General features: G+C 51.5%; 9 protein-coding genes and 3 non-coding genes across 23 annotated transcripts; 7 read left to right on the top strand and 5 right to left on the bottom strand.

The window, feature by feature from the left end:
* The first annotated feature begins 24,886 nt into the window (after positions 1 to 24,886).
* Positions 24,887 to 24,994, top strand: LOC120859399. The gene has a single exon (XR_005720073.1). It is a non-coding gene; the product is annotated as a U6 spliceosomal RNA (small nuclear RNA).
* A 5,691-nt stretch (positions 24,995 to 30,685) lies between these two features.
* TRNAE-UUC lies at positions 30,686 to 30,758 on the bottom strand. The gene has a single exon. It is a non-coding gene; the product is annotated as a tRNA-Glu (tRNA).
* A 7,922-nt stretch (positions 30,759 to 38,680) lies between these two features.
* Positions 38,681 to 59,561, top strand: AGFG2 (ArfGAP with FG repeats 2). Of its 2 annotated transcripts, XM_040262397.1 has the most exons (13): positions 38,681 to 39,232; positions 47,412 to 47,505; positions 48,324 to 48,439; positions 49,537 to 49,690; positions 50,251 to 50,410; positions 51,057 to 51,182; positions 51,844 to 51,876; positions 56,059 to 56,179; positions 56,368 to 56,450; positions 56,637 to 56,717; positions 57,519 to 57,647; positions 57,975 to 58,060; positions 58,391 to 59,561. In XM_040262397.1, exons 1-13 carry the CDS (start codon positions 39,021 to 39,023, stop codon positions 58,448 to 58,450), a joined length of 1,455 nt encoding a protein of 484 aa, XP_040118331.1. In that variant the 5' UTR covers positions 38,681 to 39,020; the 3' UTR covers positions 58,451 to 59,561. The 2 variants fall into 2 exon arrangements, with proteins under 2 accessions (XP_040118331.1, XP_040118335.1); XM_040262401.1 differs by lacking the exon at positions 51,844 to 51,876 and having other exon boundaries at positions 58,391 to 59,543.
* A 4,060-nt stretch (positions 59,562 to 63,621) lies between these two features.
* Positions 63,622 to 66,435, top strand: LOC120879389 (insulin receptor substrate 1-like). The gene is made up of 3 exons (XM_040262391.1): positions 63,622 to 64,273; positions 64,476 to 65,607; positions 66,026 to 66,435. The coding sequence occupies exons 1-3, from the start codon at positions 63,870 to 63,872 to the stop codon at positions 66,083 to 66,085; spliced, it is 1,596 nt and encodes a 531-aa protein (XP_040118325.1). The 5' UTR covers positions 63,622 to 63,869; the 3' UTR covers positions 66,086 to 66,435.
* A 143-nt stretch (positions 66,436 to 66,578) lies between these two features.
* On the bottom strand, positions 66,579 to 68,947 carry SAP25 (Sin3A associated protein 25). Its single transcript, XM_040262358.1, has 6 exons — positions 67,989 to 68,947; positions 67,670 to 67,770; positions 67,447 to 67,553; positions 67,201 to 67,348; positions 67,027 to 67,124; positions 66,579 to 66,946 (listed from the first exon to the last, which is right to left on the bottom strand). The coding sequence occupies exons 1-6, from the start codon at positions 68,132 to 68,134 to the stop codon at positions 66,653 to 66,655; spliced, it is 894 nt and encodes a 297-aa protein (XP_040118292.1). The 5' UTR covers positions 68,135 to 68,947; the 3' UTR covers positions 66,579 to 66,652.
* On the bottom strand, positions 66,579 to 79,435 carry LRCH4 (leucine rich repeats and calponin homology domain containing 4). Of its 2 annotated transcripts, XR_005724764.1 has the most exons (23): positions 79,020 to 79,434; positions 75,463 to 75,607; positions 75,176 to 75,302; positions 74,871 to 74,976; positions 72,879 to 73,015; positions 72,628 to 72,743; positions 72,388 to 72,487; positions 72,079 to 72,169; positions 71,911 to 71,987; positions 71,738 to 71,805; positions 71,537 to 71,650; positions 71,369 to 71,437; positions 71,167 to 71,276; positions 70,944 to 71,027; positions 70,637 to 70,722; positions 70,368 to 70,505; positions 70,197 to 70,274; positions 67,989 to 68,945; positions 67,670 to 67,770; positions 67,447 to 67,553; positions 67,201 to 67,348; positions 67,027 to 67,124; positions 66,579 to 66,946 (listed from the first exon to the last, which is right to left on the bottom strand). XR_005724764.1 is itself a non-coding variant. In XM_040262311.1 (18 exons), exons 1-18 carry the CDS (start codon positions 79,237 to 79,239, stop codon positions 69,712 to 69,714), a joined length of 2,064 nt encoding a protein of 687 aa, XP_040118245.1. In that variant the 5' UTR covers positions 79,240 to 79,435; the 3' UTR covers positions 69,297 to 69,711. The 2 variants fall into 2 exon arrangements, 1 of the variants encoding a protein (XP_040118245.1); XM_040262311.1 differs by lacking the exons at positions 66,579 to 66,946; positions 67,027 to 67,124; positions 67,201 to 67,348; ... (1 more) ...; positions 67,670 to 67,770; positions 67,989 to 68,945 and adding an exon at positions 69,297 to 69,909 and having other exon boundaries at positions 79,020 to 79,435.
* A 2,172-nt stretch (positions 79,436 to 81,607) lies between these two features.
* On the top strand, positions 81,608 to 90,815 carry FBXO24 (F-box protein 24). The gene is made up of 10 exons (XM_040262326.1): positions 81,608 to 81,694; positions 81,940 to 82,041; positions 82,158 to 82,341; positions 83,283 to 83,521; positions 83,771 to 84,005; positions 85,471 to 85,629; positions 85,898 to 86,019; positions 86,281 to 86,412; positions 89,705 to 89,875; positions 90,188 to 90,815. Exons 1-10 carry the CDS (start codon positions 81,623 to 81,625, stop codon positions 90,548 to 90,550), a joined length of 1,779 nt encoding a protein of 592 aa, XP_040118260.1. The 5' UTR covers positions 81,608 to 81,622; the 3' UTR covers positions 90,551 to 90,815.
* Positions 90,816 to 91,271: 456 nt separating this feature from the next.
* PCOLCE (procollagen C-endopeptidase enhancer) lies at positions 91,272 to 96,661 on the top strand. Of its 2 annotated transcripts, XM_040262337.1 has the most exons (10): positions 91,678 to 91,870; positions 92,697 to 92,805; positions 93,206 to 93,464; positions 93,661 to 93,735; positions 94,323 to 94,447; positions 94,970 to 95,106; positions 95,446 to 95,681; positions 95,912 to 95,989; positions 96,112 to 96,282; positions 96,426 to 96,660. In XM_040262337.1, exons 1-10 carry the CDS (start codon positions 91,773 to 91,775, stop codon positions 96,566 to 96,568), a joined length of 1,431 nt encoding a protein of 476 aa, XP_040118271.1. In that variant the 5' UTR covers positions 91,678 to 91,772; the 3' UTR covers positions 96,569 to 96,660. The 2 variants fall into 2 exon arrangements, with proteins under 2 accessions (XP_040118281.1, XP_040118271.1); XM_040262347.1 differs by lacking the exon at positions 93,661 to 93,735 and having other exon boundaries at positions 91,272 to 91,870; positions 96,426 to 96,661.
* A 301-nt stretch (positions 96,662 to 96,962) lies between these two features.
* On the top strand, positions 96,963 to 100,976 carry MOSPD3 (motile sperm domain containing 3). Of its 4 annotated transcripts, none has more exons than XM_040262387.1 (6): positions 96,963 to 98,288; positions 98,751 to 99,018; positions 99,248 to 99,323; positions 99,542 to 99,771; positions 100,480 to 100,644; positions 100,751 to 100,976. In XM_040262387.1, the coding sequence occupies exons 2-6, from the start codon at positions 98,814 to 98,816 to the stop codon at positions 100,780 to 100,782; spliced, it is 708 nt and encodes a 235-aa protein (XP_040118321.1). In that variant the 5' UTR covers positions 96,963 to 98,288; positions 98,751 to 98,813; the 3' UTR covers positions 100,783 to 100,976. The 4 variants fall into 4 exon arrangements, with proteins under 4 accessions (XP_040118321.1, XP_040118308.1, XP_040118314.1 ...); XM_040262374.1 differs by having other exon boundaries at positions 100,441 to 100,644; XM_040262380.1 differs by having other exon boundaries at positions 98,232 to 98,563.
* Positions 100,977 to 105,077: 4,101 nt separating this feature from the next.
* On the bottom strand, positions 105,078 to 117,795 carry TFR2 (transferrin receptor 2). Of its 5 annotated transcripts, XM_040262259.1 has the most exons (20): positions 117,738 to 117,795; positions 117,518 to 117,629; positions 116,582 to 116,642; positions 116,117 to 116,369; positions 115,830 to 116,016; positions 113,153 to 113,293; positions 112,967 to 113,078; positions 112,761 to 112,883; positions 112,258 to 112,374; positions 111,989 to 112,128; positions 111,464 to 111,627; positions 110,397 to 110,516; positions 109,866 to 109,948; positions 109,709 to 109,772; positions 109,547 to 109,614; positions 109,386 to 109,462; positions 109,204 to 109,288; positions 108,884 to 109,111; positions 108,375 to 108,515; positions 105,078 to 105,817 (listed from the first exon to the last, which is right to left on the bottom strand). In XM_040262259.1, the coding sequence occupies exons 3-20, from the start codon at positions 116,612 to 116,614 to the stop codon at positions 105,542 to 105,544; spliced, it is 2,412 nt and encodes an 803-aa protein (XP_040118193.1). In that variant the 5' UTR covers positions 116,615 to 116,642; positions 117,518 to 117,629; positions 117,738 to 117,795; the 3' UTR covers positions 105,078 to 105,541. The 5 variants fall into 5 exon arrangements, with proteins under 5 accessions (XP_040118193.1, XP_040118186.1, XP_040118205.1 ...); XM_040262252.1 differs by lacking the exon at positions 117,738 to 117,795 and having other exon boundaries at positions 117,514 to 117,730; XM_040262280.1 differs by lacking the exons at positions 105,078 to 105,817; positions 117,738 to 117,795 and adding an exon at positions 107,840 to 108,179 and having other exon boundaries at positions 117,518 to 117,730.
* A 323-nt stretch (positions 117,796 to 118,118) lies between these two features.
* ACTL6B (actin like 6B) lies at positions 118,119 to 128,090 on the bottom strand. Of its 2 annotated transcripts, XM_040262298.1 has the most exons (14): positions 127,931 to 128,090; positions 127,410 to 127,486; positions 127,067 to 127,232; positions 126,667 to 126,767; positions 123,799 to 123,896; positions 123,069 to 123,163; positions 122,896 to 123,002; positions 122,112 to 122,201; positions 121,886 to 121,947; positions 121,657 to 121,771; positions 121,467 to 121,547; positions 121,266 to 121,361; positions 120,986 to 121,072; positions 118,119 to 118,414 (listed from the first exon to the last, which is right to left on the bottom strand). In XM_040262298.1, exons 1-14 carry the CDS (start codon positions 127,953 to 127,955, stop codon positions 118,334 to 118,336), a joined length of 1,281 nt encoding a protein of 426 aa, XP_040118232.1. In that variant the 5' UTR covers positions 127,956 to 128,090; the 3' UTR covers positions 118,119 to 118,333. The 2 variants fall into 2 exon arrangements, with proteins under 2 accessions (XP_040118232.1, XP_040118224.1); XM_040262290.1 differs by having other exon boundaries at positions 127,067 to 127,486; positions 127,931 to 128,011.
* TRNAG-CCC lies at positions 124,700 to 124,772 on the top strand. Its single transcript has one exon. It is a non-coding gene; the product is annotated as a tRNA-Gly (tRNA).
* Positions 128,091 to 134,889: the final 6,799 nt, after the last annotated feature.

The following is a 134,889-nucleotide window of genomic DNA, read 5'->3' as shown; positions in this document are numbered from 1 at the left end:
AATGGATCCTTGAATTTACTTATTTTGTGTGTGTGTCTTTGTTATTCATAGGGCTTCCCTTGTGGGTCAGCTGGTAAAGAATCCACCTGCAATGTGGGAGACTTGGGTTCGATCCCTGGGTTGGAAAGATCCCCTGGAGAAGGGAAAGGCTACCCACTCCAGTTTTCTGGCCTGGAGAATTCCATGGACTGTATAGTCCATGGGATTGCAGAGGGTCAGACACGACTGAGCAACTTTCACTTCGCTTGTCATTTGTTCTACAGATTTTTTTCCACCTACTTTCCAACATTTCTGCTGAATTTTTCATTTTCAATACCATAGTTTTAATTTTTAAGAGCCCCCCAAAAGGGGTTCTCTGAATGTTCTTTTTACATGGTCTTTTGTATTTATTTCAAGGATGAGATATCAATCTTATTTATCCAACAACTAACAATATTAATTTTTTTCTCTAAGATTTTCTTCTGCTTCTACCTCTCCCAAAGTCTTTTTTTTTTTTCTCTCTTTGTTGCTTTGGATCCTGTCTTTTATGGTCAAAGGTTGGTATGACCTTTTAGGTCTCCATTTATATGTCAGTATCCAAAGATCTTTCTCTTAAGCCAGTCAGTTAATCCAGAAAAAAAAGAAAGTGAAAGTGTTAGTCACTCAGTCCTGTCGGAGGCTCCTCTGTCCATGGAATTCTCCAACTAAGAATATTAGATTGGGTAGCCATTCCCTTCCCCAGGAGATCTTCCTGACCCAGGAAGCGAACTCAGGTCTCCTGCATTGCAGGCAAATTTTTGTTTAACCATCTGAGACACCAGGGAAGCCCTGGAATCCAGAGAGGACTCCACCAGTCATCAGTGAGGGTGGGGGTGTCATAGTCTTAGCTTCCAACACTGAAAAAGGCAAATGAAGGGAGAGGGCCACCTGGAGGCCCTACCCTACCCTCAGCTGTGTTACACCCCCTGGCTCAGACTTCCTCTTGCTATACCTCTCCAGATAGCCAGCATCACATCTTCAGCCTGGATTGGTGGAGGGACAGTCATCTTGCTCAGGATGAGGAAGGGGAACTAAGAGTCTGTTTCTTTACCAACTTTATTTTAACTGTGGTAAAATACCCTTAACATAAAATGCATCATCTCAACCAGCTTACAGTCCACTAGTGTCAGATCCATCCACACTGTTGTGCAGCCCATCTCCAGAACCCTGCATCTTGCAAAACTCACATTCTGCCCCTGTTAAACTCCCAATTCCTCCTCCCCCCAGCCCCTGCCAACCACCATCCTGCTTCCCATCTCCATTTGAGACTTTGAAGTACCTCAGCGAAGTGGAATCACACAGTATCTGCCCTTTTGTGGCTGGTATATTTCCCTTAACATAGTGCCCTCAAGATATGTCCATGTTGTAGCAGGCATCATAATTTCCTTCCTTTTTAAGGCTGAAAATATTCCATGGCATATATGTACCACTTTTTGTTTATGCATTATCTGCCAATGGATATTTGGGTTGCTTCCACCTTTTGGTGGAATAATACTGCTCATACTTGTGAATAACACTGCTATGAACATGGGTGTACAAAATTTTTCATAAACTGTTGCCTGATCTCTTTGTTCAACCCCATTTCACTGCCTACCATTTTCAGGGATACCTGGTCTCTCTAACATCTGAGCCTTTCTGGGATCTGTGGCACCAGCCAGCTTTCTACTGAGATCCCTCACTGCTAGCTTAGGTCTTACCTGTCTTTGGTCTGCTATGAGGCACTTGCCATGGTCCATCAGCTTTTCAACTTCAAAACATTTTGTTATCGTTTTTCTCCTTTTCCTCCTCTTTATCCACGAGGGTTTATATCTTAAAAGAAAAACTTAAACTATCATTTCAGTGGTGTTTCAGGAAGGAAAAGAGGTAAATGTCAATGTACCTTCATACTTAGTCTCTAAATTATGGTCCTTCTGACTGATATTATTTCTGATTATTTTCCCCCTTGTGGGCAAGTGACTTTCAATTTTTTAAAAAAGAAGTGTTATTTCCTCAGTGTAAAAATATACATGATTATGAAAAACAGTAACAGTTCCTCAAAAAGTTCGACTAAGTTACCAAATGACCTAGCAATTCCATTCCCAGGCATATGCTGAAGAGAATTATAGACGTATGTCCAGGGAATCCCCTGGTGGTTCAGTGGTTAAGACTCTGTGCTTTCACTGCGGAGGGCCAGGGTTCAATCCCTGGTTGGGGAACAAGGTTCCCACAATCCAATAAAAAATAAAAATAAATAAACATATGTCCACACCAAAACGAATATAATATGAATGTTCATCGCAGCATTATTCATAACAGCTAAAAAGTATCAACAATTCACATGTTCATTAGCAGACGAGTGGATACACAAAATGTGATTTAGTGAAATGGTATTCAGCCATAAAAATGACCTACTGACACTTACAACAAGGATGAACCTTGAAACCATCGTGCCAAGTGTAAGAAACCAGACACCGAAAGGTTACATATTGTACGAATCCATTTATGTGATTATGTTAGAAACCACCGAACTGTACACTTCAAGATGGTGAATTTTGTGGTATAGGAATTACACCTCCATTTCTTTTTTGGCCATGATGCAAGGCTGGTGGGATCTTAGTGCCCAGATCAGGGATTGAACCTGGGTCCACCACAGTGAGAGCTCAGAGTCTTAACCACTGGACCACCAGGAAACACCCTCATTTTTTAAAATGTATGTGGGTGAGAGGAAGAGCAAAAACTAGGGCAAAAAAAAATCTTTTTTTGCCTGTGCCACACAGCATGTGGGATCTTAGTCCCCCAGCCAGTGCTCAAACCCATGGGGTGGAAGCACAGAGTCCTAACCGCTTACCAGGGAAAAAACAGTTTTAAAGTAAGAGACATAAAAATGTGATAGTATATTAATTTCTTTTTTTTGTCATGGACCATGGAGAGGTGGAATGTGAAGATCAAGATCTACCTCGTGGGCTAAACCTCTGACGCTCACATAATATTTAACCATCAGACAGCTGGGATTGGCCATGATACTGAGAAAGAAAAAAACTCTGGTGGCAGCAGAGGACCATAGCAGCAAGGTCACCACCAGGCTTCTCCGCTGGCTCAGCGGTAAAGGAGCTGCCGGCCAACGCGGGAGATACAGGTTCGATCCCTGGGTCAGGAATATCCCCTGGAGGAGGAAATGGAAACCTGCTCCAGTGATCTTGCCTGAAAAAAGTCCCTGGGAAGATCCCACATGCTGTGGAGCAAGTGAGCCTGTGGCTCGACAACTACTGAGCCAGTGCTCCAGAGCCTGGGAGCCAAAACTGCTGAGCCCATGTTCCCCAACTATTGCAGACCACACGCCCTAGGGCCTGTGCTCGGCAACAAGCGGAGCCACTGCAATGAGAAGCCAGCACCGCAACAAGAAGAGCAGCCCCCACTCGCCACAACTAGAGAAAAGAGCCCACACGGCAACGAAGACCCAATATGGTCATAAATAAATAAATATATATTTTAAAATCACAACCAAATGAGAAAGCTAGCATTTGAGTCTCAACTCTGTCCCTTGTGTCTTTTGTTCTTATCTGTAAAGTGAGAAGTTTGGATTAAATCCTGAACCCTTCTCAGATAAGATTTAGCAGTTCTGGGTTGAGGCCCAGAAATCTGATTTTTTTTTTAAGTTCCCACATGTTTCTGATGCCTATCTATGTTCAGAAACCACTTTTGAGAAAAAGGAGTATTCCAATGGTTAAAAAAAAAAAATATGTCAGAACTTCCCTGGCAGTTCAATGGTTAAGACTACAAGTTTCCAATGCAGGGGCACAGTTTCGACCCCTAGTCAGGGAACTAACATCCCATATTCCCTGTGGTGCAACCAAAAAGTAAAATAAATTTTAAAAAAAGAAGATAAAAAAATCATATCAAACTGTGTGTATTCTGAGACTCTTGAACTTCAGAAATTCTTTTTATGAAGGTCAATGGATTAAAAAGTCAGACTCCCCCACTGAATGTTAAGTATATTTGCCAATAAGAAACGTGTAACAAATATAGTTATTCTAGAGCAGAGCTGGTATCAAGTCCATCTGTCTGGGACCCTATTTGAAAGGGTAAGTTATATATGCAGCTCATTCCCACACTCCATGCTCTTTAAAGCCTCAGTGGCCTTTACCTGTCCTGTCCCCCATGCCTGGAATACTCTTCCAATCATCTTAGACAATTCTTATGCACCCTCCAAGACCCAGTAAATTTCCTTTCCTTCAGAAAGCCTCTTTGACCTCTCTCGCTGAGCTAATGCCCCATTCTCTGTGTTCTCTTAATGCTCTATGTTCATCGGCCATCACGGCACGAGCTCTAACAAATTACCTCAAAACATAGTGGCTTGAAACAATAATGATAACTTATTGTCTCCCAGGTCTACAGGTCAGGAACTGAAGACATGGATTGTCTCTGCTCCACGATGTTTGGGGCCTCAGCTGGAAGACTGGAAGCTGGAGGGCTGAAGCCACTTGCTGGCTGGACTGAGGCTGGAGGATTCCTTTTCCAGGTGGATCATGCCCATGGCCAGAGAAAGCAATGGCACCCCACTCTAGTGCTCTTGCCTGGAAAATCCCATGGACGGAGGAGCCTGGTAGGCTGCAGTCCATGGGGTCGCAAAGAGTCGGACACGACTAAGTGACTTCACTTTCACTTTTCACTTTCATGCATTGAAGGAAATGGCAACCCACTCCAGTGTTCTTGCCTGGAGAATCCCAGGGACGGGGGAGCCTGGTGGGCTGCTGTCTATGGGGTCGCACAGAGTCGGACACAACTGAAGCAACTTAGCAGCAGCAGCATGCCCATGGCAGGTGAGTTGGTGCTGGCTCTTGGCAGAGGTCTCATATCCTCCCCGTGTGGGCCTCTTGGCAGGCTGTTTGGGTGGCCCCAGGATAGGGCAGCTGGCATCCCCCAGCAAGGGTGATCCAGAAGACAGCAAGGTGGAAACGCAGAGTCCTTTATGACCCAGCCTCAGAGGTCACACACTAGCGCTCCATCACATTCTATGTGTCAGAAGTAAGTCCCTAAGCCTAGCAAACATTAAAGGCGAGGGGAATTAGATTTTGTTTTTTGGAGGAAGGAGAATCATAGAATATGTGGACATATTTTAGGACCACCACAACCACTGTGCATTACGTAACAATTACATGTTTTGCTGTGGACACCCCCGTAACAGGCTCTGACACAGGGCCTGGCACTAACGGAGCACTCAAAAGATATTTAGCAATTGTTTGGATATCAGAGAATTTAATCCCCCGGACGACGGAGCAGTTGGACCTTCTCTGACTTCTGAGAATGGGCTCAACAAACTTGGATGCAATGGCCCAGGCTGTCTGATCTCCTGCAAAGGCCCTCAACACTCTCCTAGCAAATCCCTCAGGCTTAGTTAGGACATTTCAAGGTTTAGGGTGGGACAGTATTACAATAGGGCTTCCCAGCTGGCGCAGTGGTAAAGAATCCACTTACCAATGCGGGAGACACAGGAGACGCAGGTCCAGTCTCTTGGTCGGGAAGATCTTCTGGAGGAGGGAATAGCTATCCATTCCAGTATTCCTGCCTGGAGAATTCCATGGACAGAGAAGCCTGGCGGCCTACAGTCCGTGGGGTCACAAAGAGTTGAACACAACTGAGCAGCTGAGCGCGTGTGTGCGCACACACACACACAGCTGCTGCTGCTGCTGCTAAGTTGCTTCAGTCGTGTCCGACTCTGTGCGACCCCATACATGGCAGCCCACCAGGCTCCCCCGTCCCTGGGATTCTCCAGGCAAGAACACTGGAGTGGGTTGCCATTTCCTTCAACACATGAAAGTGAAAAGTGAAAGTGAAGTTGCTCAGTCGTATCCGACTGTTCACGACCCATGGACTGCAGCCTACCAGGCCCCTCCATCCATGGGATTTTCCAGGCAAGAGTGCTGGAGTGGGGTGTCATTGGCTTCTCCACACACACAGCAGTACAATGCTATAGAGCTTAAAATACAGCACACATGTTCCAGAGACACAGTAAACTCAACAGGCCCAAACCATATGCCTGTCTCTTTCCTAAACCTGCTGCTCCCCTGGTATCATCATTCCAGTGAAGGACATCAGAAACCCAGGCACCATCCAGCATTCCCACCTCTGCTTCCCGCCCTCCTCAGACCACTCAGATACTAAGTCTTATAATGAGGGGCAGGGACGCAGGGGGAAACACCCAATTAGTAGAGGGTGGGTATTTGGATCCATATGAACACTGAGTACTGTCTATGGACTAGATAAATGATATGTCTCATTTATACAGTTTCAATAACATGTTAATAACATGCTAAAGTACAAATTCACCTTAAAGTATTCCTGAATTCAGGACATTTTTGGTAATATCAACAGTCTTCTTCATGGGGACCTGTGAAAACTTTTGGTGTTAAGGAGAGATCCCTAAAATCAGCTCCTCCAATACATTTGCACCTGTGAAAAATGTAAACAAATTATGAAATAGCCATACAATGGAATACTAGATAGCCATGAAGAGCAATTAAGAGATACCTTAAGAACTGATATGGAATGATTTCCAAGATATACTGTTAACTGCAAAAGGCAAGTTGCGAAAGCAGTGGGCCACAAGTCAGACCTAGGCCTGCAATGGCCCTGGGAACACTGGAGCACTTGGTTCCCCCAGAGAAGAAAGCTGGAGACCAGAGTCTGAAAATGAGGGTTGGGAAGAGATGCTTTTTGCAATATAGCCTCAGCACCTTTTGTATTTTAAATGGTGTGATTGCACTGCCTATTTTTCGAAACCAAATTGAATTGAAATTTTAAGAAGGGAGAGTCATCCAAATAGTTGGCATCGATGATTTTAGATTCTATCTCCTTAACATCACAGGCATCCAAACTTCTCTCATAAAACTCTTGAGCGGCTCCTCACTGTTTTTTGCATCAAATTCATCAACAAGACAGGGCATTCACAGCCCTTGTGATCTGGCCCTTTACAGCTCTCAGTGCTCTCTCTCTGACTTCTCTCCCAAAATCTCCGGTCTAGAACTGTGAGAAATAAATGTCTGTTGTTCATAAGCCTCCCGAGTCCCAGATATTCTGTTATATTAATAACAGCATGAACAGACCAGGCCACCTCCCATTCAATCCATCTTCTAAACAGCCACCATAGTTTCCGTCTCAAAACTCAGATCTAAATGTGTCATTTTCTTTCTCAAAATCTTGCAGAAAATCTGAAGCCAGTTTACCTCTGGTTCAAGGCTGCTGGCCTCCTTCCAACTCCCCGACGGGATGGGTTTCTCATACCTCCAGCCGTTGTCACGCTTCTGAGGAGCCCCCTTCCTCCCCTAACCTCTGTGGCTCATCTCCACCCACATTCCAGGGTCCAACTCATGTGTTACCTCTCCTAGGAAGTACTTTCTGCCGACTCTCTGAGGTGAGTTAGACAACTCTTCTCCTTCTTTCAGCCTTCTGTAAAGACTTACTGTCACCAGTAGACTAGGACCCCTACCAGATGCTGTCGGTACAGAAGTTAAAAACACAGCCCTTACAGAGATTATCCTACTAAGTGAAGTAAGTCAGAAAGAGAAAGACCAATATCATATGATATCACTTACATGTGGAATCTAAAATGTGGTACCAATGAACCTATCTATAAAACAGAAACAGGCTCACACAGAGATCAGACTTGTGGCTGTCAAGAGGGAGGGAGAGGGATGGTCGGGGTAGATACAAACAACTACGTTTAGAATGGATAAACAACAAGATCCTACTGTATAGCACAGGGAACTATACCCAATCTCTTGGGATAAACCATCATGGAAAAAAAAGAATATATAAAAGAAGAATGCATATAGGTGTATAACTGAGTCACTTTGCTGCACAGCACTGTAAATCAACTGTTCTTCAATAGAACAAAACATAGCCCTTACTCTTAAGAAAACAGCAAGTCAGTGACAAAGTATCCATTAGCATTACATCAGTGCCTCCTCACCGAGTTCTGTCCTTAGACTGGGAAGTCAGCTCGAGGGTGGAATTTTCAATCTTTCAACCAACTGAACAGTTTCTGCCCTCCTTGCCTGTCCTCCCAGGACACGGTGTACACAGCCAGAGTCTTATCGCCTGGTAATAGAGAGCTCAATTGTCTCATTTATCTCCTCTACCAGATGGTGTGCTCCAAGAGTGGGAAGTAAAATGAAAAAAAATTTTAAAAGAAAGGTGACAAGAAGGTGGTGGAATTACAATCAGGCCTTGAGGAATGGAAAAAAATTCAACCCTTGTTGTAGATGTGGAGGCAGAAGAACATTCCTACTTGAAGGAACAGGGTGAGCAAAGGAGGGAAGTGGAGCAACATCAGAGAAGTCACGTGGTTCCCTGTGGTTCTAATGAAAGACGTGTGTGTGTGTGTGTGTGTGTGTGTGTGCGTGCGCACTTGTGCACAGTGGGGGAGGGGAGGTTGTGGGAGAGCTGTGTGAGATCAACTGGGTACAGATTACTTGAAAGATTTTGAGAAAGTGATACAATTAGAGCTGAGTTTTAGGAAAGAAACTGGTTTAGAAGATGTCCTGGGGGGGTTGTCTTAGTCTGTCTCTTTTAACAGAATCCCATAGATGAGGGGAGCTTACAGACTACAGACGTTTATCCGCCACACTTCAGGAGACTGGGAACCCAAGGTCAAGGGCTGGCAGATTCAGCATCAGGTCAGGGTCTGCTTCCCGACTCGCAGACTGCTGTCTTCTCACCGCGTCCTCACCTAAGGGGCAGGGAGCTCTCCGGGGTCGCGTGCGCGCTCTCTCTTTTCTTAAAAGATTTATTTATTTATCTCATTTTTTGGCTGTGGCGGGGTCTTCGTTGCTGCACTCAGGCTTTCTCTAGTTGTAAGCGGGAGCTACTCCTTGTGGTGTGCAGGCTTCTCGTTGTGGTGGCTTCACTGGTTGCGGAGCACAGCCTCTAGGCACATGGGCTTGGTAGTTACGGTGCATGGACTTGGTTGCACCAAGGCATGTGGGATCTTCCTAGGCCAGGGATCGAACCAGTGTCTATTACATTGCAAGGTGGATTCTTCACCCCTGAACCACTAGGGAAGGCTTCTCCTTAAACACACACACACACACACACACACATATATATATATATATATACACATATATATATATATAATTCTCAACTTTTAGGTTGTGCCTTTTAAAAATTTATTTATTTATTTGGCCGTGCTGGGTCTTAACTGCAGCATGCAAACTCTTAGTTGTGGCATGTGGGATCTAGTTCCCTGACCAGGGATCAAACTTGGGCCCTCTGCATTGGGAGTGCAGTCTTAGCCACTGGACCCCGGGGAAGTCCCTGGGGTCTCTCTTATAAGGAAACTATCACATTTGTGAGGGCTCTGCCAGAAGGGCCCACTTCCCAAAGGCCCCATCTCCAAGTCCCATCACACGGGGGTTTAGGATTTCAATGTATGAACATCGTGGGGACACAACATTCAGTCTGTTGCAGGGGAGAGAGAGGCAACAGGGAGATAGCTCTGTTAGGAGCCAACAGGATATGGTAACTAGTCGAATGTGGAAGGTGAGGAGATTCATATTGGACCTTTCCTTTTTCTTAGTCTCCAAATTCATCAAATCACCACGTGACTGTAGCATGTCCCTTGCCACTGCCTCAACTGTATAGTAAAAGCTATCGTTTTTTTCAGTAGCCATGAACATGTGTGAGAGCTGGATCAGAAAGAAGGCTGAGTGCCAAAGAACTGATGCTTTCAAATTCTGGTGTTGGAGAAGATTCTTGAGAGTCCCTTGGACTGCAAGAAGATCAAACCAGTCAACCCTAAAGGAAATCAACCCTGACTATTCACTGGCAGGACTGATGCTGAAGCTGAAGCTCCAGTACTTTGGCCACCTGATGTGAAGACCCAACTCACTGGAAAAGACTGATGCTGGGAAAGATTGAAAGCCAAAGGAGAAGGCAGCGGCAGAGGATGAGATGGTTAGATAGCATCACTGACTCAATGGACATGAATTTGAGCAAACTCTGAGATAGTGAATGAGCCCGGCATGCTGTAGTCCATGGGGTCACAAAGAGTCTTACACAACTTAGCAACTGAACAACAAAGAGCTCAGCCTTCCCCATCTCAGCCTCTTGTCTAGGGCAGGCTGTAAATCTTCATGATGCCTTCCAGTTACATTGTTACCAACTGCTAAAGGAAAGCAGCCTTGCTCTATTTATTTTTGTAGGTATACATTTCAGTGGTTTTTAGTGTATTCAGGAACCATCACCACAGTCTGTTTTATAACATTTTTATAATCCCCCAAAGAGACCCCATACCCTTTATCTGTCATTCCTCAATACCCTCATCCCCTCCCAGTCCTGCACAGCCACTAATTTACTTTCTCTCTCTGTTGACTTGTCTATTCTGATATATCGTATAAATGAGATCAGTCTTTTTTGTGTCTGGATTTTTTCACTTAGAATAATCTTTTCAAGGGTTTCCATATATCAGTACTTCATTCCTTTTTACTGTCAAATAATATTTCATTGTATGGCTGTCCCACATTTTGTTATCCATTCATCAGTTAACGGACATCTGGATTGTTTCCACGTTTTGATTAATGCATAAATCTGCTGCAAACATTCACGTACAAGTTTTTGTGTGAACATATGTTTTCAGTTCTCACTCGTATACACCTAAAAGTGGAATTGCTGAGTCCTAACTCTTTGACTAACCTCCAGACTCTTTCACAAAGCATTTTACATTACCATTAGCAGTGCACGAGAGTTCCAGTTTCTCTACATCCTCACCAATGCTGCTGCTGCTGCTTTTTTTTTTTTTAACTGTAGCCATCCCATTGGGTATAAAATGGTATCTCATTGATTTGCAGTTTTAAATCGCATTTCCCTAATGACTAATGATGTTGAGCATCTTTTCATGTGCTTATTGGCCATTTTTATATCTTCTCTGGAGAACTATCTTCAGATCCTTTCCCCATTTAAAAAATATTTACTTATTTGACTGTGGCACATGGGATCTTCGATCTTTGTTTTGGCATGTAAGATCATTGGTTTCGAAATGCAGACTCTCAGCTGTGGGATATGGGATCTAGCTCCCTGACCAGGGGTTTAACCTCTGCATTGGGACTGCAGAGTCTTAGCCACCGGACCACCAGGGAAGTTCCCCTTCGCCCATTTTTAATTAGGTTATTTGTCTTATTAACATTGCATTGTAATAGTTCTTTATATGATCTAGATACAACTCTTTTATCCTTTGTAAAATATATGATTTGTAAAAATGTCCCCTCCTTCTAATCTGTGTGTTGTCTTTTTGCTTGTTGATGATGTCCTTTGAAACACAGACGTTTTTAATTTTGATGAAGTCTAATTCGTTTATTTTTTCTTTGGTTATTTATGCTTGTGGTGTCATATCTAAGAACCCTTTGCCAAATATAAGGTCACAAAGATTTATGCCTATATTTTCTTCTAAGAGTTTTATAGCTTTAGCTTTCACATTTTGGTCTTTGGATCATTTCAAATTAATTTTTCTGTTCGGTATGAATTAGGAGTCCAACTTCATTCTTTTGCATGTAGTTATTTAGTTGTCCCATTAGTGTTTGTTGAAAAGGCTATTCTTTCCCTATATAGTTTTCTTGGCCCCATATGATTTTCTTGTCAAAATCAACTTACCATAAATATAGCATTTTTCTCTGGACTTTTGATTCTATTTCATTGAACTATATGTCTAATTCTTATGTTAGTACTATATTGCATTGTTTGGGTTCTCTGAGTTCCTTGAATTTCCATACGAATTTTATTTTATTTTACTTATTTATTTATTTATGCCCGTGTCACATGGCACTCAAGATCTTAGTTTCCCGACCAGGGATAGAACTTGAAACCCCTGCACTGGAAGCTTGGAATCTTAATCACTGGACCACCAGGAAACTCCCTCCATATGAAATTTTAGAATCAGGTTGTCAAATTCTGCAAAGAAGTCACCTGGAATTTTGATAAGGGTTGCATTGAATCTGAAGATCAATTTGGGTAGTATTGCCATCCTAATATTAAGTCTTCCATGCCTTTCTACTTATTTCATTCTTTTTAAAAATTTCTTTCAGCAATGTTTTGTGAGTTTCAGAGTATATGTTTTACATTTCTTTTTAAAAAATTGATCCTGAAGGATTTTGTTATTTTTGATGCTGTCACAAATTGAGTTATTTTCTTAATTTCACTTTCAAATTGTTCATTGCTAATGTATAGAAATACAATTGATTTCTGTTTATTGGTCTTGTGTCTTGCAACCTTGTCAAACTCATTTATTAGTTCTAATAGGTTTTTAGTGGATTCTTAAGGACTGTTGATATGCAAGATCATGCCATCTGTGAATAGAGATAGTTTTACTTCTTCCTTTCTAATCTAGATGACTTTTATTTCACTTTCTTGCCTGATAGCTCTGGATAGACCTCCAGTATAATGTTTAACAAAAGGGGGTAAGACAGGCCATCTTTGTCTTGTTCCCAACATTAACGGGAAAGCATTCAGTCTGTCACTATTAGGCATGATCCTAGCTGTAAGGTTTTTGCAGATTTCCTTTGTCAGATTGGAGAAGGTCCCTTCATTCCTAGTTTGTTTAGAGTTTTTATCATGAAAGAGTGTTGGATTTTATCAAATGCTTTCTCTTAATCTATTGAGATGATCATATGGTTTGGGGGTTTTATCCTACTGATACAGTGTATTATACTAATTGGTTTTTGGATGTTAAACTGATCCAGCATTCCACAGATAAATCCCACTTTGCCATGCTGTATAATCCTTTTTATATGTTTCTGGATTCAGTTTGCTCCTATTTTGTTGACGATTTTTGTGTCCATGTTCACATTGGTCTATAGTTTTCTTTGATGTCTTCGCCTGGTTTTATTTATTTTAAATATCTATGTATGGATGACTGCACCAGGTCTCAAGTGCGGCATATAGGCTCATTGTGGCACATAGGCTGCTCTCTAGTTGTGGCGTTCGAGCTCAGTAGTTGTTGCACGCAGGCTTAGTTGCCTCCTGGCATTTGGGATCTTAGTTCCCCAGCCAGGGATTGAACCCAAGTCCCCTGCATTGAAAGATGGATTCTTAACCATTGGATTACCAGGGAAGTCCCTTTCCTGGCTTTAGTATCAGGGTAATACCAGTCTCATGGAATGAAAGTATCCCTCCTATTCTATTTTTTTGAAGAGCTTGTGAATAACTGGTATTGATCTTCTTTTTTGTATTGGTAGAATTCACCAGTGAGGACATACTGACCTGGGTTTCCTCTGTGTGTAGTTTGCTTTGTCTACTGAATGACAGAAAAGACAGTAACCTGTCCCCAGTGCAACCTCAGATTCTGAGTAGACTTCCAGTTCAAGACCATCGATATCCCGAGAGTATACCCACACACTCTTTTTTCCCTAAAAATCTCAAAGTTAGCCCTATTTCTTGCAAACAAAATACCAAACTACCCTAACAAACACAGAAGTTTATTTCTAGGAGTAGAGTTGCAAGCAACATCTCAGAAGAGGTTTGGGCTCTTCTATAGCAATACAGTGGAGGGAGAGACAGAGATGATTTCTACATCCTTATTTGGGAAGTTCGAAGTCCATGGATTGATAAAACAGTTCATGAAGTCTTGGTGTTCGAATATTCTATCCATTAAAAGTAAAGCGTTGATGACTTCTCTTGTGGTCCAATAGTGAAGACTCTGAGCTCCTAATGCAGGGGTCCCAGGTTCCATCTCTGGTCAGGGAACTAGATCTCACATGCCACAACCAAAAGGTTCTGCGTGCCACAACAAAGATTGAAGATCCTGAGTGCTGCGAAGACTCAGTGCAAATAAATTTTTTTTAAAAGATAGTAAAGCTTTGGTGGATTTTATTGCCATACCTTTAGAGCACTTTAAATCACCTAAAGTATTTTAAAAATTGTGGGTGGGACATCCCTGGTGGTACAATGGATAAGAATCTGCCTGCCAGTGCTGGGGACATGCATTTGATCCCTGGTCTTGGGAGATTTCAAATGCCACGGAGCAACTGAGCCCATGCACCACAACTACTAAGCCTGCATTCTAGGGCCCGTGAGCCACAGCTGCTGAAGCTGGTGTGCCTAGAACCTGTGCTCCAAAATAAGAGAGGCCACAGCAATGAGAAGCCCCCGCACTGCAAGAAGAGTAACCCCCACTCCACACAACTAGAGAAAGATCCAGTGCGACCAAAAACTAAGAAAGAAAAAGCATGGATACCTGGGTTGCATCTATAGATTTTCTGATTTCATTGTTCTGGGGGCAGGACCAGGGCATCAGGTTTTTTCAAATCTCCCCAGCTGATCCTAAAGTACACTGAAGTTTGAGAACCACTGCTTGAGAGACATTCTCAGGGAATAAGGAGTACAAAGACTGTGGGGACATTTTTCATAGCATTAGGTGATTTGAATCAGGAAGGAACAGATTTTAGTCCCAGGGTACCTGGATAGAATCTGTAACAATACTCAAGGCTACTCAGTGGCCCTGTTAACAAGAAACCATTTTACTACTAGCCAGTGATTGGAAACCACTGAAAAGTAAATTTTGGTAAATTTTTTATCATATTCTCCCTAAAGCAAATATTAGTCATATTTTATTTTTCCACTTGAGTAGCAGGCTTACCAGTGCTCATTTATTTTTATTCATCATGCATATGTGTAATATGTATTCTTTGTATATTTTCAAATATGTTATCAACAAAATTTTCCTGTGAAATATTTTACATTAAAAAAAGACACTGTAAATTGCCAAATTACAGTGTTTGCTAAGTTCACAACTGTGCTGGGTTTCTATGGTTAAAATTGAGGTCTTGATCATCAAAGGCTGAAATCCTGGCGGTTGGAATAGCCATATCTTGAGGGGATGGAACTCCCTAGTCTCCTGGGCCCCTCCAAATAATTTCTGCTGCATTCACCATGATTGCCAAGCAAGTGTGATGAGTCACCTCATAACGAGGAACATCTGGTCACAGGAGTTTGGAAATACTGTGAAACCAAGGATGGTGTGCAAAATCCAAGCGGAGAAAAAGAGGAATCATAGGCAAAATGGATTGCAGATATTTTCTAGGGAGTTGTTGTAGGAGTGTCTATGTGGACTTGGATTCCATGGGTTCACAATCAAGGAAGATGGAACAAATAAAGAAGGCTAGACTATGACTTCACTCCCTTCCTCCCTCCTGCCTCCCTTTTTTCCTCTCTGTCTCTTCTCTGTTCCTTCCTCCCCACCCCTACCCCCGTTTTCTTTCTCTTCCTGCTCACAGATTGGCTGATTACACTTTGTTGAGCTAACACTGAAGAGCCTGAGGACTCTTGGCACATCATCCGAGGTGAAAAAATACCAAGACCGAAGGAGAAGGAATGCCAGTATGTCACCAACGACCTGCTGACGGCTACATCCACCGCCCCCGCACCCCCACCAACACAAACACTTCATCAGAAGACGTCTTCATCATCAGAAAAATTCACCACTGATGAGACACTACTTAGTACAGCCTCGGTGCTGGGGGATGGGCAGGGCGGGGCACCAGAAGAGCTGTCCCAGCCAGGAACATGGAAGGGGGGTGGTTAACCAAAATGAAATCACTAATAACATTGGGAAAGGTGGAACCTAGATGGTCAGACTCAAAGAGAGGCAGGTATTAAAAGCAAAGTGAATGGACTGTCCAGTCTATTTTTTGCTGAGGCCAGACTAACCTTCTGCTTGTGGCCACACTGGTTGTTGAAGGACTGAAATGCTTTCCATCAGTTTGTAAATTGCTGCCTCGAGCCCCCTAGTGCCCTGCCCCCATTTACCTGTCTCCAGGCCCTGGACCTCCTTCTGATCCCGCAACTAAATGGTTAACTCCTAGCACAGCTGTTGGCCTCCTGGAATCTGTCTCCTTGCTACAGTCAGTGTCTATTCTAATTGGCTGGTGGCCATGTGGTAACCAGCTGCTAAATATTTTGAATATCCCCCCTAGCTGTGGTCACAAAAAAGCAAAAGCCAAGTAGGTGTGGTCCTTTTGGTGCAAGAAATGGCCTAAGATACTGAGCTGAGGTTTTGGCTTCTGTGTGAGGCGTTGGCAGGAACAGGACAGATGGGCAGGTCCCGGTTCTGCTTGATTTGTACAGCAAAATAAATCCTTAGTTTAATGAACAAAGACGTAAGTCAAGCCAGCACAGTACACAGTCACATGCCCTCTGGCAATAACCAGCCCTGAGTCAGTTATTGACCTAAAGCTTGGGAACTTTGGAGGAAGGCTGCTTCCTTGGAAACCTTGGAGGAAGGCATCATTCCATTCTCCAGGCTGGCTGGTACCAAGGTTGACAGGGCTTGAAAAATAATGGAGGGTTACCTCAAGCTTAATTATGTAGGTAGTTGGTATATGATTTTAAAAATATTTTATCTCTTTATTCATACCAGCAGAAGGTATTTATCTTCTGGTGGCAGGTATAACAGGGTATCTTCACAGACACCTCATCCACTTTACCAAAATATGTCCAGGATTGTCTGAAAGTTCTGCATCCCAGGAAACCCCTGGGTCCCTGGCCAACAGGGATGCTTGGTTACTCTAATGTATTCCTTCATGAATGTCACCTTAATTTGCTGCATTGATGATACAGTATCATCCTGCTTTGCACTGGACATTAGGAAGTAGCAAGTATCCTCTTTTTTTTAGTGGGGCTGCGGTTCACAGCTTGTAGGGATCTTAGTTCCTCCACCAGGGATTGAACCTGCATCCTCATGCAGTGAGAGTGCAGAGTCCTAACCACTGGACCACCAAGGAATTCCCAAATAGGAAGTATCTTCGTCCTCTTGCCGAGACATGACTGTAATGGGGTGTGAGGGGAATTTTGCAGAAATAAAAGGACCTGCCACATCAGTGAAGTTCTTAGGTCATAAAGTATAATGGAATCTCTCCTTCAAAATGAAGTGGAAGGAGAGGGCAGGAGTTTTGGAAGCAACACGTATCTCTATTTTTTTTTTTAATGTTTCCACGTGCCTCACAGCATGTGGGATCATAGTTTCTCCAACAGGGATCAAACCCATGCGGCCCACACTGGAAGCACTGAGTCTTAACCACTGGACTGCCAGGGAAGCCCCTCATAGCTTTATTTTAGCAGGACTTTTCCACTGCAAGAAACAGAAGTTCACTCAACAAAGCTCAAATAAGGGAAACAGATTGATGAGAGAGACGAACTCTCCTGGATCTGAGGCTCTAACGGGATCAGGCTTCATGTAAATGGGAGCCTAAGGAAGTCGGGATTCCAGGAGCACTCTGGGAATAGGGATCTGTGGATTTTCTACCCCAGGTTCTTAGTGTGGCTCAGCCACTGTCTACCATTCCTGTCAGTGTTTGTCTCCTACTGTCTGATGCCACATTTCTCACCTGAAGAGCCCAGGAAAGAGAATCTCATTACCTATTCTTTAAAAAATTTACTTTTTAATGTTTAATGAAGTTTGGCATGTACATAGTTAGATACTTCCAAAGGCTTGTTAGTAAAAAATGGAAGATGTGTTTCAACCCTTCTTCATCTCCAGCTCTTTCAGTAGTAAGCACCCTTTTCGGTTCTTATAGCTGATTATTTTGGCATTTGATGTTTATCTCCATATTTTCAAATAAGATGGATACATCTTAAATTCTTGATTTGTCTAGTTTTATCCATTATCTGTCGACTTACCACTGTTGGACAATGAGATCTAGCTCTCTTCCATTATCCAGGCTCTCTCTCTCTCATACACACACTCATACACACACACTATGTCACCACCCTCCAAATATACATTTGTGATTTTAGTCAGAAAGATATTTGAGAGTATAATTTTATTTATTTTTAATTTTACTATCTCTGGCTGTGTTGGACCTTCATCGCTTCGAGGGCTTTCTTCAGCTGTGGCAAGTGGGGGCTCCTCTTGAGCTGAGGCTTCTCACTGCGGGGGCTTCTCCTTTTCCTCTTATTGTGGAGCGCAAGCTCTAGGGCAAGCAGGCTTCAGTAGCTGCAGCATGTGGCTCAGCAGTTGCAGCTCCCGGGCTCTGGAGCACTGGCTCAGTACTTGTGGCACACAGGCTTAGTTGCTCTGAAGCATGTGGGACCTTCCCAGACTAGGGATCAAACCTGTGTCTCCTGCATCGACAGGCAGCTTCATTACCACTGAGCCACCAGGGAAGCCTAGGATTATAATTTTATAACTATGTAAATGCTATTCACGATTGAACCCTATGTTATGACATTATTACTTTTCCACATGTTTTCCTTGGAGTTAATAATTGCCTTTGAGTTAATAATTCCTTTGTCTTTTCATTTGCCTAATTTTCTAGGTATTTATTCCTAACTGAACCTCTGATATATAAATGGCTTCCCTGGTAGCTCAGAGGTTAAAGCGTCTGCCTGCAATGCGGGAGACCCGGGTTCGATCCCTGGGTTGGGAAGATTCCCCTGGAGAAGGAAATGGCAACCCACTCCAGTATTCTTGCCTGGAGAATCCCATGGACAGAGGAGCCGGGTGGGCTACAGTCCATGGGGTCACAAAGAGTCGGACACGACTGAGCGACTTCACTTCACTTCATTATATTCAAACATATGGAGTAGACTGTCAGGTGAAAGTAAATTATGAAGGCTTCTGCAGTGTCATCTTCTTAAAGAAATCCCTCCTGGAACCTTCTGACCTTCTCTACTCTGGGCTGGCTACCATCTAGGCCTGTAACTCAGCTGTGATCCTTTAGGCAACACCAGGGAGTCCCTGGTGTTAGATATCCTTGTTCATGGATCTCAAGTCTTCCTCTTTCTTGCCTTATCCCTTCGCTTTAGGTAGTACAGACCTGCAACAGGACACATGGATACATATGGCCAACTATATTGTGCCATTTTATATAAGGAACTTGAGCATCATTGATTTTTAGCAGGAAGAGTTCTGGAATGAATCCCCTGCAGACACTGAGGGACAGCTGTACCCTCTGCCAGGAGCTTCCGGCAAAGAATGCTTAAAAAATGTTCAAGACTGTGTAACAGGGACTGCTACTTATTCCACACACCTGTCTTCTGTTTTTCCATAGTAAGAAAGTGTTTAGCTGGGCACAAGATCATCCAAAATCAAGTCTTTATTTCTACATTTTCCAGGTGAACAAATTCTGATGATGCGATGTAAGCAAAAGTGTTACTTGGCAGCTTCTGAGAAATTCCTAAAGATGAGGCTGCCAAATGCCCTTTGCTCCTTCTTCACCATCCCTTCCCCCATCTGTCAGGTGGCTGGGACTCAGATGCTACCATCCTGAACCATGAGGATGAAGCCCACATCTGGCCATGGCAGAGAGAGGACTGGAATGAACCTGAGATGCTGAGCGTTTCGTGGAACAGAGCCAGTCGAGTGACCTGGATTTTTATGTGAGAGAGAAAATTGTAACTACTGTTTTGGGTTTCTGTCACTTGCATCTGAACCTGGAATTAATGAATATGCCTTTATTCTAGAGTAATTCATAATTGCATGTTAGCTGTGTATGGAATTGCAGGTTGGAAATTATATTCCAGCAGAATTTTTAATGCTTTTCTCCTTCACCTTCTAGCTTCCAGAGTTGTTATTATAAATTCTAATTTGGACCATTTGCTTGTATCCTTAGAAATCTATATGTACTAAATACATATGTTTAATCTCCAGTATTTTAAATTTTACAAGGATGTGCTTTGGTGAGGTTCTTGGTTTTTCTCAATTGTGTTGGGATACTTGATAGGTCCTTTATATCTAGAAATTCATGCCCTTCTATTCTGGGAAATTTCTTAAAATTTTTTAGTTATACTTTTCCCTCATTTTTTTTCCTTCTCATATTTTTTCACATTTTTAATTTCTAATATCTCTTTCTTATTCTCTGACTATACTTTTTTTAAAAGGCACCCTATTTTTGCTTGATCAGGGTAGTACCTTCTCTTCTCAAGGGATATTAATTATGGTGGGTTTTTTTGTAAAATTTTCTTCTCTCTACATTGTATCAGTTTCTTTCAAGTTGCTTGTTTCTGTTTTTGGTTTGGTTTTTCCATCGCTGGATTTTGGTTTTGTATCTGTGCCTTTCGTATAAAGATGCCCCTGGGAAACACTGGTGGTCCCTAGCAGGGCACTACAGTGAGTACGAGAGGCTGCCTGGCAGCCCTGTGAGACTGGGAGGAGCTTTATGCCGGTAAGGGTCACTGTAGGGTGATCCAGCAGAGCCATTTCCGTGGAGGAACTCCAAAGTCAGTGTCTTTAAGTCAGTTCTCTGGGGCTAGTCATATTTCAGAAAACACTTCTAAGGTATTAGAAGGCTAGGTGTGGGGGGATGTTTGGTGTCTCAACATCTTACACCAGCTTCTTTGTTGCTGTTGTACATTCGCTAAGTCCTGCCTGCCTCTTTGCGACCTCATGGAGTGCAGCATGCCAGGCTCCCCTGTCCTTCACTCTCTCCTAGAGTTTGCTCAAATTCATGTCTCACTTTCTTTAAATCCCTGTATTTTCAATAAGGTACCCTTATCCTCAACCAGGCTTGTATCCCATAGTCCAGAAAACTTCTGTTTTATGTTTTCTAAGAATAAACCTCCAATGTTCTTTCCAAGTGGAGAAGGAGCAGTCATCCACCTGTGGGCCCTAAATAGGAAGAGAATTTAGGGAATTTAGAGAATTTAGATCAAATATCTTCTTTAAAAATTGAGGTGAGAGACTTCCCTGGTGGTCCAGTGGCTAAGACTCTCTGCTCCCAATACAGGGGGCCTGGGTTCAATCCCTGGTCAGGGATCTAGATTCCCACATGCCACAACTAAGACCTGGCATTATAAAATTAATTAAATAAATAAAATCAAGGTGATAGTCAAATAACATATAACTAATCATTATAACAGAGAAGGCAATGGCGACCCACTCCAGTACTCTTGCCTGGCAAATCCCTTGGATTGAGGAGCCTGGTAGGCTGCAGTCCATGGGATCGCTAGGAGTCGGACACGACTTCACTTTCACTTTCACTTTTCACTTTCCTGCATTGGAGAAGGAAATGGCAACCCACTCCAGTGTTCTTGCCTGGAGAATCCCAGGGACGGGGGAGGCTGGTGGGCTGCCGTCTCTGGGGTCGCAGAGAGTCGGACACGACTGAAGCGACTTAGCAGCAGCAATCATTATAAAGCATACAATTCAGGGGCATTTAGCACATTGACAGTGTCTATCTCGTTCTAAAGCATTTTCATTTCCCCTAAAGAAAGCGTCATAGACTGTCACTCTTCAGTCCCCTCTCCCTCAAATCCAGGCAACTACCAACATACTTTCTGTCTCTATGAATTTATAAGGATTTATCTATTCTGATATATTTCATGTAAATGTAATCATACAATGTGGACCTTTCTGTATCTGAATTCTTTTACTTCAGCATAATGTTTCTGAGATTCCTCTATGTTGTTGCAGCATGTTTCAGCACTTCACTCCTTTTTTATGGCTGAACAATATTCCATTGTGTGTATGTTCCATAATTCCTTTATCCATTCACCCACTGATGGGCATTTGGGTTGTTTCCACCTTTCGGCTACTGTGAACAGTGCTACTATGAACATTTGTGTAAAAGTATTTGTTTGAGTGTGGACTTCCCTGGTAGCTCAGTGGTAAAGAACCCACCTGCCAATACAGGAGACATGGGCTTGATCCCTGGGTCCGGAAGATCCACTGGAGAAGGAAATGGCAACCTGCTCCAGCATTTTTGCCTGGGAAATCCCATGGGCAGCAGAACCGAGAGATACAGTCCACGGGGGTGCAAAAGAGTCAGACATGATTTAGCAACTAAACAACAATAACAATTTGAGTACCTGTTTTCAATCATTTTAGGTATATACTGGCATACCTCATTTTACTGCACAGATACTACTTCTTTTTAGAAATTGAAAGCTTGTGGTAACCCTGCATTGAGCAAGTCTGCCTGCACCATTTTTTTTTCAATAGCATTTGCTCACCCCACATCTCCGTGTCACAGCTTAGTAATTCTCAAAATATGTTAAGGTTTATTATTATTATATTTGTTATATTGATCTATGATCAGTGATCTTTGATGCTACTATTGTAATTGTTTTAGGGCACTACAAACTGCACTCATAGAAGACAACAAACTTAAGCAATAAATCTACGTGTTCTGATTTCTCCATCAGCTGGCTATTCCCCCACCTTTCTTCCTCTTTTTGTGCCCCTCTATTCCCTAAAACAACAATATTGAAATTAGGCCAATTAATAACCCTACAATGGCCTCTCAGTGTTCAAGTGAAAGAAAGAGTCACATGTCTCTCACTTTAAATCAAAAGCTAAAAAAGATTAAGCTTAATGAGGAAGGCATGCTGAAAGCCAAGACAGACTAAAAGCTAAGTCTCTTGCATCAAACAGCCAAGTTGTAAATGCAAAGGAAAAGTTCTTGAAGGAAATTAAAAGTGCTAGTTCAGTGAACACACAAATGATCAGAAAGCAAAACAACCTTATTTCTGATACGGAGAAAAATTTATGATCTGCATAGAAGGTCAAACCAGCCACAACATTCCTTTAACCCAGAGCTTAATTCAGGTGACCCCATGCACTGTAGCCCACCAGGCTCTTCTGTCCATGGAATTCTCCAGGCAAGAATAGTGGAGTGGTTGCCATTCCCTTCTGCAGGGGGTCTTCCTGACCCAGGGATCGAACTCAGGTCTCCTGGACTGACAGGCAGATTCTTTACCATCTGAGACACCAGGGAAGCCCCAGAGCAAGACTCAATTCTCTTCAATTCTGTGAAGGCTGAGAGAGGTGAGGAAACTGCCAAAGGAAAATTTGAAGCTAGCAGAGTTTGGTTAACGAGGTTAATGTGCAAGGTGAAGCAGCAAATGCTGATGCAGAAGCTGCAGCAAGTTATCCAGAAGATCTAGCTAAGATAATGAATGAGGATGGTTACACTAAATAGGTTGTCAATGCAGAATAAACAGCCTTCTATTGGAAGAAGTTGCAATCTAGGACTTTCTAGCTAGAAAGAAGTCCGTGCCTGGCTTCAAAGTTTCAAAGGACAGGCTAACTCTCTTGTCAGGGCCTAAAGCATCTGGAGACTTTAAGTTGAAGCCAGTGTTCATTTACCATTCCAAAAATCCTAGAGCCCTTAAGAATTAGACTAAATCTACTCTGCCTGTGCTCTATAAATGGAACCACAAAGGCTGCATGACAGCACATCTGTTTACAACATGGTTTACTGAATATTTAAGCCGACTGTTGAGAACTAGTGCTCAGGAAAAAAAAGATTATTTTCAAAATATAAGAGCTCTGATGGAGAAGGATAACAAGATTAATTTTTTTTTTTGGGGGGGGGTGATTTCCCTGGTGGTCCAGTGGTTAAGACTCCCCTTTCAATGCAGGGGGCATGGGTTGGATCCCTGGTTGGTGATGGCCACATGCCATAGGGTGTGGCTGAAAATAAACAAATAAATTAATTTTTTAAAAAGGTTAATGTTTTCATGCCTGTCAACACAATACCACTTTGCAGCAAATTAATCAAGGAGCCATTTTGATTTTCAAGTCTTATTTTTTTCCCTTTTTTTTTTTTAATTTCACTGAAGCAGAGTCGGTTTACAATGTTGTGTTAGCTCCAGCGGACAGCACAGTGATTTATATAGATAGATATAGAACATATATACACAAAGAATCTTTTTCAGATTCATTTCCCTTATGTGTGGGTGTGCGCACTCAGTCATGTTCAACTCTTTGCGGCCCCATGGACTGTAGCCCACCAGGCTCCTCTGTCCATGGAATTTCCCATTATAGATTATCACAAAATATTGAGTAGAGCTCCCTGTGCTATACAGTAGGTCCTTGTTGATTATCTATTTTATGTTGTTGTTTAGTTGCTAAGTCATGTCTGACTCTTTGCAACCCCAGGGACCATAGCCCGCCAGGCTCCTCTGCCCATGGGATTTCCCCACCAAGAATACTGGAGTGGGTTGCCATTTCCTTCTCCAGGGGATCTCCCAAACCCAGGGATTGAATCTGAGTCTTTTGTATTGGCAGGTGGATTCTTTACCTCTGAGCCACCAGACAGTCCCTATCTATTTTACATATAGTAATAAAATCTTATTATTTAAGAAATATGCTTTGTAAGGCTATAGCTGCCAGAGGTAGTGATTCCTCTGATATATCTGGGCAGCCAGTTGAAAACCCTCTGGAAAAGACTCACCATTTTAGATGCCACGAAGAACATTCATGATTCATTAGAAGAGGTCAAAATATCAACATTAAGAGGAGCCTGGGAGTAGTTGACCCCAACTCTCTTAGATGACTTTGGGGGGGTTCAAGACTTCAGCAGAGGAAGGCCTCCGCCCCCCGGGGCCAGGCTGCGGCTCAGCACCAGGCTGCATGGGGAAGCAGGCATGGACTGGCTGCACTGGGCCTGGAGCACCAGATAGAAGAAGGAGTGAGCGAATCACAGTTTTCCTTGAAGACAGCAGCACTGAGAGTGTTTGATCTTCCTCTGTCTTGGTACTATTCTCTCTGCCAGGCCACACAGCCTGCAGGATTCTAGTTCCCTGACCAAGGACTGAGCCCAGGCCCTGACGGTGAAAGTGCTGAGTCCTAACTACTGGACTGCCAAGAAATTCTCAATCCTTTTAATACCTGCTTCCAATGCAGTTTGCACTCCATTGTAGTAAATAAGTAAAGGCTTCCCCAGTGGCTCAGAGGTAAAGCCTCTGCCGGCAGTGCAGGAGCTACAGGAGAGACAGGTTCAGTCCCTGACTCAGGAAGATTCCCCTGGAGAAGGGCATGGCAACCCACTCCAGTATTCTTGCCTTGAGAATCCCATGGGCAGAGAAGCCTGATGGGCTACAGTCCATGGGGTCACAAAGAGTTGGACACAACTGAAGCAACTTAGCACGCACACGTAATAAATAAAAAGATACATATGGAATGCTCGTTTTGGCAGCACATATACTAAAATTGGAGCGATACAGAGAAGATTAGCTATGGCCCCTGCACAAGGATGAAACGCAAATTCATGAAGTGTTCCATATTTTTAAGTCAGAAAGAAAAACACCAATACAGTATACTAATGCATATATATGGAATTTAGAAAGATGGTAACAATGACCCTATATGCGAGACAGCAGAAGAGACACAGATGTAAAGAACAGTCTTTTGGACTCTGTGGGAGAAAGCAAGGGTGGGATGATTTGAGAGAATAGCACTGAAACATGTATATTATCATATGTGAAACAGATCGCCAGTCAAGGTTTGATGCATGAGACAGGGTGCTCAGGGCTGGTGCACTGGGATGACCCTGAGGGATGGGATGGGGAGGGAGGTGGGAGAGGGGTTCAGGATGGGGAACACATGTACACCCATGGCTGATTCATGCCAATGTATGGCAAAAACCACTACAATATTGTAAAGTAATTGGCTTCCAATTAAAATAAATAAATTTAAAAAATAAAATAAAATAAATAAATTTTAAAAAAAGACTTCAGTGGAGGAAGCAACTGCAGATGTGGTAGAAACAGTAAGAGAACTAGAATTAGAAGTGGAGCCTGAAGATGATACAATTTTCATGGATGAGCAGAGAAAGTGGTTTCTTGAGATGGAAACTACTCCTGGTGTAGATGCTTTGGAGATTGTTGAAATGACAACAAATGATTTAGAATATTACATAAACCCAACTGATAAAGCAGCGGCAGGGTTTGAGCGGATTGACTCCACTTTGGAAGAAGTTCTCTAAGTAAAATGCTATCAGAGTTGCATGCTGTGGGGAAATCTTGTGTAGAAGGAAGAGTCAATCAATGTGGCAAAATTCATCACTGTCTTATTTTAAGAATTTGCAATAGCCACCCCAGTCTTCCGCAATCACCCTGATCAGTCAGCAGCCATCAACAATGAGGCAAGATCCTCCATCAGCAAAAAGGTTATGACTCGCTGAGATGATGGTTATCATTTTTAGCAGTGAAGTATTTTTAAAGTATATACATTGCTTTTTAGAAAGAATGCTATTGCACACTAATAGACTACAGTATAGTGTAAACCTAACTTATATATGTGGCTCAGCTAGTAAAGAATCCGCCTGTAATGCGGGAGACCTGGGTTCGATCCCTGGAGAAGGGAAAGGCTACCCACTCCAGTATTCTGGCCTGGAGAATTCCATGGACTACAGTCCATGGGGTCGCAAAGAGTCGGACACTACTGAGCAACTTTCACTTTCACTTTCAACTTGTATATTCACTGGAAAACCAAAAACTTTGTCTGACTCACTTTACTGTAATATCCGCTTTATTTTGGTGGTCCAAAACCAAACCCACAATATCTCCGAGGTACGCCTGTACCTGTGAGTGAAACTGCTGAGTCATATGGTAATTCTATATTTACCTTTTTGAGGAACTGTCAAACTGTTTTCCACAGTGGCTGCTGCATTTTACATACCCGTCAGCAATGTACTAAGGTTCCAATTTCTCCATATCCTCACTGGCATTTAGTTTTCCTTTTTTGGAAAAATTATAGCCATCCTAGTGGGTGCGAAGTGATTTTGATTTGCATTTCCTAATGGCTAAGGATACTCAGTATCTTTTCATTTGCTTATTGTCTGTTTGTATATCTTCTTTGGAGAAATGTCTCACCAAGTCCGTTGCCCATCTTTTTAATGGCTGTTGTTGTTGTTTGGTCACTGAGTCCTGTCCAACTCTTTGTTACCCCATGGACTGCAGCACACCAGGCGTCCCTCTCCTTCACTGTCTCCCAGAGACTGTTCAAACTCATGTCCATTGAGTCGGTGATGCTATCTAGCCATCTCATCTTCTGCTGCCCTTTTTTCCTTTTGCCTTCAATCATTCCCAGTATCAGGGTCTTTTCCAATGAGTTGGCTCTTCACATCAGATGGTGAAAATATTGGAGCTGATAGAGCTTCAGCTTCAGCATCGGTTCTTCCAATGAATATTCAGGGATGACTTCCTTTAGGATTGACTGGTTTGATCTCCTTGCAGTCCAAGGGACTCTCAAGAGTCTTCTCCACCACCACAATTCAAACATATCAGTTTTTTGGCACTTAGCCTTCTTTATGGTCCAACTCTCACATCTGTACATAACCACCAGAAAAACCATAGCTTTGATTATATACCTTTGTTGCAAAGTGATGTCTCTGCTTTTCAATATGCTGTCTAGGTTTGTCATAGCTTTCCTTCCAAGGAAATTTTAATTTCAATTTCATGGCTGCAGCCACCTACTGCAGTAATTTTGCAGCCCAAGAAAATAAAATCTATTTGCCATGAAGTAATGGGACTAGAGGCCATGATCTTCGTTTTTTGAATGTTGAGTTTTATGCCAGCTTTTTCACTCTCCTCTTTCACCTTTATCAAGAGGCTCTTTAGCTCCTCTTCACTTTCTGCCATTAGAATGGTATCATCTGCATATCTGAAGTTGTTGATATTTCTCCCAGCAATCCTGATTCCAGCTTGTGATTCAATCAGCCAAGCATTTCACATGATGTGCTCTGCATATAAGTTAAATAAGCAAGGTGACAATATACAGCCTTGTCATACCCCTTTCCCAATTTTGAACCTGTGTTGTTCCACATCCAGTTCTGTTGCTTCTTGACCCACATAAAGGTTTTTCAGGAGACAAGTAAGGTGTCTGGTATTCCTATCTCTAAGAATTTTCCACAGTTTGTTGTGATCCACACAGTCAAAGACTTTAGCATAGTCAGTGAAGCTGATGTTTTTTTTGAATTCCCTTGCTTTCTCTATGATCCAATGAATGTTGGCAATCTCTGGTTCCTCTGTCTTTTCTAAATCCAGCTTGTACATCTGAAAGTTCTCAGTTCACATACCGCTGAAGCCTAGATTGTAGGATTTCAAGCATTACCTTGCTAGTATGTGAAATGAGCACAATAGTACGGTAGTTTGAACATTCTTTGGCACTGCTCTTCTTTGGGATTGGAATGAAAACTGACATTTTCCAGTCCTGTGGCCACTGCTGAGTTTTCCAGATTTGCTGACATATTTGAGTGCAGCACTTTAACAGCATCATCTTTTAGGATTTGAAATAGCTCAGCTGAAATTCCATCACCTCCAGTAGCTGTGTTTACAGTGCATGCATGCGTGCTAAGTCACTTCAGTCATGTCTGACTCTTTGTGACCCTATGGACCTCTATCCTAGGGATTCTCCAGGCAAGAATACTGGAGTGGGTTGCTGTGCCCTCCTCCAGGGGATCTTCCCAACCTGAGGATCAAACCCAACCAGGATGTAAGCGTCTCTTACATCTCCTGTGTTAGTATGCAGGTTCTTTACCACTAGTGCCACCCAGAGTAATGCTTCCTAAGCCCCCTTGACTTCACACTGCAGGATATCTGGCTGTAGGTGAGGGACCACAACATGGTGGTTATCTAGATCAAGATCTTTTTTGTATAGTTGTCCTGTGCATTCTTGCCACCTCTTCTTAATCTCTTCTGCTTCTGTTAGGTCCTTAGCATTCCTGATCTTTAGCATTCTCATCCTTGCATGAAATTTTCCCTTAGTATCTCCAATTTTCTTTAAGAGACCTCTAATCTTTCCCATTCTATTGTTTTCCTTTATTTCTTTGCATTGTTCACTTAAGAAGGCCTTCTTATGTCTCCTTGCTATCCTCTGGAACTCTGCATTCAGTTGGGTATATCCTTCCTTTTCGCCCTTGTTTTCCATTTCTCTTCTTTTCTCAGCTATTTTTAAAGCCTTCTCAGACAACCACTTTGTCTTCCTACATTTCTTTTTTTGGTAGGATGGTTTTAGTCACTGCCTCCTGTACAATGTTATGAACCTTTGTCAATAGTAAAGCACTGTGTCCACCAGATCTAATCCCTTGAATTTATTTATCACCTTCACTGTATAATCATAAGTAATTTGATTTAGGCCATACCTGAATGGCCTAGACGTTTTTCCTACTTTCTTTCATTTAAGCCTGAATTTTGCAATAAGGAGCTCATGATCTGAACCACGGTCAGGTCTTGTTTTTGCTGGCTGTATAGAATTTCTCCATCTTCAGCTGCAAAGAGTATAATCAATCTGATTTCAGGATCGCCCATCTGGCGATATCCATGTGTAGAGTCAGATCTTTTTGCCTTTTCATACTGCTCATGGGGTTCTCGCACCAAGAATACCAGAGTGGCTTGCCATTCTCTCCTCCAGTGGACATGTTTTATCAGAACGCCCCACGGTGACCCGCCCATCTTGGGGGCCCCTGCAGGGCACGGCTTATAGTTTCATTTAGTTATACAAGCCCCTGCGCCACCACAAGCTGTGATCCATGAGGGGGTTTTAATTGGGTGGTTTTTCTTTTTGGTGTTGAGCCTAATGCCTTTGTAAACTGACCTTCAATTAAATCTAAAATCTTACTTTTAGTCTCTATGTTAACCCCACTTTAGAGGTACCTGCCACCACTAGTTCCTGACCTTGTGCCATAGCTTGCTGGGCTTCTGTTTGTTTGTGGGTTTTTTTCCCCATCTTTTTTCCACTGTATTGCATTTTCAGCAGTTGGCATTGGTATGGCTTCAAGTTCATAGTCTTTTCTTCTGTAGCGTCTAGCCCACTGTTTATCCCATTCACTATACTTGTCACCTCAGATATTTTATTTATCATTTCTGGAACTTAGATTTGGGCCTTTTTATATCCTCTTTATCTTCTCTTATGCTTGTGCTTAAGCTTCTTCAACAGCTTAAGCTTCTTCAACAGCTTAAGCTTCTTCAACTAGATACGTATTTTTTAATAGCTATTTCGATGTCCTTGTTTGCTAATTCTACCATCTGGGTCATTTCTGAGTCTGTCTCTATTGCTTGGTTTTCTTGCCTCACTATGAGTTGTTTTCCTGCTTCTTTGAATCTCTGTTTGCTTTTGGCTGCACCACGTGGCTTACAGGATCCTAGTTCCCCAACCAAGGGTCGAAACTGTGCCCTTGGCAATGAAAACGTTGAGTCCTAACCTCTAGACCACCAGGGAATTCCTATCTGATTCTTGTCTCATTAGACGCCAGACATTGTGAATTTTACATCTGGCTGCTGAATTTCTTTGTATTCCTTTAAATATATTTGGCTTCTCTGTTGGGATGCAGCTAAGCTATTTGGAAATAGTTTTGTAATTTTTTTTCAAGGTTTGCTTTTAAGTTTTGTCAGTGGGGACCAAAGCAGCCTTTAGTCTAGACTATAGTATTATTTAGCAAATAGTCTTTGGAGTATTCTCAAATGCCTTGTGTATGATGAGGTTTTCCATTCTGGCTATTAGGAATGTGAACTATTCCTAGACTTGGGAGATCGTCAGAGAATGTTTCACCTGTTCCTTTCTGATGGTTCATTATCCAGCCTTGAGGAGATTCTTCATTCACATGTGGTGATAAGTACTCAGCCAAAGACTCGAGAGAAACCCTCTGAAGATTTCAAGAGCTCTTTCTCTGTCTCCATGGTGCAGCATTCCTTCCAATATTTTGCCCTGTAAACTCAAGCTCTCTTCATCTAAACTCTGTCTCCTCAACTCAGGGAACCCAGTGGCCTGTGCGTCGGGTCTCCCTCATTGAACTACAGCCTGGGAACTCCATCCAGACAGCAAATTGGGGCAGCAATAGGGTTGAACACATTCTTTTCCCTTTTGTCAGGTATTATCATTCTGTGCTACCTATTGTTCAATATCCGAAAACAATTGTTTTATATACTTTGCCTTTTTTCCAAAAAATCTGGCTCTGCTGTGCAGCTTTCGGGATCTTAGTTCCCTGACCAGGGATTGAACCTGGGCCCTCAGCAGTGAAAGTGTGGAGCCCTAACCACTTGGCCACCAGGGAATTCCCCTTTGCCCATTTTTTAAGTCATTTAAAGTGGGAGGGTGAATGCAGACCCTGTTATTCCATCATGGGCAGAGCTGATGTCTGCCTTGCTTGTCTCATCACACCAAACAACTTTATTTCTTGTTGTTAAAAATAATTTATTTACCTTTGGCAGCACTGGGTCTTCACTGCTGTGTGCAGGCTTCCTCTAGTTGCGGGAGTGCCGGCTCCTCTTCATTGTGGTTTGCAGGCTTCTCATTGTCATGGGTCCTCTTGCTGCTGTGCGTGGGCTCTAGAGTGCAGGGGCTTCAGTAGTTGGGGTGCACGGGTTTAGTTGCTTGTGGCATGTGGAATCGGCTCAGATTGGGGATTGAAACCACGTTGCCTGCATTGCAAGGCGGATTCTTAACCACTGGACCACCAGGGAAGTCCACACCAGACAACTTTAAAGGCCACAGGTCTTGATATGATTTGATTGTCTTAGGATCATGGGTCTTTCCACCCACCAATCAGTTGTGGCCAGCGACTCTGAGCACAAAGAGTGCTAGAGTGTGCTGCCTACTCGGTGGGGGCCATGGGAAGACAGGCTGATTTCCTTAGAAGAATCTGTGAGCCCGGACAGGCTCGAGGCCAGCTTGCATAAAGCAAATCTGCTTAGGAGTCCTTCTTTAACTCATTTACTGGCCTGAAAACAACTCTATTCGAGTGAGGAGAAGACAAGAAAGGAAGTTTTGAAACTAGTCCAGACTGCAGAGCAAACTGCCCTTATGGCCTTGCCAGCCACGGTGCTGGAGGAGTCTAGTCCACTAAATTTCGGCATGGCCAACAGAGCATCACAGTGGGGACCCCAGAGGGGTTGAAGCAAAACCACATTTCATCAGATAAATACTTATTTATTTATTTTTGGCAGCTCTGGGTCTTCATTGCTTCATGCAGGCTTGCTCTAGTTTTGGGAGCAGGGGCTAGTCTTGCTATAACTATTCTCCTTTCAGGAAACATGTTCTGTCTTGCTCCTGAAGTCCCATGGAAATAACTGGAATAGAAAGTTACCATGAAACTCAAGCTGAGCATTGTTTAATCCATATTGCTTCAAAATGGGGCAACCCAGAGCTTCCCATTACTAAGTAGACTCCAGATTCTGAAGGCCTATGTAAGTTACCCAAGCTTTGTTTACATCTTTATACCCTCCTCCCTTCCCCTGTCACATACGCTTTCATTTGCCCCATTTGGGAAGGAGTCCCCTATGATGAGCTAAACAAGGGTAAAAAGATTCTAGCCACATTTACAGATGGTTCCGTGTGGCATGCTGGTACTATCCAGAAGTGAACTGGCTCACCATTATTATATTAAAAACCATAGAAACTTCCATTTTGAAGATGGTAGCATAAAAAGAGTATTTCCTCTCTATCTTTTTGCAGTCATCCAAAAGCAATGGGGATGGGGAGGGAGGTGGGAGGAGGGTTCAGGATGGGGAACACATGTACACCTGTGGTGGATTCATGTCAATGTATAGCAAAACTACTACAATATTGTAAAACACTTAGCCTCCAATTAAAATAAATAAATTTATATTAAAAAATAAATAAAATTCTAAAAAAAAAAAGCAATGGGGAAAATAAGAAACAAAAATACAAATTCCAGTTTCAGCAAAACAATGAACTAGCTCAAGTTTCAAACCACAATTCAAATGGAATTGGCTGCCAAAAGTAGTGAAGTTCTAGTGGAGGTGTGCATGGAAGAAAGGGTAGCCAGGTCATGGCTTTTGCAGATCTTAAAAAGAGCAAAGACATTACGTTTCTCAAGGGTGAGGGGAATGCATGACGCACAAAAGCCTTGCAGGATCTGTCTCAGGTGTTTGAGATGGGGGAACCGAGTAGACAGAGGCTCAGAGAGGTGCTACCTGGACCCAGTTTAACTCAGAGAAACAGAAGAGTTGGAGTGGATGACAATCAGACTGGCAAGTCCTGGCAGGGGGCCGTCTTTCTCTCTCTGAGACAGAAAAGTAAAGGAGGGACTTTACAGGACTTCCCCGGCAGCCCAGTGGTTAAGACTCCATGCTTCTACTTCAGGGGGCTTGGGCTCCATCCCTGGTCAGGGAACTAAGATCCCACATGCCAAGTGGGTGGTGCAGCCAAAAAACAGAGAGAGACGTCACATTATGAAAAACTCTACAAGTAAGTAAACAAGGAGTTGGATGAACTCAACAGCATAATTAATAAGGTAGGTCTGATATTATCAGACACACCTGAGTTTCAGGTACCCAGAAAAAACTTCACAAAATACTAGGCTACAAAGAAAGCCTCATTAGGTTAAAAATAAATAGAACTGATCCACATACAACATTCTCTGATCATTGTGTAATATCACTAAACATTAATATTAAAACGAAGAAGAAAAGAATGTCCCTGTCACCTGAATACTTTTGTACTGTTCTCTTTTAAAAAAACTTTTTTTTTTTTTGCAGGCCAAAGGCAAAGGGAACATGAACTGGATAGTGAAGAAGGGAGGTGATTCGTACCAGCTACAGATTTGTAGTAGAAAAAGTCTGAGCTGCTGCATATATGTCTTTAAAAGAAACTCTTCAGTCAATAAGAAGTACAAATCAAAACCAGAATATTTAGAAAATAATAACAAAAACTACAACATTTCAGAATCTATGAGATACAGCTAAAAAAAGTGCTTTAAAAAAAAATATTTGGCCTCAGCTATGGGATCTTAGTTCCTGGACCAAGGATAGAACTCTGGCCCCCTAAGTGAAAGCACCAACACCTAACCATTGGACCATCAGAGAATTACCGAAAACAGTGCTTTTGTGAAAATATTTTGGTCTTAGTTAACAAAATATTAAAATAAAGTAAGTGTCCGGGCTTCCCCTTACTCAGCTGGTAAAGAATCCACCTGCAATGCAGGAGACCCCAGTTCAATTCCTGGGTCAGGAAGATCCCCTGGAGATGGGATAGGCTACCCACTCCAGTATTCACAGGCTTCCCTGGTAGCTCAGACAGTAAAGAATCACCTGCAATGCAGGAGACCTAGGTTCAATCCCTGGGTTCAGAAGATCCCCTGGTGGAGGGCATGGCAACCCATTCTAGTATTCTTGCCTGGAAATCACCACGGACAGAAGAGCCTGGCCGGCTATAGTCTATGGGGTTGCAAAGAGTTGAACACAGCTGAGCCCACAGCAGTAAGCATCCAAGTCAAGAAATTAAGATCTTTAAGACATTAACTGGTATATGGGTCACTGTGGAACCATCCCCTCTTCATCGCCTGCTGAAATGTGTGCCCCTTCCTCACTCTGCAGCCAGCAGTAAGCAAGCCCCACCTCACATTTTACCTGTGGCCACCTGCCAGCTCCTAGCCCTTCCTAAGGGACATCAAGGGACACAGGTAATATTTTGTGAAGATCCCTTTTAAATCTTTCCATGCCTTGCCTTACCCTAAGTTAATTACAACTCCAATTGGCAAAGAAGTACCACCAGAACCTAGGCCGATGGTCACAGCTAGGGCAACTACAGCTTTCTTAAAGAGTTTCTTCTGACATTTCTCTTCTTACAGGAGAAAAGATATCCACTATTATGTAACTAGTTCTAGAAGTTCAAACAACTAAATTACACAAGAGAAAGTAATTAGAGATATTTTAAAATCAAAAGAAGTGAAAACCATCATTTTTGGAATATAATGTGATCCTTATTTGGAGAAACGAAGAAAATAACTGAGAAAAAAAGTATTATAAACAGTAAGTGAAATCATTAGGAGGCTGGATACAGTCCTGAGGGCTGAAGAGAGCCTCAGCCTTCTTGGGAAACTTTCAGGAATCTAGTTGGCAGGTCAACTTTCATCAGGCCCTTTCTGTCACTGAAGGTGTGGCCATTTAAATATTCTGAAGAAACACTTATCCTGTATTCCCTGCAGGTCATGCCTCTATTTCACCACCACTAGAGTTACTGACTTTGTGTAACACAGGGTGGTCCAGACAAAACTGTCTCCAACCAAGCAACTCATTCCTCAGTGAGAGAAATGACAGTTTGCCAGCCAGGGCCACGATCACATTTCGCATCCACGAGAAGCAGCTGGTCGTATCGAACAATGAAACTGTGTTCTGAAAACAGATCTAGCAGTACCCAGGAGACTGCACCTGTGAGGCTGGGACACTTTCTTGTAGAAAATGATATGTGATCTCACACAGTGACTGAAATCCAGTGTCAATTATCCCTTAGCCAATATCAGAGGTTCAGAAACCACGGGTTGGGGTGGGAGGTGGAGGGTGGCAGCTCTCACTATTACTTTGCTATCTGAAAACATTCACTTTCCATCCCCCAAATCATTCATGTTCTGTGAACTTCATCGTCCAAGGGTGTGAGGTATTTTCGCCAGGGAACCCAATGAGGGTTCCACCTGACCATTTGGGACTCCTCCCCCGACTAGGGCAATGGCAAAAACCAGTGTTCCTGTGCTAGCTGTGCTCTGATTATAAAGGGGAAATAGGGGTTGTTACTCCCAGATAGGGTTTGGGAGGGGCAGAGGTGGTTGCCTCCTTGCACCACCACACCCCGTGACACAAATTAACAGTAAAAGATCACAATCCATATTAACGTCTAATTTTCCTCCCCCATGACTGTCGTGTACATCGGGGTTTGTGGTAGCTAAGTCTACCAATTTGTTCAAAGTTTCAGGACAGTAAGAAACAACCCTTGGCTAATAAGAAATCCAGGAGGAACAGGTAGCATTTGGAAACTGTGAACTCCAGAAGGAATGTTTAAAGTGGTCTGAGATGTTATAACTGCATATCTGGATGTGACTTGGTGTTGCGTTTTATTTTTTAGAGCTGTTAATGTGCATTTGCAAAGAGTCGGACACGACAGTGACTAAGCACACATCCGGTATGCATTTGCAGCTGTGAGAACTGGAGAGGTGAAATCAAGTATCCACAGGGTCCCCAGAGCTTAGTTCTGGGCCCTCTTCTTTATCTACATGCTGTACCTAAGTAACCTCCTCCAGTTTCATGGCTTTAAATAGCTCCTGTATGCTGATGACTCCTAAACCTACATTTCCAGTTCCAGCCTCACTTGCAAATCTAAACTCCTGTCTACCTGTATCCATCTGTCTACTTGATTAACTACTTGGAGGTCTCACAAGTATCTCAAATAAACACATCCAAAGCAAAACTACTGATTTCTGGCTATCAACATCTCCTAACCTTTACTTGATACAGTCTCCTTTTTTTTCCACCAATAAATGGCACCATAAGCCACCCAGTTGCTCAAAACAAAAATCTAGAGCTGCCCTGTCCAATATGTAGCCACTAACCACACGTGACTATTTCAATTTAAGTCAATTTAAATAAAATAAAAACTTCAGGTGACTTCTCTGGTAGTCCAGTGGCTAAGATTCTGCATTCCCAATGCATGGGGCCCACATTTGATTCCTGGTCAGGGAACTAGATCCCACATGCCACAACTGAGAGTTTGCATGCCGGAAAAAAAAAAAAAAAAAGATCCTGTATGCTGCAACTAAGACCCAGCTCAGCCAAATAAAGAAATAAATATTAAAAAAATAAAAATTTCAGATTCTCAGCTTTCCTAGTCACATTTCAAATGGTGAATGGCCACATGTAGCCAGCAGCTACCATATTGGACAGTCAGATACAGAGCACTTTCATCATCACAGAGAGTGATACTGGCCAGTGCCTCTCTAGAGATACTGCCATTGATGCCTCTTTCCTTTCCTCCCACATGTAATCCACTAACAAATTCTATGGATTTGACCTCCCAAAGCATTCCCTCTATCAATTCATTACTCTCCAACCCACTCCTACAACCCTGGTCTCTGGCCCCCTTCACTTGGACTGCTGAACTCACCTCTTAATTGCCCTAGTTCCAATCATTCTCACTGTAACCATTTCCCCTAGAGCAGACAGAATGATTTTTTTTTTTTTTAAGTGAACAGCAGATCATGTATTGCCCCTCCTACAATCCTTCCAATGGCTTCCGTGGCAGAAACCATGGTTTTATCCTAATGTCCTTTCTCCCCTACCACTTCAATAATAGAATCTGTGAAGTTTACAAGTGGACATAGAAGCCCAAAATAAAGAATATATTTTCCAGAGCCCCTCTGTGCACTTAGATGTGGACACAGGACTGAGTTCTGACCAGGGAGAGACAAATAGATTGTGTGTATGTCCTTTAAAAAGCAGCCTCTTCTTGCTGCTGTAACAGGAATGATGGCTGAAGCTGGAATAAACCACGAGGTGAACTTGGGAGGGGAGGCAATGGCACTGGGAAGAAACAAGATACAAGGTGTATGGGTCCCTGACACAGTGGAGCAACCCCCCAGCTCTGGAACGCCTACCTACACTTTTACATGAGAGAGAAACAAATTTCATCTTGTTTAAGCTCTGATTATTTGAGGTATTGGAGAAGGAAATGGCAACCCCTTCCAGCATTCTTGCCTGGAGAATTCCATGGACTCAAGAGCCTGGTGGGCTACGGTCCATAGGGTCGCAAAGAGTCGGACACAACACACACACACACACACACACACACACATTTGAGGTATTCTGTCATAGTGGGACCTAATTCTAACTAACACAGCTTCCCATCATACTTAGAATAAAATCCCAAATTCCTCACTGAAAGAAGTATGAAACACCATCAGGTCCCACTCCAGCATTATCTGCCCCCTATTCCTCACCACACTCCAGGTACCCTGCATTTTCCTTTCTTTATAAAACTAGTATAGAGAGGTCACATATACCCTTTTCCTCCTTACTTGACTTTAAAACTGTCTTTGTTTTTGGCTGCTCTGGGTTTTCCTTGCCACGTGCAGGCTTTCTCCAGCTGTGGCAGCCGCGACTGCTCTCTAGCTGCAGCTCCCTGGCTTCTCCTTGCCCTGGCCTCTCTTGTTGCAGAGCGCTGGCTCCAGGTGCACGGACTCTAAAGCCTGGTCTCAGTAGTTTTGGCACAAGACCTTAGTTGTTCCTCATCTTGTGGGGTCTTCCCAGACCAGGGATTGAACCTGCATCCCCTGCTGTAGCAGATATATTCCTTGGACTACCAGGGAAGTCCCTCTACTTTCTTTTTTGCTGCTCTCACACACCAAGCTTCCTCATGCTTTAGGGCCTTCACACTTGCTTTTCCTTCTGCCTGGGTTGCTCCATTTCTTAACTGACTTCTTACTCAGGTCTTAGCTTAAATATCACTTGCATCAGAGATGGTTCCCTAACCAATCTAAAATACCCAACAAGTCATTCTCTTTTATAATACCTTGATTCTCTCCAACCATCAGACGTGATGATTCTTTATTGTCTGCCTCCCCTACTAGAATGTAAGCTTCATGAGGATAGGAATTTTGATTGGTTGGTTTACTGCTGTACTCCCAGTATCTACAACAGTGCTTTAACCTCGTAGACTACTCAGTGAGTGTTTGCCAAATGAACACTCAAGTACTGTTTCACGGATAGAGTTGCGGTAAAATGTAGGGTTTCCAAAGTCAGACGTCCCAGATCAGAAATCAGTCGTGTGACCTATACCAAGTGGTACACTAAGACTGTCCGTAAAATGAGATTTCCTACATCAGAGTAGGATTTAAAAAAGAAAAAAGCGTTGATAAAGCAATTGCTCTCCTCCCTTCCTTTGAGCGTTCCCTTCTTTTCTGTCACCGCTTGGCCTCTGCATTTGGCCACTTCCTTTCGGCTTTGCGTTCCTCCAGGCAGTCTAGCTGAAACTAGTCCTTTGAAATTTAGCGGGAATTAACATCATGCGTCAGGAGGACCACAGCTGCGCAAGCGCGGGACACCACTCTTTCTCGCGCGCTATCTTTGCAGCTTCTACAGCCAGTCAGAGTTAGCGTTGGGGCCAGAGTTCCTAGGACTCACCAATCGTGTGTGGGGGGCGGGCCGCCCTGGAGGCAGTGGCGAGAGGGGGCGGGAACAAGGAGAGAGCACGCACGGTTCCCGGGGCCAGGGTCTCTGCAGGCCAATCCGAGAGGCCTGAGGTCTGAGGGCAGTGGGGCGTGGCGTTGGTGGCTCCCGCATCTCGAGGCTGTCCAAAGCCGAGCCAATCAGAGTGAGGAGGTGGAGGCGACTAGCCAATCAGCGTGCAGAACAGGCGAAGCAGGGTGGGGGGCGGTGCGGGTTGAGGAGTCTCGCACCGATGCCGCCGGCTCCCTAGGTTCTGTCAAGGGAGCCTGGCGTGCGGAGGCGGCTGAGGAGGCGGGAAGGCGGCAGTGGTTGAAGGGGCGATTGCTGACTTGCGGGGAGGAGGTCTGAGGGGTTGAGAAGCCATGGTGATGGCGGCGAAGAAGGGCCCAGGGCCGGGTGGCGGGGTCAAGGCGGAGGCGGAGGCGGCCTCGGAGGTGTGGTGTCGCCGGGTGAGGGAGCTGGGCGGCTGCAGCCAGGCCGGGAACCGCCACTGCTTCGAGTGCGCCCAGCGCGGGGTCACCTACGTGGATATCACCGTGGGCAGCTTCGTCTGCACCACCTGCTCCGGCCTCTTGTGAGTGGACCGGCGTGCGGGGAACAGTAGGGGGAGGACCGGGGAAGGAGCGGTGGAGAGTCGGCGTTGGGGACATCGGGACCCAGGGCGAAGGGCCAGAGCCGAGGTCAGGGGCGGCGGGGTGGCCTGAGACACGACGGACGTGCCGAGAGGGTCGTCTGCTGCAGAGGCGTCACGGGGAAGGGAAAGGATCAGGGGCGACAAGACATGATTAGAGTCGCGATGCAAAGGAAAGGAAAGCGTGAGAACTGCAGAAACTCCCTAAAGGAGAGGGAGCGATCCGAAAGTGGGGAGCGTTGAAGGAAACTGGGGTGGGGTGGGAGGGTCACAGATTTAAAGGGCCAGAGAATGACAAACACCCCAAGGGAACTTCGTGTAGGTGGAGGGCCAACAGGAAAGACACAGGTTGACAGCAGAGTGATAATGTTAGGTAAAGGGCCATGTTCTAGTGTTCAGGAACAGATCCTAATCTTTCAGGACTTTGGAATGCTCCCCAGAGGGAAATTTCTTACAAATCTGAGATGAATGCTGATGGGTTGCCCTTTTTAGAGAAATTAACTTTTCCAGAGGTTTGGGGTTCTGGATGAGCCATCCTTAACTGTAATAATTTACACTTTCAAGCTCCTTGTTTCCATGGCTTACTCCTGGTAGTAGCATCTAGCGACTCTTCTAGATTGGGGCGGGGCCTGGGGGGGTCCCCTTGTATAATCTGCAATGCTACCCTTGGCACTGTATTTGGTCACACTTGAGCTAATTTAGAACCACAGTTCTAGCCCAGATTGCTGGTTATATGGTAAAGTTCTTTTCCCCCTTAGGGAATTATTATTATTAGATGCATGTCTAAAATTTGATACCAAGCCTATATATCTATCTTTATAAGTTTAACAAGGGATTTATTTTGACTTTTTAAGTATTAATACATTGGTTTGGTTGGTTTTGATTTTAACTAGGAGTGCCTTCCTTGTTTCTTCTTTCACCTTTAGCAGCCAAGAAGGGAGCAGTATTGTTCTTGGGTGACAGATGGGAGAACAGAAGCAAAAAGAGGTTTAGTAACTTATCCAATGCCACATAGGGGTTGCTGTTTTCAGCATTTGTTGCTATTAGTTATGATCATGGCAGACCAGAAATGAAGATCCAGGTCCCTGCATGCAGTTTAGGATTATTTCTATTTGGTTTTTACCTCCTTTGCCAAACTTTTATGTTTTGATCAACTTTACTTGTATGTTGTGAGGATAGACTTGACTTTGGTGTAAGTAAAAGTTTTGTGGCTCTTGGGACAGTGGTTTAGAACACAATCTGGAGTTTGTCAAAAGTTGATATAGAGGCTCAAATGGAGTAGAAGAGTGGAGACCAAAGACTGAGACAAGTATGTTGAGGAGAATAGGAGCAAAGTTTAGGACTATTTATAGGGTAAAGTAGAAGGAGCATATTCCTGAAGATCCTGTTATGAAAAGGCAAATCCAATTACAGACTTAGTAGAGAAGTAAAAGGAAGCAGGGGGATAAAACTGATGGCATATCAGAGTCTAGGTCCCAGGAAGAAAATGTCAGGAACAGCATCAGTTCATTGCCATGCTTAGCTACCACGGCATGAAACCTCAAACACTGAATAAAGGGCAAGTATTGACATCATTATTTGCTAGACCTTGGTTTAAAGTATCCCATAGACAACATTTCCCTTCTATAATGAATATCCCTCAACCAGGACAGATGGAGGGCCAAGGGATCTGGCTCACATTTACAACCTGGTTTCTTTTGCTGGAAAAGTTAACTCTTTAAATGTCATCACACAATTTACAGAACTTTACCACTTCCCCCTGTGGTCACTGTTGAGCTCACTGGTGAAAAGTCAGACACCTGTGATCTGGACAGACACTGGGTGACAGTGACCTAAGGATTGTTTAATGTAACAGAGAGGCCCGTCTCTTGTCTGCAGCGTGCGTATGTCCAGCTAGGGGCTTAGCTCTGCAGGAACTGAAGTTCCTATAGGACCAATGGTGGGGTCTCCCAGCACACCCCGCCTTTTTTTTTAGTTTCAGAACAATTTAGAAAGGACATTTTCACTTAGTATTTTGGTAAAGCATTATGAGAATCACTTGTAGTGATTCTCAAGGTGGTAGACTTTAGGGAACACATTTTGGTGGCTGGGAAATGAGAAGTTGGGCCAACCCTTTGTTATCAGGAAGTGAGGGGAGAGTGAAAGTTCAAGAAGCTGGACCAATAAATGAAGCTCAACTGTGAAGGCATGTTGAGATTACAAAGAGAAATATCAAAAGAAACTCCACAGGAAAGCTGCAGTTGCCTTGGCTGCGACTGTCAGACTGGGTTCTGATGCTACTTCTCCTTTCCAATTGGAGTTGTAATTAGCATAGAGTAGGGTAAAGCGTCTGAGAAGGCAATGGCACCCCACTCCAGTACTCTTGCCTGGAAAATCCCATGGGCAGAGGAGCCTGGTGGGCTGCAGTCCATGGGGTCGCTAAGAGTCCGATATGACTGAATGACTTCACTTTCACTTTTCACTTTCATGCATTGGAGAAGGAAATGGCAACCCACTCTAGTGTTCTTGCCTGGAGAATCCCAGGGACAGAGGAGCCTAGTGGGCTGCCGTCTATGGGGTCACACAGGGTCGGACACAACTGAAGTGACTTAGCAGCAGCAGCAGCAGGGCAAAGCGTGGAAAGCTTTAAAAGAGATCTTCACAAAGTATTACCTGTGTCCCTTGATGTCCCTTGGGAAGGGCTGGGAGCTGGCAGGTGGGCCACAGGTAGAATGTGAGGTTGGGTTTGCTGGCTGCAGTGTGAGGAGGGGGCACACAGCCCAGCAGATGCTGAAGAGGCGTCTCCATGGTGATCCACACACCAGTTAACATCTTAAATCCACATGGTTGATTGCCTACAGATTAGGATTTTGTGGTGGTAGGAAGTGAACTCGTAGTAGTAGGCCAGTAGCTTGCACATTCGGTCAGTAAGTCAGTCAGTCAACAAATATTTGTTGAATGTCTCTGAAGCCTCAGGCACCAGTTTAGGCACTGGAGATATGGTAATGAACAAAACTGACAAAGTCCCATCTTCAGGTAGCCTGAATCCTAGTGGAGGCCGTGGCCCTAAATAAATCATCAAATATATAAATGCAGGTATTGATAAGCGCTATGAAGTACACTAAAGCTCAGCATGGACTGATAGGAGCTCCTATTGAGGTATCCTAATGAAAAGAGAAGAAAAATTCTTTCTTAAAATAAAGAGGATATTGACATATACTTTAGTTTAGGCAGAGAAAGGAGACAGCAGGATTGGCTTTCTTCTGAAAGCTAGTTTTCTGTTGAGTGTGTTACAAATATATCAGCCACTTAGGGGGATGGAGTGTTCTGGGGGCAGTAAGCAGAACTGCCAGGGTTCCCATCTGGCCTGATTGACTGATATAACAAAGTTGACAGTTGCAGCCAAAGTTGAATCTCCCAAGATCTAAAGAAAAATTGAGATTCTAATGGTGGTGGGTAGGTATGACTATGCCTTCCTGTGTGCATGTGCGGGCTCATTCTTGCTGTCTTTTTAAATGAGACATTTTTTTTCTCATCTCTAGCAGAAACCCACAGTGTTGGGTATTGGGGCCTGAGAGAGAAGCTGCTAGCTTCTCCCGTTGCTAAATTTACATACATGCTGCCACAATTGTAGGTCCCAAATTTGACCTAGTTTTATTCATTTGGTTTTCTTCCAATACCTAATTTCCTTAACCTGGATATAGATCCTTTTAATCTCCCCAATCTGTTCATGCACTTGCCTGTTTAGTTATATTTCTAACTCTTATACTAGAAGATGAGTCTGCCATCTGAAGCTCAGGAGGGGTAAAAATTGCCCCTGAAAAGGATTTCTTTCCAGAGCAGGGCCTCAGTGTTCTCTCTTGTTCCGGCTTGCTTGGATGCCTCAGTGGATAAAAATGGATAAGCCACTTTTCTTGAAAAAGGAAATAGATGGCGAGGCCTGAGATCTCATTGGCATCTAGGCCAGGCACTATCTTTGACACCCAGTTTTTTAGCCAAGTACGTGACATGTTTCCTTGACCTGTCTGTTTGGGTCTATCCTTTAATCCATCATCCTTCAGGTCTCAGTAATGGATATTTGTGTCTTCTACTTCTCTATATCTTTACTCTGACAATGGGATTAAGTCAGGATTTAGATGGACAGAGCTCTGGACTGGGTGTCAAGAGATGAGCTTGACAGCTCTTTCTTTGTGATAAGTTGCTACCCTCCTGGTGCCTTAGTTTCCCTGTCTGCCTCACTAGTAGCTGTTTCTAACTGAAACACTTTTATCTCCATGGAAGGAAAGGTATATTATGCTGTTCAATAATTCAGTACTTTTCCATCTGTCGGGGTTGGAGAGGTGGATGTATGCCTGTATGCCCTGCCCTTACTTTAGTCCTGTCCCTCCATCCCCTTGCACCTCACCTGTCAAATTCACTTCCACCGAGCAAGAGGGAGAGTCTCTAAAATTACAGATTTAGGCACTTTATCTTACCTTGGCGAACTTGAAAAGCTCTTAAGAAAATAATAAATTACCAAAGGGATGAGAAGAAAGCGGGCGGATGTGAAAGGTCTGAGGTTGAGCCTAAAGAGGAAAGTAGCTGCTAATATCAGATTCAACGTGTCTCTATATGAAGGCAGCTGCTTATTATTGTTGCTGAGGAAGAGCTTCAGGAAATGGGTCAAAGCAGGGAAATTTCAATTAGGAAGAAATTCCCTAAAATTAGTGAAATTGACCCCAGAGCAGGGTAGTAAGGGAGCCTTCCTAAATAGGGACTCTTGGTAATGTTTGGGTCCAAGGTAAGAGCAAACCTGATTTAGCTGAACCTGGCTCAGAGGCAGAGAAATGGAATCCCAGGGGCAAAGAAACACAATCTAGGGTAGATTCATTTGAACACAAATATTCAGAGGTAAGGAATGCCCAAGTTCAAATCTGGCACAAATGAAGGAACTTGGGTGCTGGGTGGAACTGTTTTTTTCCACTGTCGACCTGGCAGAATTTTCTTATTTGAGTAGCTGAGCAGGTTTTAGGCTTTTATGAAGCAAGATAGAAACAAAATATGGGCCAGTTTGAGGGTGATGACCACAGAGAAACAAAAAGTTGTGGTATCTGCAGAAATAGTAGTATGCTTAACAGAAGCCAGAGGGAGAGAGAGGCAGAGAGAGAGGATTGGACAGACTAGGATCTCTGCAAGTTGCTTCACTTGCCAAGTAATTCTGAGTACTTCAGAGAGTGATTCAGAGTACTCCAAATGCCGTTTAGGGGCCCTGTGAAAAAGAAACTGAAGTAGAAAAAGGCTGAAGGCCTCAGCCCTAGTAATGTACTTGCTTTCAATTAGAAAAGTTGCCCTATTCTGGGCAAATACCTTTATCTATTTCCCCAGCTCCTCCTGGTTAGAAATAACAGAATATATTCGTTGTGATAACCAAAGAAAGGGCAGTGCCTCCTGCGAGCTCTCACTTCTTCTTTTGGGGAGAACCTGAGAGTTCTGTTGGGGAGACCAGCTGCAAGTTGGAGAGTCAAGTGTGTTTAATTCCAGGCCAGTGCTTCCCATCTGGCCCCACTGCATGACCCTGGTATGTACCAAGTTAACACATAACACTCCTAGATCATTTGCTTTCAGCTCCTGAAGGGAGAGGGGCTCTTGTTTCTAACTTGCTTCTCTCAGCCAGCAGTGACCTCTCTGTGATTCAGAGACAAATGCTCTGACTCTGGCTGTGTAACTAGGCCCTCTTCCTGGGCTGCAGAGTGTTACCTTGTAGACTCTCCCTGCCCCCAAACCGTGGCTCTGGTTATACATAATCCAGTCTACAGACCTCAAGGTCAGAGCAGTGCTTTTTGTACTGTGCTATGGAAACATCCTGTTCCATTAGATACGTTAGGCCCAAAGCACCTAAATCACTTCTTTTCTCTGCTTTGCCTTTATCCTGTCTCCACCCTCCAAAACCTCTAGTCCAAGCTCAGCCACAGGAAGTTCTGTTCTAAGCATCTCCTCTAGATTGATGAGTGGGTCAAGTTCCTCACCCCCCCACCCAAGGAAGCACACCTCCCTGTTTACACTTTGCTAACAGTTCCTGGTTGTCCTTTCAGGAAATGTCAATGACCTTTTTTGTGATAGGCTTAGAATCTGTTTTTCTAGTGTAAACATAATCCATTTTACTTTTCCCGAGACCATTTGTCTTCCTTCGCTGCTGCACCCTGGTGCCACATGCTCCCTGATCTGACTGCGTGTGCCCGCTGCCCTGGGAAGCACCCTCGTCCAGGCTCCCCTGGCCCCTTCTTGGAAACAAGTGCCTAGTGATCAAGGACCAAGTCCTATAATTTTTGTGTCCCCCACAGTGCCTTCCACAATGCCTCGTCTTTTATTTAGCAGAGTAAATATTTGTTAGTGGGAGGTGGCAGGGCAGCCCAGGCTCAGGAACAGAGGGCTCTGTATACTCTGCTGAGACCTCAGAAAGGCCTGGCACTCCCGGGGCAAGGGCACAGTGGCTAAGGTGAGAAGGGGCAAAGGAAAGAGTATCAAAGCAGGATGTCTGGACTTCGGAACAAACAGAACCCAGCCACTGGTGAGAGAGGCTTAGGAGGAAAAACTGGAATCTCTTTGAACTGCAATCAGAAGACAGTCTTCAGGTCAAATCAAGTTTAAGAGCTATTGTTTGACACTGAGTTACAAAGCCTGGCTCTTGGTTTTCCCTGCTCTCATCTTTCCTCGGGGCATCTATCCTCTTTGATACTGCTTATCTTTTAAAGGGTCATTTTGAGAACCATCCAGGTCTAGTGGCAGATTTGCTGAAAATGCCCCCAGTTGTAGCCTCCAGCGTCCTTCCTGTCCTTGGTTAGAATCCCATAAGCGGTAACCTGTCGTACTGAAGAGCAGCTTCCCTTCACCCTTTACCTCCTACTCTGTCATCTGTCTGCTCTCCCGCCGGGGCTGCCTTCACTTACACTAATCCACACGCTGCCATTCTGCCCAGCTTCCCAGATCACCTTTGTTCAGTATGTGTACCTGGAAGCTTGGACATGTGCTTTCTCCACCTTCCCCTGAGATTTCTATCTGGTAAATTCTGTTTACTTTCCTGAGGGCGTCAATCAAGACCCTGTGCTAGAGTTACTTTTATTTTCACATCTTGCTTTGCCTATTTTTTCCAGGGAGTAAAAACCCAGAGGCCTCTCAGTTGGGACCGTCTTTCCCGCATGCACCCATGGTCTTTCACTCCTGGCCCCAAGGTTCAGTTTATTTGTTTTGGTTCAGCTACTGCTGTTTTAATCTGTCGAGGGTGGTGGATTTAGAGCAAAACTGAAGGTAAGGAGAGGGGAACCTCTGAAACCATGCCTGGCTTAGCCCCACGCCCCTGTTAGAACACTCTGGAGGGGAGCTGAGTGGGAGGAAGGAAGTCGGCTTGGCTGTAGTCTCCACGGGGCATCTGTGGGCAGAGCTGGACTCCCAGGGAGTTAACAGAATGAAAACACAGGGCTGGCACAAAAGCATCCCTACAGGGTTCGTGTTCCTGACTCCTGCGTCTCGAAGCTCACGGCTGAACCTGACTCTTGCTTCGTTTCAAGATCTAGAATTGAGGGGAAAGTCTGAAGTATTTCTCTTCCCGGAAATCACTTCCTAAAAGAGGGACCCCCTCCATCCCTCCACCACACAGCCTCCTGCGTAGAGGAGAGGAGCAGCAGCCAGCCTAGAGACTCTTTGTCTCCAAATTTTATCTGTGTTGGTATTATCAGGAATATCGGGGCCTTCATTTTTGCCTTCCCTCCTGCTTGAAAGATTTGTCTCCATGGATTCTGGGACCCTGAGCATGTGCTGTAGGCCTCAAACAATGATGAAGCAGGAAATGGGAAGTGGTCACACACCCGAGTTCCCTGAAGTACCCCTCAGCTTGAACATTCAGCTGCCGGGGTCTGAGGCAAGAAGAGGCGGCTCTGGATGGACAGGCTCTACCTTCTTCTTGGGAATGACTGGGGTTCCCTGTCTCTCTCAGGAGAAGCCTCCAAAACATTCTGGCCTCCCTTCTTTCCTTGAATTAAGAAGTAGCTTCAGTCAGAGAGTTTCATTTACGCGTGGTTTTATCCTGTCTCCCTCCCTTTCCTCCCATAAGAAGACCTGCAGTGCTAACGGCATTCTGCTTCTCTTTTGTTCTGCTTCTCCCTCACAGGAGAGGCCTGAACCCCCCTCACCGAGTCAAGTCCATCTCCATGACGACTTTCACTGAGCCTGAAGTACTGTTCCTGCAAGCCCGTGGAAACGAGGTGAGCCGCCGCTGCCGGAATGGTTCCAGGCTGTACTTGCCCTGTCAGCGGAGTTTTGTCTCAGATCACAGGAAAGCCCCTACGGTTTTCTGTTCGAGTTTCTCTTATTTTTTAGTGTGTAAGGTATCTTACCTTATGTACACGTGTACATTTACAGAATCTTACTTATACAAATTGAGGCTTGTCTGGGCCCCTTGTTGGAAGAATCAGGGGAAGGAGCAGTCTCTGTTGGGGTGACCCTTGAGGAAGAGATGCTCCACAGTGATGAGCGTTCAGAGTTGACCGGGCGACCCCTCTGAGCAGGAGCTCCTGGAGCCAGCTCTGCTGACTTAAGCCTCGGCAACTGGGTATAAGCCCATGTCTTTACTTGAGAGTACGTTAAACCCCTTCTCCAGCTAAATCTGCTGGTGGGAAGATTCCAACCTTGGTGCCAGAAGTACTCCTTTGATGAGCTTACTTGGAGAGTGCAAACAAGAGCCTCTAGAGGTGTTCTGGAAGCCACAGCTCTGAAGATTGCTCCTGACCCCACCCCCATCCAAATTTAGTTTCCCTTAATTCTCATGACCCTGTACTTTCTTTCACAAGACGTGTCACAATGTGTCATTATAAATGTATCTGTATTTATCTAAGACACTATTTCGCCATTAGATTATCAACTCTGCGAGGACAGAGATCATGTTTGTTTTGTAGTTGTACCCAGATCCTCATGTTGTGTCCATGCTCAATAAATGTTTATTGATGGATGAGTTGGAAATGGTATGATTCCTATTTCACACTTTCTGCCCCAACTCCTCTGTCACTCGACTTCATCCCTTTAGGTTTGCAGGAAGATCTGGCTGGGTCTTTTTGATGCTCGGACATCTTTAATACCAGATTCCAGGGATCCTCAGAAGGTGAAGGAATTTCTCCAGGAAAAATATGAAAAGAAGAGATGGTAAGGAGGAGGAAAGAGATTACTCTGGAGACACGTGTCCAAGACACTTCATCTTATGGTCCACTTTCCAGAGCTGAATTGGGGCTTCTTTCAAAGGCTAGACAAGGGTTGAGTCTGTTCCACTCAGATTCAGTTAGGAGTGAATTCTAACTTCTAAATAATAAAGGTACAAGAAAGGACAATTTGCTCTTGGTCACTGACCCTGCAGCTTTGATATCCCCCTCCTTTGGGGAGACAGAAGACTGTGTGGAGGGGAGAGCCAGGCTCCCCATCTAGGGAGTGTGTGGACTAGTTTTTATAGCTCCGATGATGTCACAGAGAGAGGTGGCTAAGAGCACATGGCCTCTAAATTTACTCATCTAACCCATGTTTTATAGGTGCCCTTTTTTCCTGTGGGGAAACAGCATCTCTGTTCTCTCTTGCCTTTTCTTCCCCTACATGCCCGTTCTTGTTCCATCTCTGGGGTGTGTGCATGGTTGGGGATAACTATAGGGTGAAGAAGAGAATGCAGAGAGCGCGGAGACTGGTGTGGGTACAACAGCATTTGTAGTCCCTCCAGGGAGTGTCCTTGGGACTAAAAAAGTTACATCCCAAGTAGAGACCACATCCACTGGAGTAGAAGGGGATTTTATCAGAAGTCCCAGGAGCCAGCAGGGTAAATCCTGAGTGCTTAGAAGATGAAGTGGCAGAGAAAGAAGAACCTGAAGACACGCCCAGGAAGTAAAAGGGGGCCCTTGAGTAGGAAGCTGGAAAACAGGATCACCTGTTGGTCAGCCTGATTGGAGGTTGTTATTATTTGAAACCAGATGGTTTGACGTGTCAGAAAGAGGAGGGAGAGGTGTGGGGGAGGCCGGCACAAGCCAAAGCAAAGTGAACAACATCCCTGCGGGAAAAAAATGATCTGAGAGTAAAGGAGCAGCTCAAGTTAGGCAGAACTCTCCTGTGTCGGTCAGCTTCCTTTAGTTCAAAAAAGAGAACCAGTAGGGAAAATAAGAAGGGACTTTGCTGTAACCTGTTTTCTCAAGCACTTAAGCTGAGCAAGGTCCTAGGTTTCAAGGTTTCACCCCTCCTCTCTGCCTAACTATTCTTTCTCCAAGGTATGTCCCCCCAGACCAAGTCAAGGGGCCCACTTACACCAAAGGCAGCACCTCTACCGCCGTCCAGGGCTCCATCCCAGAAAGCAAGCCCCCCCGGACACTTTTGGGGGATCCTGTGCCATCTCTCTCAGCTGCTGCCTCCAGCTCCAGCCAGGTAACACTCAGATCTGCCCTCAACATTATTATGGGATTTGGGAGACGGGGGTGTCAGTTTCCTAAATCAAATCCCCTGGACTTAGCAGATGATCACTGAGGAGGTGTGAATGGCTTCTCAGCCCTGCTGAGACCTAGGTCTTGCATTTCTCACCTTGGACTTGTGTATTTTGGAAGAAAGAACCCAACAGGAAGTGGTATTTGGGGAAGTCAGAGTATCAACTTCAAACCTGACCACTCCTCCAAAGAAAAATAGGGGCCAGGACACTGCTTCAAGCAGCTCCAGGGGCTGCTGCTGGGCGCCGTCCCTGTGTATCTCAGGGTTGCCTTGACTCACATGCTCGAAAGTATGTGGTTCTGGGAGCGGCTGTCCTGAGAGGACAAAGGAATCAGGTATGAGAAGGGCTGAGGCAACACTTCTGCCCAGGAACCCTCTTGGTTGAGGGCAGTTTCTCCCTCCCCTCTCTCCACTTGCCTGCCTGGGGCACCCAGGGGAGCCCTGCAAGGGCCTGGGTCACGACTGCGATTCCGAGTGCTCTATGTACTGCCTTCTCCCCCAAGCCTGTCAGTCAGCCTCGGACGTCCCAGCCCCGGAGCTCTCAACCTCCTCCCGCCTCCTCGGTCAAGAAAGCCAGTACTGATCTGCTGGCTGACATCGGCGGAGACCCCTTTGCTGCTCCCCAGGTGGCACCAGCTTTTGCTGCATTCCCAGCCTTTGGGGGTAAGTGGGACTTGGGACGAGAACTTTTGTCCCCATCAAACACGGAACTTCACTTAGCTCCAGCTCGGCACAGAAGTGAACACGATAGTGAGTCTGAAGAATCACAGCCTGGAGGGTGAGGCTCAGATGAGTACAGCCAGGATTACGGTAGGGAGTTTGACCAAAAGCATGACAGCGGGGGGGCTCCGAGCCTTTCCTTTTAGATAACTGGAAAGAGCCTTTTTCTTACTTTCTGTCTACTAAAATGGGGCAAGGGAATTGTGACAGGTTCCACTTCCCCTGCCCTTCCCGAAGATCAGCAGTAGCCAATAGAGGGTGGAACAAACTGGTTATCTAGTTTCCCTTTTTCTTTTTTTAAAGCCCTTCCCCACAACATTTTTTTCACACAATTCCACCCAAACTAGACCCTGACAAAAATGTTAATGCCTCACGGAGTAAGGATAAAAAGCGGGGAGTAAACTTGGAGGCTCTGAGAGCCCCTTTCCCTCTGCATGGGTCTGGCTGTCTGCCCCAGGCTCCTGCCAACTCCCTCTGAAGAGGGCCCTGTGGGGAGGCAGATGTCTCATTGAGTGGCTCTTGGCTGCTGAATGATACAGATTACATACATTTTATATAAACATAACCTTCATATTCTCTCCACCTACAGGCCAAACGCCTTCCCATGGGGGCTTTGCCAACTTCGATGCCTTTGGTAGTGGCCCCGGCTCTTTTGCATTTGGAAGTATTCCTCCAGCTGGCCAAACCCCGTTCCAGGCCCAGCCAGTGGCCCCAGGTAAGTTCTGCCCCTCTGGCTTCCTTTCTTTCTGGCAACTGCGTTCCATTGTCCATACCCATACATCATCCTTCATTCACATCCACACCAACCCAGAGAACCCACAGAAAGAGACGAAGCTCCGGGAAAGGATGAGAGGAGTCTGATGAGGTTCTTGTCAGGAAGGGGCTCTGTTCTTTTTTTCTTTTTCATGTAAGGAAAATGGCTAAAAGCACAGCAGGAGCTGTGTGGGCTGTGTGGTAGGAGGTTGCTCACTGGGAAGTAAGGGAGCCTGAGACTAGAAAACTTGAGAATGCAGACCTGAGAATGGACATGACCTTTCCCCTAGAGTGCCCCCAGAGCAAGGGCTGGAGCAGTGTCAAGGGCAGTCTCCAGAAGGCCTCACCCATTCCTCTTAGAGCAGAGGCCTACCCACTCCGTGTCGTGGTGTTCTTGCTGTGCGAATGAAGGAGAGTCTAAAGGCTCTTCAAGCACTCGGTCCCTCCCAAAGCTCCCAGATGACTGTCTCCGGAGCTTTCGGGTTGCCCCCTCCCTTTGGACACCCTGCACACGGAGGGCAGTCGGGAGCACTGTGAGGACAGACATCCGGGAACTGCCAGTGACTGACTCTCTCTCTCCTCCCCACCGACCTGCCCTTTCCCTTCCCCACCCTCACCGCCAGCCAGTTGGGTGCTAACTGGAAGTCACAGCTTTGGTAAGTTACTCCTCCCATCCCACAGCGACCCAAGGCACAAGACTCTGTCTCAGACCCTTGAGCTTTGAGGGAGGAACCCCTTAAATGTACCCTTTATACAGGGGAGGCAGCTAGCGGTTTCCCTAGTCATTCAGTCCACAGAGAGGCAGAGTCCAGCCCACAGCACAGATTTCTGACTCTGCTCTGCCCACAGCCCCCGCCACCTCCCACCATGAACTGGTTGATTTTTTGTTTTGAATTTAATTTTTTGAATAGAACAGAGGAGACATTTTATATTGACAGAAGTTAAAATTCACAATAAAATTCTCACATCGTGAACTTAATTAAAGTAACTGATGAGGTAGCCTGAAAATCCGTAAAGCAAAAACTATTAGAATGAAAATCTGATAAACCAACAGATAGAGATTATAATAGGTTCTCTCACAAAATTAACTGATGGAGTAGATGGACAAGGAAAGAAAGAAGGAAGGTAACCATCTGAATAACACTTTAACAAGTCTGACCTAAGAAATACAAGTAGAATTTTATAACAAAAATAAAGAATATATATTATTTTCAAACATATAACCCTTTTATAATTTGACCATATATATTAAAAAAGTAAAAGAATATATATATATATAATTTGACCATACACTGGGAAACAAAATCTCCATAAATTCTAACAAGGAGAAACTGCATAGGTCAGAGTATTCTATATGGTAAAAGATGACCTAAACAAAGATGTCCTAAAAAATGTCCCAAAACAATGTTTCCTGTCCTTAAAGGCATGAAGCAGATAGGGAGAAGATACATATTTACAACATGGAAACACACAAAAAGCCAATAACCATAATGTGCCTTTTAAAATTTTCTGTTAATAAGGAAGAATAGAATGGCCAAGGGATAGAAGCAGGTACTACCCAGAAAAAAACATGAATATGTCCTCAACCTAACTAATCAGAGAAAATACAACTATAAGAACTATATTCACACAGTTTTTAAAGATTAATAATCGCCAGTACTGTGTGGGGAAATAGGTATGCTACTTTTAAGAATATAAATTGGTACCAGAATATACAGTTTAGCAAGAGGAAAGTATTCCCAGGCATGGTACCTCAAAGGAAACAGCCTATTACAAGGTGGTTATAAACGGGTCATTCAGAAATGCATTCCTAGCACAACTGATTACTTCCCTAGCAGGCCAGAGGTTAAGCATCCACACTTCCCACTGCAGGAGCACAGGTTCGATCCCTGGTTAGGGAACCAAGATCCTGCGTACCGCGAGGTGTGGCCAGAAAAAGAGGGCTTATGAAAGGGGCTCTTTCAAAAGAGAGAGGGAGAGAATAAAGGTGTCAGCCCTGGAGCCATCGCAGGCTGAACCTGGGATGGACTTTTGGTCCAGTGTCTGCTCATCTCAAGAAGCAGACAGTCCCCGCCCGACCCCGAGCCTGCCAGCCCCAATGGCGCCCGGAGAGCACCCGACTGTCATCTCCTCGAGGAAAGAAAGCTCTCCGTTTGCAGTCGAGGAAGCTGGCTCAGCAGGCCGGTGCCTTGGCCCAAATCAAATGGCTGCTCAGGGGCGGATCCAAGTCACTTCTCGGCCCACCACGGTCACGAAGGGGTTTCTGTGAGGGTGACACGAGGAACCACTAAGGTTCGGGGAGACGTGGGCGTCTCTCCTGACGTGCCGGGTTATATTTTTATGTTTCTGAGGAGGAGGAGCAGGGGAGGCTTCTAAAAGTGCGGTCTCCTCTGAAACTGCGAGGAGACAAGTCTACTCACCCAGCCGCGCGGGTAAGGTGCCCCCAGGCAAGCGCGCAGGTATCACCCGAGCCCCGGCCGCTCTGCCCTCTAGCGGCCGCCGGGAGGCACGCAGCTCCCGCTCCCGCCGCGAGGACGGCCGGCCAGGTCCTCATTGCGAGGAGCACCCCAGCCCCAGGGCCCGGCGTGGCGCTGAAGGGTCGGGCCCCGGGGAGGACAGGGAGCCGCGTCCGCTCGGGAGATCCACGCACCTCGAGTCCGTCAGGCAAGGGAAGGGCCTGGAGTCTGAGAAGCCGAAGGTCCCCCACCGCCCGGCTGGTTTTGCAGTCGTCCTCACTTGAGGCCAGTGAGCGTTACAGCCCAGCGCGTGTCCCTCGGGAAAGCCCGCGGTGGGCAGGGAGAGGGCTGAGGAGAGCCCTGTCTCCCGAGTGCCGACCCTCAGGAAGCAGCCCGTCCCGGATCCTCGCGGCAGGCAGGCAGGCAGGCCTGGGCGCCTGCCATCCCCGCTGGATTCTCCGCTCGTCCACGCTAGGCCGCCTCATCAGGTGTGCCCAGCACCAGGAAGGTGGCCTTAACGGGGATCTGGACAAATGCGGCAGCCTCACGCTTTGGAAAAAGAAGCGCAGGGAGGTCCGCAGAACAGTTCTGAGGCGCTCAGAACCCCGAACTTCACTGACAAGAAACCAGGGCTAAGGTTTGAGGGGGCCAGAGCGCAACCACCTGGATCTGAGAACCTCCCTGGCCCTGCTGTTTCCTTCCTAGCCCTGAATGTTAACTGTTCCTTTCCCTCTTTTATTTGGAGGGGTGGGGTGGTGCTGCTGTGCCGGGTCTTCCGTCGGGGTTGGGTGGGGTGGGGAGGCGCGAGGCTTTCTGTAGTTGTATGGGCTTGTGGGCCTCCCGTGTTGACGTCTCCACGTTGTTGACGTCTTCACGTCATTGCGGCCTGGGGGGCATAGGTGATAGACGTCTTCACGCTCTTGTGGCACGTGCTGGCTTACGTGGTTGACGTTTTCACGTTGTGGTGCCTGCGGGGCGATGTAGTCTGGGGATCCTATCTGCATTACCTGCATTGGGAGACAAGAGTCTAACCTCCGGCCACCAGGAAACTCACTTCTGTTCCTCTGTTTCCTCTTGTGTCTGAGGAAGTATCTTCCCTTGTGATCTCTCCCCCTCCCCGCCTTCTGCAAGGTTTTGTCCCATGAACTTTCCTATCTGAATTTCACCTCCACTTTCCACCTCTGCGGGCACGTTCCTTTTTTCCCACAAATACATTTCAGATTTCCCATCCTACAGAATGTTTCTGCAGCCTGACCCATGCTGGTCTCTTGTCTCATCCCTCCACAGCCCTGCTTCTGGGTAAAGGAGGGAGCCGCCTTCACTTACTCATTTTTATTGTCCTGTTTTCTTTTTTTACTACACATTTTATGACATAGTATACATACTGTTCTACACTTTGATTTGTCTTTGCTAAACAATACTGTTAGATTTTTTTCATCAGTACGTTAAGAGCTTCCTCATTCTTTTTTATAGCTGCACTGCTGTCCAATTTATGTCTATACCATAATTTATCTACTCAGTCTCCTGTTAGTGAATATTTAGGATGATTCAGTCTTTTGCTATTAAACAGCACTGCAGTTAATAACTTTTGGGGGGGCGGGGCATTGGTAAGTTACATCTGTGAGGAAATTTCCTGGCAATGGAATTGGTCTAGTGGGGACCCAGTTAATACAGAAGTAAAATATATCACTACAAACATGTCAGGTGCTGGGAAGCAAAAAGACAAGGTTCTAGGAAAGAAAAACCAGAATCAAATATTGGGGTCAGGAAGGCCCAAAGAAGAACAGAGTTCACTGGCCCATGGGCAGTGCACCCCAGCTGTGGTCTGAGCTCGTGGTGTCAGGGAGGTCTCCCCAGAGGGGAGGATGCTGGCAAGGCTGGGAACCAATGCTCAGCACCTCCAGTGGCATCTGCATGTTCTCTGAGTCTCCCAAGTGACCCTGAACCTTTCTGCCCCTCACAGTGCCTCCCCCACCCCCACCTGCCACTACATATGATTTATCCATAAATGGAAATGCTGCTTTAGGGAAAAGACAAACTTCTCCATTTCTTAAGGGAAAAATGGGAAGGGTAAGCCAAACTAGAGCAGGAGAGACAGTGACCTGGACAAGGAAGAACTGCTTGTCTTTTGGAGGTGGCAGTTTCCAGCACCAGGGAGACTAAGAAGGGCTGGGTATCACGTTGCCTAGAATCCTCAGTGGGAGACAAGCCCTCCAGAGCTGGGCAATCAGGGGAAGAATGGGCTGGCTCAGAGGACCCTGTTGGTGCCATTCATGCCATCCCTCCCCTGCCCCTCCACTGCACCCCACCTCCATCCCTCTTCTTGCCCCTTCCCTCCTGTCTCACACCAGCACCCCCTGTTTTACTCCTGTTCCTGCCCAGGGAGCAGCCAGGGAACTCCATTTAGTGCCTCTCCTCTTGCACCTGCTAGTCAGCCCAACAGCCTCGCAGATGTGAGCAGCCTCCTGGGGCCGGGGGCATCAGCTGGAGGCATCCCCAGCAGGTAGGTCCAGATGTCGGGGAGCTCGCGCTTGGGCAGGAAAGCCAGCCAAGAAAGCCTGGCCTTGGTTATCCCACCCTGCTCAGCTCCTCCTGTCCGGCAGGATGGGGTCAGCACCTCCTGGTCCCTTGCCCAGCCCCCCTCCTCGGTGCTGGGTGATGTGCATGCTGACTTCTCTCCCCATGTCACAGCATCTTCGGGATGGCTGGCCAGGTCCCCACGATCCAGTCGGCCACCACTGGTGGAGGCGGCAGCCCAGGGCTTGCTTTTGGAGGTGAGTCTTTCATGTAGAGACCCCGGGAGGGGATCTAAGGCCAAGAGGAAATTGAGGACTCTAGAGGGAGGGGGTGGCGAGAGATGCACACTGGGATTTAGAGGAATGCTCAGTTAGGATATTAACCAAACGAGAAAAAAATAACCAGCTCTTCCTCCCACCTCTACCCTATTCCACCCTGAGCAGCCTTCAACCCTTTCACCACACCTGCTGCTCACGCCCAGCTGCCTTCCACCAACCCTTTCCAGCCCAATGGCTTGGCCACAGGTAAGCCTCCCAGACTATCCCCTGACGCTAGCTCTCTCCAGAGTCACCAGCCCAGGCCAGACCGGTTTAACTTCCAAGCCACCTAGTGGGCAAAGACTGGAGACACCCAGGTCCTGGAATTCCAGAGTTAGAAAAAACAGCCTGCCTCTCCCCTGAGCCGTTCCGAAAGGTTGCCGTTGACTGAGAGTGGTGGCGATGCTTTTTCTTCCAACCCTGTTTCCCCTGGCGGTCCAGCCTCCTCCCTTCTGCGTCCCACCTGAAACCATGGCTCTGTTCCCTGCCCTCCTCAGCTGGAGTTTTCTCTCTCCAAAGTCACGCTCGTGTGCCACCGCTGCCTCCTTTTTTTTTTTTTTTTCTGATTCTCAGAAAACCTTGAAACCAGGGAGAGAATAATACTCCCTGCCAAGTTGATCCACATGGCAGGCCCAACGCTTAGGGCTCACCACCGTTATTTCATGTTTACAGCAGTCATGCCTAGGAGATAGGCATGGTCCCCATTTCAGAGATGAGAGTGACTTGCTGTGGTTTATGCAGTATAAAAGGTGGCCGAAAGCGGACCCCAGTTCCGTGTTGCACTCGCGCTCATAACTAGCCTGTCCTCTGACCCACAGGCCCCAAGAGGGCAGGTTTGGCAGGGTGCACGGATGCTGAAGGGTTTCGTGCTCCTTCCAGGTCCTTCCACTGGGTACCTCTGGGTAGGGAAAAACTAGCTTCCATTTCCCAATCTTGGAGGGACTTAGGTAGGACTGTTCTCCGGCCGACCTTCCAGAACCTCGCCTGTCTCACGTCCTTCCTCCACAGGGCCAGGCTTTGGGATGGGCGGTGCTGGGCCAGGCTTCCCCCAGACAGTGCCACCCACCGGGGCTTTCGCTAGCCCCTTCCCACCACCGCTCTTCCCCGCACAGACCTCGATGACTCAGCAGCAAAATGGTAAGGGGTTCAGACCAAGCCCTCCTTTATTACCCCATTCCCACCCTCAGGATCTGGGTGGGTCTGTGAGCGTGTGAATGTCAGGAATACATAGTAGGGAGCCAGACCTCTCAGCTAGTTCCCTTTTGGACCAGCAGGGGGAGCCCAGGGAAGCAGCAGACCTGCTTGTGTCCTCTGTTCCACATTTTTATTCCCCACTTTGGAGAAGAGCCCGCTGGGCCCCTGCCGTTGTAGCTGGGCCTGCCCAGCAGGGAGACAGGCGAGCTGGGCAGCACCCGCCTGAGCTGCAGGGCTCCCGTCAGCTGAATTTTTGCTCTTGCCTCCCAGGCTCTTCCTTCGGAGACTTGGGATCCGCCAAGCTGGGGCAGAGGCCACTGAGTCAGCCAGCCGGCATCTCCACCAACCCCTTCATGGTGAGCGTGCCAGGGCAGGGTCTGGGCCTGGTGAGGGCGCGTGGCCTTTAACTCTGGGGGCTGGGGACGGAATCCTTCCAGGAGAAGAGGGTGATGTGGGGCAGGACGCATGCCCGTTCCTCGTGAGACTCTGCTTGGCCCCGCCAGGGATCCTTGGCCCTGACTTCATCCACCTCCCCGTGCCCTCTATGGGCCTCCTAGCTCCCTCATTTGCCCTATTCCCTCCACACAGTCATTTTGAAGGAGAAAGGAGTCCTGAGCCACACGTCCTCTGTGGCCTCCAGCTCGTCCTCCATAATTTAACAATTTGCGGTTGTTCTTTCTTTCCAGACTGGATCCTCATCAAGCCCATTTGCCGCCAAACCTCCGACCACCAACCCATTCTTGTAGCACTGTGTCCTAGGGGGGCCTGCTCTCTGGGGCCCCTCTACTCCCTGGAGTTCTGACGACCACTTGCCTGTGGCATTTCTGCGGATCTGAGACCAGATGGGTCTTGTTTTGCAGGGTAGGGGGCTGAGGGTGGCGGAGCTGCTAATGCTTTGCTTGGGGCTTGCAGATAAAAGGACAGCTTCCCAGGTCAGCCGCCTCCCAGGTCTCCTTCCCTTCCTCCTCCAGCCCCCACCCAGGCAGGGGGGCTCCCCAGAGGGGAGATGACAGAGCCAGGCCTAGAGGAGCCGTGGTGTTTTATTTTTCGAGTTATTAACAATGATGACAGTATCCTCCTCTCTTGCCCTTAGTGCTCCCTTCACTCTGAACCCTGTCAGGGGAGGAAGCCGTGGGCTTAGGCTGACCAGCGCTCCCCTGTGGGAACAACTCCCCAGTGCCCAGCTTGCTGATGCTGTTCTCCTCGTGCTCGTGCTAGGGAAGCACTGTGGGGAAAGCAGGGCAAAGGTGGGGGGTGAGGCGCAGAATGGTGATCAGACAGGCCGAGGAGGCCCTGGGGGACCAGCGTGCCCTGGCTCAGGCCAGCACCCCTTTCTCCGTGTTCTCATTTCCCCAGCTTCCTGCCACGTCCTGGGCACTTAGGATGAATCATTTCACCTACAGACTTACACATGCCCAACTGCTGTCAAGCACTTTAGTTAGCTGTGGTGTCATGTTTGGATACCAGTGTTTTATATTTATACATAGAGAATTTTCTAATATAGCCTATTATATATCTATCTATATATATGCACACACACGTATCCACACCCAGCCATTCTCCCCTCCCAGACAGCTCTTCCACACGGGAATGGGATGAACCCCTATCCGGGCCTCGACTGCAAATCGGGAGCTCCAGGGGCTGGGGGAGGGAGCCACATATCCCGACCACCCCAGGGCCTGAGCTTTTTCAGGAAAAGGCTTTGTGCAATTGGCTGGGTGTTTTTTTCTTTTTTTCCCTTTTTTTTTGCCCCACGTGCCTCCCCCTCCTTCCCTGCCCCCCAAATCTCTGCACCAAAGCTGTTGCGGGCAATGTTGGGAAAGAACTGCATTTAAAAAAAAAAAAAATATGGCTCTCGTGGTCTTGCTTTGGGCCAGCCTCAGGTTCCACGTGTCAGTCAACGTGACTGCCTGGGTTGCTGACGACGCTGCTGCTGCTGTTGGCCCAGGACACAGCCAGCCCCTGCCTGAACTGCAGTCCGGTTTTAGCAATGGAGGGAGCTGGAGGGGGTGGGGGTCATCAAAATCCAGCACTCCTGGGTCAGGGGCATCCTCAGACCCTACCCGGACCCTCGCCACCTGAGGATGTTTTGTCAACAGTCACGTGTCTGGGCTGTTTGTGTGGTGACAAGACATGGCTTGGGTTAAACACCGCCCCTGGTGAAGGAGAGGCCCAGGGCTGGGTGCAGCTCCCCACCCACTGCCCAGGAACCCTGACCCTTCAGCTGCCCTTTCTTGGGATTTCTCTGGGTCTTTCCACTCAGTGACCTTTAACAACCTGGCAGCAAGGAGAGGCGGGAACAGTGTTATCACTGATTTACTTTGAAGATTTTTTTTGTAAATACCTTTAGCTGCTGCTCTTCGCCCAGCCAGGTTTGGCCTTCCCACTTCCCCAGGGCCCAGTCTCCATCGTGTCTTGTGTCTTCCCCTTCTCTAGCCTCTACCCTCCTTCTATCTCCTGGTGGTGCTCCGAGAGTGGACCACCATCTTTTTTTCCCCTAGGTACTCCATGGCAGCCCACTCCAGTGTTGCTGCCTGGGAAATTCCATGGAAAGAAGCCTGGCAGGCTACAGTCCATGGGGTTGCAAAGAGGTGGACATGACTAAGCAACTAAACAACAGCTCTCCTCTGTTACTCTTCTCTCTCTCTCCCATTCCCTGCTCAGAGCCTGCGATGGGAGGGAAGCTGAAATCTGGGTGGGGCCAGTGGGGGAGCCTTTTCTTCCTGTTCCCCAGCTCCCCTCACTCCTTTCCCAACCAAGAACACTGAGGTTGGAGGCGAGATTTAAAGGACCACGAGGCACAGTGCCTCTTACTGTTTCAGCCACACTTCTGCTGTTTCCCAGAGGGATCTCAACTGCTTGGTGCCTGGGCCCAGGACCTCCCCGCAGTCCCCGTCCACGCCTCCTGGCCACTCTGTCCAACATGGACCCCAGCCAGCTCACTTGCCAGGGCAGGATGACCAATCAGAGAAGTAACCCTGGGTCAGCATCCAACTCCAGGGGAGAAAAGTCAAGAGGTCCCCGGGCCCAGGCCTGCGGAACAGCCCTAGCACTGCCTCCACTGGCACCCTCTCTCCAAGGAGGCAGCCAGGATGGAAGAATCTCTGACCTGATCAGGACTGGGCTGTGTTCTCCCTGCCCCATCCTCCAGGGTCTCCCTGCAGGCCCAGCCTAGTGGTTGCCAGAATGAACCCACAGCGCAGGGCTGCAAGGACTCCCCCAGGCTGCCGCTGGGCTTCTGACCAAGTTCTCATGGTCCCCTGGCCAATGCTGTGACCACGCTCTGCAGGCAACAGCCCCCTGGCTTGACCCCAGCCTTGAGCAGGTCACTGGCAGCTGCCTCTCTGGGTGAGGAAGCGGGAGCCGGTCCCCATGACTTCTGCCAAGCTCTCCGTTCTCGCTATATTGGGGCCTGGGAGCCCTGGCAACGGAGGAGCAAGAACCTGAGGGAGGAGAGGAAGCCGGGAGCCTCAGAGCCCCAGCCTCCTCCCTGTAGGCTCCTCCGTGGTGAGTCTTGCCGAGGCACGTGGAATGTGGGAGTCCATCCCTCAGATGCCCTGCAACTGGCAGTGGGATACACAGGGGGACCCCCTCAGGTTGGGGGAGACATTCTCACCCAGCAGAGCTGAGGTTCTGTTACTTCCTGTGACTGGGGGAAGCCAGACAAGTTACCAGGGTAACCAGCTGAAATAAATCTTGCCTGGGTAGAATCAAGGGCAGTGTTGTTGCCAGGGCAACTGATTAGGTCAGGTGTTTGGCTCGGGGCTTTTCCTGGTACCCAGCAGGGTAGATCACCTGGCATTGATAACCAACCCACTGGACTGTGGTTGCTCACCCAGGGCCCATGCTCCTATCCCTGCTACTTCCTGCTTTGTCTTTACCCAGCATTTAGGGGTTCAGTGACACAAGATGGTCTGGAGCTGGTCTCTGTGACAACGGCTGTGATTGCACAAGTCCTGGGGTGCTGCAAGGTGGACTGGATGGTAGGGAATTAGGACTGGATATGAAGAGACCCTCCCATGCTGCTGCTGCTGCTAAGTCGCCTCCGAAGGCTGGGGTCGTGTCCGACTCTGTGTGACCCCATAGACGGCAGCTCACCAGGCTCCCCCGTCCCTGGGATTCTCCAGGCAAGAACACTGGAGTGGGTTGCCACTTTCTTCTCCAATGCGTGAAAGTGAAGTCACTCAGTCGTGTCCCAACTCTTCGCGACCCCATGGACTGCAGCCCACCAGGCTCCTCGGTCCATGGGATTCTCCAGGCAAGAGTACTAGAGTGGGGTGCCATTGCCTTCTCCAACCCTCCCATGGGGTAGCTTCAAATCAAGGCTGGGAACTAAAGGCTCCAGGCAAGCGCACAGCAGGTACGTGGGCCTGTGAGTGCCCTGCTTCTTGAGGCAGCACCAGGACTAGGAAGCGGAGAGGCCTGCAGGTGTCTTTTGTGTCTCTGCCACTTCACACGTGGCACGTATGTCAAGGCCACACTGGAGGCCTTGACTTCGAACATACTTCAGTTGTGATGTCCACTTCAGGATCTACCAGACCTGCCTCTCCCTAGACAACATCCATCAGAGGTGGAGGCTGCAGCTGGCCCCCATGTACCACCTGAGCTGCAGGTACCACCTCTCTGGCACCTGCAGAGAGGCTGTGCTCACGGGGAGGCACCTGGAGCAGGCTTGGGCATCACCTGCCCACTGGGCAGAGGCCCATCCTCACAACGCCAGGTGGCACTCTATCACACTTTCAACACAACCCTTAAAGATGTTCAAGGATCCTAGCCTCCCTGCACATCACACCATTGTCTTCTGCAGTTCATAGACCAGCCCCTTCCTTCCATGCCTGGGAAGTGGAGGAGCGTGGGTGGGAACCCAGTCCTCCCTGCTCAAGCTTCCTTGGCCCATGGTCTAGCCTGGGGAAAGGAGCCAGGGGGCTTTGCTTCAGTCCTGCTGGTATAACTCCCTCCCCACCCGACGGCACCACGTTTAATAGGGGTTACAGTCACCCTCTTCCTCTCCCAAACCCTCAGCTCCCCTATTTCAGGTAAACAACCTGCCCCAATAGTGATATGGTAAGGTCCTCTAAGACCCCCACCCATGTGTCAGCTGCCAGTTTGTCTCACAGAGTGTGCGCTGACCAGTGCCATCACCTCCAACATGAGCGGGTGTTCCTTGGAAGGATCAGAAGTGGGGTGTCAAAACGTCTGAACTGCAGCCCCATTTCAAACGTCTGGGGATGCGAGGGGCAAAGGGCACCTCCCTCTGCAGCAAGTCTACATAGAGCTTCCAGCTGGCCTGCCAGCCTTCCTTTTGAACAGCGATGGTGGGGAGGGGCCAAGGGCACTAGTGCAGCGAGAGGGAAGGGCCCTGAGAGAGGGTCTCTTCCGCCTTCAGTGACACTTGATTGGGACCCTGATGGGTATGGTCCACACCAGACCAACCCAGAAGTTAACTCCCCCCAAGACACCTGCTATCGGCCCTAACTCTGCAGAGAAACAACCTCTAGCTCCTCTGAAATGCGCATGGCCCAAAGCTCGGCTGCCGTGGCTTCCAGAATTACTTGGGAAGGAAGAGAACAGAGCCATTCATGGGTGGGAAGCGGGGGACCCGGGTGCCTAGAGCCGGAGTCGGGAGCGGCGGGCGCCGCTGTAAGGGTGGCCCGACTCAGCGGTCTGCCCACCCCCGAGGACCCACCAGCGCGTTCACAGCAGACGTGGCTCCCCGCACGCGCGCCTCCCCTCTCTGCCTTCTTGGCAATCAGCTCAGATCACTCCCCGGCTCCTGGGAAAACCCAGCCCCACGGTGTGGGGTGGGGTGAGACAGAGGCCGCCTCTCCTGGACTTTCCGACTCAAACTCCACTCCCACCGCCGGGGCGCGCGAGGGTTAACCTCGCGGGGGTGGGGACTTAGGCGCGATCCCTGTTAGGAGGGAGGGGAGAGGCGGGGAGGCCGTCGGAGCCCTGGGTATCTCAGGCTACCGCGCGCCACTGGGGCACATGCTGCGCGCAGCGAGAGGCCAAACGAAGTCGGGAGCAGGAGACAGACGCGGAGTATCCAGACAGGTCAGGACGCCGCCCCCGGCCCCGAGGACCGCACTCTCTACCCCGCCTCTGCCAGTCCCTTCCCAGCCGTCCCAGCCCCTTGCTCCGGCCCCCTGATTGCTTTGGGCAAGAATGAAGCCCGGAGACCCCACGACGACCCCGGAGGTCCAGTCGGCCGCCGTGGCTCTGGGTCTGCCGCGGCCCTGGGTCTGCCCGGCTGACGTGCGGCTCTGCGGCCACCTGCGGAAGCAGAAGTCCCAGCGCCGCCGCTTTTTTGTGCTCCGCGCCGACCCACCGCGCCTCGAGTGTTACGAAAGCGAGAAGAAGTTCCGCGCCGGCCGAACGCCGCCCAAGTTCAGCGTAAGCCTGGGGGGCGCCTGCACCATCAGCAAGCGCATGGACGCGCGCCAGCGCCACCTGATCGTCCTGTACACGCGCGACCGCAGCCTGGGCGTGGCGGCGGCCAGCGAGGCGGAGCAGCAGGCGTGGTACAGCGCTCTGCTCGAGGCGCGCGCCGCCGCCGGTGAGGCCCCAGCCCCGCGCCGCCGGAGATGCGGCTGGGGGAGTCTGTGTGTGTTGGGGGGGTGGTGGTTTGTGGACTTGGTTTATCCGTAGACTGTCCCTCCCAAGGGTCTCCGAAGTTAAGCCCAAACCTGAAGGGTTTACACCTTCGGGTTTTCATTCCCGCGGGCACAGTGTCTCCAACCTGCCGGCCCGGAGCCCCGGTGACCAGCTCATTGTCTCCTCAGGTCCCAGTTCCCACGAGGACCCCGGGGCCTGGATCCTCGCTCCATTTCAGGACGTCTGGCCTGTGACGCTGCGACCCAAGGGCCTGGGGCGGGCACGAGGCCTGGGCAGCGGCGGCTACTGCCTGTGCCTGGGTTCCGGGGTACTGAGCCTGCTGCGGAAGCCAGGGGGCAGAGGCTCCGGGGCCACCGGGGCATCTCCGCCGCCGGCCCTGCGCCTGTCCCTGCTCAGCGTGCGCCGCTGCGGCCACGCAGACTCTTTCTTCTTCCTGGAGCTTGGCCGCTCGGCACCCACGGGTCCCGGGGAGCTGTGGCTACAGGCGCCCGACGCCGTGGTGGCCCAAAGCATTCACGAGACCGTCCTGGCCGCCATGAAGCGAATCGGGGACAGTGGTGCTGTTGGCAGGGCTGAGCCACTGCCAAGAAAGCCCCCAACGGGAGCCTTCAGACCCTCTGTCCCCCAGTCTTATGAGACCCCAGACTCCGCGGCCCGAACAAGCGAGCTGAACCGTCGGAATGGCCCGAGGGAGACCAGCGAGCAAGCGACCCTCAAGACCCTGGCGAGGCTGGGGGAGGCAGCCTCCAACCCCGCGCGGTTGGAGCGGGGCGGGGGCTACATAACAATGGGAGCCGGGAGTGACTACGAGCCCATGAAGGGCGGCCAAGCCGGCGGCTACGTGGTGATGGAGCCCCCAGGCCTTCCCGCCTCCACCACAGCAGCTCCCCGCCAGCCGCTCCAGGATGGAGGAGGCACTGAATACGTGACCATGAGCTGCTGTGCACCACGGTCCTTTCCTTTCTTGCCTCTTTCCTCCGCGGCCAGGGAGCCTGGACCCGGGCTCCAAGGCGCTCATCTCGGCCTCCGAGACGGCTGGGGACGGGCTGGGGTTCAGTCCTGCTTGCAGCCGCCATCAGAGTTAGCCGGGGAGTACGTATGCATTGAGTATGCGGCCGCGGACTACATAGGAATGGGCACTGCCATCCCCGAGCCCCCCGACCACGGCCTCAACTACGTGGACCTGGATCTGGTTCCTCCCCTGGAGGTGCGAGGCCACGCACCGGGGGCCAGGTCCCGCCCACACAGCTACGCTCGGCTGGAGTTCCAGAACCTCGCGGAGGCCGGGGTGAGGAGACACCCCGCCCCCATCTCCCTGCCAACTCCCATCCCCGCCTCCCCTGGACAGGACACCACTCAGTATAGCTGACAGACGGGAGTGTAGGGAGGAAAAAAAGTGCAAGGTTAAGAATGCCTTCCCACCCCCCCACCCCTTCTCAACCCCAAAGGCCCCTTCCCCATGGCTGAGTGGCTCTAAAGTCCAGATGTGCCCAGGCCGTGTGACCAGCAGAAGCACCGAGCTTCCCCCTAGGACCTGCTGCCCACTCCACTCCTTCCAGTCTTTGGGAGGAGGTTCCCCAAGAACTTGGATTCTTTTAAGGGAGAAAATTCTACAACTCTTCTCCTCTTAAAAAACACCATCACCACCAGAACCCTACACATTTCTAGACCTTCTGAGCCAAAGCCCTGATCCTGTTTCCCCACAGAGTTCCTGCAGCATCACTCCAGACTCTCAAGTCCGCTTAGGTCGCCCACCCTGCCCCTGACGATGACAACATCGGTGATGCGGAAGACATACAGACGTGGCCCTGCCTCCACCCACGGGCAAGTTTCTTGGGTGTCTGCCAAAGTCCTGGGACCCCAGCGCAAGAGGGATGAGAGCACCAGGTATCTTACACTAGTGCCCCCACCGCCCTCTCCCGCCCCGGCTGAAGTGATGACACCCCCTTACTCCCTACTCCCTAGTTTGCTTCTCCCAATGCCAGCTCTGTGCTCAAGACAATCCTCCTTCTTCCAGGCGTGGCAAAGTCTTTGCTTCTAATATATTCAGTCTAGCCTAGAGTAACATACTGTACACTCCCCCTCTTCATTAGAAGTTTCCCTGCTGGGTCAGCCTGGAAAGGTCTTAAGTCCATAGATTCCTCACCTTATGGGGGAATGAGTAACAAGAATCAGAGAGGGGCAGCCAAAGCTGTGGTAGAGGAAGAAACCCCATCCCTGCCTCCGCGCCCCACTGTGCCATTGACCACGAGGAGCCTGTTTGCAAACCAACAGTTTTATTATCAATAGAACCTGCCTGGGGAAGTAAAGGACCCATTCTGTCCCTGGAGGAGCTATGGACCTTGGGCATCTGGGGTCCCAGGGAGAGATGGTTCCCCGCAGTGAGAACAGCCTGGGCCACCACTGGCAGCTGGGTGATCAGAGGCAGGGGCTGGAGGGCCAGAAGGGAGCCTGGGAGCCCCTGAGGAGCTGGGTCTTGGTGCCCCCTGGCTCATCTGCAGGAGGCCAGTGAGGGCGATCAGCTCTGGCCCACTGAGCCAGGTAGTGGAGCAGCCTGAAGATGGAATGGGGAGGAGCCAGGGGGACATGATCGGGCGTGGCAGCAGCAGCTTCAGAGAGCCCATCACCTGAGGAGAGAGGAGGACAGTGGCTCCCTGCAAGCCCTGCCTGAAGGCTGGGGTGAGGCCGAGGCAGGAGGAGCACTCACCTGCTGAGGGACCTCAGACAGGTACAGGGGAACACGCTGCCCACGGGGCAGCAGAGGGTCCAAAAAGAAGACGTCTTCAGAGCACATCACCGGGAACCCTGGGGAGGAGAAGCTGCTGGGGTGACAAGCTCTGCACTGGTTCTCTGCAGAGTCTGAGAGGACCAAGGGCAGTACCTGCAGCCCTGGACACTTGCTCTTCACTCCGATGTCCTGCTAGACTGGGCCTGAGGCCCCTGCATGAGGCTGCTTGGTACAGAGGCCAGAATGAGGGATGGTACAAGGTCCGGCCTGAGAAGGAGACGCCAGACCCACAGCTGGGTCCCTGTAGAGGGAGGGACAGGAAAGATTGCTGGAGCTTCAGCCCCTCCCAAGGCATCCCTGTCCCACCCGAGATCGGTGCCACAGGCACCCCCAACTCACCCACACCAGCCGACGTCCTGCTGTAGCCTCATAGTTGGGGTCCCAGGGCGCTAGCAGGGTCATCTTTGATGGTGTCACCTCCCAAGTTCTCTGAGGGGAGAAAGGAACTGGGGGGGAAGGGGTAGGCAGGGAGAGAGAGAGTACGGGACTTGAGGAGCTTAAAACAGGCTCAGGAATCAGTAAAAGGGTCCTGGGGGTAAAGATGGCAGGACCCTGTACCTACCTGGAGTTCCCAGGGAATGCTTGGCAACCAGGCCTGGGGGCAGCCGAGGCCGCAGCTGCTCTTTCCGAGTCCAGGAAAGCCTTCGAGGCCAGGGCTGAGGGCTGGGGGCACAGAGTGAGGGGTATTGAGATGCTCCGGTCACAGCCTCCCCCAGTCACCTCCTCCACGCCAAGTCTGAATATCTCCAAGGCAGAGACGAGGGTGCCCGGTGTGGGGATTCGGATCATACCCATTATTGAGTAGGGACAACTGAGATTTCTGCACACTGTGGGCCCCTTTCGGGTTCCCCCCAAGTGCCGTCGGCGGCCGAGCCCCTCACCTGCCCTGTGCGGCTGTTCCTTGTTCCCCCAGGGCGTTCTCTCTGGAGTCCCAGGCCTGGGAGAGGCCGCTGCCCGCTGAGGGGCGTTGTTCCCTGGGCGCCTGCTCTTCGCCGGCGCCCCGCCGCCGGGGGGTCCAGGGCAGCATGTCGAGTCGGGAAGGCGGGCAGGGCCACACCTCGGCGCTCGCGCAGCCCGCCTGGCCCCTCTCGGTCCCTCCACCGGCGCGGCCTCCCTCAGAGACCTGTGCTGCCACGCGCGCGTGCCCGCGAGCTTGGGTTGCGGCCCACCTCGCCGGGCCTCGCGATGCCTCGTGACGCGGGCGCCCAGCGCGTTTCCGGGACACGTGGCGCGCGGACCCGCCGGATTCCCGCGAGCGCCCCCTGGCGGCGGGGTGGCAGGGCCGCGCGCGAGGGCGAAGCCTGGGAGAGAACCGCAGCGCCGGAAGTGGACGCAGAGGCCACCGGATGTGGACGTGAGGAGGGGGCACCCGCTCCCCCCACGCACTGCTCTTGTCCGCGCGCGCGCGCGCACACACACAGAGACACACACACCCACACACCCACACACACACTCCTGAGGGATGACCTAGAGGGCTTCCGGCTTCTCTTTATTGCACTTGACACAACACCCAGCTCCCCGTCTTCCGTCCCAGACCCTTGGCCGCACCCAGAGGCGGCAGCGCGCCTTGCGGGGCCGGCCTGCTTCCAACTTCCTGGGCAGAGGTGCCCGAGGCATAGGGCCAGGCCCGAGGCCGCCCTCACCAGTCCTCGCTAGAGAGCGGAGCCCAGACGCCGCTGTCTTCGGTTCCTGGGGCCCCCGCCGGGTTGGGCCCTTGCACCCCGACCTCAACCCTAAGGCCGTTCCAGCAGGGCATGGATGAGAGCAGCGACGTAGGGGAGGCCCCTTCCTAGGGCCCCCTCCTCTTCCAGGATGTGGTGGGGCTGGCACAGGGACTCCTGGGGGAAGGGGCCCGGGTTAGGTTCCCCTTGTCACCTCCTCCTCTCGGCTGTGGGGTAGGAGACACCCTAAAGGAGCCTGGACCAAGAGGGTTGACGGGATGTAGCAGGCAAAGGTCAAGGGCACCCTGGACATGGCCTGGGGACTACTGAGATGCAAGGAAGCTGCCAGAGGGTAACAGAAGGGAGATGACACAGCGGGCTGAGGCTTAGAGGGGAGGACAGACCTGCCACTTTCAGAGGAAAATGCTGGAGTAGGCGGGCTGGCACATAGAGCCCAGGGGACACGGCTGGGGGTGGGCCCAGCACAGCAGGAGCAGATGCACGCACACATACAAACACACAGGCGGCCACGATCTGTACAATTTATACACGAGACAGGGACCCAGCCTGGGCCCCTGCATCCCCTACAAATATAGAGTTCTCTCTACAAAATATAGATAATTTAGCCCCCTATAGCAGCGGGGGGTGGGGGGTGCAAGAAGGAAGGTTAAGATCCACCCTCTGGGGAAGCAGGGAGAGGACTTGAAGGCACCATCAGCACGCAGGGGGCGGGGCAGGAGGAGGGGCTACCGGAGGGGACCAGAGGCTGGGGGCCCAGGGTCTGGGGCTACCAGAGTGGGGCCTCTGAAGTCAGTGTGTATGAGGGGTGGGGTTCACTAGTGTCTTTGGTAGGGGCTGAAGGCACCACTGGTGGGGAGGGGGTTGCACAGGAGTCTTATAAATAGAAAGAGGGCAGGGTCAGGGGGAGGGGTGGCTTCAGGTCCTAGGAACCCAGGAGCCGAGTGTAGACGACACAGAGCAGCAGCATGAGGACCACGTAGAAGAGGATGAAGCCGCCCAGACCAGAGGGGGGCCAGGGGGGTGGGGGGGCCCTGCCCCCCACCCGCTTCACAACCTCCAGGGTGGTCCACAGCCCCTGGGCGGTGCCCTGGAGGAGATCTGAGGGCGAGCACAGGTCAGCCTGGGAAGGGAGAGTAGGACAGATGGACAAGACAAAGGACACACGTCAAGAGCAGCAGCAAGACCATCCTCCCACCCCTGCCCTCACGTGCAGGGCCAGAGCCACGCCAACATGCAGGGTGCGGGAAGGGAGGCATGCAGGGGACACGCAGGACGGGCTGGTGGCTGTGCTTCCTTCTGGGGAGCAGAGACCCCCGTGAGCATCCATGCAGAGGGCCCCGCTGAGCCCAGGACACTGCACCCTTTATAGGAGAGACCAGCCCTGTGCCCGAGAGCACACACCCATACCTCAGGTACCCCCATTTTTCGACAGGCTTCTAAGAAACTCTCCACGTTCTTCCGAGACTTGAGGGCACTGAGTTTTGGCTGAGGGTGGGTAAGAAAGGAAAGAGGGAGTAAGAGAGAAGCCCCAGGAGTTCCTGCCCCAACCCCTACTTCCTGCCCTGGGCGCCAACTGACCACAGCAGGTGAGGGCACATGAATGAAGGGCACACAGCGGGGCCGCAGCTGGTTGGCCAGCTGACAGAGGATGACCCCGTTGGCCAGAGCCTCAGCCAGGTCATCAGGCAGGGGCCGCTGCAGCTGGCACTCAAGCACCTGGGTGATGGGAAGGAGGGGGAGAGGTCAGAGTCTTCAGAGGAAGTACCAGGCTGGGCAAGGAGGAGGCTGAGGGAAACCAGGAAACTCAGGGGCCCACGTGGAACCCACACTAGTCCCACCTCTCATACCTGGCGCAGCTGAGCCATCACCTCCTTTTCGTCCAAAAGCTGGGGGGATCGCCGAGGTCTCAAGACAGTGTCTGGTGAGGAAGGGCCTGGAGGAAAGGGGGGTGTGGGGCTGTCTCCACTGCCCACCGTGGACTTTGCAGCCGGGTCGCAGTGTCTGGTACCCACATCTCCTGCCTCTGTGCTTGTGGAATTTTCCACACAAAGGGACAATTGACCAGAGAACTTCTAGGCCACAAGGGATGACCCCAGCCCGGAGCTTAGTGCTGGATTAGTACTGGGTTAGTACTGGGGAAGGAGCAAGACCCACCTGAGCTGCTCTGAGAGGAAGAACGGAAGAGGAAGCTGTTTGGTCTCTGAATGGAGCTGAGCGGCCGGGGAGCAGGTGCGGTCGCTGGGGGCCGGAGCCAGGGGACAGGGACAGGGCAGAGAAACACCTTCTCAGTGTCCTACCCCTCCCTTGGGCTGCCAGGCCTCACCCTGCTCCCCCACCTACACAGGCCCCCATCCTCCACCCAAAGTCCCCCTGCCACCTGGTCCAGATGGAAGCGGGGGCTCCTGGGAGGTGGAGGCAGGGGCAGGGGTGGGGGCTCCCTGCCCAGCTGACGCTCCCAGCTGAGTGGTGTTGGACCTGGACGTGCCACTGAGGAGACAGAAGGGGAATCAGAGGGGTGGTCGGGGCAAGGGTGTGTGCGCAGGGTGGGGACTGAGAGACGTGGAGTCCAGGACACATACTTGTAGGTGGCCTGAGTGGACGAGGTACCGGGACCCCCGCCAGCAGCCCTGACCCCCAGCTTCAGAAAACTGGAAAAGGAAGGAGACATGGGGTCAGCAGTGCCCGGCAGGGCTCCGCCACCCACCAAGAGGCAGAGAAGCACGTGGGGGCTCCCGGCCAGCGCGCACCTGTCCTTCCGGGGGGGCCCCCACACGGCGCTCTGCTGCTGCCGCCGCTCTCGCTCCTGCCACAGCTGCAAGGTGTCGGGGCGCCGCCGCTCCTCCCCTGCCGGCTCCTCCCGCCTGAGGGCAGAGGGACAGAGGCAGCGCTGGGGAGGGGAGCGGAGGCACGTGTGGCGGGAGGGGCGCCGCCTCGGAGGCTCCGGGTACCTGCTGCGTGGCGCCTTCTCCGTGTCTCCCGCCGCAGGGCTCGACTCCAACTCCCGTGGCTGTGGTTCCTGAAGACAGGACAGCAGAGGGCCTGAGGGGGTCCCGAGCCTACCCTGGCTCGCTCCCGCCGGCTCTCTCACGGTAGATGGACACGGGATGCGGCGGCCCCTCACCTCGCTGGTACCGCGCTCCTCATCCTCCCCAGGCACGTGGCTGTCGATGAAGTCGATCTGCTCAGGGTCTCCTTCCGCTAGAGAGAGCAGGGCGTGTCAGTGAGCGGAGGGAGGCACAAAGAGCCTCGTCCACACCCCCAGCCCACAGCCCATGACCCCACTGCTCACCAGAGCCATCCTCCCTTCGCTCCCTTGGCCCCCGAGGCTCCCGGGCCAGCTCTGAGATCCGGAAGGACAACTCGGAGAACTCATCCGTTGACTGGAAATGCAGAAAGGCAGAGATGGGAGATCGACCCTCCAGAGTCTGGGCCCGTGGTGAACCAGCCCTTCCCTGAGGTATATGGATGAGGGACTGAAAAAGACGGCTCCAGCCACCCTCATCACTCTGAGCTTTTGAGGCAGAAGACGAAAGTTTCTAGCTCAGAGGTTCTCCCCGAGGCCGAGATCCCCTGTGTCCCATGGGAAGGAGGCCGTTACCTCATTTCCAGACCACCTCTTGCTGCCACTGTCAACGCTGTGGAAGCCCGAGTCCAGCCCGCCATCGTACCGACGTCCCGGAAACAAGTCCTCGGCAGGGCTGGGGCCAGCCAGGGAGAGCCAGTCAGCCCCGTTCTGGGTGGCCACCCCCTCATCCACCCTCTGGAAACCACGGGGTCCCTGGCGCTGGAGAGGGGTTTAAGTATCCAGGGGCTTCCTTCCTTCCCATGTGGAACTTACCATGGGCTGAAACTTGGGGGGCGGGAAGGAGCAAGGTCTCCCAGTGCAGACCCGCCGCGCCGCCCAGCCTCTGTCGACAAATACTTGAAGATGTGAAGTTTCCCCTTCAGGCAGATCTGGGTGTGGAGACGCATAGTGAGGGGAAGGGGGGGACCCCCGGATCCTGCTTGAGTACCAAAGGGACCCACACCCCCAACTCCTGCCCACTCTCGGCCAGCCCTGCGCCCCCTCCCACCCCTACCCCCACTCACCTGGGCAGGTGGGCTCTGCAGGGGGTTGCTGTCCAACAGAATGACCTGCAGGTGCCTGAGGCGGCAGAAGGAGACCGGGATGCGGGAGACACGGTTACAGGAGAAATCCAGGCGGACAAGAGGAAGGTCCCCCAGCTCTGGGGGTGGGTGAGGGAGAAGTCAGGAGCATGCTCGGGGGCAGGGCCTTGTGCTCACTTCCTCTGCCCCCCGCTGGCATGTCACCTCTCCAGCAGCCCCTCTGCCCTGGTGGGTGGAGGACGCTCCCCAGGAACCACCGCCCTGCTCCTCCGCCCACTCAAACTGACTTCAGCTGCTGCCCATCCGCTTCTCCTCCCTGCCCACTCCACCCCACTGCCGCTTCCTCCTTCTCAAGTGTCCATCACAGGGCCCAAATCAAACTGTGACACCTTGTTGCTCAAAAGCCTTCCAGGACTTGCAGCCAGGGCTGCTGCAGGTGAGCGGGCGGTGTCCTGCACAAAGGCACGGCAAGAGGGAGCTGCAACCCCCAGGCACTCTACTAGTCAAGCCCCGGCCCACCCGGCAGGAGAATGGCACCCTTCTCCACTTCTCAGAGAGGCCCCCTGGATTAGTGACGAGCCGAGGCATGGATGAAAATCGCTGCTCTCTGGTCAAGCAGCATTCCCTGGTTAAGGAGTTCATGACCTGGCTCTGCCCACATTCTCCACCTCGCTTCCCACCCTCACACCACATCAGACCGCCCTCCAGCCCCTTGGCTCTGGCCTCCCCACATGCTGTCTGCTCAGCTAGGAGAGCCCCAGCTTTCTATCCATGCATCTTTCCAGGTTCAGCTTAGGTGTCACTTCTCTGAAATCCTTCCAGACACTAGGCTGGAATTTATTGCTCTTTCCTCTGTTTCCCCGGGGCATTTTGCTGGGGTCTCTTATGGCCCAGAGAGAGCCCTGATCCAATGCTTATTTGTACCCCTACCATCTTAGAAGAAGGATGGGAGGAGCCCAAACAGGTAACCACCTGACTCCCCTTGCCTGCTCTTCAAAAACACAGGTAGCATAGCCGTAGTCCTTCCCACCAGTCCTGGCTTGCCTTCCTAACCATTCCGTGCTGGACCTCCCTGCTCTACACATAGGGGTGCATCTGCCTGGGCTGCAGAAGGATGGGGAACTCTCCTTCAAAGGTCAACTCCCACTGTGCCTCGGGCCCGAGGTCTTCCCCAGGGTCCCAGGCAGAGCCACATGGCTCCCTCCAGCTTCTATGGCTTTCAGTTTCCTGTCCTAGCACCTCCCTCTGCTTGTCTCTCCCCATTAAGCCATTAAATCTTCAGAGCTGGCCCCAGAACTGAGTGACATCACTCACATCTACCTAGTCCCCACCTAAAACACAGGAAACACACACACACAAAGCTGAATAAAGGAAGGTATGCCTGCTTTGGAGCAGAGGCTATCAAGTGTCAGGGTGCATCACAATTAGCTCATTAAATGGACTTGCTTGGGCTCCAGCACGCTGGTTCAGAACCTCTGAAGCAGCACGGGGCCTCACCGGACTCAGGTTTTGAGAGCTTCATCTGCGCTAAGTGGTGTGACACTGGGTGACCTCGAAGGCCCTTTCTGACCGTGAAATTCTACAGGGTGCCTGCCAATGCGCTCACCTACTGCCCTTGCTGTACCTTCCCCCACATCAGTCAAGTACAGCTAATAACCCCTGCCTTGCTGGCTTCAGAGGGGTGCTGGTCAAGAGCGAGGAAAATAATTTACAGTGCATTTCATACATGGCAAAACCCTGGATGACTAAGGTATCATTATTCAAGGTAGATATACACACACACACCCCTGGCAACCCTGGGCGACTAAGGCATTATTCAAGGTAGACACACACACATACACCCTGACACCCTGGGTGACTAAGTTATTATTCAAGGTAGACACACACAGACACCCTGACACCCTCTAGGTCAGGCATTATTCAAGGTAGACACACACGCACACCCGACACCCTCTAAGTCTTCCTTTTCCTCACCATCAGGCAGGGTACTGAGCTGGTTCCTCCGAACGTTGAGATCCCGCAGGGTAGGGAGGCTGCACAGCTCCGTGGGGAGTGACTGCAGCTCATTGCTGCTCACATCCTGGAATGAGGAAAGACAAGGAAAGACGCGGGGAAAGCGCATCAGACCCGGAGCATCAGAAACTGCCTCCTGGACCAGGCTTCTTCCTTTGGTCTCATCCTTTCCCCTAGGGCGCATCCTGCCTTTCCCTGCCCTCCTGCCAAAAGTCCCTAGTGCCTGGTTCGGCCATCCCCCTAGTCCCCCTGCTCCCCATCCTCACGAGCTGTCGCAGGCTCCCCAGGGCACTGATGTCGGGAGGCAGGGCTCCCAGTTTGTTGTTGCTGACAATGAGCACTCGCAGGGGCAGCTGACAGATGTAGGGCGGCAGCGATGACAGCTGGTTTCGGCTGCAGGAGGGAGAAAGGCAGTGGGTTCTCCCTCCAGGCAGGAACTCTCCCGTGTTGCCCTACTTTCTGGGTCACGGGGAGGGTCACTCAGGGTGCCATGCACTGGTATTTGGGGCTGAGAAGGACACCCCCCTACCCTCCTGTGGCCCTGCCTCCCTACCTGAGGTTGAGGTAGGTGAGAGCAGTGAGATTCCCTAAGGCTGGGTTCAGGCATCTCAGACAATTGTGGTACAGGCTCAGGCCCTCCAGGGACACCAGCTGGCAGGCCGCCTCTGGCACCTCGGGGAACCGGTTCCGGGACAGGTCTAGGGGAAACAAGTGTCAGGGGGGAGCTTGCAAAGGCCCAGTACTGGACAGGAGGATCCTGAACTTCCCCAGAGCCAGTTGCCCAGCCCTCTATCTCCCTAGCTGACCTAAAGAATCAGACCTATAAACCTGGACTCCCTAGAGTTTAAGAAGAAAGACTTCGTAACCTGGAGCACACTCCAGGTATGACCAGAAGGGCAAAGGCAAGACTGGGCTGGAGAAGCCTAGACTTGGGTGGGGGGAGGGCGAGCCACAAACACTGTCTTCAGACACACAAACGCAGGGCTATTCTACAAGAGTGGTTAGATTCTCTGCCTCCTGTGGTCCCTGTTGTCCTGTAATGCCTGAGGAGGTAGAAGGCAAAGGTCATAGGAGAAGGTTGATGCACCAAAGGAACTAGCAAGGTGATGGGCTGGGAGGTCCAAGGTAAGACTATGAACCACCCCCGAGGGAGATGACCAGGAAGGCTCCTCCCTCCTAAGGGCTCCGTCTCCCACCCTCAACCTATCTTCAACCTAGGGGGAAAACCAGGGGTCATTAGAGCCTAGTCTAGAGACCAGCCCCTGGCATCACCAAGCCAGGCCCATGGGACTATGAAGCTACAGATTCCAAGGACCTGAGGGAAAGACAAGTGGACCAAGCCGGAGGTGGGAACTGGAGTCCCAGGCAAGGACTGGGCTCCTTCCTACCCTCTTCCACTCCCAACAGCCTGCCTCTACATCCTCTCTCACTTTTACCCAGACTTCAGACCAGCGCCTGTGTCTTGGGCATGGGCAAAGCGTGGAGAGGGCGGAAAGGAGGGGAGAGTCTGTTGCCATCCTTTTATCTCAACCAGTGACTTGCTAGACCAGGGCAGGGTTCCCGCCAGGCTGGAGGCATTCACTGCTCAGATCTCTGCAGCCGGGTTTCTGCTTTCTCTGCTCAGCCCGTATTGGGAGAGGCCCAGAGCCTGCTGGGAGAACTTCCAGGCCATGGAGCTTGGGTGAGCTTCTTAGAGGGCCCTCTCCAGGGAAGGGCAAGCAAAAGCCGAGGGGAGAGGAAGCTGGGGTTATCCCCCAAGGAGGTGAGTCTTGTGACAGGAAATGAAGCAGAAACAATCTGTCGGCTTCTGTCTCTGGTGGGCCCTGTGTTTACCAGGGTGGATGACAGCCTGACGCCCCAGGAACCCCCTCTGCTCCCAGCCCTGCTGTGCAAGAAAGAGGACCTGTCACAGGAGAAGACAGTTCCAGGGAGGCTGGGAGGGTCAGATGCATCCGGCCGCCCCGCCCCTCCACCTGCCCGCTTTCTCTCGTGTGCGCTGCAGGGGCCTGTGGGAGAAGGGGTGGGAGCAGGTTCTGCTGGGGCGCACAGGGGGCAAAAGCTCAGAGCGGAAGGGAGCAGGGCTGGAGGGGGCCGGGCCTAGGCGGCACAGGATGTGGTCTGTGAGAGAACGAGCTGCACTTCTCTTTTGTGAGCTCATCCCTTCCCCCACCTCAGGATTCATCTTGCTATCAGGGCCCCAGGAACAAGTCCAAGGGACATCAGGGACCTGGGCCACGGGACAGCGTGTGCAAGGAACACGCTGGTTCAGAAAGAGCTGGGGAAACAGGAGGAGAGCTTCCACATGATTGGGGTGGCAGTGCTGGAAGCCTTTAGTCTGTCAGGGTTGAAGGGCAAGGAGGTGTGGAGAGCAGCGTAAGGGCAACACTGACTGGCTTCCTGTCACTTCCCCTTTCCCACCCCAAGTTACAGGCACCCTGCGTGGGGAGAGGGGCCAGAGGAGAGAGCCCGGGATGAGAGGCCCACCTGGCCTAGAACTCGGGCCCTGAAAGGACTGAGGGCTCCTGTTGGAGAGCAGGGCAGAGAGGGGTTCACAGGAAGCTGGGACTGTCCCAGGAGAACAGGCTGCACCCTGAGCTGGGCTGCACCCTGAGCCGGAATGCTGGGGAGGAGGCGGGAGGGGGTGGGAGCTGGGAGGGGCCCCGGAGTTCTTGGGAGTTTTCCCCAGGAGTCCACTCTCACAGACAGAGCCCTAAGGAAGTAAAGAATAACATTTGGTCTTTGTCAAAAAACAAGCAAGGGGGAGGGGAAAGGGAACAGACGGGGAGGGGAAAGGGAACAGACGGCGAGTGTCACACAGCTGCTGAGGTCAATCTGGAGCTGGGGGGTTAGGCGGCTGGGGGAGACTGAGAGGGGAATGGCTCCCGGGTTCCCTGAACTCACTCACCGCAGAGCCGGCCAGTGAGTTTACCTAGCAACCCAAGACAAGCGGAGTGCTTTCAACTGGTTCTCTCCAGCTAGTCGAGGAAAGACTGGGGTGTTTGCAAGTGAGCAGGCACCTGCTAGGCGGGGAATGCAGTCCCAGGGCAGTGTCATCAGGGGGTCACTCATCCAGCCTCAAGTCCCACCCTGGGCTCCGCTGGGGTGGGGCTTTGGGAATGCGATCCTCCGCCCCTCTCCCAATCCCCACCCCCCCAGCTGCCAGCCCAAGGTCAGCGCTGGCCTTCTGAGCAGCTGAGGCCTGACTCACCTGTCACCGTGGAGTCCCCTACACCCTACCATCAACAGACACCAGGGTGGAGGGCGCATGATAAGAGGGATCCTAGGGGTTGGGGAGTGGGAAGGGCAGTGGGGACCTTCTCTAGCTAAGATTTTCTTCCTTTCAGCAACTGCCTCAAGTCCCTCCCCCCTGGGGAAAAGCAGAAACTGAAATGGGAATTCTAGGGTCTCTATGAGATCACAGGCTCCACAGTGACCTCACACACTCAAGAAGGAGGAGGAGTCTCAGATAAAGGGGTTAGGATAATGGGAGGAAGAACTCGCGCAGAAAAGAGTCGGGGGAGGTGGGAGATTTGCTTCTTTTCCAGAGGCTGGCTGGGTGAAGAGTGGGGAAAGGCAGCAGCCTCAGGGGGCGGGACTACCAGGCGAAGGACACAAACTTGGGGTTGTCAGGGGCAAATCTATGATAAGCGGGGGCCTGGGGCTGCTCGTATCTCGGTGGAACAGGGGAAAGAGTTGGAAACGAAGTGAGGAAAGAGAAAAGAGTCATGGGGGGGGTGGGCTTTCGGGGGCTGCTTTATGGAATGATCAGAACTAAAGTTGAAGAGATCACGCAAATAAGCCAACCAGGTGAGGGGCGGGACCATTCTACAGGTGCGCAGATATGCAAATAAAGAGCAGCAGAGGGCGGGTTGGGGGGGCTGTCACGACGCTCGGCCAGGGACTCAGGGTGTTCAGCAAGGGCTCATTGTCTAGTAGTTCTTAAAGTGGGGAGGGGGCTGGTGGCGGACTTATGCAAATCCACAGAATCCAGAACTCGGATGGCCAGGTGATGGGGCGGGCCTAACGCCCCGGCCCCGGGAGAAACAAGCGAGGGGCGGGACTATGCAAACGAGGGTCCCGGCCGGGCTCGGGGCCTGGTTGCACACTCACCAGCCTGGGTGATGTCTGACAGGTCGTAGCTGCGAGCCGCGCCCCGGGGGAAGTGCTTCAAACGCCGGTTAGACAGGTTCAGGGTCCCGGTGGCCACGGCCTCCTCTAGGGCCCGCTCTGCACTGCGGCTCCCGGGCAGACCTGGAGACCCTGGGACGGAGGTCGTGGCCGCCGCCTCCTCACCCCCGGCGGTGAGTGGGGCCGCCACCGCCGCCGCCATCCGCTCCCGGCGGCTCCCGCTGCCTGACTGACGGGGACCGGCCGTCCCTCCTTGCCCCTCCCCCTCCTCGGAGCCGCCGTAGTCGCTTCCCGGGGGGAGGGAGCGGGCTCAGGGACCCGGCGGGCCAATCCGGACCCCGAGACGCGTCGGAAGTGGCTAATCAGAACCCACCGGGAGGGGTGAAGACTCCTGCACTGAGTGAGGCGAGAAGAAGGGAGGGGGACGAGATTAGAGCGCTCGCCAACGGCCGAGGTTCCAGGCCGGCCCGCCCCGCGCAGCCGCACCCAATCACAAATCTCAGGAGTGGGGATGGAGCCAATCAGGAGGCGGAGAAGCCCGGGGCTCCACTCTGCGGGGATGGAGGCCGAGAAAAGCAAACCCTGAGCCTCGTCCAACGAGAACCAATCGCAAGCCAGATACAGGCGAGTGACTGTCAAGAAGGCCAATTAGATCCTCCCAAGGGAATCTGGCCCGGCCTCTTCTCTGAGGGACAACTCTACCTACCAATAGTATGGGCGAGAAGACAGCCCCCTTCGCTAAGGAGGAGGCGGGTGAACTAGAACTTTTTGAGACTGAGATAAAAGAATGCGAGCGCAGCGCGCTCGGCCGGCTGCAAGCGGTTGCAAGGGCTGAAGTTATTGTGTGCAAGTTGGACTTGTGAACAAGCGAGCTCAAAGCTTTGAGGACCGTGGGGACTAGGGGGAGCGGGAGGCACGGTGATGATGCCTGAGGCCAGTGTACGGAGGGGTCGTTGCCGCAGAAGGGATTGTGCATGCCATTCCAGCTGCGAAGGCTGAGGGCCCCCCGACAATCTGGAGTCCGAGCCGACCAATGGCTTCCTAGGAGCTGGAGATGCCCAGCTCAACTCCTGGAGGAAGGGTTAAGGAGGACCCGTAAAGCCTCAAAAATACGCCCGGGCTATCCCGCTGCCCAAAGTAGCGTGCCTGGCTGGGCAGAAATTGTGATGCTCAAACTTGCGGGATTAGTCTAGAAGGGACCACCCTCACCTAGAAGAAGTCCTCCGTTTTACAAACGAGGAAATAAACGGAGGGAAGTTGATGAGCTGTCAAGAGGAAACAGCAAGTTACCTCCCTGCATCAGCTTTTGCGTTCGGCTTTTTTTCTGTTCGCACTCTTCTTTGGCTTCCAAGGTGAAACGGAGTGGATAAAGAGGACCCAGATGTAAGAGGAAGCTGCCTATACTTGTTCCGTTTGCTGAGAGATCTTAACATCCTGTTAGGTGGCATAAGGACCTAGTATAATCCACTTAATTGGTTAACAGTTGCCTGGCCACAAGTAGCTGAAGAATCTCTCCCATAAGTCACAGCTCAGATGTTGACATTCCGAGTCATTTATTGAATTATTAGAATTCCATCCTGTGTGTCTCAAATTAGGTGTTTACTGGTCCCCCCTAAGTAAGGGAGTTGGATTGGATGGTTGACAGTCTACTAACTAACACAGAAAACGAATGAGTCTATAATACTGTGCAGCTGAGGGCTGGTTGTCCAGGCCTAAATTCTTCAGCATTGCTGGGACAGCCAGCCACTCCTTGGATGTATCAGTGAAGATCTTCTTCCCCCACATGGACAGATGCAGCCCCAGCTCCTGCTGCTTCTCATCCATGTCATCCCCCTCTCCCCAAAAGACTAAGTTAATAGCTTAAACTCTGGGAGATATCCTAAGCTTTCAGAGTAAATCTATTCCTTTCTTCCACCTTAATAGGTTGCCCTTCATGCATGCAACCATGTTTCTGTCCCAGGAAAGAAGTCTACTTTTGGATGTGTTCTTCATGAGAAAAGAGTAGTGTTTGTGCTCAGCTGTGCCTGTCATCTGATGCATGCTATCATGAGATAAATGGTCTAATTAACAGGGTCACCTTTCCCCCTCGCCTGTCAAACTGAGTTTATACATATATATATATATTCTTGAGCTACAAATCCCCTGGCGGCTCTGACCTGCTGCAATATGAAGAATTCACCAGTGCTTCTCTTGCTAAAAGGGCATCAAGTGGAAAAAACACCCTGAAAAGAAAAGGCCTCATCTACCAGTAGCTCACACTTTACTTCTCCGGTCCAATGCATATCCCATGAGCCCCTGGGTGGCCAGGACTGAGTTAGAACCAAGGAGCTGACAGAGAAAATCCCAGGCAAGCTTGGGGAAAAATAGGTCACAGTGGCTGGGTGGTGAGGTCACAGAGAGAGGTTTGTCTGCCCCAGACTCCATAGGGGAGGAGCCTAGCAGGCCGAGGGGCCTCAGAAAGTCCCCCAAGCCGGGGCAGGGGACATGGTGTGGGAAAGGCAGCAGGGACGGGGGCCAGGGAGCTGAGTACGGGGGGCCAAGAGGCCCGGAGAGATGAGGGCAGGAGCAGGGAGGGGGCAGTCAGGATGGTGAGGAGAAGCCGGAGCCGGAAGCTGCAAAAATTGACCGGGCTGTGCAGACGGGAGGAGGGGCTCAGGGTGAGGGGGTGGGCGGCGAGGCAAGGGTGGGGTGCAGCATGGTGGCAGCCAGAGGTCAGGGGAGGAGTTGGGCAAGGAGCGAGGCAGATAGGGAGGGTTAACCCACAGACCCAGAGGAAAAAGATGGCAGGCTCTGACAGCACAGAGCTGGGAGTCAGAGCAATGGGCCTCCCCAAATAGCAGTTAATAAGAGAAGGGAGAAAGAGAGGCATGACCGTCCTGTGCGCCCCCTTCTCCTTGGGCAGGTAAAGCGGAGCTGCCCTTCATGTGGCCCTTCGGGACCTGGGGATGAAGAGAAGAAGGGGCGAGGAAACCCTGTTTCTGTTCAATTGTTCCCCCCAGAGCTGGTGAGTCCTTGGGGGTGGGGGTGGTGCTAAGAATAAAGGAACCGGGAGGGGGGCAGGACGGCTGGAATGGGGGTGCCCCCTGACCCCTGCTTTCCCTGTCCTGCCCCCCCACCCAGGTGGAGCACATCATCTCATTCCTCCCAGTCAGAGATGTGGTCGCTCTCGGCCAGACCTGCCACTACTTCCACCAAGTGTGCGACGCCGAGGGCACGTGGAGACGCATCTGTCACCAGCTCAGACCTCGCCTTCGAGAGCAGGGTTCTGGGGTCCGACCCTGGAAGAGAGCCGCAATTCTGAACTGTACACCTTCCCCCCAAACCTCTAGTTCTCTCTGCCTCTGTCCTACCTTATCCTGGGGTCCCTCCTGCTCCATAAAGTTGTTCGATGACCTCAGTATTCCCAGCCAACCTTCCAGGACCTCTTTCTCTGGAAGAAACTTATTAGATTGAAACACACTCCATCAAGGTCTCTAGAGCTGCTCTCAGATAGACGTGTCACCCAGAGCCCCTACTCCTTCTAGCATCCCTGCCAAGTTGCCCACCACATTCAAACACTTCCACATTTCACCTTGAGACATCCTCCTCTCCCAATACCTGGAGTTTCCCCTCCTCTAAATCAGGATTTCTCAACCTGATCCCTAATAAAACTTGAGGACAAATAATTATGTGAAATCAGGTGAGGGGGCTGTCCTCTGCATTTGTGGGATGTTTAGCAATTTCCCTCATCTCTACCCACTAGATACCAGTAGCACCTCCCCCAGCTGTGACAGCCAATGTCTGTTGAGGGACAAAAATCACCCCCAGGTTGAGAAATATGTTCTAATCTCCGATCCAATACCAGAGTGAAGGGAGATCCAGATAGCACATCCAGAGCTAGGGACAAGGGAGGGCTACCAGCTTTTCCCAGTCATTCCTTTTCACTCCTCTTTCTACTTTTCTATGAATTCTTGTTAAGTCCTTTGATGTCTCCACTTCAATTCAAGTTTGGACCAAAGAAGTGCTCACTTAGCAGCATGTGTATGGCCCTGGGCTGAGGTCAGGCAGAGAATTTTAGTTCAGACATGGGGCATAATTACAGGTATCTTCTGAGCATTGCACAGGCCTTTTGGAGGGGGTTGTTCCCCTGGCATGGGGATGGGGAGGAGCTAAACACCCATCCATTGAGAAACCTAGTTTCCCCAAGCTCTGATTCATCTCCCTTGTGCCTTCCTGAGCCTTTAAATTTCCCTCTCTCTTCTCCAGACACAAAGGGCCTGTATTTCCAGGCATTTGGGGGCCGCCGCCGCTGTCTCAGCAAGAGTGTAGCTCCCCAGCTAGCCCATGGCTACCGCCGCTTCCTGCCCACCAAGGACCACGTCTTCATTCTTGACTATGCAGGGACCCTCTTCTTCCTCAAAAATGCCCTGGTCTCCTCCACCCTTGGCCAGGTCCAGTGGAAGCGGGCCTGCCGCTATGTTGTGTTGTGTCGTGGAGCCAAGGACGTGAGTAACAGGACCTGGGCAGCCGAGATCCCATCTTTCCTCCGGGAACCCAGGGCCACACCAGTCCCGAGCTGGCATCCTCAGGACAGTGCCCTCCTGTACCAGGAACCTGAAACCAAGTCCGCATTTCCCAGCCCCACACCCAAGTATCTCATCGCCTACCCCCAGATCCAGCTGCCCCAGCCTCATCCCACTGCAAGGTTCTAGATCCTGGACACCTTCTTGTCCCACTGTTGTCTTTTCCTACAGTTTGCCTCAGACCCGAGATGTGACACAGTTTACCGCAAATACCTCTACGTGTTGGCCACTCGGGAGCAGCCGGGAGTGGCGGGCACGACCAGCAGCCGGGCCTGTGACTGTGTCGAGGTCTACCTGCAGTCCAGCGGGCAGCGGGTCTTCAAGATGACCTTCCACCACTCCATGAGCTTCAAACAGATTGTGCTGGTTGGTCAGGAGACGCAGCGGGCCCTGCTGCTCCTCACAGGTTAGGCTTAAAGCAACTGCTTTACATATTGTTTTCCTACAGAGTCTTCAGGACCCATGGCAGGAGGTAGGGGGAGAGGGGCACCTCGTCCTGGTGTCAAACCAAGTATCTCTGCTTTTATCTCTCTGCTAGTCTAGGATTCTGGGTAACGTGTCATACGAATAAAGGGCCCTGCTGCAAAAAATGGTTTGGAAACCACTGTTCTAGTGAATGCCTGATTTCTTTTTATGTTTTTGCTAGTCTGCATGGCATGCGGGGGGTTTCCCTTGTAGCTCAGTCGGTAAAGAATCTGCCTGCAGTGCAGGAGACCCAGGTTCGATCCCTGGGTTGGGAAGATTCTCTGGAGAAGGAAATGGCAACCCACTACAGTATCCTTGCCTGGAAAATCTCATGGATAGAGGAGCCTGGTGGGCTGCAGTCCATGGGGTCGCAAAGAGTCAGGCACAACTGAGCGACTAACACTTACTTACTTATGGCATATGGGATCTTAGTTCCCCAACCAAGGAATGAACCTGGGGCCATGGCAGTGAAAACGCCGAGTCCTAACCACTGGACCACCAGGGAACTCCACTACTTTATTTACTTATTTTTTGGGCCACACCCCATGCTTGTGGGATCTTAATATCCCAAACTCAGGATTGAACCCACACCCCTTGCAGTGGAAGGTGGAACCTTAACCACTGAACCACCAGGGAAGTCCCCGCACTGATTTTTAAAATTCTAAGCATCCCAACCTCCACCAGGCACTGTACTTTATACCCGAACTACCCCCGTCTTTTTCTCAGTGTTCCCTAGATTTGACCACACTCCCAAGCCCCCAGACCTGAGACCTTCTGGACGTTTTTTTTTTTTGGCCATGCCTCACAGCTTGTGAAGTTGAACCCAGGTACCCTGCATTGGAATCACAGAGTCCTAACCACGGGACCACCAGGGAACACTCCCCCCCTCCCCCTGCCCTTCTGGACTTCTTAATGCTAGGCAGAGCCCTGAATCCCCAGACATCATTCTTCCCAACCAGGAATCAAATTAGATTCCACCAAATCCACCTGCTAGGTTTTCTCTCCACTCATCCCTCACACTGAAGAACTCCCCTGGTTGATTTTCGGTGGTGAGAGCTGGAGGCCAGGAAACTTGAAGTCCCCCCCATATCACCACTCCTTGCTTCTTCTCTACACTTTTCCCTCCAGCCCACTCTAGGGCAGTAAATGTTTTATCTTGTTAGGGCTTAGGTAGTCTCTTGAGAAGTTAATGTGGTTGGGAGTTCCCTGGTGGCCTAGAGGTTAGGATTCGGCACTTTGGGTGTGGCAGGCCCATGTTCAATCCCTGGTCCAGGAACCATCTGGTACGCCGCACAGCACGGCATCAACAAATAAAAAACATTTTTATTTAAAAAGAAGTTAATGTGGCTATTGGAGGGTCCCCTCCCCCCCCACACAGTTGTCTGCCTCCCTGTCCCCTCCCCCAGAGGAAGGAAAGATCTACTCTTTGGTCGTGAATGAGACCCAGCTGGATCAACCACGCTCCTACACGGTTCAGCTGGCCCTGAGAAAGGTATCCCGTTGCCTTCCTCACCTGCGTGTGGCCTGCATGGCTTCCAACCAGAGCAGTACTCTCTACATCACAGGTAAGAAAGACAACTATCTTCTTGCTTCTCCAGACCCCAACCTTGGACAGACCTTCCAGATACAGAGCCCTCCCTTATCCTTATTCCAGCTCGGGGATCCATAGGGCATCCTAGTCAAAACAGGTGTTTAAGTTCCCAGACATCATAGCTAGTGCATTTCTAATGGGTGTGAGACTCCCCAGACCTTGCACCTTTCATCACAGGTAGGGCCTGATCCCTAGGACATGGGTGCCCAAAGCTGCTGAGCTGAGGGCTCCCGACCCCCCAGACCAGGGGGGAGTGTATTTTGAGGTGCATACCCCAGGGGTGTATCGTGATCTCTTTGGGACCCTTCAAGCCTTTGACCCCCTGGACCAGCAGATGCCGCTTGCACTCTCACTACCTGCCAAGGTAGGATCCTCGGGAGGGCAGGGGCGGGGCAGACCAGGGGAGGGGGCGCTTAGGTGACTGCAAGGTACTGAAGGTCTGAACTATGAGCAGGAAGCAAATGATTGATCAGGGACAGAAAGGGGACCTGGGAGAGGGGTGGCGTGGAAGGCACAACTGGAAGCAATCAGCTGGGGAGGGCAGGTCGGCAGCAGGGAGACTCTGGAGCTGAGTTCCTCCAAAGACGACTGAACACTCACTTTGCCTTTCTGCCTTACTTCGTAGATCCTATTCTGTGCTCTTGGCTACAATCACCTTGGCCTGGTGGATGAATTTGGCCGAATCTTTATGCAGGGAAATAACAGATATGGGCAGTTGGGAACAGGGGACAAAATGGACAGAGGGGAACCCACACAGGTGAGACTGCTTCCCAGCTACTCATCCTCCCCCACCTTTTCCCTAATTCCTTGACCCCTGGATCTCTCCACGCCTCTAATTTCCATAGAATCCACTTCTTTAAAAATACTGTATTTTATTTATTTATTCAGCTGCGCTGGGTCTTAGTTGCAGCATGTGGGATCTTTCAAGCGCAGCACGTGGGATCTAGTTCCTTGACCAGGAAGCAAACCCAGGCCCCCTGCATTGGGAGCATGGAGTCTTGGGCACTGGACCACCAGAGAAGTCCCAGAAGCCACCTTCTAACCCCTCGGAAGTCAGCCAGTTTGTAATGCTTGTGATACTGTTGCGTGTCTCACCTGGGTTGGCACCATGAGGTGGACTCTGTGCCTCGTGCTGTTAGGGCAGTAGTAGTTTAGTGACGTGAGCAGTCCTGGGTGGGCTGAAGTAACTCAAGGAGCTAAGATGTGAGCATCTCAGTGGGTTAGAGAGGATTCCGGTGGGAACCAGGAAAGGCATCCTGTGTAACAGGGGTGGGGACACAGCTTGCACATCCCTGGGAAGGTGGAAAGACTGGCCTGACTAGAGCGGTGTTTTGGAATTCAGTACCTACAAGGTGGTATTAAGTTGGTATTGTGTTAGTTGCTCGGAGAAGTCGATGGCACCCCACTCCAGTGCTCTTGCCCGGAAAATCCCATGGATGGAGGAGCCTGGTAGGCTGCAGTCCATGGGGTCGCGAAGAGTCAGACACGACTGAGCGACTTCACTTTCACTTTTCACTTTCCTGCATTGGAGAAGGAAATGGCAACCCACTCCAGTGTTCTTGCCTGGAGAATCCCAGGGACGGGGGAGCCTGTTAGGCTGCCGTCTATGGGGTCGCACAGAGTCGGACATGACTGAAGCGACTTAGTAGCAGCAGCAGCAGCAGCAGCAGTGTTAGTTGCTCAATCGTGTCTGACTCTGCGACCCTGTAAACTGTAGCCTGCCAGGCTCTTCTGTCCATGGGATTCTCCAGGCAAAAATACTGCAGTGAGTAGCCATTCCCTTCTCCAGGGGATCTTCCTGACCCAGGGATCAAACCTGGGTCTCCTGCAGTGCAGGCCGATTCTTTACCATCTGAGCCAGCAGGGAAGCCCGATAGGTGGACACAAGCCTACAGAAGTGTTGCTTTGGGAAAGAGCAGTAAGACAACCCCCCCTGGATGACTGAGACTGGGTCACCTGGACAGAGACCACAGTGAGAGGCCCCCCAGAGGCTGTTCAGGGACACTCGGGCTTGAGACAAGGGGTTAGGACTGGCACAGTGGGAGCAGGAACAGAGAGGAATGGAGATGTGAGGTGTTCTAAAAGAAAATGAACAGCCTCTGGAAAGTAATTACATATGAGGGCAGCAGGGTAGGACATAGCTGGCCCTGGCAATAGACAGTATCACAAGTAAACACGTCAGTTGGAGAGGAATGCTGGTTTCGGGGGAGAAAGTAAATTTAGCGCTTTTTTTTTGCAATAAGAGTAAAACACTGAAATAGAAATGTCTAGCTGATTCCAAGTTGGAACAAAGTTGAAACGACAAAAGTAGAGATAAGGGGAGCAAAGCTGCATGGTAGCCACCATTGTGGGCAGAGGGATTGAAACTTGTCTCAGACAGAGACAGACCCTCAAACACCACATCTCATGGGTACAGAAAGTTTCACCCAGGAGGGGGTGATTGATAGTGACAGTGATAATGCAGGAATATAGTCCCTGACATGGAAAGATGGTTGTGTCTTTTTTGGGGCAGGGGTGCTGCACACATTATGCAGACTTCTCAGGTGCCTCGGTGGTAAAGAACCCGTTTACAGTGCAGGACATGTGGGAAGTGGCAGTTTCCATCCCTGGGTTGGGAAGACCCCCTGCAGGAGGAAATGGCAACCCACTCCAGTATTCTTGCCTGAAAAATCCCATGGACAGAGGAGCCTGGCGGGCTACAGTCCATGGGGTCGCAAAAGTGCTGGACACAAACGAGCACGCACACACAGCACAGGTTATGCAGGATCTGACCTGACCAGGGATTAGACCCATCCCTCCTGCAGCAGAAGCACAGAATCTTAACCACCGGACCGCCAGGGAAGTCCAGTTGTGCCATATGTGTGTGTGTGTATAAATACACATGGATATATATGGCATATCTATCTATCTATAGCTGCGTCATGTCTTAGTTGCAAATCGCAGGATCTCTGGTCTTCGTTGCAGCATGGAGGACCTTTAATTGCAGCATGTGGCATCTAGTTCCCTGACCAGGGGATCCAACCTGGCCCCCTGCATTAGCAGCGCAGAGTCTTAGCCACTGGACCACCAGGGAAATTCCTATACTTTTAAGAGAGGAAAAAAAAAAATCAAGAAATGGTTTACACAGCACAATCCCATTTTTGTTTAAAAATATACAGCTTGTGTATGTATATTTATAAAGGCAACACTGAGGAAGAATGCCCAGCAAGAGTTTAATAGAAGGCAGTGGGGCTTCTTCCAGTGATTTTTAAATGAATTTTTGCTTAACAATATTTTATAATTTTTCCTATAAACTTTTCTATGATGGCCATAAATTATGTATCTACGTCATCACAGTTAAAGCGCTCACAGTCTCAGGAGCATGTGTGCAGGAGAGGCCCTGGGATTTGCCTGCTGGGAGGTCCAGTGCCTTAGGAGAGAAGTCATAGGATAGTAGGAAGAGAAGTCAGATCACAGAAGGTTCAGGCGAGACTGGCTGTAGAAAGAACAAGAGGTCCACCTCAGACTGATTATATAGCCAGTCTTGCTGCCTAAAACACAGAGGTTGGAAGCAGCAGGAGTCGGGTGGAAGTGTTTTTCCAGAACAGTGTAGCCCTTTTGAAAGATAATGATAGACAGACTGAAAATGCTAGAGACGGAAGGAAGGAATCCGTGGAAGGCAGTCCTTCCTGGAATGGCACAGAGACAGAGAGAGAGGCTCTTTCTTCCCCCTCGAGGCTGGAAGGGAAAACGAGAGACTGGGCAGGCGCAGGCCTGGGAGTGAGACCAGGATGCAGACAGCAGGCCCTGGCCTTGGGCAGGAAGCCTGTTTTCCAGGGAGCCGAGAGGAGGAAGCAACAGCTGTGCTAGCGCTTCTGTGCTCAGACTGGGTCTGCGGGAGAACCGAGGAGCCATGCTGCCTGTCCGGGGACAGGGCGGCTGTTCTCTGGCCCATCTCCTCCCTCCCCTCGTTTCCCTAGACTGCCCTGAGGCTTTCTGTCACCCTTCTTCAAGCTGCACCCCTAGTCCCTCGGCGTTCCCCACTTAGGAACCCCGCCCTGTGCCCTCAGGTCCATTATCTCCAGCGCCCCATCGCCCTGTGGTGCGGCCTCAACCACTCCCTGGTGCTGAGCCAGGGCTCGGACTTCAGCAAGGAGCTGCTGGGTTGTGGCTGTGGGGCCGGAGGCCGCCTCCCCGGCTGGCCTAAGGGCAGCGCCTCTTTCGTCAAGCTCCACATCAAGGTCAGGCTCCGGCAAGCGGGCAACAGGGGAGGGCCGGAGCCATCGGGCCCAGGGGACTGGAACTGGGGCTCCCACCGAGACCCAGGGACCCCACTTCCCAGCACCACCCACTTCCCTTTCCAGCAGTGTACCCCGGCTCCTGGCTCTCCCCCTGAGCTGATCCTGCTGGCCCTCTCTGACCTCACATGACCCTGGGGCTCAGCCAGCCAGCTCACTTGCTGGCTCTGGGCTGGTCTGAGCGGAACACAACAGCTGGGGCTTCTGGGGAACCCCGTCCTGGGCCCCCCGCCACACCCTGTCTCCTCTCCCCAGGTCCCTTTGTGTGCCTGCTCTCTCTGCTCCACCAGAGAGTGTCTCTACGTGCTGTCCAGCCACGACATTGAGCACCACCCAGCCTACCGGGACCTACCAGCCAGCAAGGCAGTGGGGACCCCTGAGCCCAGCCTGGGGGCTGGAGCACCCCAGGACCCTGGCGGGGTGGCCTGGGCCTGTGAGGAGTACCTCAGCCAGATCCACAGCTGCCCCACACTGCAGGACCGCATGGAGAAGATGAAGGAGATCGTGGGCTGGATGCCCTTGCTGGCCGCACAGAAGGAGTTCTTTTGGGAGGCGCTGGATATGCTGCAGAAGGCTGCTGGAGGGGCTGGCCAAGGCCCCCCACCCGCTGAAAGCTGACCCCCTCCTCTCCTAGTCTCACCCCCTGGAGGGAGAGTGTGGCCCTGGGCCAGGGGCTAAGGAGAGGTGGAGTGGTAGCGATGATGAACACGGTGTGCGCACGTGCGTGGGGAGGGGACGCAGGGGGGTGGGGCCTGCTAGACATGCCAGGGTGGGCAGGGAACAGTTTTGTAAGATGTTCAGGGGGCTGCCCAGGAGGGGCCCCCAACCTGACTATCATGGACTAAAGATTTGATTGACAAATAGAATAAAAGGCTGAATCGAGGCCTGGTTTGGAACCCTGGAGCCTGAGAGGAACCTGGGGGTGGGGGTGGGGGTGCGGTGCAGAGTAGAAGCAGCTCAGGCTGTCAGTTCCTGCATCCATCAGCTTCCTCTCCTCTCCAGCCCCTACTTGGTTCTGCCACTTGGATCCTCCGTCCACTAGACTGAGCAAGTCGCTTCCTTCTGACTCCATCCCGTGCAGCCAGCCACCCCCTGCCCCAACCACTCTCCTCCTGTTTTCCTTCCAGATCTGAGCTTACACGTTTTTCTTTCCCTTACTTTCTACTCCATCCTCCCCTTCCTCCATAAGGAAGACACTCCCTTTGCCCACATACCATGCCTCCTACCCCCTACCCATACTTCCAAGTATTTGGGAAAGAAGATGGGTAAGCAACATTCTCTCTCTGTGGCCTGGTCTGGCCCCTGGAGGGAGAGGACAGTAAACATTTGAAGTGGAAAATAAGCTGGAGCCAGGGGGTGGTCAGGAAGTGAGTGATTAGAGGTTGGGAGTCCAGAGGACTTCCTCTGGGTGCTGAGGAAGCGGGAATGGGGAGGTGCACGGGTTGGCTGGAGGGTCCACAGGAAGGACTCCAGGCTGTGCTGGAAGGATGCTTGGGCTCTGGACAGAGCAGGGTTGCTGAAAACATTCCTGGACCGCCTGGATTATGCTGAAGCCTGATGCTCGCTCTGCCCTTCTTTGCTCCAGCCCCACCCCACTAGGTCAGTATTTGTGTGTCCTGGACCGAGAGAGGCCCCTGGACTCGCCACTGTCCCGGCTCTTCTCTCCCTGTCCCGCCTTCCCTGCCGCCCGCCCCACTGGCCAGTCCCCACGCCCACACGCCTGAGGCAGCCTCATCTGGCACTGATTATCCGCGCTGCTGCTGCTGCCGCTCCTGCTGCTGCACTCAGCCGCTGCCTGTCTTGAAGACCCCAGCACTTTTCTCCACCCCCGCCCCCAGCCATGCTGCCTGCTGCCACAGCCTCCCTCTTGGGGCCCCTCCTCACTGCCTGGGCTCTGCTGCTGCCTTTCACCCATGGCCAGACCCCCAACTACACCAGGTAGGTCTCTTGGCACCTTCCAGATGGCTTGAGTGAGTTTCAAATCCCCAATTCCTGGGGGGGGGGGGGGAAGGGGTAATGCCTGTAGATCTGGTGGCTTCTTTCGCTAACACCCCCCCCTACCACATCTCCCTACCCTTCTCTGGCTCCCTAGTCCTCCTTCCCTGCTGCCAGACTAGTGTTTCCTGTGGGTCACCACTGCTCCCCATTCTTCCGCCCTCTGTCCTCTCCCCATCGATCTAGACCCTTGGCCTCCCCCATGGAACCTGAGAGCACCAACACCTTGAACTTGCCTGGTGGCTGGACGCCAGGATTCCAGGAGGGAACTGAAGATGGTGGGGGGAGGAGGGGAGCGCGAGGAGGAGACTTGGGAGTCAGACACTCAAGCTGTTAGCTGGAAGCGGAGCAGGGCAAAGGTTGGGAGCGCAGGGCCCTGGCTGCCTCATCCCCCACCCCTTCTCAACCCCCACCCCCCCATGGCCTCATGTCTGTGTCCACATCTGGAAGTAGTTAGGCGGCTCCTGTCCCTACTGCCAGGCAGGGTTGGGGGGGTAGAGAATGAGGGGAGGATTCCCGGAATTCCTGTTGGGGTGGGGGGTAGGGACTCTGAGGGGCTGGAGGGACAGCCAAGTGGCTGGCCCCACTTTCCCTGATCCTCTGCTGGAGTGTTTCCCACTGCAGTCCTGTTCGGGCTGGCCGAGGCCGCCTCGGATCCCTTGGGCCTTCCTCCCTCATTCCCCTGGCTCCCTGCTCACCGCCATCCTCATTACCTCCTGGCCTCCCCAGCACTCCCCCACTCAGGGCTGACCTTTCTTCTGTTCTCCAGACCCGTGTTCCTGTGCGGAGGGGATGTGACTGGGGAGTCGGGTTACGTGGCAAGTGAGGGTTTCCCCAACCTCTACCCTCCCAATAAGGAGTGCATCTGGACAATAACGGTGAGAAAGCCCTTCTGGCGCCTCTTCCCTCCTCCAAGTGTCTGAGGCCTGGGTCCAGGCAGCCAAAGGCCAGACTGCTAAGGGAATTCCACCCCCACCAAGTCCCACCATTTCTCCCTGGGGAAGTCCCAGCCCCCTCCCCTCTGGTCAGTGCCCACAATACCACGTGGCAAGTGACCTCACACCTTAATGCAGAGCCTCGTTGTCCATTCCCACCTTCATCCCCACCCCCTCTGGTCTCTCCACAGACCTCATTTGGGTCTTGGTGCAGTCATGCACCATCAGACTGGCCCTTTTAGGCCCAGTCTCTGCAGGAAACGCTGGAGGGAAAGAGAGGTGCCCTCTGCCTGGTGGTGTGTGGCCTGACTTTGCAGGACCCCGCCCCTGTCCCCACCGTTAGGTCCCTAAGAGCCAGACTGTGTCCCTCTCCTTCCGAGTCTTTGACCTGGAGCAGCACCCCAGCTGCCGGTACGATGCTCTGGAGATCTTTGCCGGGTCTGGAACCTCGGGCCAGCAGCTCGGACGCTTCTGCGGAACCTTCCGACCCGCGCCCTTAGTCGCCTCCGGCAACCAGGTGACCCTGAGGATGAGATCGGACGAGGGCACGGGAGGACGAGGCTTCCTGCTCTGGTACAGCGGGCGGGCCACCTCCGGCACTGGTGAGACCTCCCTCACCTCCGCCGCCCCCTCTCCTGGCCCCGCCCCCGGCGCAGGCCCCACCCCAGCCTTAACCTCCACCCCAAGAGCCTGGGGCCCCCATGATCTCCCTTACCCTTCTTCCTCACTAACTGCCCCTTCAGTCCCTCCTCCCCGTCTTCTCTCCCCCCTCCCGCTCCCACCCACCCCCTCTTCCAGGCCCCCCCCCAGGCGCGAGGCGGAAATGGGTCACCGACCCGCGGGTGGAATGGGCGGCCTGGGGTTACTGGGACGGTGAGTAACGCCCGCCCCCGTCCGCAATCGGGCTCCCTCTGACGGGCGCGGGGGGCACCCCCGGGCTGGGGGACTAGGTTCCCCCCGACCCGGAGCCCCCTACACCCAGCCCGGGGGCTCCCGATTGCGGTCCCATCACCCCCTCCTGGCGGCAGAAGTCTCGTTAAAATCTTTAAGACGGGGAAGTCCCCAGAGGGCCCTCGGGGCTGTGTCCCAATTTGAGGGCACCCTCACAGCAAGGGGACTCTTCCAGCCGTGATGGGGACTTTTCTGCCGGGCTGGGGAGATGGGATCTCCCAGGGGAAGAGGAGCGATGTGGCCTCGGGTCAGGGGGAGGGGCAAGAAGGGAGCGGGTCCAGTTAGTTCCTCCCCCCTCTTCCACCGCCCGCCTGGGCGCCCAGCGGTCCAAAACCTCCCCGAGCCCCGCTCGGCCAAGCCCCATCTCTGCTAACCTTCCCCTCTTCTTTCCTCTCCCTCCTCTCGCCCCCTCCTCCTGAGACCCAGACATCTGAGCTTTCTGCACGGTCTCCTCCAGCTGACGAGGGTCTCCACCGCCCCCCACCCCCACTCCTCTCTCCCCTCCCCAGAGCACCAATTTTGCGGGGGGCGGCTGGAGAAGGCCCAGGGAACCCTGACCACGCCCAACTGGCCCGAGTCCGATTACCCCCCTGGCATCAGCTGTTCCTGGCACATCATCGCGCCCCCGGACCAGGTACTGACCCCCTGCCCCGGTTGCCCTCGGGGACCCGGGCGGCGCCCTCCAGCATGCAGACTGCAAAGATTTATTGAACATCGACAATGTCCCCAGCACTGAGCTTGCCATGGTGGGGAGCACAAACAGACCCAGACCTGCTCGCACCCAAACAAAAAATGTAAAATCCCAACTGTGAGGAGCCTTACAGAGAGCGAGGTACCCGATGCTGATATATAAACTGATTTGTGCATGTGTGTGTGTGGTGGTGACGCTGGAGGTAGATTCGGGGTCTTTTCCTTGAGAATGAGCCAGGGCTTGGCCTTGCGGACTGCGGCGATGGAGGGTTCCGGTGAATATGTGTGTTCCTCCGAGCCGCGGTGTGAATGCATTAAGAGGTGGGTTCCAGGGCCCGCGGGCGATGAGACAGGAGGCCCCGGCGAGTTTCCCGGAGGCGGCGGCTGGGTGGAGGAGGTGAGAACTCCGCACCCTCCCGCCACCCGGGGTCCCCCTGCGCAGCCTCCGCCTCTTCCCCACCGCCAGGTGATCTCACTGACCTTCGGCAAGTTTGACCTGGAGCCCGACTCCTACTGCCGCTACGACTCGGTCAGCGTCTTCAACGGACCTGTGAGCGACGACGCCAAGCGGCTGGGGAAGTTCTGTGGCGACACAGTCCCGGGGTGAGGGGGCGCCACCTGGGTGGGGGACGGCGTCGAGGCGTCTCTGCAGCCCCAGGTGCGGGAGCCCGGGGTTCCCCACGGCCGGCGGGAGGGGCGGGGCGTAGCTGAAGCCGCGGGTGGCCTACGTGTTCGCCCCAAACAGGGTGGGCGGAGCAGGTGGCGGCCCAGGCCGAGGCTTGGCACCAGGCCTGGGGTCCGCGGATCAAGGCCAGTGGAGCTTGCGAAATCGAGAAGCTGATGCAGCCAGCCGTGGGGCAGAGGTCAAAAGGCCACCGGCCTGGGCAGGGAGCAGGATGCGCTGTCCGCCTGACGCCTCCCCCGATGCCCCGCCACCCGCAGTTCCATCACCTCCGAAGGGAACGAGCTCCTCGTCCAGTTCGTCTCGGACCTCAGCGTCACGGCCGACGGCTTCTCGGCCTCCTACAGGACCCAGCCTCGGGGCGCCACCGAAGAAGGCCCAGGGGAGGTCGGCCCGGGCCCCAAGCCCGGAGCCGGGCCCAAAGTCAAGCCTGAAGTCCCACCTGAAGAGAAACCCAAAGCCGCGCCTAAGGCAGAAGCAACTCCGGTGGGCCCGGGTGAGTCTGGAAAGGGAGAGGAAGCAAGGCAGGCCTCAGGGAGCTGTATCAGAGTTCCTTCCTGCGCCCAGTCATTCATACAGCACCCTCGAGTGCTGCCTCTGTGCTGGGACCCAAAGCTGGATAGAGCTCTGAACAAGTTCAAAGCAATGAGGCTTTTGTGGGGAAAGTGCTCCTTCCTCCCTGCTGGGTAGGTTGCCCTCCACTAAGGGTGCGCCCTCCTCCACCAGATGCACCCAGTGTCACCTGCCCAAAGCAGTGCCGGAGGACAGGCACCTTGCAGAGCCACTTCTGTAACAGCGACCTGGGTAAGAAGCCCGTCCCCCAGCTCTGCCCTGCCCGCGCCTCCTGTTCCCAGAGCTCTCCACCAACTTCTGGTTCCAGCCCTGCCCTGGCCTCCAGTTTCACCTCTTCCCTCTCTCTCCCACAGTGGTGACAGGAATGATTAAGTCCATGGTGCGGGGCCCAGGCGAGGGTCTCACAGCAACTGTCAATGTCACTGGTGTTTACAAAACCGGAGGCCTGGACCTGCCCTCTCCACCCACTGACACCCTCCTGAAGTTTTATGTGCCCTGCAAGCAGTGCCCCCCCATGAAGAAAGGTAATGGAGGTGTGGAAATGTAGAGGGAGACTGAGCCTCATGCAAACGATGGAGGTGGCAGAACCTGAGGGACTAGGGTGAAGCGATATTTCTATAAACTTGAGAGTTACACAAATCCTCAATCCCTCCCTCCCCTTCCCTAGGAATCAGTTACCTGCTGATGGGCCAGATGGACAAGATCAGAGGTCCCATCCTTCCTCCAGAGAGCTTCGTGGTTCTCCACCGGCCCACCCAGCACCAGATACTCACCAACCTCAGCAGGAAGTGCCCCTCCAAGCCTGTTTAGGCTGCTTGGGTCTCAGGCCTGAGCCCAGGCCAACCTCCACACCCTGGCCCTAGGGGACCCCTTTCTTATTCAAATAAATGTTTCTAGATTGAGGAAGGGGTCACATTTCTCTTTCTATGGTTTTGGTGCTCTTGGGGGATTTGTTTTCATTCCTTCATTCAACTCAAGGGTTACTACACGAAGAACATAAGTTGAATCTTGTCACCCCTTTGCTCAGAATTCTCCCATATTCTCCACACACACACAAAATGGCAACTATTAATATGCAGAGGTGATGGATATGTAAATTAGCTTGACTGTGGCAATCTTTTCACAATGTATACATATATCAAAATGTCCAGTTGTACATTTTAAATATATACAATTTTTATATGTTAAAGATATCTCAATAAAGCTGTTTTTAAAAAACAAATTAAGGGAATTCCCTGGCGATCCAGTGGTTAAGACTCTGCACTTTTACTGCCGAGGGCCCGAGTTCAATCCCTGGTCAGGGAATTAAGATCCTATTAGCCACGTGGCACAGTCAAAAAAATAAAATTAAAATAACTCTCCCATAGTTTCCCATTAGTCTCAGCATAGAATCTGAAGTCCTACTGTGGGCTCTGAGGCTCTAAGTGATCTCTCTCACCTCATCTCATCTCTGAGTATTATCTCCCTTTCAGCCTCTTCCATCACACTGGACCGTTGGCCATTTCTACTACACATTTGCTTCCAGGCTTTGCTCTTGCTGTTCCCTAGATCTGGAATTCTCCTCCACAGACATCTTGTGGTCCACTTCCTAACTTCAATCAGATCTCAGCTCAGAAGTTCATCTTAGTCACTCACTCATTTATTCATTCCAAATGTCAGGCACTGTTTCAGGTGCCAAAAATACAATAAAACAAAGTCCCAACTCTTGTGAAGAGGAGAGCACATTCTACCTGAACAGAGATAAACTAAAATAAACAACGAGGTCAAGTAGCTACAGGAGTGCTATGAATGAAGAACACAAAAAAGCCTGGTAAGAGGACAGGCAAAGGGAGATTCTGTATTTGACAGGGTGCACAGAGACTTTCAGGTAAGATTAACTTTGTTTTGGTCCACTGCTAACCAAGTGTGTGGCCTGGGGTGACATTCTTCACCTTGTTGTGGTTGTTTCCTCGTCTGAGAGTGGAGTTGACGATTCGGTGGGATGATGTGAGCAGCAGGACTGAACCATAATTCCCTCTACAAATATGAGTGATTTCAAAGATGAGCTCCGTGCAGTAGGAATCAAGAGAAGTGCTGTGGGCATAGATCCGAGTCCAACGGGGAGCAACATTCAACTAGTACTGTAGAAAAAGGCTTTTGTTGCTGCGGAAGCTCTTAGGAGAGCCTGGGATTGAAGAGGAAAAAGAAAGAGGCCTCCTTTGTGGGATGTGATTGTAGCGATTCGGACAGCCTCAAGAGTGGGGAGGAAGGAACAAAGCCCGACTCCCATCTTCGCCCGGGTCCCTCTCCCTAGCCCGCCGCCCCCTTATTCCAGGGTTAGCGTTCTAGCCCGAGACGCTCGTCAAGTGTTACGTCACTGGGATCAAGCCAATCACCGCTTTAGGCACACCAATCGGCGAACAGTCATAGCTGAGTGGAGGCCGCCCGGGCCAATGATAGAGACCGTACGGCGGAAGTGCAGAAACGGTCTCCCGGAAAGATGGCAGCCCTGGTCCGGCCACAAGTTGATTGGCAGGTGCTGTGACCCGAGGTGAGCTTCAGAGCGCGAGCGGCCGTTCGGAGGCGGAAGCCCGACGAGCTCAGGAAGTGATCGGAGGCCCAGATACAGGAGAGCAAGAGGCGGAAAGAGCAGCTCCGGAAGAGGCCGCGGCGGCCGGCGGAATCGGGCCCCGGAGGCAGGGGCCGGGTGCCCCGGGACGCCCGGAAGGGGCGGGGCTTATGGAGATCAGGAACTAAGACGGAAGACGAGGGCCCGGGCTGGGAGCCGCGAGGGGCCGGGTTTCCTGGGTGGGCGTGACCCTCGAGGTAGGGCTTGGGAGCGGGGCTTAAGGGGACCCGGGGCGCTGCTGGGGGAGAAGAAGGGTTTGGTGGACCTGGGCCTGGTCTGCTGGGGGGGCCTTATCTAGAGGGGTTCTGAGGCGGCGGCGGCGGAATCAGCCCACGCCCTGCCTTACGGTCTCATCCTGTTCCCTTCGCCCCTCTCACCCCTCAGCTTTATACTCCAGGCCCCGTCCCCTGAGCTCTGCCCTCGGATGTTCCACCGCCCAGAGCTTGCATGCGCCGTGGGGCGCCCCAGGACCAGGAGCTGGTGGGTCCGGGGGCTCCTGGGCGGGGGTCCCGGGGCGCCCCTCCTCCCTCGGGACCTGTTGTCCCCGTCCTCGTCTTTCCCCCGGATCTAGTATTCAGGGCGGACCAACGGAGCGGACCCCGGCAGCTGCTGACCCTCTATAACCCCACTGGAGCAGTGCTTCGCTTCCGAGGTGAAGGGGATGGGCGCCTCGTACTCGGGATGTGGGGACTGGCGGCAATAGGCTGGGGAGCTGGGTGGGCTGGAGGAGTCAGATGAGTACGGTTGACTGTCCGGCCTTGACAGAATGGAAGGGTCAAGTCCAGTCCTAGGGTAGAAGGCTGGGGGGACTCCATGGGCGGGGCTTGTGCAGGATTCTCTGAGGCAGTAGTCCATCGATCTCTCTGTGCCTTTTCCCCCAGTGCTGTGCACAGCACCGGCCAAATACACAGTGTTTGACGCGGAAGGATACGTGAAGCCCCAGTCCTGCATTGACATGTGAGTTGAGCAGGTGGGGAGGCTGATGAAAGCCAGTGGTCGCTGCCAGCTTTGTCTGATTTACTCTGCTGTGACTTAGGTCTCAGAGCTGGTGCTCTTCAGCCTATTTTCCCCCATCCTCTGTCTGCATCCCTAAGGGGGAGTTTCCTGGGAGGGTGGGGCCTGGATTCACTTGGATCACTGCCCCTCAATGGGCCTCTCTCTTTTCTCCGGACCAGTGTGATTCGCCACGTGGCCCCCCATCCCAGGCACTATGATGTCCAGGATCGTTTCCGCATTGAGCTCTCTGAGGAGGGAACAGAGGGCCGAGTGGTGGGGCGCAAGGACATCACCTCGGTTCTGAGGGCCCCAGCATACCCCCTTGAGCTTCAGGGACAGTCTGACCCAACGCCCCACCCAGAGCCTCATTCCTGGACAGCACCATCCACGGCCCAGCCCTTTCCAGAGAGTGAGTTTGGGGTTGGGAATTCTTGAGTTCTGTAGCGGGAGGGGACCTAGCATGACCTTAGAGGTGAGTTCGTTTGGAATAGAAGAGGTTTTTTGTTGTTGTCGTTGTTCTGGGTTTTTGTGGGGTTTTTGGTGCCCCTTCTGGGCTTGCAGAATCTTAATTCCCGGACCAGGGATGGGACACGGTGATCTGGAAGTGAGAGCGCAGAATCCTGACCAGTGGACCGCCAGGGAATTCCCTTCCGGTTCAGCCTTTTGCTTTTTGATAGTAACATTTCTAGGAGTTAAGATTTTATATCAGGTTAGGGGAGAAGCAGACTTCGCAGTTTCCTTGGTTTCTGGCCTCCACCGAGAGAGAAAAACTCTTTGTTTAGCTCTAACTCCAGTACTTCCTATCCTGTGTCAGCTCAGTTCAGTTCAATAAGAAATGCAGGTTGAGCAATTACATACTATGTTGTGTTTTATGGGAGACAGAGGTCCCTGCCTGACACACATTACACGGGAGCCAGTAATCAAGGCAGAGCTGAAGAGCGGAAAATGATGAGGGACCAGAGGGGAGAGGGTCTCTTGCGCTGTGGGGACAGGGGCTCCAGGGAGAAGAGGACGCTTCCGGTGTCCAACGAAAAGTGGGTACACCTTCCACCTTCAGCCTCCTCCCTGGGCTGAACAGGAGTGGAGGCTGGAGCTCCTGACAGGCCTTGTTCCCCAGACCCTCACCCGCAACTGGCCACCAGCTCCTTCCTCCTCTTCTTGCTGATGGGCACAGTCTCTGTGGCCTTCCTGCTGCTCCCGCTCCAGGATGAACTTGGCAGCCAGCTGCCCCAAATCCTTCACGTGTCCCTGGGACAAAAGTTGGTGGCAGCCTACGTCTTAGGTGAGCCCAGTGGATACAGGCCCAGAGAGGAGAGTAGGGGCTGGAAAGAGGGTATGTAGAGTCAGCAGGCTCCACACATGACTTTGCTTTTTTTCTCCCTCTCCAGGGCTCCTCACCATGGTGTTCCTCCGGACCTGAGCTCTGCTCCACCTCCACACCACTTCCCCGGACCAGGACATGGATGCGGATGTGGACGTGAGACAGCCACTGTGATGTTCATAACCTCGTCTCAACTCCTGCTTCCTTCTTCCTGCCCATCTCCCCCCAGACCTAGGGATTTGTTATCTTTTTCCCAGTTGAATCAAATAAATTTGTAAAATTGAACTGAGAAATATGTAAGAAACATGCCCCTTTCTTCCCACATCATTCCTCCAGTTCCTCCTACTCCCACCTGAGGCCCATTGAGGATTTAAAAGACCTAGCTTGAGGCCTGAAGAAGGAAATAGCAACCCACTCCAGTACTCTTGCCTGGAAAATGCCATGGAAGAGGAGCCTGGTAGGCTGTAATCCATGGGGTCGCTACGAGTCGGACACGACTGAGCACTTTCACTTTTCACTTTCATGCATTGGAGAAGGAAATGGCAACCCACTCCAGCGTTCTTGCCTGGAGAATCCCAGGGACGGGGGAGCCTGTTAGGCTGCCGTCTATGGGGTTGCACAGAGTGGGACACGACTGAAGCGACTTAGAAGCAGCAGTAGCAGCAGGTCAAGGCCTGGTGCTGTGCCAAAAAAACCATGTGATCTTGAGCAAGTCATGTAATTTCTCGGAGCTTCAGTTTATGCCTGTAAAATGAGGGAATTGGGAAAGTTGATCCCTAAGATCCCTTTTAACTGTCTTAAGGAGAGGATCATATTGCTAAGCTAGCATGTTGTTGTTCATTCACCGTGTGTCCGACTCTTGGCGACCCCATGGGTGGCAGGACCCCAGGCTTCCCTGTCCTTCACCATCTCCCGAAGTTTGCTCAGACTTATGTCTGTTGTATCGATGAGATGATGCCATCCAGACATCTCATCCTCTGTCGCCCCCTTCCCCTCCTGCCCTCAGTCTTTCCAGCATCAGGGTCTTTTCCAATGCCAAAGCTGAAAAGAAACAGACACAAATACCACCTATTCCCACCTGCTGTCGAACTCAGGTCCCACCATCTTAAGCCATCAGAGCCTCTTGCCAGGGTTGCTTCCCTTCCCCAGAATCCTCTTCTGCCGTTTTGTCTCAGATTTGTCTGCTTTTATTTTGTCTCTTCTTTGACCTCAGCCCCTGCGGCTAAGAAAGGTCCCTGGCAAGATGGGGGGAAGTGGTACTGCCTGACATAAACTTCAGCCTAACCAGGCGGGGGAAGTGAAGGCAATGGAAAAAAAGCTGCTTGAAAGGCAGGCTTCCAGCCCTGCAGATGCAAGGCGAGAGGGGAGGAGGGAAAGGACAGCCAATGACACTGGCAGATAGATCCTTGATTGGGAACAAAAATCGGCAAGATAACGTGCAGACAAACTGTCTGCTATGCTGCTGGAAGGTTATCAGTTGCTCCAGCTTTGCTTTGGGGGCCTTGGGAGCTGCCCCACTGCCCCGGGGGGCCTCGTCCTTCCCACACCCAGAGTAGGGTTCAGTGACATGAGTCTGATTCTGTGCAGAGGGTAGCAGCCTGTTTCTAGGATGTGAGCAGGGCTCTCCCCAAGGCCCAGCAAACCTCTCACCAAACCATTCACACTGGCCTGGCTGTGCCCAGGACCCCCAAAAGGCATTTGAAGTATCACACTTGAATGAGCTTGCTGTTATCTGCTGAGGAAAGGCCTTGCTGCAAGTGAGATCCGGTGGGAGGGGCTTGGAACACTTTTTTTTTTTAAGCAGATTTCTTAGAAAACAACGCTGAGTTGGCCGCAATTGGAGTGGGTGGGTATTAGTTTCCAGTGGCTGTTGTAACAGTTTATCACAAACTAGTGGCTTGAGTGAGTGAAGTGGCTTAGTCATGTCCGACTCTGCGACCCCATAGGTTTGTCTGTACGTGGGATTTTCCAGGCAAGAATACCGGAGTAGGTTGCCATTTCCTTCTCCAGGAGATCTTCCCGAACCAGGGATTGAACCCAGGTCTCCCTCATTGTTGGCAGACGCTTTACCCTCTGAGCCACCAGGGAAGATCCAAGGGCACTCTTATGGTTCTGGGGGTGTGAACTCCAAGATGAATCTTCTGGGGATAAAATCAAGATGTCCCCAGAGCTGTTTTCCCTCTGGAGGCACCTGGGAGGATGTTTCCTTGCCTTTTCTAGCTTCTAGAGGCCATCTGCATTCCTTGAATGGTGACCCCTTCCTCCATCTTTAAAGCCAAGAGAAAAAATTCTAACAAATGATCATTTTTTTTAAAGTCATTAAAAAAAAAAAAAGCCAGGAGTATAGCATCTTCAAGTCTCTGATTCTGACCCTCTGCTTCTGTTGTCACATTTCCTTTATCTCTGATCCTCCTGCCTCCTTTAATAAGAACCCTAGTGATGGGCTTCCCCGGTGGCTCAGTGGTAAAGAATCCACCTGCCAACACAGGAGACACGGGTTCAATGTCTGGTCCAGGAAGTTCCCACATGCTGCGGAGCAACTGAGCCAGTGCACCACAGCTACGGAGCCCCCATGCTGCAACTTCTGAAGCCCTCGCACCTAGAGCCTGCGCTCCACAACAAGAGAAGCCACTGCGATTCGAAGTCCGGGCCCTCCAACTGGAGAGCAGTCTCCACTTACCATAACTAGGGGAAAGCACTCACAGCAATGAAGACCCAACACAGCCGAAAAAATTAAAAAAAAAAAAAAGAGAGCACCTTTGTGATTAAGTCCCCAGTCCCAACTCTAGCATATCACTCTAGAGTGGGTGGCTTAAAAACCATAAATTCGTTTTCTCACAGTTCTGGAAGCTGGTGTCTGAGATCAAGGTGTCGGCAGGTTTGGTTTTTCCCGGCACCTCTCTCTTTGGCGTGCAGATGTCCCCTCCTCCCTGGGTCCTCACGTGGCCTTTCCCCTCTGTGCACACCATCCCAGGTCTCTCCTTTCATCCGGTTTCCTCTTCTTTCAATGACATCAGTCAGATTGGATTAGGCCCATTCTGATGGCCTCCTTTTAACTTAATCACTTCTTTCAAGGCCCTCAAAAACATTCTGAGGCACTAGATTAGGGTTTCAACATACGAATTTGCACTCTCCATCTCAAAATCCTCACTTCATCACACCTGCAAAGTCCTTTTTGTCTTGTAAGGCGATGTTCATTTACAGATTCCGGGCATTAGGATGTGGACCTTTTCATCCAGGCCTACCTACCTGTCTACCAACAGGAGCCAATGGACAAGGTGGAGAGGGCCGAGAGGCAACTTCGGGAAATTTGTTCCGGATGGTATGTCAGGGAAGCAAGGAGTCAAGGAGGCTTCTGACCCCTGGTCTAGGCTCCTGAGAGTCCACAAAGTCAGACTCAGGGGCTAAGGAGGGCACAGCTTCATCCTGGAACCTAGGGGCATCCTGAGTCGTAACTGAAAAAGCCTTTACTAGCCTGTGAGAAGCAGGCTAGGACCTCTCAAACCATCCTGGGAACAAGAGAGGACGAGGAGCCTGAGAGACAGGCCCTAGGATTTACAAAGCTGCCAGAAAATGAGAACCAGGGCCACAGCTGCCTGAGCCCATGATTAAAGCTAAAATGGTGCCAGCAGCACCTGGAATTTCCTGACCTCCTGCAGCTTCTACCTCACTGTTCAACGAGGGGCCATTGGAGAACCTGGAGGGGAGAGAGGTCCCAGGCTGGGCCACTCTAGGCTGTTAGCCATGGCAGTCTCACAAGGCTATGCTCCAAACGGGCCACCGTGCTTGGGAGTTAGTGCTCTGCAGTCTCTATCTTGACATTTTTAATGATTTTATCTCTGAACTTAAGTTTTGGAAGTGCAGTCCGATGAGGCAATGGAGCCTATGCTGGGGGTCCTAACACCTCCGATGGGTTCTCATCTGTCCCCACCCAATCACAGTTGTCACCCTCCATTCCCAGCAGGGACTGGGTGCCAGCACAGGTCTGGGTTTGGCTCTGGTTAGGGCACGTGTGCTGTCTGTAGCAAATTGTGGGGCAGAACTCTGTGTGCCTGTGGGGATCTGCCCAGAGTATTTCCTTGTCTGAGTGATCTGGACATTAAATAACAAAAGAAGAACCACCATGACAGACTGAGAGGCTGTGGAAAGAAGAAAAAAGCTTTGCTTTTGCTTTTTGAACAAGAATCTCCGCCCTTTCATTTTGTACCAGCCGTTGCAAATTATAGTCCCCTAACCTGTGGTTATCTTGGGAGACCCTCCTATGTCCTCTCTTGTTAGTTCCTTAGAAGGAGCTCTTTTCCCCGTGGAGACAGCATTCCAACGTGCATCCTCTCCGGGTCCTTCTGCCCAACCCTTCCCCAGGGTGAGGTGAGGGTGAGGAAGCCACATAAAAGTGCTATAAACAACAGATGCCACACGTGGTTTATTGAGGTTCAAACCCCAGCCCCTCCCACTACAGGCCTCCTGTTGGCCATAACACTAGGGTCCCAGCAGTCTTTCCTACCAAGGATGGCCAGGTCCCAGGGCTTAGGAAACCTTCCATAGTGGTCTCTAGCTGTTGGGGGGAACCCCCTCTGCTGAAGAGGAAGGGTCTGTGATTGAAGGAGCTGACAGTATGACCATCCCATTATGGAAAGCACTGCTCACCTACTACTACCCTGGGTCTGGTATGTGGGGGTGTCTGCCCTGGCGCCATCGCTGGGCCCCTGAGAGTTATGGTAAGGACTAATAAATTAGTCAGCAATGGGAGGTGGTGCACAGGCATCTCTGTCACCCAGGAAGCGCTCAAGAGGCCAAGGGCTCTCGCCAGGGGGCAGGGGCATGTTCCCAACCCCCGCCCCATACCCTGCCATGGGCCTCAGAAGTTGTTATCGATGTTCCAGACGTCCCCGCTCAGCGCGTTGGCTGCCCCCTGCAGCGTCCAGGTAAGCAGGGCCAGCTGGCGCCGGAAGCGGCTCTCCTGGAAGCCCAGGCCCCTTGCCACCTGCGAGGAGGTGGCCCCGGGGCCGCCGGCGCGCAGCAGCCGCACGTGGTCCAGAAGCGCGTGGAGCGTGTGGTCTCCGCGACCCAGGAAGATGTGACGGAACGGGGAGTCGGCCGGCGACACGTACTGGGATAGGAAGTAAAACTCCACCTGCGCCGAGAAGGGGACCAGGTCGAAGTCCGAACCGTAGTTCCAGACCCACCTTGGGACCTCTTGTGCGCTGAGTCAATACGGTTGAGCAGCCTCTTAGCAGCAGCCTCTTTAAGGCCCACCTCCTTTTAGCTAACCAATCAGGAAAGGCCGATTTATGACGTCACCAGTAGTCAGGTAGGATGCGCCCTTTCACCGTGTTTCGGATTGTATCCTTTTCTTTCTCCCTTGAGCCTCCAGCCCTGCATCCAGGACTCCCAGTCTTCCTTCCTCTCCCATTCACTTCCCTGCTCAAAGCCTCAAAGAACCGTCTATCGTCCTCACCTCTCCACACCCCGGTCATTCCTGCACCCCTCCGTGAATGTCCACAGCCCAGAATCAAAGGTCAAGGGGACAGGCCAGCCCTTAGGAACTGCTTGACCCTGGGTCCTCACCCTCTTGACTCATATGTTGTTCAACCTTCCTGAGACGGCCTCCTCCCACCTTTCTGCCAGCGGCTCCGATTCCTTCTCCTCCCACCTGTGGCCAGGTCCAAGTTTTGACCTCCACCTTCCTGCTCTTCTCATGACCTATAATACAGTGGTTTTCACCCCTGGCTGCACATTAGAATCACTTGAGGAAGGTTTTGGGGTTTTGTTATTGTTGTTTTTTGAAGGGTGGCATCCAGGGATCTTAGCTCCCTGAGCAGGGATCAAACCTGTGCCCCTTGCACTGGGAGCACAGAGTCTTAACCACTGTGCTGCCAAGGAAGCCTCCAGCCTGTCCATTTTTCCTTCCAAATGTCTCACTTCAGGTGGTATTTGCCACCCCCACCAAAAGCTCAGCTGCTACTAACTTCATTCCCTGTTCAAGCCATTACAATCTGGTCAAAACCTTCCTAAAATTCCACTTTGTTCACGTCCCCTGCCTGCTTAAAAATCTTCTAGATTTCCTTGATGCCCCAGACCCCTCAAACCCAAACCCCAAAGTTGATCCCTAACCCACTCCCCTCCTCTCCTTCACAGGGCTTCTGTTCTGGCTCTGCTGGTCCATGCCCTGCCCCCAAGGAAAGCCAGACCTGTTTCACTGCCATGCCCTCATTCTTGGTCTCTCCACCCTGAAACATCCTCTTTTGGCACCAACCCAAGTTCTGTCTGTTCTTCAAGACCTATATTATAGTCTAAAGCAGGGGTCAGCAAACTTTTTCCTTCTTGCAAAAAGCCAGACAGTAACTATTTTAGGCTTTGCAGGCCATACTGTTTCTGTTGCAGCTACTCAACTTTGCTGCTATAGCACACAAGCAACCACACACAATAGGAAAACCAGTGAGCATGGCTGTGTTGCAATAAAACTTCATTTACAAAAACAGGTGGCAGACCAAATTTGGCCTGCTGGCTGTAGTTTACCAACCCCTGTTTAGAGCCACGAAGTTCTCTGGGTCTGGCTCAGCCCTGTTTTGGGTTCTGAAGCCCTACCTCTTCCCCCCACCCCACTTTTTTTAGCCCTACATCTTTTACTCTCCAGCTCTGAGTGTGAATTGTTTCTTATGGCCTAATCGTGTCCAGATGGCCTTTATCTCTTGGGGGGCACATGGCAACTTCAGGGGGAGGAGGTGTCTTTTTGTGTCTCTAGAGCCTGGCACAGTAGGGGTTAGAGCAAGATCTGTGAATGAGAATAAACCAAGTCCAATCCAAGAGAAAGGAGCCAGGACGAAAGAGCAAGAGGGGTGGGTTTGTGAACAGAAAGACAGTATGACAGAAAAAGGAAGGGGCGGGGGGAGAAAAAGAACAAGACCTTGCAAAGGCCAGACACAGCATCCCCATACCGCGCGTGCATGCATGTTCCCTGTTCACCCCACACTCACTGAGGATGGGCCTGCTTAGCATTTTGCTCTAGAGACTTTTTTCCACACCCACAGCCCCTATGCACTCAATTCTAGAGGTCAAAGTGTTGCAGAGTTGAGTTCTTGGGGTAAGGAAATGGAAGAGGGGTTGGAACTGGAGATGGGGTGCAGGTTGCAAAGTATTCAAAGCAAGAGGAATCGGCAAGGGAATAATAATCATCTTGTATAACTTTCACATGACATCTTCTCCAGGCAGCCTTTCTGGGGTTCATCCATCTCACCAGAAGGAAGAAGGCTCTCTATGCTCTGAATTTCTTAAGCTTTTTGCACCTCCCGAGCCATAATCCTGCACCTCTTAGACTGTGGACCACCGTGGACACGCTTGTGGGGAGGAGGTGGGTCGGCAGTGGGGAACCAGAGGAGGCGCGATTTGTCTTAGTTCTGCAATTGCGGTAGCCCGGCAACTGTAGCCAAGGGGCTGGCGCGCCGTGTCTCATTACTTTGCCGGCCCGTCTCAGCGGTGGCTCCAGCCTGGCGGGCCTGTGAGCAAAGGCCTGCGCGTCTAGGATTAGCAGCGCCGGGACGACAGAGACCCGTGAAAGCGAAGCGAGGGGAGGAGGGCAGCCGCAGGCGCCAGGCCTGGAGGTGGGACCCGGGCCTTGAGGAGGGACACCCGGCCGCCGGAAGAGGGCGGGGGGGCGCGGACGGCGGCGGACGGGCTGGGCGGGGCCTCACCCGCATGATGCGCACGTTGTACATGCGCATCAGCCTCTCGTCGCTTTCCTCGGAGCTGTAGATCTCCTTCCGCAGCTTTTCGGCCGCCCGGATGTAGTCCCCCCGCGCCGAGTACACCCACTGGAGGGTCAGCCCGCGGGCCTGAGGGCAGAGGCATGGGCTGGGATCGGCAGCAGGGGCCAGGACCCCGGCCTAGGGTGGCGGGGGTGGGGGTCCAGGTGCTGGGGGATGGGGCTGGGGCCCTGGACAGGCAGGGGTTGGGGGTATAGGGGGACAGAATGCTGGGAGCAGAAGGAAGGGAGAGAAGCCTTGTGCGGCCGGGCGGGTGCCAGTGGGGTCCTAGGGTCTTAGTGACTGGGGCGGGTGTAAAGGGGCCAGGTTGGCAGAGGGGCCCTAGACCAAGGGGGAGAAGGGGCAGATCTCCCTGGCACGTGTGGCCCTTTCACGGGATGTGGCGCGTCGCTCCCCACACCCCACCAGAAACCTGGAGCCGGGTTGGCGTCTCGAACCTTGAGGTCCCCAGAGAACTCGTTGAGGCTGCCGATGTGCCTGAGGACCACGTCCCCGTAGCGGCCGAAGTCGAGGGGCAGCAGGTGATCGTGGCTGAGCCGGATGAGGAGCTGCCCAGCGAGCTGGGCCACGGCCTGGGCCACGGCGGGCAGGCGGCCCCGCAGTACCCTGTGCAGGTTCTCATAGGTATCATCCTTTGTGTGCAGGAACGGGTATGCCGGGCCATCCTGCCGGGACAGGGCGGGGAGGGAGTGCTGGCCGCGGGCACTGTGCGCGCAGGCCCAGGGGCTACCGCTCTGGGACAGGGCCCGGGTCTCACCTCCAGGAAGGAGAACTCAACGGCAGGAACCCCCGCAAAGGCCGTGAAGGAATAGGCACTGCTGTCCATGGGCAGTGGCCGGATCCTGGGGAGGGGCAGGAGGGAGTGCGGTGTGGCTTCAGGGTGGCCCACGTGTTCCCCCCCCACACACACAGCTCTCTTCCCTGCTCGCCCCCACTTACACCTCGGCTTCCCAGCTGTGGTTGGTGACCACCACCTGCTCGTAGAGGGTCTGCCCACTGCGGTTGGGAGAGTCCACCTGGGGGCAGGGTTGGGGAGGCACTGGTCAGGCTCTAGCGGCCAGCAGCTTCCCTTCACTCCCTGCTCCTGGCCGGGCTCTTGCCTGCTTCAGAATGTTCTCAATAAGGCTGATGAGAAGGGGGCTGGTCTTGGCGTGAAACTTGTCATCGCCTGTGGAGAGGGAGGGATGCCAGGCCTCAGGCTTGGCACCCAGGACCAGGGTGCACCTGATGGGGGCCAGGTCGTGGCACTGCTCCCCGCTCACCCAGCACTGCGTTGTCCAGGCTCACATAGACCACGGCTTTAAGGTGCAGCACGCTGAGGTAGCCCTGTGGGTGAGGGGTGTGGAATGTGAATTCCCCCCTCTTGCCCCCTCCCCACCTCTCCCCATCGCTGACTCCCTGCCCAGGACCCCAGGTTACCTCCAGCCACTCCATGGAGCCCACACTCCCGAAGTCACCACCATCCCAGCTGATGAAGAGAAGACTTCGGCGGGGCTGGAAGCCTGGGGGCAGAGGCAGTGGGGGTGGGGGCAATGGGAGGGGAGGGGGAGGATGGGCTTGGCTGGGGGGAGCCAAGCAAAGACCCCCACCTCTTTGTCTTCCTCTGTCCTGGTCCCCTGGGATCTCTCCTTCTCTCCCACCAAGCCCCCATCCCAGCCCATCTAACCTGGGTCTGCCCTGACTCAGCTGTATCAGTGATGGGGATTGCTTGCATAAGTCATCTCCAGGTTAGTCTTCACTAAGGACTATTAGTACTTTCATGTTTAAGTGAAGAGATGGTGAAGTGACTTGGCTGGGGCCAAGCAGCCAGGACATGGAGGAAGCCAGGTTTGGAGCCCAGGTCTCAGTGGCCACCCTCCAGCCTGTGCCCCTAACTGCCTCTCTGCCCTGTCCTGGCTCAGGCCACACAGCCCCAGCTGCCTGGCCCAAGCCCAGAGGTCCTGACCTTACCATTGCTCACCATGGAGGAAAAGGTCCGCACCAGCTCCAGCAGTATGGCGGTCCCCACAGCGGACTTGGCCGCTCCTGGGCCCCACGCATCCCTCTGGGCCCCGATGACCACATACTGATCTGGGGGAGGGGTGTTGGGGGCCCACCTGTTATGTGGGCAGAACCCAGAGACTTCTCCCTCAGCCTTGGAGGGTCCCTTTCTTGAGGACCCTCACATCTCCGCAGCCCCAGCCTGCAACCCTGGCTGTCCCTAAAGAGCGCCTCTCCTCCCCTTGGCCCTTCCCGGATGGTCTGCTCCTTCATCGACGTGCCTGGGGTCATTCTGGACTCCATTATCTCCCTGATCAGCATGTCCATCTGTCCCTCACCGAATCCTGATGCTGCTAAGTCGCTTCAGTCGTGTCTGACTCTGTGGGACCCCATAGACAGCAGCCCACCAGGCTCCCCTGTCCCCGGGATTCTCCAGGCAAGAACACTGGAATGGGTTGCCATTTCCTTCTCCAACTCGTGAAAGTGAAAAGTGAAAGTGAAGTCGCTCAGCCGTGTCTGACCCTCTGCGACCCCATGGACTGCAGCCGACCAGGCTCCTCCGTCCATGGGATTTGCCTGGCAAGAGCACTGGAGTGGGCTGCCATCGCCTGCTCCTGATGAGCCTTCCCCTTTTCAATCTCTCTCTGACGCTTCCCACTCACACTCCCACCACCAGCATCCTCATTGGAGGCTCGTCACAGGCCTCCATGTGCCGCTCCTCCAGCGCTTCTAGGTACACACTCCTCAGCTCAAGATCTCTGGTTCCTCACTGTTATCCACATTAAGTTATGTTTGAAAGGCTCGTCTGTTGTAGTCTGGCCTCCCTTTCATGCTCTAACATCACCCAACTTAGGCTTGTTCACCTCTGGTGCTAGGGAACTCACTACTGTGCAGAACTGCCTGTTCTATCTCTAGACAGCTTTGACCATGAGGTCTCACTGCCACCCACCCCCACTCAGTCCCAGCCCGGGCCCAACTTGCCAGCCTCTCCCCCCTTCCCCGGCAGGGTGTGTGTGATGCTGGGCAAGCAAGCACACCTGGCTCAGAGCGGCCCTCGATGCAGCCAAAGATGTTACTGATGGGCGTGGAGGCTCTGTGGTTGTTGACCCCCAGGTGCAGGCCTGGCCCAGGGCCCAGGCGATAAGGGGAGACTGGTAGGTGCCCCTGCCATTCCTGGGGGGCCACAGGGCCTTCAAGCTTCCTGGAAAGGGGTGGGACAGAAGGAATTCATGGCAGAGAGGCCCAGGCTATAGATGAGTCCAAAGCCCCCCTCTTGACTCCTTCTCTCCCTCCCACCCTCTGGCTCCGGCTCTCTGCATCTGTGCCCTGGCTGAGGGGCCAGGGCTGCCTTGGACAGTTGTGCAGCTTGTATCCTGCTCAAGGGTGCCCAGCAGAGGGTGTCATATGACCTGGAGTTCCACTCACAAAAGGGTGGCCCCTGGCAGCAGGCTGTGCCCACCCAGAAGAGCTGTCTTGTTCTAGCTCACCCAAGACACCTTATGAGCTAGCTGCAGCCTACCTCTCCCTGCCTCCTCCCCTCCTGGTTCCCACATGGTCCTCACCTCAGAAGGAGGGAGGCAATGTCCGCACTGATGGGCTGGGCTGGGATGCTTGGGAGACCCGAGGATTGGACTGGAGGGAACTGGGTCTGATTGAAGGAAGGGAAGCCAGGGGTATAGGGGTCCCCCGTCCCCAGGTGCACCTGTTGGGAGAGGGGTGCCCAAACTGAAACTGGGAGCCAAGCTCCCAGAACAGCATGCCAGCCTCATCCTAGGCAGGGCGCTACAGCCCAGGGACCCCAGGAAGGCACTACAGCTCCCCCAAGACTCACTTGTCCATACACAGCCCGGTGACTGGACAGGCTGAGCTTGTGTGGGCCCTTGGAGAAGTCTGCCGGGTCTGGATATATGAGCACTCCTTGGGCCCCAAAGTCCTGGGCACTGGCCACCTGGGGAAGGCACGTGACTAAAGGACACCTTCTCCCAGAAAAAGCAGATTTAGAAGGGAAGAAAATGCAAATAAAAGTGGACTGGCAGGGCCTCTGATCTGTAGCTGTGGGCACCCGGTGGACCTCACCTTCCGCGCTCCCGCAGTGCCTTGGCAGCTCCGAAGCCCCGTATTCCCTCCTGTTTCTGTTCCCCATCCCAACCTCCTGATTCTGTTCCCACCGACTTTCTCACTGCCCATTTGGTTCTCTCTTTTCTCCCTCTGACAGCCTCCTGGACGCTTCCCACTTGCCGCCATTCGATGCTCGGGGTCCCCAGCGGGCACCCTCCCTGTTCCACTACCCCAGGTTCACCACTGCCCCAGGTTCCATCCTCCGGGAACCCTCACCTTCTGGGCAAAGTTGATCACTCCCAAGCGCACCAGCAGGAGGCGCCCCGCCGGCTCCACACCCCGAGCCCGCAGGTCCTGCAGGTCCTCCGGCCGCCCGTAGTGGGCGTACACCAGCTTCCCCTGGGGAGAGGAGGATGGGGAGGCCGTGAGGCGCGTCCAGGGAGAAGACAGGCCGCCTCATCCTGGGGACCGGGCAGGCTCACCGTGGCGTTACCCGTGGCGCTGTAGGGGCAGTAGACGTCGGGGTCCTCCAGTGGCAGCTGCTCCCCGTGCTTCCCGGAGGCATCAACCCAGTGCAAGGTGTTAGGGCGAGCCCTGAGGAGTCGCGGTGGTGAGCGCCCCACCGTCAGCGCCCCCCAACCCCGCCACGCCCCGGCCCCAGTGCTCACGGATCTGGGAACTGCAGCCCCACGTAGTGGGTGTCCATCCACACGTGGTCCAGCCTCTGGCGCAAGAGCTCAGCGCGAATGTCCTGAGCCAGGGCTGCCATTCCGGCCGACCCGGCTACCCTTTCCCGAAGACTGGTCTGCCTGTGCAGGGAGAACGGGGATTGAGGTGCTGGAGGAGGCAGGGGCTGGGACATCTGAGTGCCTGGAGGAGAGGGCTGGAGCAGGGAAAGATGCCAGAGGTGTAGGGTGGCCCCAGCCCTGGGCAGTGAAGGGCTCTTAAATCTCTCCCACCATGACTACCAGGGTCTCCAGGACTTCCTTCTGCTTACACCTCAGCTTCTGATGGTCAGGGGTCCTCTCCACCCTCCCTGAGGTTCTCCCTGGGGCAGGCCAAATGACCCACACCACCAATCTGTCTACTGTCCCCTCCACATGTACATGCACTGGTCTGCGCTTTGCCCCTAGCATGAAAACACTTTTCTTCCAAAGGCCTCTCCAGGCAGAGGTGAGGGTCCTGCACCCCTCTCCTCCTCCAGCTGGGCCTCGAGGGGACACCTTCTACCATGGTTGCTGGTGGAAGCTGGGGTCACTTGTCTTGGAGACCTCCCCCTGTCTTCTTCCACAGTCACAGCCAGCCTGCCATCACCTGAATGCTCCCAGATCGTCCATCTCACCTGTGCCAGGGCCACCTCCACCCCCCACATCCTACCTGAGCTCTCTCTAAACCAGCTCCACCTGTGCTCTTTCCCTGGCAAACAAAGGCCTCCCTCCTCAGCATCAGACTGAGTGCCCCTTCTACCTTTTGCCTTGGCAGAAACCTGGCTGTCCCCTGGGGAGCCACATCTCCCACGGGACACTTGAAGAAGGCAGCTCAGGCTTTCACACCACCAGAGCCCAGAGAGGACGCATGCTCCTGGCTCAACGGTGCACATTTCTGGCCATTTCTCCACAGGTGAAGCTCTCTTCCTTCGAAGCCCGTGCCATCCAGTAACCCCATCCCTTGTCCCTCCTCACCTCTTCTAGCCAGTTGGTCACTTATCCACTGTCAGTGAGGACTCTGGCTTCTGGCCAGCCACTTCCCCGGCCACATCCTGAGTCTTGTCCCCAGAAGCCCATCTTTGGAATATTGATCTGATTTACTGAACACCTACTAAGTGCCGGGCAGAGCAGTCAGTGCTGGAGACTCCAGGATAAATAGGACACAGAATCTCGCTCTTTGACCGGAGCTTTTCAGTTTGAAACTCACTCCCTTAGCGTCACCACACCTGTTCTTCAACCCCATCGGGTACTCCAGGCTGTCTGATTTCTCCATATCTATCAGTTCTTCCCCGGCTTCCCTCCTTCCCCATCCAGCCTAGAGGCATACATCACCTATTGCCTGCTCCCTCTCACTGCCTTCCTCTTGCCTCCCTGCCCTTTGATGGCATCCACAGTGCCACACCCCACCCTCAACCTGTCAAACCATCCACTTACTCAGGCTGTACCCAGACTACCAAGTGTTGCTCAAGAAAAAAAAGTCCATACATGTAGCTGATGCCATAGATTTAAGATCTTCAAGCGAAATGGATTCAGCAATGTATCAACAAATAATGATACACCTCGATCAAGTTTATGTTGATCTCATGAAGACAAATAAATCTATTAATACAAATGACTACACAAACATTAGAGAAGAAAAATCACGTGATCACTACAATACATTCTGGAAAGCTGTTTGAAAAAATTTTTGATTCTTGTTCCTCTTTTCTGATCATTAAAAAAAAAAAGTCTCAGTAAGCTAGGAATAGAAGGATACTTCCTTAATTCACTTTTAAAAAGCTGACTGAGGGGATTCCCTGGTGGTCCAGTGGTTGAGACTCTGCTCTCACTGCTGAGGGCCCGGGTTCAACCCCTCAGTTCCCCTTAGTCAGGGAACTAAGAGCCCTTAAGCCAGTGCACCATGGACACAGTGACAAAGTATTAGAAAAACATTCCCATGAAAGTTAGGAAATAGGCAAGGGTGTGTATTATCATCATTACCTAAATTCATATCTTCTCCAATGCAGTAAGAAATGAAAAAGACCTAAAAGATATAATCCTTTTGAAAAGAAGCTATGCATCTCTCACTAAATACACATTACATGATCAAGTTGGAAAACCCAGGAGAATCCACTGAAAAAATGATTCCTGACGTCTCCTCTGGACCTACCGGGTGGCAGCTCCTTCCCAGCATGAAAAGTTGACCTCAGCAGGACAAGAGGAACACCAGCCTCAGGATGCTGGGATGGCATCCTCCCCTAGACTGAGAGACAGTCTCTGCCCACAGTGCATTTGCTTCTTTTTCTGGTTCCCTAAACCCCTATTTCTCTGAGTCCCCCAGAGCTCCCCACTGCCACAGGTCAAAACCTAAGCTTCTCAGTGTGTTGTTCAAGATTTTCCTGGGTCTGTCCCACATCATAGGTGGAGGCTGGATTCCCCTGTGCTTATTCAGTCAGCTCCCTCGGCTCCTAAATATGCCCTCTGCAGTCTCATTTCTGGAAGTCCTCCCCCCACCCCCCAATGCCTGCCATCCTTCCCAGGACCACTGAACAGGGAGGTCAGGGCGGCAGGTGGAATGACTCAAGGTCCTGGGCGAGGAGGACTCGAGATGAGCGGATGATGGTTTTTGAGGGCCGGAACGGGACAAGCTGATCCTCACCTGATGGTGTCTTCCAGACGCCCCTCCCCCAGGAACCGCAGGAACATGGCCTGGAGGTCACTCCAGTACAACGTGCCCTGGTGAGAGTCTGGGCTCAGCTCATCATTTACGTCCTCGCTGACCACCATGACGTCATCCCCGCATGCCTGGCATGACCCCCGGAAGGCCACATAGCCCAGGAGGAAGGCTGGTGGGTGGCAAGATGGAGATTCTCCTTGTGCCTTTCCCTGGACCCCAGACATCCCCCCAAGCCCAGACCCTCCAGTGGGAGTGGGGGTGACTCTCACCCCCAGTGAAGATCAGGAGGGCTATCAGGACCAGGTAGGGGGCTGCTCTTCGTCCTGCTGCTGCCCAGAGTCCAGGGTTTTGCCGAGCTGGTCGAGAGCCCAGGGGCTCAGGGCCCCTCAGCTCCATAGGGAAGAAGTGGGCCGGCGGTTCAGACCCCTCCTCCCCGTCTTCCTCTTCTTCCTCCAGGCGTCCCTGCTGGCTGCCCTCCACACGCTTGTAGATGGTCTGAGAGGGTCCTGGGGACAACCTTTGCTGTGGGGGGCGTGGCGTGCATGAGATTGGGGAAGGGGAGGAATCTGGCAATAATAGTGACTTTGGGCTGCCATGAACACAAGGCAGGGGAGAGGGTCCTGAGAGGCAGGCTGGAGGGGAGAGTTATAGAGATGGGAACGGGAGGAGGTAGGGAAGGGGCTGGAGGACCTGGAGAGAAGGCCTAAGGGTCTCCCAACCGTGCCCGATCTTACCGCTCTTCGGAGTAGACCCCCAAGCCGCTCCATGCTCGTGCCCCCTCCTGAGCCCTGCAGGCTGTCCCCCACCCCAGTGATAAACCGTTTGTGGGAGCCCCAAGAGGCCCCTTATCGGTCCTAGCAGGCAGCCTGAGCCCAGGCCCTTGTTCACCTCCCCCCCTCGCAGGGTGGGGGCACAGTTCTGGCTTCAGTCCAGCCTTCCAGACATGGCCCCCCAGCCCAGGCTAAAGGACGGACGTGGTGCTCTGCCCTCCCCTGCCAATCCTTCCACAGTTCCACTCCTGCTCCTTTCTTGCAAAACAATCAATTTTTGACCTTGGGGCAGACTTTGGCCTTTAGTTCCCATCAGAGCTGGGGGAGGGAGGCTGATGGCCAGGGAGGGTGGAGATATGGATGACCCCTCCCCCCTCCTGCTTCTTCCCCTCCCAGTGTCCTAAGGGACTCTCCTAAGCTCCTTACCACTAACACCTCTGCCCCTTCCTCACTGGCCTCACAGGCTCCCCAATACCCACGCCCTGAACACATTAGCTGCTCTCTCTGTTTGGACTCAGGGGATCCCCAGCTGAAGGGGCTACAGAAGTGTGACCTGGGGTTTGGTCTGTCCCATTGTCTGTCTGAAAGGGGGGCCTAGGCTCCTGCCAGCTGCTGGGGAGGGGAGTGCCTGGGTAGGAGCACATGGTCAGGCAGCACCAGAGAGTGTTCCAGGATGGGGGTCCTGCCTGGAGTCGGGGATCGATGCCCCATCAGGCATCGGTGGAGAGAGTCCTGACCGAGACGTGGGCAGGGCTGGGTGACGTTGGACAACTCATGGTCCTCCGTGGGCACCCGCGCCTCTTTGGTGGCCAAAGGACTTGGACCACACGGGTTTACATCTTTTTAGGGCCTGGAGGCCTCAGAATACACATCAGACACAAACTGCTAAATTTTACCTACAATTCCAGGCCGAGAGCGCAGGTCCCCAAACCCCGCGGAGGAAGCCAGCACAGCGAGTTCTGGAATAGGAGCGGCGTCCTGGTCTCCCGGGGAACCTCGGGTCCTACCCAAGCTGGGAGGGAAGTTCTGAGCTGCTGCTGGGGCGAACCAGTGCCCCAGTCCCTGCCCCACACTTGTCACCACCTAGCGCCCCGGGCAAAGACAGCGCTGACCGGCTCACCTGAGCTGTAGGTCCAGGGGAGCTTAAGCGCGGCCTCGCCGCGGGCCAGAGGCCCCGCCCCCGGGTCCACCTCCGGCCCCGCCCCGCCCCGCCCCGCCCCCGGGGCTGCCTCCCGGCTCCGTGACTCCCCGGCTGCCTCCTCCCCCAACTCGGCTTCCCTCTGCGGCCTTATTGAGCGTCTCTAACCGGTACTCGCTTCGTGATCATCCCTGGATTGCGGCCCCTCTGAAACCCGAAGCATCCGGGATCCCGCGGCTCTGCCCTCGCCCGCAGACTTTGCCCCGGTGTCCACCGTGTAATTCCGAATGGATGTAGGTGTGGCCCTCCCCTCTCCTCCCTCCAGACTCCTGCTCCAACTGCCCACCCCCAAAGAGGCCAAACTTTTTTTTTCTTAAAACATGTTTACTCCGTTTAACCCAGAAACTTCACAATCAAAGAGGACAAGTGGGGAGGGGAACAAAGGGGGCCGATGGGAGCGTTAGGGGGTGGCTGTCGATCCTGCGCTTGCAGAGCCGAGGTGGGGGAAACCGTCTTCTTCGGTTCGCTTTCCCTCCCCCACCTCTGCGGGCCGGCCTGTGGGTGGGGAGGGGGCGCCCTCAGGGGCACTTCCGCTCCACGCACTGCTTCCCGCCCTCCTCATATTCCTGCTTGGAGATCCACATTTGCTGGAAAGTCCCCTGGGTGGGTGGGGCGGGAGGGCGGTCAGGGAGGCCAGGAGGGAGGGAGACCAGGTTCCCCCACTCCACCCGTGGAGGTTTGGAATCTTCCCCCTCCCAAGCCCACATCCCCCCGCCCCCCGCAACCACCAACTTGCCGCATCTCCCTGTCTCCTTCGTATTCAGAAGGCGGATACCCACTTCATACCGTTCAATCAAGGATGCATTCACTGAGCATTTACTGAGCACCTGTCAGTTCGGAGCCCAGGGCGGTTCGAGCTGGGAGGTGGACCTTCCAGCCGCAGGCCAGCGAACCTGCCCTCCAACACTCCATATCCCCTCTCCACCAGATACCCTGTCACCCCATCAGGCCTTACATGCCAAGTCTCCCTCCTTCCCAAGAAAAATCTTTCCTCCACCCTCCTCACCATTCCGACACCACCTAACATCAAGGTGGGGATGATGTCTTTACTTTGGCACCCCACCCCACCCCACCCCCGTTGAAATACGGTCCGCCAGCCCTGGCACTTTAGACTGTACCATCTCTATGATCACTTGCATCTGCCTGAAAGTCAATGTGTGTGTCCCTGTTTCTGGACACACCTTCCTGGACCATGTCACCTCTCCCTTGACTTCTGCTTACTGTGCCAAAGCCCCACCTTTCCCACCATCTCCAGTTCCCAATGCAGAGCTCTGTGCCGAGTTCCCGACCCAAATTCTCAACTGTCTTTCGGACAGCTTCCTGGTCCTCAGTGTCTCCTGGAACCTCACTCAGTCAACATATCCATGACTGCCGTCACCATCTTCGCCCAGCCCTGCCTCAAACCTGCTTCTTTGGTCTTTCTTGCCTTCTACAGTTGCCCTGTCCAAATCCAGTGGCCCCTTGCCACGTGGAACACTTGAAATGGAGCTATCGGGCACTTGAAATGCAGCTAATCCAAGATGAAATGTGCTCTGGGTGTCAAATCTGCACTGGATATTGAAAATAAAGCCAGAGGATGTGAAACGTCTCACATTTTATACTGATGACGTATTGAAATGATAATACTTTGAATAAGTAAGTGTGTTAGTCGCTCAGTCGTGCTTGACTCTTTGCAAACCCATGGACTGCAGCCTACCAGGCTCCTCTGTCCATGAGATTTTCCAGGCAAGGATACTGGAGTGGGTCGCCATTTCCTTCTCCAGGGGATCTTCCCAACCCAGGGATCGAATCCGGGTCTCCTGCACTGCAGGCAGATTCTTTACCTGGGTCTCATCCTTGACCCCTTTCCTTCTTACCTCTCGTATCCAAACGGTGCCCACATTCTCAGTCAGACCTCTGATAAGCTCCCAATCCTCTCTCCCCTACATCCACTCTGCTGGCAACCCCAGGTCACAGTGGAGACCGCGGTAGCCCTCTCCAGCCCACTCTCTGCTCTGTAGCCCAGCTTGTGTGCTTAGTCGCTGAGTCGTGTCCGACTTTGTGTGACTCCCTGTCCACAGGGATTCTCCAGGCAAGAATACTTGAATGGGTTGTCATGCCCTCCACGAGGGGATCTTACCAACACAAGGATCAAACCTAGGTCTCCCACATTGCAGGCAGATTCTCTGCCGTCTGTGCCATCAGGGAAGCCCAGGCAAGCTTCCTCAACTCTGGCCCCACAGCACCTACCCCTGCCTGTGGCCTTGCCTGGCTCTCCCCTGGGGCCACACACTCCCTCTCCTGCTTTGCCTCCTGAGTTCTCACTCTTCCATCTCAGCTTGAAGGTTCCTTAGAGGCCCCTCCTGACGCCTGAATGAGATCAGGTCTTCCTTTGAAGGAACACCCCACACTTTGTGGTGACCTCCTGTTTGATTGTCTTGGCTTCCAGACTTTCCCCATGCACGAAGGCAGGGACGAGGCCGGGCTGTCTGTCCAGGCGCGCAGGAGGCTTGCCACGACTGTGCAGCTGACACTCTCCCAACCCTGAGCTATCTTCGGGGGGTCAGTCTTCTGTCACTCTGACCCTTGCTTCTGTCCCTTTGGGGGCACCGCCTCTAGCTGATATCCTCCTTTTGTCATGACCCTGCTGTCCCCCTCTGTGTGGCTGACACTCATCAGATGCAGTTTGTGTCTTTACCTCTCTGCTCAACGTCTTGCCCCCGCCCCAGCAGCTGCTCCAGACTGAATTTCCCACCTACCGCCGCAGAACCACCCTGACTGCTGCCTTCGGTTTGTCCCTTGCTTACCACCCTATGCCCACTGCTACCCATCCCGTGACTCTAGGACAATAGAAAGAGCCTCCCGTCAAGGTCCCCTTGAATTCAGCTCATACCCCCATCCCCAAAGACTCATGTCGGACATAACCTTCTTCCCAGTCATGCCTGTGGCTGTCAGATCCCCTTGCCTCTAGGGGCTCACCCTGGCACACAGACCACCACAATCTCATCCCAGCCAACCTGTCCAGCTTCCTGTCCTCCACTCCCTGCTTTGTGTCCTGAGATCGCATTCACCTTTCTGGGAGTACTGACTCCCCTTTCATAAACAATGAGCGAATGAGGTGGTAGGCAAGGCGGTGGGGCGGTCTGGATCTACCCCACATTCAGCCCTAGGCCAGGGCCCTCCCCTCTCACCAGTGAGGCCAGGATGGAGCCCCCAATCCAGGGGCTGAACTTGCGCTCCATGGTGCTGTTGCTGGCAATGAGCTTCAGCCTCATGCTCTGGGAAGAAAGAAGGGCTAGGGGAAGCAGACACCTGGTTCTGGGAAGTGGGAAGGGACAGGGCTCGGAGTGGCGAGGCCATAGTGGGAAGGAGCCGCTTCTGTGGCCAGAATACTGGCTCAATGTGTGGGAAGGAGGAAGGACTTGGTGCTGAAGGGCTGGCGCAGGGCCCTGGCCAAGGGTGGGCTCCTACCGGTGGAGTCTTCTGGGAAAGCTCTCGATTGAGCCTGTCAGTGAAGCCCTGCAGGAGTGTGTTCCCACCGGTGACAATGACACTGCCGTAGAGGCCCTGAGAGCAGGGAGGAAGAGTGAGCGGTCGGGGCACAGCCCTGCCCTGGCCCCACGCCCCCACTTCTCCTGGCCCCCTCCACCCAGAGGCAGGCTTGGGCCTCACCGGACGAATGTCAATGTCGCACATGCCGATGCTGGTGGTCACCACGTGGCCCACCCCTAACATGGTGTTCCCCGACAGGCCCTGTGGAGAAAGGTGACTGGGCTTTGGGCCCTCTGTCCCCTCTCCCCAGACCCCTGTCATCCTTAGCTTCCCCCTAGCCCCGGGACCCAGGGACTCCAGCCAGCCCCACCTTGACATTGGAGGGATCAAACAGGCCCTCAGGGATGCGGAGCCGCTCCGCCCCATAGTCGGTGTTGTAGCCGTTGGGCATCTCGTAGTGCACTGTGGGCATCTGCGCAGCCACCCTGCCCAGGAAAGAGTGAGATTCTGCTTGGGGTGCTCCCGAAGGGCCAGAGAACCCCCTGAGCCCCAGACCTGCCCCTTTCCCACCTGCCACCCCAGCTGTGGGCCCCACTCACTGCTCGTCGTAGGGAGAGTCTGAGACCTGCAGCACGGAGGCCTGGAAGTCCTGGATCACCTCCTAAGAGCCCAGGGACACGGTGAGGGCTGGGCTTTCCTTCTCAGGCCCCCCCACCCCACCTGCAGGGCCTCTGTCCCTCCCCTCTGCTCATGGAGGGGAAGGGCGGTGAGGGAGGGATTAGGAGCTGGAGGGGTGGTTTCCGGGGACCCTCTCCAGTGCCTCACATTGCACATGTAGTTATGCCAGGACTTGGAAACCTGGGGTAACTTCTCCTTCTTCTTCCAGTTTGGGGGTGCGCCCTCCCGAACAGGCTCCTGTGGGGGCGCAGCCTGCGATCACCCTTCGCATCCCACGCTGGCCCAACCTGCCCTGTCCACACCTGCCTCCCCAGCACTTGCCAGCTCTGCAGCTAATGGGCACCGGGTTCTCTGTTCTGTTGCCCAGAAAAGGTGTTTCTCCCCCTTCCCTATTAGAGGAGAAAGAATGGGGAGAGCCCACGCCATGGATACTGTGCACGCAGTGGGTACAGAGATCTAAAAGGCCTTGGTCAGACTGAGGCTTGGAGAATCCAGTAGGAAGCCAGACCTTAAGGAAACAGCCTTTTACTGAGCCATGTTCCATGTGCGGACCCCTTGCATGCAGGGTCTCATTTAATATTTGCGGCAGTCCTACATGTAGTTTTTCCACTTTGCAGGGAAGGAAACTGAGGTTTAGGAGCTTTAGTCTCATGCTCTAGGCCACACAGTCCTTCTGTGGCAGAAGCAGACCTTGAACCTGGGTCTATTGGAGCCCAGAACCCACCACACTGGCCCTCATACACACATCCTTCTAGCAGTTGGCTGTGGGACCTTGGTCATGTCCCTCAGCCTGTCTGGATCTCTGATGCCTCAATTGCAAATTGAGGGCCCAGGATCCTCTTGGGGCCTGGCTGCTCCCTGCCCTGATATCTGATGGGTCGGGGGGTTGACAGTTATAGGGTCAGTGCCCAGGACATCCCAGAGGCTCCACCTTGGCTGCGATCATGTAAGGTGGGATGATGTCAATGGCCATTTCCTGGAAGAGCTCTCGGCACTGCATGGAGATGAAGTCCCCTGCCAGGGGTGACTTGACAATGCCTGGAAAGGAGGGGGGTGTCATTGCCTGGTCCCTCAAGGTGCCCCCGACCCCTATCGAGGCCCCACCTTGCTGCAGGACATAGCCATCATGCACTGGAATGGCCGTTGTGTGGGTGGCCCCACTATCCAGCACCAGACCTGTGGAGCGTCCGTTTGCAAAGCTGGTATGGGAGGGGTAGGTCAAAGAGCCAGCAGCAGTGAACAAGGAGGCTGGAAGCTGATCTGGCCTACTCTCTACTTTCCTAGGTCTAGCCCAATCCCAGTCTGCAAATCTCTCCTTCTGGTTTGTGACCCATTTGCTAGAGAAAGGCAGCTGAGACCCTTTGCCACTTTATTCTTCTTTGAATCACACTTTCCTCCTCTATTCCTTTCTTCTGAATATCCAGCCTCTCTTTTTAGTCTTAGTTCTATGTCCCATGGGATCCCTGAAATGAGGGTCTATATAGCCCCAGTGCCTGCCACAGGGTACAATGCAAAGCTGATCCTTCTGGAAAAATAAATGGGAAGGGAACATCTCAGTGTCATGTACCCTTCCCTTCTCTCTCCAGCCCCAGCCCCCATTGTCTACTTGTTCCAACTCTCCACGCTCAGCCTGATCCAAGGAATGGGAAAGGACCACTGGTCTGGCCACCCCAAGATACAAAGCACTCAGCTCTCAAGGGCTCTTTGCACTAATGGGGTGTCTGCCCATCCAGAATATTTATCTCCATAGAATCAGGCCCAGCCTCCATCTCAATACACCACAAACTCCACCCTGATTCTCCATTCTCACAGAGCAGCTTAACCCAGAGGATACGCAGTAAGCACAGCTGTCTTGCATAAGAAGAAAGCAGGAATGTTGTACTGCTCAAACATCAGCTCTGTCAGCCTCTCCCGTTTGGCCCGTGTGTTCCACTGGGGAGAAAGTGCAAGAGGGAAAGTTTCAGGAAATGAAAGGCACCAATCTATGTATACACCTTCCACATACACAGACCTGTTTTGCACTGAGGACAGAGGTCAGGTCCCCTGACCCTCATAGGTCTTTAGAATGTTGAAACTATAAAGAATTTGAAATATCACAATTAAAACCCAACTGAAGAAAATAAAACGCAGATAAGGAAGTTGGCCAAGATCACACAGAAAGCTCTTGGTAGAGCTGGGTCTAGAGTCACAGTCTCTGGACTCCTAGCACAGTGCTTTCCGTTGTGCAGTACACACTTCAGGCCAACCCCCACCCCCCCCAAGACCCCGGTACATCCCTCTTTCCCATTCTAATCCTCTCAGAGATAAGAAAGCTGAAAAGAACATCTTTCTGGGTAAAAATGTTGGATTGAATACAGACATTTACTTTTATTCTCTCCCAGGCTATGCAGACAGTCATGTTTGACTCTTTGTGGCCCCATGGATCGTCTCTTCTGTCCATGGGATTTTCCAGGCAAGAATACTGGAGTGGGTTGCCATTTCCTTCTTTAGGGGAATCTTCCTGACCCAGGGATTGAACCTGTAACTCTTAAGTCTCCTGCCTTGGTAATATAGTCTCCTGCATTACCACTACTGCCACCTGGGACGCCATCTCCCAAGATCCCAGCAAAACTATAATAAAGGGAGAATTAAAAAAGAAGAAAACCATAACCCCACAAAAGTCAACAGGCACATGAAAAGATGCTCAACATTTTTGGTCATTAAGGAAATGCAAATCAAAAGCACAATGAGGGACTTCCCTCATGGTCCAGTGGCTAAGACTCTGCACTCCCAATGCAGGGGACCTGGGTTCAATCCCTGGTCAGGGAACTAGATTCTACATGCCACAACTAAAGATCCCACAAGTTGTAACATGTGCTACAACTAAGACCTGACACAGCCAAACAGATAAATATTTTTAAAAGATGAATAAAAAGTAACATTCATGGGACAGGAAAGAGCTCCTGGAAAATAAAAATAGAGGAGCAGAAATTAAAAGCTTTATAGAAGAGTTGAAAAATAAATTGAGGGAATATCTTGGAAATTAGAGGAAAGAGATACATAAAATATAAAAGATGAAAACATTAGAAGAAGACCAGTTTAGTAGGTACAAAATCCAAATAATAGGATTTCCTAAGAGAGAACAGAGAAAGTTGAAAGAAATAAATCAACAGACAAGTAATTAAAATTTTAATTGAATTGAAAGACATAAGTGTCCAAATTAAAGAGACACATTAAGTGTCCAGAGCCATGAACAAAAATAAACCAATATAATATTGTGAAACTGTAAAACACTGAGGACAAAGTGAAAATTTTATAAACTCTCAGGAACAAAAATAATTTACATCAAAGGATCAGGAAGTAAATGACCTTGGCTTTCTTGATGGCAACAGTAGATGCTGGAAGACATTGAAGAAGTACCTTCAAGATTCCATAAAAAGGGATTTCCCTGGTGGTCCAGTGGCTAAGACTCTGCACTCCCAATGCAGGGGGCCTGGGTTCAGTCTCTGGTAAATGCATGCCACAACAAAGACGGAAGAGTCCATGTGGCACAACTAAGACCTAGCACAGCCAAGTAAATAATTTTTTAATAAAAAAGTTCCAAAGAAAAATTATTTCCAACTTGGAGTGTTATACCTAGCTAAACTATACATCCAAGGTTAGACATGCAAAGTCTCAAAAATGTTACGTCTTATGTCCTTTCTAAAGCAATTACTGGAAGATGTGCTCCATGAAAACAAGGGGAAAAAATCAAGAAAAGAGTCATGATCCACCGGAAACAGGACTTGTAATACAGGAGAGAGGTGCAGTGTTTTCTTAAGATGAAGGTGAAGGGAGATGTCAGGATTATAGCTACACCTTCTGCATAGAAGCTAACTAGTCTACAACAGAGCAGGTCAGTAGGCTCCCGGAGAGATTTCTTGAAGATGAAATTGATGGAACACCTAAAGCAATTAATGTCTTGAGGAAAGATAAAGATAACTGATGAATAATTTCAGGTCACATTATTAAGTAGATAGGAAATGAAAAACAGAAACAAAGAAAATTTTCAGTGCTAGAGAAAACAAATAATTGCACAAGAGAGGAAAATAAATAGTTTATTGCCTGTCTCAGGCCTGATTAGCATATATAATAATAAGAGTATAAACACTGAATCTTAAAAAAAACACAACAACCCTAAACTGCAACAGTACTTCAAATAAGAAAAAAATATGTGCGGTGTGGGTTGGGGAGGAAAGAGAGCTAAGTGCTCATTTTCTATAGTGGGAAACCCATAGATAATACCTAGAGCTAGAAAAATTCACAATCAGTTATTTATGATATTTAGAGATATAAAAGGTAATGGCAAAAAAAAAAGAGCTAAAAGAGAGAAACACAATCATCTTTGGAAAAGGGATAATAGAAGGAAGAGGCTATGCATGGCAGTTTAGAAATAAAATTGATTCTATATAGGTGTATACAACATTGACCAAAAATTTCAGTTAACAGGTCACACGGGGACTTGGGGGGTGGGGCATCGTGCAAGGATGACTGGGGGAAAGGGAAATGGAGAGAGCAGAAGAGAAGGAGGCATGGAGACTAACACGGGGAGGAAGGAAAGTGGTTGAACCTGACAGAGTTGGAAGGAAAGTTTGAAAAGCAAAGAAAGAGGAGTGATTAATGGCTTGAGGAGAGGTGAATGGCCCACTCCAGGGCTGGACTAGGGGCTGGACTATGCACTTACCGGGGCCTCTGACATGAGCACTGGGTGCAGGTTTGGCTCAGACTTGACATGCTTGCTGTAGGTGTGATCCAGGATTGCACGGAAGCACTCCCAGTCCTCAACTGGGGCCAGGACATCAATGGAGAGATGAGGGTGGGCAGGCAGGGGTCCAGAAACAGGAAGGAAGGAGGGAAGCCAAGTCCAGGGGAGGGGAAGTGAGACAACGTCCAGCAGAAATCCCCCCTTTCCCAGGAATCTGGTGGACCCTTGTGAGAAACCAGGCAGCTTTGGGAAGTAGTGAGGGCATCCCTGGGACTTGGGCAGCTGCAAGGAATACTCCGTGAATGTGGGGTCCTGTGCCCCGGGTTGTGGGGTGTGGGTTCTGGGTCTGTGTCAGGAGCCGGTAGTGGGGGCCCCATACTCATGCCATTCTTGAGGGGAGACATGACTTCTGCTCCATCTCGAGGCACGTGGAGGGCGTTGGTGTCGATGTGAAAGATTTTCCCTTTCTTCTCTTTCTCCCCCTCCAACTCCAGCCCGCCCCCCTCCTCCGCGGCCAGCAGCCCCACCGTGGTGGGGAAGTCAGCCTGGAGCAGGGCATGGACAGGAGAGAAAGCCATATCTTGCAGGGCCCTCAGCCCACCCCCTGGGTTTACTCCCACATTCCCGCTCATCAGAGCTTTTCTCTGGGCGCTGAGAGCCCTGGATGACTGGGAAGCCTGGAGGGGAGCCCTAGGATTTGGGCAGGGGGCTGGAAGGCTCACCTTGGGGCAGTCCTCCCCAGCGTACCCAGCGCGGACTGAGAAGGAGCCAATGTCAAAGACCAGCGCCCCCACCTCATCTGTGCGGGAGACAAACTTGTGAGGGGTTATCTCTCAAACTCTCTCTCCATGGATTGCTCCGAGAGGAGATCCCGGCAGAGCCACCTTCAACCCGGAAGGGTCAGGTGGGAGCTCGGCCAGGAGTTCAGGGTCCTGGGAGTGGGAGATCAAGACTCCGAAGTCCCTTTCTGCCCAGTGGCCCTGTTCAGGCCACTCTCCTTGCCTGGCTAGAGGCCGGGCGGAGACGGGTTGAATGGTGGAGAGGTTGGGCCGGGTACGCGCAAGCATTCCGAGGAGGGTCGAAGGTTGGAGTGATGCAGGACCCAAACCCGGGGCTGGAACCGCTCGAGCGCAGAGGTGACAGGCCCCAGGGTGCCCAGAGCTTGGGTTGCGTGGGTTCGGGGCGCTGGGATTCGGGCGAGGCCGCGCCAGGCTGGAGATCCCGAAGCCCGAGGCTCGCTCACCTCCGCCGTAGACGCCCCCGCTCATAGTGCCCTCTCCCCGCTGCTCGCGGCCCGTGGGCGGCGGCAGGATCAGCACCGAGACGGCCGGACAGCTCCCGGGATCCCGGGCGGGGCGGGGCGCGGGACGGCCAATCGGGAGGCCAGGTCCCCCGCCCCCAACGGCGCCGCCGATTGGCTGAGAGGCGAGACAATAACCCGGCCGGGGGCCGCTGCTTTAAAGGGCCAGCCACCTCAACCTTAGGTGGCAGGGAGGGGATTGAGGGGAGCGAAGACCTGGAGGCTGGTCCTAAGGGACAGGCTGGAAGAGAGCAGGACTACACAAGAGATTCCTTGTCCATTCGAAAACCTGCGGGGTGATTGAAGGCGCCCTTGCTCCGTTACTTTTAAAAATGAGATCTAGGAGAGGGCGCCATACTCTTGGAGACGTGGCCATTCTCAGGCTCCTGAGCAAGGTTCTGCCATACCCAGGACTGAACGAAACCTCGGGGAGACAAGGGAAGGGAAGAAGGGAGGGAGAGGGTGTGTCTCCATTTTCTCCCTGTTTCTCTCCATCCTTGTCTTTCTGATGGCCCCTCTTCTCCTAGTTGGTCCCTGTTGGCCTCATACATACACACATGTACACACATGGCTCTCAGCTAACATTCACCTCTCTTTCATCTGCTTTTCTCAGGAGTTATTTATCAAGCAAGTAGATTTTCCCCTAGTAGGCTACTAAGTCCTTCTGGGCTTCCAGTATGAGGCCACCTCCACAGCAGTTTTGATAGAGAAGGGGAAGGAGCAGTTCTGGCAGCCTGGCTCAGCTGAGAGACTCTTATGTGAGCATGTGTGTAGGTGTGTGTCTATGTTTGTGTTTGAGTGTGTCAGCATATGTGAGCACATGCATGTGTGTGTTAGTCATTCTCAGCCATGTCCAACTCTGTGGCTCCGTGGACTGTAGCCCTCTAGGTTCCTCTGTCTATGGGATTCTCCAGGCAAGAATACTGGAGTGGGTTGCCATTCCCTTCTCCAGGGGATCTTCCAGACCCAGGGATTGAACCTGGGTCTCCTGCATTGCAGGCAGATGCTTTACCGCCAGAGCTACCGAGGAAGCCCTTGTGCATATGCCTATGTGTGTACATATGTGCATATGAATACATGCTTGTGTTGGGAGCACTCCCACCTACTTGTTTAGGGGTGAGTGGAGCATTAAGACCAGAGATAGCAGAGGAAGAGGATTCTGTGTGATGACTGAGTGCCCCTGAAGTTCTCTGGTTACCAGATACTCACTCTGTAAGGACTCCACCCTTCCTTAGCCAGAGGACAGATGGTTTGAACTGGCTCATCCATTATCCACTGGTGACAGTGGCATTTCATATTCCCAGGGTTTGTTCTGAGTCCGGACCTGGCTCCCCCTACTGGAGGCTTTGGTGGGAGGGGTGAGCTGTAGGAGAGAGCTGACTCAGGAGCTGGGAAACTGAAATAGTCCAAAGTGAGCCTAGGGTCAGTCATCCGCCTCTATAAACTGTGGTCTGGATGAACTGAACAACCCCTTACTTAACCTCTCTCTCAGTGCCTCATTTCTTCATCTTTCAAAATGCTGAGGTGAGAATTAAAGGAAGACACTGGATGAGAAGTGATTCTATTCATGGCCTGCACCTCTCCTTTTGGTTGTCATTGAATGATGCTGCTTCACTTCCCCTTTAAATTCATCTTGTCAATTGCCACTATTCCCTTCCTTATCCCAGTCTGGACCACAGATTCAGAAACTGTCCCAGTCAGGGGAAACTTTACTGATCATGAAAATAAGGCCTAGATTTTATTGGGATTTTCCCAGATACAAGAAGGGCTCTATCTTGGGTCACACAGTTCACTGGGGCAGAGCCAGGAATAGAACTCACATCTCTTATCAGCCAGTTGACAGATGATTCTGTATCCCTCTGCAAGTTTCACCGTCCCCATCTGTAGAACAGCTGGAGGTGAGGACTCAATCTGATGCTAGAATCAAGTTCCTGGCTTGATTCACTCCTGGCTAAGTGCTAGGGATACAGGACTATTCAGCAAACATTGGGTCTTAAGAAAATCCCTGGGTGTTTTTGAGGCTTTATCATCCACATAGTCATAGAAATCTGTAGTCTATCTAGTAAGGTGACTTTTCCTCTCATGGTTGGTACAAAAGCTACAGTGAACTACAGGACTAGACTTATCTTCCAGTCAACTGTGGCCAATTTTCATTTGTCATAGGATCTGACATGATACTCTATTGGATGATGCAAGTGGTTAAGGTAAAGTTTATTAATGTATTTCATCCATCCATTCATTCAACAAACATCCTTTATGCCTATAGTGTGCCAGGTATTGTGCAAGCTATGGGAATACCAAGTTGCATAAAATATATCCCTGCTCTCAAGTTTTAGTGCAATGGGGATCTCAGATGTGCATGAAAATGCAATGAAATGGAGGCTCAAAGGAGGGAAGGGGCTACCTGTCTCCAAGAGTCCAGGGAGACTTCGGAAAGTGAAGTTTGAGCTGAACTGTGAAGGATAAATTAGGGGTCACTGGTGAACAAGGTGGAAAAGGTCTTCTACCCAGAGAACACTGTGAGCCAAGTTCTAGGGAGGTGGATATTTCTGGCATATGTAGAAATAGGAGAGTTGGATGTGAGCTGGTGGCAGAGACCAGTGTCAGAGGAAGATGAAATTACAAAATAGCCAAAGACCGACACATTCATCCCTGAACTCTATTTTTACTTAGCAAATACAAAGCATCTGCTGTGTGCCAGGCACTGTTATAAATGCTTTACAAATATTAAGTAATTTAATCCTCATAATGATCCGATCATCATCCTCATTTTGCAGGGAAAACAGAGGCATGGAGTGGTAAGTGACTGGCCCAAAGTCATTCAGGTGGCAAAGGGACAGAGCTGAGATTTTATATATATTTGGCTATGTCAGGTCATAGTTGCGGCACTCAGGATCTTTTTTTCCTTTCTAGCTGTAGCATGCGAACTTTTAGTTTGGCATGTGGGATCTAGTTCCCCGACCAGGGATCGAACCCCAGTCTCCTGCACTGGGAGCTCAGGGTCTTAGCTACTGGACCAGAGTTAAGATTTGAACTGTGGTATGTGAAGAGTATTGATCCTGGGGGAAATGTTGCCATGCTTCTGTTCATTTCTTAGATGTTCGATGTTCTTCAGGTATCTGATAGGCACTGGGAATAAAATGACTCACATAACTTGATATGACTCTCATCGAGTTTAATGTCTGTTTTGGAAGATGGATGATTAAATGATTAGCTCAATAAAGGCATCTAACGGTTCTCACATTGGCTAAACCTGAGCTGCTGCTAATGACAACAAAGGCGGTAGGGTCGTGACCCCTAGGCCCACACCTTGAATATGATTTGGCATCTTGTGAGGGTCCTTTCTTTGCTCAGTGAGCTCTCACCCAGTCCTCTGCCAGACAAACCAAGTGCCCTGGCTTCCCAGGGAGCCCCTGGTGCAGGTGGCAAGTGCCCAGAAAGAAACAGTCCAGTGAAGGCTGCAACAGGCATGGAGCCAGCATTGCAGTGGGGCACAAACAACGGTGTAGTCAGGAAGGCAGTATTTAAATGAAGAATGAGAAAATGAAAAATTTCCCAGTTAACAAGGAAGTGGAAGGGGAGTCGGGGTGGAAGGCATTCTTAGTAGACAGGACAAGCCCCAGCCTGTGTGTCTGGCAAAGAAGTTTGGCCCTTCTCAGGGAGTCAGCTGGGCGCTACTGCATGGTTTCTGTGTGTGTGTGTGTGTATAGATAACTTTTATTTATGTCTGTAGTTTTGGCTGCTCCGGGTCTTTGTTGCAGCACACTGACTTCTTCACTGCTGTGCATGGGCTTTCTCTAGTTGTAGTACACAGGCTTCTCTACTTGCGGAGTGCAGGCTCTAGGGCATGTGGGCTTCAGCAGTTGTCCCACATGGGCTCAGTAGTTGTGGCGCACAGGCTCAGTTGCCTGGCGGCACGTGGAATCTTTAGTTCCCGGACCAGGGATTGAACCTGTGTTTCTTGCATTGGTCGCAGATTCTTAACCACTGGACCCTGCGTGGTTCTGAACAGCAAAGTTATATGATCCAACTTGCGTTGTAGAAAGATATCTTCTAGCAGCTATTTGGCAGGTTGATTAGAGAGGGACTATCCTAAAAGACTAGGAAACAGGCAAGAACCAAAGTAATAGCTGTTGGCATACAGTAGAAGGGATAGACTTAAGCAATACTGGAGAAGTAGCATTGATAAGCAGAGAAGGCAATGGCACCCCACTCCAGTACTCTTGTCTGGAGAATCCCATGGACGGAAGAGCCTGGTGGGCTGCAGTCCATGGGGTCGCTACGAGTCGGACACGACTGAGTGACTTCACTTTCACGCATTGGAGAAGGAAATGGCAACCCACTCCAGTGTTCTTGCCCGGAGAATCCCAGGGACAGGGGAGCCTGGTGGGCTGCCGTCTATGGGGTTGCACAGAGTCGGACACGACTGAAGCGACTTAGCAGCAGCAGCAACATTGATAAGATGTATCTACAGGTGACATTGACTGCCAGCCTTACCTCAATCGCCATCTCCCTTCTTTCTTTACAAGCAATGTTTTAGCTGGGTATATGGCTACAGACTTCATTTCCCAGCCTTCCTTGCATCTGGCCAACTTCTGAGTAGAAGTTTGTGGTGTCCTTAAACAGAAAAGAACCTGTGCTTCCATGCCACACCCCTCTTCCTGAGAGACAAGATTCAGATACAGTAGTGGGAAATGCCTGGGCCACAATGGACACAGAGGTGGAAGCCACAGGTTGAGGAGGGCCAAGATGTCCCAGAATCCTGAAGGATCTAGTTTGGGGTTGTTGCTTAAGGCACTGAGTTTTGAGGACTCTTCATTCTAGCAGCTTGGACTGTAGTCTAACTAATTGACTATCCTTTGGATATGGGGCATGAGGAAGTGAGAAGCTCCTGGTGGATGGTGGTGCTGTTAACTGGGCTGAGAGACTCAGAGGAGGGGTAGAGCTGGGCAGGATGGGGTGGGGTGGAAGAGGATTACTTTAGTTTTGAATATGTTGAGTGTGAGACATTTATAAACAAGTGGAGTGTAGTAATGGTTTTAACAATCAACTCTGCAGGGAACGGGAACCTCGATCTTAAGCTTTTGCTGACTTCCATGGTGTAAATATTCCCACCATGATGATGACGTTACTATTATCAACGTGACCCTATTGAATAAGGAGTTGGGAAGAGAGGGACACAGTAGGCTCTTGTGAGCTAGTCCAAGCTGGCACTAGCTGACTCCAACAGTGCACCACTGTCCAGAATCATCCAGGTGGAGATGTTCAATCTGCAGTTGGACAGACACCAAATCTGCACCAGAAGATAGAGATTTGAGAGTGATGAGCAGTCAGTGGGTAATGAAGGTCCCAGTAGTGACTGGAGTGAATAACTTGGAGTGAGAAGAGGCTAAAGTTGGGATCCCAGAAAGTCAGTGTTTGTAGAAGATCCTGAAAGGCGGCAAAGGCTGAGGAGAAGCCTGAGAAAGAACAGTCAGAGGGAGGATGAAGTGTCCCACATCGGGGCCAGGTTTTCCACATGTGCTCCAGAGCTCTGCCTTCTCACAGAAACTGGCCGTCCACTGGTCGTGCCCTGCCTGTCTGTACCTTCGCCTCTCTCCCCACTGTCCTTCACATTACTGTCTATACAAGCTCTAGCAGTTCCCATCAAAACACAAAGCTCGATTCCACCTTCTCCCGCTGCTGCTGCACCTTCCTACAGCCCCTCCCGGCCAAGACTCTCAAAGCTCTGGCCACCGTGGTCATCTCCACGACCTCATCTCTCACCTGCCCTCAGCCCGCTGCAAGCAGAGCATCCAGTGCAAAGCCCCACACAAAGCCAGCATCAGCCTCCACAGGGGCCAACCCTACGCCCACTTCCCAGTTCAGCCTTAGCTCACCTCTCCGCAGCATTCAACAACATGTACCGTTCCTTTTTGGAACACTGTTTTCTTTTGTGTTCCAGAATTCCACCTTCTCCTGATTTTCTTCTTAGCTGGCTTCTCCTTTGGCAGCTTGTTCTCCTCTGCCTGACCTTTAAATGTTGGAGTTCCTCAGGGCTTGGTCTGAGGCCATCTTGTCTTTTCCCTGAACCTCTTTATGACTTCATCTGCTCTAAAATGCCACTCATTCTCAAGGCTCTATTCCAACCCAGATTCCTGCTGAGCCCCAGACCTACTTAGACTGCCACTGCTGAGCATTCTGCTTTGCACCTCTCCTAGGCACCTCAAGCCTAACACGCCCCAACTTAAAACTCTTGATCTTGGGACTTCTCTGCTGATTCAGTGGTTAAGAATATGCCTTCCAAAGCAGGGGATGCAGGTTTGATCTCTGGTTGGGGGACTAAGGTCCCACATGCCACCAGGCGACTAAGCCCACGTGCTATAACTAGAGAGAAGCCTGCGTGCCACAACCAAGACACGACGCAGCCAAATAACATAAATAAATGTTAAAAACAAAACAAAAACTCTTGATCTTCCGCCCCAAATATATCCCCTCCCAACTGCTCTGCTCTTAGTAAACGGCACTTCCAAGCTGCCAGTACTGACAGCTATGCATGTGGCTGTCTGCCGTTGTCTCTTCTGTATACACTAAGCTCCCTGCAGGCAGAGGAGGGCACACAAACTCAAGGGTGTATCACCAGGGCCTAAGACATCACTGGGACTCAATAAATATTTGCTGACTGAGTTAAAGTAAGGAAGCATATGAGCACAGAAACCAAAGTGAGAGGAAGCAGTGTCAGATGCCTTATAGAGATAAACAAAATTAGGTTCTAGTCTGAGGCTGCTCATTTTCTAAATGACTTTAGGGAAGTCTCTTCACCCATATGTAGATTAAGAGGAAAAAGAAGTTATAAGGTCCCTTCCAAATTGTAATTGACATCTATTATCTACTGTTAATATATCACTGAATTGGTGAGTGCA

Source organism: Oryx dammah, unplaced genomic scaffold, assembly GCF_014754425.2.
Source record: "Oryx dammah isolate SB20612 unplaced genomic scaffold, SCBI_Odam_1.1 HiC_scaffold_2, whole genome shotgun sequence".
Classification (NCBI taxonomy): Eukaryota; Metazoa; Chordata; class Mammalia; order Artiodactyla; family Bovidae; genus Oryx; species Oryx dammah.
The sequence above is the reverse complement of the archived record's forward strand: the minus strand, read 5'-3'. Positions and strand labels throughout refer to the sequence as shown.

What these genes read in the sequence shown, in the direction of transcription:
- AGFG2 (XM_040262397.1), top strand. Translation starts at nt 39,021, where the DNA reads ATGGTGATGGCGGCGAAGAAGGGCCCAGGGCCGGGTGGCGGGGTCAAG. An exon ending in AAATATGAAAAGAAGAGATG is followed by an intron (nt 48,440 to 49,536) that starts GTAAGGAGGAGG and finishes TCTTTCTCCAAG; the next exon opens with GTATGTCCCCCCAGACCAAG. An exon ending in GGCCCAGCCAGTGGCCCCAG is followed by an intron (nt 51,183 to 51,843) that starts GTAAGTTCTGCC and finishes CCTCACCGCCAG; the next exon opens with CCAGTTGGGTGCTAACTGGA.
- PCOLCE (XM_040262337.1), top strand. Translation starts at nt 91,773, where the DNA reads ATGCTGCCTGCTGCCACAGCCTCCCTCTTGGGGCCCCTCCTCACTGCC. An exon ending in GCGGGCCACCTCCGGCACTG is followed by an intron (nt 93,465 to 93,660) that starts GTGAGACCTCCC and finishes CCCCTCTTCCAG; the next exon opens with GCCCCCCCCCAGGCGCGAGG. An exon ending in GGCCTGGGGTTACTGGGACG is followed by an intron (nt 93,736 to 94,322) that starts GTGAGTAACGCC and finishes TCCCCTCCCCAG; the next exon opens with AGCACCAATTTTGCGGGGGG.
- MOSPD3 (XM_040262374.1), top strand. Translation starts at nt 98,814, where the DNA reads ATGCGCCGTGGGGCGCCCCAGGACCAGGAGCTGGTGGGTCCGGGGGCT. An exon ending in CCCCAGTCCTGCATTGACAT is followed by an intron (nt 99,324 to 99,541) that starts GTGAGTTGAGCA and finishes TCTCCGGACCAG; the next exon opens with TGTGATTCGCCACGTGGCCC. An exon ending in GGCCCAGCCCTTTCCAGAGA is followed by an intron (nt 99,772 to 100,440) that starts GTGAGTTTGGGG and finishes TGGGCTGAACAG; the next exon opens with GAGTGGAGGCTGGAGCTCCT.
- LRCH4 (XM_040262311.1), bottom strand. Translation starts at nt 79,239, where the DNA reads ATGGCGGCGGCGGTGGCGGCCCCACTCACCGCCGGGGGTGAGGAGGCG. An exon ending in CTCACCTACCTCAACCTCAG is followed by an intron (nt 75,303 to 75,462) that starts GTAGGGAGGCAG and finishes TCCCTCCTGCAG; the next exon opens with CCGAAACCAGCTGTCATCGC. An exon ending in GGGCCCCCCCGGAAGGACAG is followed by an intron (nt 71,438 to 71,536) that starts GTGCGCGCTGGC and finishes TTCCTTTTCCAG; the next exon opens with TTTTCTGAAGCTGGGGGTCA.
- ACTL6B (XM_040262290.1), bottom strand. Translation starts at nt 127,955, where the DNA reads ATGAGCGGGGGCGTCTACGGCGGAG. An exon ending in TCCCCTCAAGAATGGCATGA is followed by an intron (nt 126,768 to 127,066) that starts GTATGGGGCCCC and finishes TCCTGGCCCCAG; the next exon opens with TTGAGGACTGGGAGTGCTTC. An exon ending in CTTACATGATCGCAGCCAAG is followed by an intron (nt 122,202 to 122,895) that starts GTGGAGCCTCTG and finishes GCGCCCCCACAG; the next exon opens with GAGCCTGTTCGGGAGGGCGC.
- SAP25 (XM_040262358.1), bottom strand. Translation starts at nt 68,134, where the DNA reads ATGCTGCCCTGGACCCCCCGGCGGCGGGGCGCCGGCGAAGAGCAGGCG. An exon ending in CAGGACGTCGGCTGGTGTGG is followed by an intron (nt 67,349 to 67,446) that starts GTGAGTTGGGGG and finishes CTCCCTCTACAG; the next exon opens with GGACCCAGCTGTGGGTCTGG. An exon ending in GCAAGTGTCCAGGGCTGCAG is followed by an intron (nt 67,125 to 67,200) that starts GTACTGCCCTTG and finishes TCTCCTCCCCAG; the next exon opens with GGTTCCCGGTGATGTGCTCT.
- TFR2 (XM_040262259.1), bottom strand. Translation starts at nt 116,614, where the DNA reads ATGGAGCGGCTTGGGGGTCTACTCCGAAGAGCG. An exon ending in CCTGGACAACGCAGTGCTGG is followed by an intron (nt 109,615 to 109,708) that starts GTGAGCGGGGAG and finishes CCCTCTCCACAG; the next exon opens with GCGATGACAAGTTTCACGCC. An exon ending in AGTTCTCTGGGGACCTCAAG is followed by an intron (nt 108,516 to 108,883) that starts GTTCGAGACGCC and finishes CTCTGCCCTCAG; the next exon opens with GCCCGCGGGCTGACCCTCCA.
- LOC120879389 (XM_040262391.1), top strand. Translation starts at nt 63,870, where the DNA reads ATGAAGCCCGGAGACCCCACGACGACCCCGGAGGTCCAGTCGGCCGCC. An exon ending in GCCGCCGGTGAGGCCCCAGC is followed by an intron (nt 64,274 to 64,475) that starts CCCGCGCCGCCG and finishes TGACCAGCTCAT; the next exon opens with TGTCTCCTCAGGTCCCAGTT. An exon ending in AGAACCTCGCGGAGGCCGGG is followed by an intron (nt 65,608 to 66,025) that starts GTGAGGAGACAC and finishes GTTTCCCCACAG; the next exon opens with AGTTCCTGCAGCATCACTCC.
- FBXO24 (XM_040262326.1), top strand. Translation starts at nt 81,623, where the DNA reads ATGGTGAGGAGAAGCCGGAGCCGGAAGCTGCAAAAATTGACCGGGCTG. An exon ending in GGCCCTGCTGCTCCTCACAG is followed by an intron (nt 84,006 to 85,470) that starts GTTAGGCTTAAA and finishes CCCCTCCCCCAG; the next exon opens with AGGAAGGAAAGATCTACTCT. An exon ending in TCGTCAAGCTCCACATCAAG is followed by an intron (nt 89,876 to 90,187) that starts GTCAGGCTCCGG and finishes TCCTCTCCCCAG; the next exon opens with GTCCCTTTGTGTGCCTGCTC.